The following is a 144,179-nucleotide window of genomic DNA, read 5'->3' as shown; positions in this document are numbered from 1 at the left end:
GATCGAATCATATCACTCCACCACACTTTCGCGCACTTTGACTTCAAGGTGTCAGCTCCGGGTTGTCCATGAAGTCAGCTTCGGGCATCCATGTCGCCTCCTCCACTAAGCGTCCTTGCCACTCCACAAAAATCTCAGTCATCCACTCGTCCTGAACTCGAGTGCGTCGGCGAGCTAGGATCCAAACTAGAGTAGGGGTATTTGGTTCGGATTTAGGCTCTTCGACCTTCATCGTCATTGGTTCGGGTGGAAAACCTTCGATGGGCTCGGTAGGGGGAAATTGAGCCTTGAGATTCGAAACATGAAATACTGGGTGTATCCGCGACTCCTCCGATAAGTCAAGGCGATAGGCTATCGGTCCAACCCTCTCGATCACCTGATTTGGTCCATAAAATTTTGGAGCTAACATCTGATTGGAAATTGGTCTAACCAAGCTTTGCCGATATGGTTGGAGCTTGATGTAGACCCAATCCCCAATCGAGAAGGACCTTTCTTGGTGCCTCTAGTTATAAACTTGCTTCATCCTATTTTGGGCAGCCGCTAAGTGTATTTTGAGTCTCCTCAACACCTCATCACGTTCTCTCAGAACGGCATCTACCTCAATTTGCTCTGTTCGGACTGATGCCAAGTATGTCTGCAAGGCAGAAGGGGGTTGTCCATAAACGGCCTCAAACGGAGTTATGCCAATGGCCGAATGAAAAGTTATATTGTATGACCATTCCGCCCATGGCAAATAAGATATCCACCGTCGTGGTCGCTCACCCACAAAACACCTCAAATACTGCTCTAAACAACGGTTCAACACTTCGGATTGCCCGTCTGTTTGAGGATGATAGGCTGAAGTCATCCGAAAAGTTGTCCCATGGAGTGCAAAGAATTCCTGCCAAAATTGATTCACAAATATAGGATCACGATTTGAAATAATTGATTTTGGCATACCATACATCTTGGCCACGTCGCGCACATAGACCTTAGCCACCCTTTTCGCCGTGTAAGGATGCACTAAGGCTGAAAAATGCGCATACTTGTTGAGGCAATCAACCAACACTAATATAACAAAATATCCCTTGGCCTTGGGTAGGCAAATGAAATCCCTAGCAACATCCTCCGAAACTTTGGTCGGAATGAGAAGCGGTTGAAGCAATCCAGCAGGTTTGGCCAACTCCGTCTTTGTCCTTTGGCACACTTCACAAGCCTTGACATAGGCCTGCACATCCTTCTTCATCCCAATCCATATGCAACTCTGACTCAACCTTTTGTAGGTACGTAACACCCTTTCATGTCCAGCCATAGGAGAGTCATGGAAGTGGCGCATCAACTCCAATTGCAATTGATGGTCATTTGGAACAATAATCTTCCCCTTGTCTATCAAGAGTCCATCCCTTAATTGAACCCATACTTTCGCCGCGGTGCGTTTGAACGTGCCAATTTCGTTCTTTATCGATGCGAACGTGATGTAGGCGTTCGAACGCGCCCGTTTCCATTCGAACGCGCTAATTCCGTTTTTTGTCGATGTAAATATGATGCAGGCGTTCGAACGGCCCCGTTCGAACGCGGTCTTTGTATTCAAAAGCACCCTGGCAAAAATAGATTTTATTGATTCTACTAACTCAGATAAATAGGCTCATTTCTATGAACCCAATATCCCGCATGGAGCTAATATGGATCGAATCGTATCACATATTGGTATTGAACATGATCATTTTAAGAGACTATTTATGTCTTTATACCTAAAGATAAGTTTAAAAAGAGTATAGATAGATTGGCAAGGCCTAACAGTAACACTAGGTGGAGCCTCGTATTAGAGTAGGAAGTAATATTACAAGTAAATAAAAATAAAAGTATTAAATTAATTATAGATGTACGGAGAGGTCAACCATTTTTTTAAATCCTAACTACCCTCTCTCACTTTCTAATTTTCTATTGCATCCCTTGATTTATTAATAGATAAAAATTCCTTTTAAAAGAATAATCGGCTGATGCGATAGCTACAGTACGCTTGTCGAGTTAATTATAGTTACGGTAGGAGAATAGTAACTGCCAAGTAGCTTTCCGAGTGGCTGTGGGAAGTTAGATTTCCAACGGCGGAGATTTTATGTGCATAACGGTTTTATTACTTATCTCTTATTATTTGTGAAGAAAATTTAGTTATATTACCATCGGATAACTGCACATACGCGGAAAACAGAATACGACGCGGAAATCCGTCCAATTCGGATTAGGATTTGATGCTAGTATAAGACTGGAGGAGAGAAGAGTTAGTTGGTAGTTAGCAATGGTTTCGACGAAATGGAAGAGAGGTGCAATGCTGGGGAGTGGAAGCACTTCAACAGTCAGCTTGGCAATGTTCGTTGACGAGGACGACGGCGGCGACGGGGACTTGGTTCCTGTCAAGTTGATGGCCATGAAGTCCTCGACATCTTCCAATTCATCCTCCGTGCTAAAGCGAGAGAAGCAAATCTTGGAAGATCTCGACGGCTGCTTTGAAATCATTCGCTGCTTCGGCGACGATCACGCCGTCGACGAATTCGGCGAGGAGGCCTACAGCATTTTCCTGGATTACGCTCCTTCTGGAAGTCTCTACGACTGCATGAAGTCCGCAGCCGCCGCCGGCTCATACGCCTTCTCGGAGAGCCAAGTGAGACGCTTCACCCTATCCCTACTCAAGGGTTTGGAGCATATACACCGCAAGGGCTACGTGCACTGCGACATCAAGCCGCATAACGTCTTAGTGTGGAGCTCCGACGAGGTGAAGATAACCGACTTCGGGCTGGCGAAGAGGTCCGGAGAGAGGTCTCATGGCATCTTGATCAGAGGCACCCCGCTCTACGTGGCCCCCGAGGGCGTGAAGCGCAACGAGTACGAGAAGCCAGCGGATATTTGGTCGCTCGGGTGCACCGTCGTCGAGATGTTGACCGGGGAGCCGGCGCGGAAGCTCCCGGGCAACATGGAGCTGCCCGCCATGTTGTTTCAGATTGGGCGCGGGGATCTGTCGGCGGAGATACCAGAGGCGGTGTCGGAGGAGGGGAAGGATTTCTTGAGGAGGTGTTTGGAGAACGAGCCGGAGAGGCGATGGACGGCTGAGATGCTGTTGGAGCATCCGTTCGTCTCGGCTGATGGTTTGAGGCCGATGGAGGCATCTTCGCTATTGATGCAATGCTCGGTCTTCCACGAGCGTAATTCCGATGGTTCGAAGCATGGGGGAGATAAGTTTAGTAGAGTGGCAACTCCGCTGAGTGGCTTTGTATAGCCTGATCCATAGTTTAATTCTTTAATCTGGAGGACGAATGTATATCATTTGCCCATCGTTTAATTTGTTGTATGTTTTGTAGATATATTACAAGTTGGTAGATATGAGAGCCCCTTAATTGAGATGTTCTGTTATATGTACATTAATTTGTTGATCAAGATTTTCTATGAATACACGTTCTTTTGTTGGTCACGAATTTATTTCACTGTTACAATTTAGACCGATTCGATCTGTATATATATATATGTACATAATTTGCAAATTATCTTGGATAATTATAGTTTGTAAAATATTAGATATCACGCATGCATTATCTAGTTGAGTATAAGTTCTTCTCATGAACTGCTAAGTTCCGGTTCACTACTTTTAATTAATTGGTCGTTTCTAGCTAGCTTTCAGGCAAATGTAATTTAATTCCTGATATATATATTGGTTTAAAGGTCTCCCAAGCAAGATGGGGGCGTTAAGGGTGATATTTCATTGATTTGATCTTGAGTTATGTTATGGTGTTGGGTTTACTAAAGTCTAGTTCTCATGTGGACTTGTTCCTAATTGGCTACATCATTTTAAGTCAAGTAGAGTGAATATATGAGAAGGAAGAAAATATAAAAAGACTGTTGTAATTAGACGATTTCTTGATTTCTTAGTCCGGATTAATGCATAAGGGATTTCTTCTCCATATCTACAATGTTATTCTTGTTTTAAAAATATTTTAGTATCTATGTTAGAAGGGTTATATAAAACTTTATAATTTGAAGCTACAGTTATTATGACAATTTCATTTATGCATTTAATTGACTGAGAACAATATCAGAAAAAGGAAATATCATGTTTCAAATCACACACTCGAGGTGAAGACGATAGATGAACGCACTTGATGCCCACCGGACTCAACTACCTATATAAACCATAAACAAATTTCTATTATCCCTATCTTCACAGATACCCAAATTAAAAAATAAATAAAAAAGAAAGTCATGACCAAGAAGTAAGTGTGTATTCATAGAAAATCTTGTTGAATAAGAGTGTTAATTACATCAACCCAGCGGTACAATATTAATTCACCGCACTATTTTACAAACTCAATTACATCAATATGGTATATAACAACAATGTCCTCAAATATATCATTTTCAAAGATTAAGCTCGGTCGGGGTGGAAGGTAATGCAACCGAGATGCCATCAAAAACTAATTATCTTGATGACAACCCATCAGTAGCTACGCCTACACATCGTCTAACATGAGCCAGGAGGCAGGATGCACGGCGACCGCGACAGCGGCGGCGACCTATGCTTTGCTGAGCCTGAGGAGACGAAGGGATGATTCAACAACATCTCCGCTGTCCACCGTCTCTCCGGCTCCCTCAACAGACACATCCTCAAGAAGTCCTTCCCCTCCTTCGATATCGTCTCCGGTATCCTCCTCATCAAACCACCACACCCGATTTGAAGCAACAACGTCGGCATATCTGCATTGTCTGGCACCCACCTCGCAGGATTTCCGGTCAGCATCTCGAAGACGGTGCACCCGAGACACCATATATCCGCGGGTTTCTCATACACGTTGCGTGCTGGACCCTCCGGAGCAACGTAGAGTGGCGTGCCTCTGATCGTCGACGTGCCACGCGATCTCTTCCCCGACCTCCTCGCCCACCCGAAGTCTATAATCTTCACCTCAACAGAGCTCCATAACAGGATGTTTTGCGGCTTGATGTCGCAGTGGACGTAGCCCTTGCTGTGTATGTGCACCAAACCTTTGAGCATGGATAGGGTGAGGCGTCTCACTTGGCTCTCCGGGAAAGCAGACTTGGAGGACTTCATGCAGTCGGAGAGGCTCTGCGAAGGGGCGTACTCGAGGAAGATGCTGTACACCGGTTTGCCGTATTTGTTCACGCTGAGATCGTCGCCGTAGCAGTGAACGATTTGAGAGCAGCCATCAAGTTCTTCCAAGATTTGCCTCTCTCGCTTCAGCATGGAAGAATAACTAGATTTTGCGGACTTCACGGCCATCAACTTGGCTGCGATTGACTCGTCGTCCTTGCCGCCGCCGTATATGGCGAGTCTCACCGTTGCGCTGGTTCCCCTCCCTAGCACCGCGCCTATCTTCCACTCGGTCGAATCCATAGCTAACTCCTCTGTCTAGTACTAATTTCTTTATCCGATCTCTCCTCTAAACCTACCTAGATTCTCTAAATAGGCAGGAATCCCAAATCTAATCCTAATCTGATTCGTATTCGAATTGCAACGGCATTTCTTTTTTCCTTTTCTTTTCATCCAATTAAAATTCATTCTACAAAAATCAACTCATAAAATAAACTATAATATGGAGAATTTTTACATAATTGCCACGAAATATTTCAAATATACTATTATTAGAAGTTTACATATATACGTAAATAACTAAAATCTTTATCCACATTATATATGATTACGGCGGAGGCATGATTGAATAAAATTGCTATGCTTCAACCAGCTAAGAGTACGGAGTCATTATATATGAAGTTAAGCAGAATATCCCAAGATAACATTATTATTATGCTTTGTCCAAGCCACAGCTAACTAATTAGTAATTACTTGTTTACTCTCCTCTGAACCTACCTTCTATACATGGGTTCTTTATATAGGCATGAATCCTAACCTAATCCTAATCCTGATTAGTACTCTACGAATATGCACGGCATTTCTTTTTCTTTTAATCCAATTACAATTAATTCTATAAAGATGAACTCATGAAACATATTATAATAAAACAGATTTTTGCATAATTGTCTCCAAAACTTTCACAATATTATAAACATTTCTTGATTAAAATTAATAAACATATATAAATAACTAAAATTTCCTCCCTTTTTAAGTTTAGAGTACGAAATATCTATTAATAATTTTATCTTGCATAAAATAAGATATATAAACACCAAATGGTATTGCATATAATATTGGATAGATTAAACTAATTTTAATCATTTATGTAGGGACAAGAAAGTCTTTTTGGATCAGAATTAGGTAGTTTAGTAATTTTACACGTATAAAGTTAACTAATGTATTTGATTATCTTTAGTTAAGAAAATTAACATTTGGTGTTTTTTTATGATTAAACTCAAATGCAAGGTTGGAATGATAAATACTCATATGCTATGGTACAAACCAAGAATTAAAGGTAAAATGCAAAAAAATTTTAATCAATTTCTCTTAATTTTGTTAGAACTGAATTATTATTAACCTCGCTGCCTATGAATTTCTAATTTTATAAAGGTTGAGTATTAAGCCTTGTATATAGTTAATATATTTCTATTAATCTAAATCTGCTAGTTGTTCTTAAGTGCTAAATGTTCTTTTTTATTATAAAGTGGTTGTCAAAATATTGTGTTTTGTTATTTTTCTTATAAGTGATACATCTAATGATATAAAATCCTCAATATATATTTTCTTATAGTAAGGAAAAACTTAATTTCTATGAAAATAAAATTGTTTATTTAAAAATAATCTCCCAATTCACCGGAGATTTAATTTCGTGGTGATTAGTTGAATAAAGTAGAGATATATATATAAGTTAATAGAAATGTGTAATTTATAAAATGGATGCCACCTTACCTCTCTCATACTCATTTGAAGTGAAAATTTGCACAAAATTTTTTTTAATTATTTTCTACCAATTTTCTAACTCAAATAAAATTATCTTTACAATTTTCAAACACTTCAAGATTTTAAATAAGTAATTTTTAAATTAATACATTCATTGCCCATCTCCTCAATAGATTCATGTTCGTACGATCGTAATTGAGTTTATCATAATAAGATCACTCAAATTTTTCTACCCTCACCCTTACATTTAGAATTACAAAAATGCCCCAAAACTTAGAAGATCATTGCAACTTGCAATTGAATTCTCAAAGTAGTCGAAAACTTAATTTCTACAAAAACAAAATTGTTCATTTAAAAATAATCTCCCAATTCACCGATGATTAATTTTGGGGTGATTAGTTAAAAATAAAGCAGAGATATATATAAGTTAATGGAAATGTGTAATTTATAAAATGGATGCCAAAACCTTACCTCTCTGGTACTCATTTGAAGTGAAAATTTGCACAAAAAATAATTTAATTATTTTCTACCAATTTTCTAACTCGATTAAAATAATCTTTAAAATTTTTAAACACTTCAAGATTGTAAATAAGTAATTTTGAACTTAATGGTATTTTTTTTAACTTAATGCATTTATTGCCCATCTCCTCAATAGATTCATGTGCCTATGAGCGTAATTAAGTTTGTCATAATAAGGTCACTCAAATTTAGACGAGGAGTGCTTTGAAATTGCTTGTAAGGAACTAGAATATTTCTACTCACCCTTACCTTTATAATTACAAAAATACCCCAAAATTTAGAAGATCATTGCAACATGCAATTGAATTCTCAAAGCAGTCTAGAATTAAGATTGCCCCAAATCTATGCGGAGCACTCCCAAGATAACCCTTTCGATAAAGGTATATTAGTCAGGATCCCTTTCGATGCTGTGTCAGGATCCCTTTCGATGTTGTATTCTCCTTAAAGAGTTTTCCATCTCTTACTTTTTTTTTTTTTTTTTGCTCTGGTGTTTATGAATGCTAACTTAATTCTCTTGAGAGAATTGGGTGTTGCACGGACCAAAAAGGAAGGTATTTTTCTTATTTTCTAACAATTAGTTTCAGAGCGAGACAATCATCGAGAGTAATCTCTAAAATTGTCAACATCAATAATACTCTAGCCAATCCTACGTGTGTCCAAGGTTTTTCTTAGGCAATCCAAAGTGGTCATCTAAAGAAGGGCTCTCATGGGTTACTTGATTCTCTTAAACTTCACCTCATAACAATGTCTCGCGTGAGAGGTTCTTCTCGCCGACCTTCTCTCCTCTCCTTCATCTAGCTGGCATGCTAAGGGAGGAAAGAGGCTTTCTCCTGCAAAGCTTTTCTCTTCCCTCCATCTTTTCTTTTTGTGTTTCCACTTCCTTTCTCCCCTTCCTCGCTGGGTTAGGGTTTAGCGAAATAAGTGGGTGGTGTTGAGCTGCATAGGTTAGGCCTGTCACCTCCTCCTCCTACTCTGGACCTCCTCCTCTAATTTCCTCGATCTCTTGCTCTGCCTTCTACTCACCCCATCTTTGCTGGGATCTCACTTCACCCTCTTCTCGCTCCTCCTTCATCAGAATTTCATACTTAGTAGTGTAGCCTCCATTCTAGTCATCCCCCCTCCAGTCTATGCTAGTAGAAATTCTTGGCACCTGCTGTGGTTTCTATGGCCCATGATCCATCTCCGCTACCGCCCTTGTGCTGTGGTGGTCATTGTCGCCTCTGGCTTGTCGAAGCTCCAAGCTGCCACCTAGTCGGCCTCCCTCTGCCGCCGGCATCCCTCGCCCCGTCTCATCTCACCTCTTGCCAAGCCTCCTCTGTTGCGGCTGCTATTGGTGGTGAGCCCACCATGGTAGTCATTGGGTGGTTGCATTGCCGTCGTGTTAGGGTCCGTTGTCGAGTAGGGTTCCATTAGGGGCAGAATTTGGTATGGTATTTTGATTAGAGTTTGTTCGGTTGGTTTGGCTGACCTCTGTGCGTGTTGGATCTATTTTCACCTGTGAAAGTCATAGCACGCCGACCTTTTGTTGAGAAGCGCTCTGAGTCAAGATTTCATGCAGCTATTTCTCCTATGCAAGGCAATCTTGGTAGACCAAGAGAGAGGCTTGCTCTATGGACGATGTCTTATCTTCTCTCTTTTTTCTGCATGAGTACTTGTATATTATATATTGATACTCTGGATTAATAGTTAGTCAGTCTATATTTTAGCCAAGAGTGGAGCTTAGTTCTAGATGTAGTCCTATCTCCCATTCTTATATTTTGTATTATGTTGTAACTACTACTTGAAGCTTAATGAATCATCTGTCTATGAATATTTCTCAAAAAACAAAAAATGAAAGAAGAAGAGCTCACGTGCATCGAGAACATGAAGGCTATTACAAAAGCATCCATGTCGCTATAGATGCTTCAAAGCTCAAATCTTTGAGTTTAGGACTGCACTTACGCGTCGATGTGAAATCTATTGCAGACAGCAACCACCTAGAAAAAGTGTGGGCTAAAGTATTGATGAACTCAAAACTCGAGCTGTCCTCCTTGAAAATATAGTAGCACATAGTGATAATTTAATGAGAAGCACACCAAAGATGTGAATAACTAAGCCCAAACGCTTCCAAGGTGCAAGAGACCTAAGAAAGTTGGGATTTTCTTTTAGGATTGATAAAGTTGGGATTTTCTTTTGGGACCGGTACTTTTGAAAAGCAGAGAGGTTTGAAAATGAGGATGATCTAATCTAGGTTGCAACCATGTACTTCTAGGACGATGCTAGGGTTACGTGGAAGTCGAGAAGGGTCTTTATATTATCTAATCTTGAGAGGACTTGAACTGAGAGTTGACAACTCTGTTCTACCCTACAAATGTAGAGTTCCTCACAAGGATCTACGAAAATTGAAACAAATAAAAACATTCAAAGACTACATCAAAGAGTTTACCAGTTTAATATTGTTGATATTCAACATGACGAAGGATAATTACAGTTTCTACTTCATCAATAGTCGGACAAGGCAAGAAGAACCTAAATGTTGTCTCACCATCACTAAACAACCGGCAAAGTACAAGCAAAGCTATAACTCCTCAAAGATGAAGCCTTCAAAGCAAGACTAAATTAATGCCGGGGGAGATTTGACGAGCAGTATCTTCCTGGAACAGTGACATGAGTTTGTCACAAACTAGGGTAAAATAAGTTGCTATGTACTACGCAGTGCAGATTAGTAAGAAGAGGAAGAAGTGTTGTATACATCAACAAAAGCAAGGATGAGGTTGATAACAAACTAAAGCTAGGTGCCATCCAACTTGTTAACGCTATCAAAGGGGAAACCCGTAGCGTCTAGCCTTTGAAGAAGCATATCATGTAATGACAAGTTCATAAACAAAATCACATATAAGTTTAAATCTCAGAGATATCTAAATATCCAAGAAGGAAACCTACTTATCTTAATTTGGATGAATGTTTCTCGAATGGAATCCACACATATAAGCCTCGTAGCTTAGTGATTCTCATATTCATTTGTCTAGTATGGAACAAAACTAATAATTGAATCTGCATTATTTATTTATCATATTTACTGTATTTAAGTAAATGAGTCATTCACAATGCAAACTAGCTTAATCGGAAATTCTTTCAGGACATAATTACTAGGATGAGACGACACCTCATTCTCTTGATATCTTTCTTTAGTTTTTATAAATATTTCCATACCCAATTACCTTGAAAGAGAGGCAAAGGAGAAAACAATTTATTCCAACCTTTTCAGACTTATTAGCTCAATCTTTTGAGGGGTAAAATGGTCAGCCAACTTTTTAACTTTCTTGCAAGTTTCTTGAAAGGTTTAACTGCACGATGAAAGTGGAGGTCATGCAACTTCTCCTTGGGTAGTTAGTATTGTTTAAGTTCAGCATGTCCTCCACCTTGTAAGGAGCATCTTTGAACTTCCTCAAATATCGTTCCATCTTGGTCTTGGTCTTGTGCTTGCAATTCTCCGCAGCCTTGATCAATGGATGAAGGTCACTTGATCTTGTAGCACAGTTGAGATGGAGAATCCCTCTTTGAGTAGGCTACTGATGATGGTAGACGGCAACCATCTCGCTCTTGCGATCACTACTGCCTCCGCCATAATGTGTGATGGATACTAGCAAAGAAGTGAGAAGACAGAAACAAAGCTGAAGATGGAGAGAGAACCAAGCAAAAGAAGAGGGTGGGAAAAAAAAGAAAGGAGAATCTCCAGCACAGCATGAAAAGCATAAGAATCTTAGTTGCCTAAATTAGAGTTGTGCACTTCTTTGCTTCTTTCTTCAATTCTTCTTAATCAAGGAAACGTCTGCAGCAGTAAGGAGATAAATAAATAGAGAGAATAAAGTTGTGCACTTCTTTGCTCTTCTTTTACTTCTCTTAACCAGGGAGACAAATTAGAAAACAGCTGTATAGATAGAGAGAACCAGCAAAAAAGAGAGGGAGATGAGGATGAAGAGAGAGCCAAGGGCAGGAAACTGCTCACCAGATTTGACAAGCTAATGAATTTAATTATAAAATCTCCACTGTTATTATTGACTGGTGTTATATAGGATAAAAAAGGATTATGAAGCCTGATTCAAAGAACATCTTTAAGGCTAAGGAGAATCAGGTAACCACATACCAATAATACTCTGTAGACCAGACCTATACGTTGGATATAGCAATGTAACACCAAGTTCATCTTTTAAACGTGCATTGGACACGCGCTTCTCACCACTGGTATTTTCAGATGTTGATCTTGTATCAGGTAAAGCAGCAACTCTTAAGTCTCTTATCATGTCAGGATACTTTCTCTCTATCAAGGTCTGAGCGAAAGCAAACACCTCAGCTCGAGGGGCCGGATCATCATCCACAACATTGTATACTTTCCTAAAATAAACAATAATGTTATTAGCAAACCATGTACATTTTTCTGAACTATTCCTCCCTGAACGAGAATAAAGAATATAAAAAGCCCACTACAATGTAGAAATTGTTTTCCTATAGGATCATGTCCAGAGTGGTAAAAAGATGAGAGAAGTCTGGTTTTAAAAACATGGAACACACCTTGAAAGTGGAGCATTCATGCTAGCCTTAATCGCCCGATAGATGTCCGCAACATGGATCCGTGCTGTGTAATTCCTGGACTCTCTCAACTTCTGTCCTTCTGACAAAGATTTCCTTCTAATGATGGTGTCCAGAGCACTGGAACAATGATACTGAAACATTATAGTGATAGAAGCCATGACCAATATTGAGTCGTTACAGAAACTTGAAAGATAATGTAAAACAAAAACGGCGACTAGCAGCAACGCAAGAACCTCCATCTCATAGACTCATAGAACAAGAAACTTCACAGCAAGCTAGCAAGTGCACACACAATTGAAAGGATACCCAGAGAAGTAGTTCAATTAGTCCAATACTCCAGTCAGTTGGTAATAACATCAAAGCTTATTTATACTTAATAGCAGCCCTTGTATGTCACAATGGAGTCATTTTCATGGCTATAGGAAGAAATCTGTAGAAGAAGCATGGGTATGCAATGTACCACAAGTGTATGTTGGTATGCAGGGATCAGGCACAATTAAGAGACACACCTTGCAATTTGCCAAAAATATCTACCTTATATCCTTGGCTCATTGACCTGGTCTCTGGGACTGAAGGAGTAACTTATAACCAATTTTTAAATAAGAGAAAAAAAAATCGGGGAAGAGATTGTCAGGTTACAAGATGCAAACCTTCTTCCAGGACCATATATCCCTCCTAGTCGAAATATGTAAGCAGAAAGACCAAGCTCATTCGCTAATTGAAGCCACCCTTTTTCTGCTGTATATCTTAACTTAGCAGATGCTCTTTTCGGGTTCACAGGGTAGCTGCACAAAAGATGGAAGAATGTAATCACACCAAGCTGCATTTCTAAATATGCATCATTAGAAAGTTAATAATGAATTTTCGGCACAACATAGATTCTTACTCCTCATCAACCCAGGCACCTCCACAATCTCCATAAACACCTGCCATGAAATATTAGAATGGACTTTCTGCTTTGTTCCGCACAACCTTGTTTATAAAACAATCTAACGCAAAGTCCTCAAAAATATGGCAGGGTAGTTAGATGTAATCCTACTTGTTGAGGATAGGTAGCATAGCCATTGAAGATTTCCCTGTCTCAATGTACTTTCCAAGTCCTCATGTAGAAAGAGCAACTGCAAAAAAGAAATTAGAGATTACCATGCTTATGGCCATTCACTAAAATGGCATTTAGAAGCACGCGCTATTGAAAAACAAAAAGCATTCCAAAGATGAGAACATGTTTGTGGTAAAAGCTAACTTACAGGATCACCAATTCCAGCCATAGTTGGGATGGAAATGAGCAAATGAGTCGCATGTTGCAAAGCGTGGAGGCCTGCCAGCCTAGAGAGTCAAAAATACAAAATACAAATAGTCCAAGATAAAAGTTAATGACAAGACTTGAACTGAAAATAAAGCAGTCAATGAGCATAAACATACAAGATATGTATCTTATTGATGTGTAGAACACATTAGGCACAGTTGCTGATTGACAAATTAGATCAAGTTACATCAAAGATTCAAGTCAGCAAGCACAGAGCATTGAGCACCAAGCGCTAATTGCAGCAGCCAAAATCAGAAGGGAACAAGTTCTGTTAGAAAAAAGATAATCCACAGAACAAAGTTCAGAATACTCACCTATTGACCAGTCCAAGTTAGTACAGTAATGGAAGTCCAAAGAGTTTCAATGTATTGCACACTAGCACTCTAGTACATGTAACTACCTATTGTTCAGAAATTTTAAGTGCATTGAATTGCATGAAATAGATACAAAGAACTTGCCATATGAGAAAATGAAATAGACAATGTTAAAGAATGTAAAGAATAAAGTTGCAATACATTTTGTTTTAATTATAAAATTCAAGGAAGAAAAAAAACCAGAAACTTTTTTACTATTAGAAAAATCTACCTTAAATCATTAATGTTTCAGTTCCATAGCCTACATGCAAATCACCTCAGACCAAACGAAACATGCTTCAGTTTCCATTCCTAGTTTTAGGAGAAAACTAAGATCATGTTCTGGTTCTTATAGTATACCCGCTGCACTTATTTGAGATAAGATCCGGAAATATCAAACCTCCTTGTTACCCTAAAGTTTGAAAGAAAGCTACTTCCTTTTAGCAGCACAACTGCACACTAAACTAACCCAATTTTATGCAAAATAATTGTTAATGTAACTATTTTCAAAGCAGATTCAACGAAAACCCAAGAAAGGCCTACTTGCTATTTCTTGCATCAAAGACGAAAGCACCAACTCCCATATCCTCGAGTTCTTTCTTCTTCGCAGCGCTAGTGCAGGTCCCAGAGACTTCCCTAATAGTAAAACATCGATTGCTTTAAATCTCAAATCTTCTGCAGGAGAAATCATTAGTAGCAAGATTGGAACCAATCAAAGAGGAAGAGGTGTTACCATCCCTCTTGGATCAAGCGCTCCGATACGTATCGGCCGACGAATCCCGTCCCGAACACGAACATGCGACTGCCTCCCAATTCCGACATCGTCGCCACCGCCGCTATTGGCACGACACGAGAAGTTGCCGGGCGGCGAATCCTCCTAAGCGAAGTACTCGCCGGGAATTGCCACGAGACGATGCGAATCGCCTCCATCTCGTGACAGAATTAAGATCAGACCCGTCGGCTTCTTCCCAAAAGGGCGAATGTGCACTCATCGGTTATATTATGGCCAAATTTACTGTAAATTCTAGGATAGATCTTTATGTTTGTTATTGCTAAAAATTAGGGCTTTATTTTAGAAATAATTACTTCCGTGTTCACTTATATATTAAATAAGTTTGTAATAATTACTTTTAATATAATATAAAGTAACAAAGAGATGGAAAATATATATTTTTATAAAATTATTATAAATACGATTTAATTTTAAAAAACTGTAGGTTGATGGAATAAATATCAATTAGTAATTGAGTTAGTACGTTTTATAAAATGTAAATTTGATAAATATTGTTGTATTCTAGAATGAAGATATTATAGCATTCAGTCATTATTTAAGAATAATGAGTTATATTTTGGAAGAAGAAGTTGTATTCTGAAATAAAAAAAGCTATTCGAGGAGTTGGCATAGCTATTAGTGTTCTGAATAAGAATAAGATAGACGTGATTATTGGGCGAGACGGGTTCAGGCTGAGCTAGAATAAACTAGCTCATTACTATTTGTTGGCTCGTGAGAGAGCCGGCTGATCGGGCTGGGACTCGGTATCGAGAGGGGATTTGGGAGCTCTAGGGCATCCACAAGGGGCGAAGCAGCGACAAAGGTGCTTGAAAAGCACGTCCATGTTTGGGAGGCAGTGAGCCTCCAAGATCTAGAGGTCGAGGTGGCTATGAACCAGCACCCTCTTGACTGGCGATCCAGAGAAGGATGAAGCCATAGTTGCTTCTCTTAGGGTAGCAGTTAGCTAAGGTTCTGACTTCTGGGGAAGAAGAAGAATAAGAAGAAAATAACAAGAAAAGAGAGAGAGGTAGATGCAGAGGAGAGAGAGAGAGAGAGAGAGAGAGAGAGAGAGAGAGAGAGAGAGAGAGAGAGAGAGAGATGGAACTTTAAATGTGACAACTGGTGTAACAACCTCTCGTATGGTGTGGAAGTGACGGGATAAGTGGGGAACCAACTTTTGTTCTATTTGGTGGTTGCCTAACTGCTTACCTAGTGAGGGGTGCTTCATTGAAGGGCCTCCATGCAGTGGGCTGGTGGCTGCCTGGCTAGTGAGCGGTGCTTCACCTAGTGCCAAAAAAAAAGCCATATATGAAGAGATGAAGGAGCAAAAAAAAAAATTCTAAACGAAGATGGTAAGCAATGCTCCCGGGCTCCCGTGCTCCATAGAATTATAGAAGTGAGATCCAACTTTTGAGCAAGAAATCATGTCGGCTAAAGGCCGGAGGCAGGAGGACCTGAGCGGCCGAGCAAATGAGCAGTAAACCACTAAATCCTAAATGGCTAAATCCCTTATCACTATTCACTTCTATATATAAGCATAAAGATTGATTCTAACCATTAGATCAGTGATTCTAAAATTTAATCGTCGGATGAGGGTTAATCAAATATCAATTCTGTTGACTTTAATTTTTTTTAAGAGGTTTATCAAAAACACCATATATTTTGCCATTATTATTATTCATCCAAATTTGCACACCACAACTCTTAACCAAAAAATAAATGAAGTAAATTGAAAATTGGAAATAAAGTAAATGGAAATAAATGAGAAGTTATAAAAAATAAATAATTAAACAAATTAGTAAATAGAAAGATTTTCATAATTAAATACATAGTTACACAAAAAATAAGAGGATTTTTTTGCATCACTATAGAATGAGCACATTCTAACTAGATTGGCACCTACCCACCTATCTATCATTTGCATAATTCATTTGTTAATTGTAAAAGCTAAAATAAAATTACATTTTGAGATTTAAAAACTCAAATCCCATAAATTCTATTGCAAAATGGTCGGATTTATATTCAGCAACATACCAATCTTGCAAGCATATCAGCGCATCAATTATTTCTTTTCCTTAACATGATCTACGTTGATCAATCAACCTCCTACTTGTACTGAAAGTATATTCTAAAGGAAAAGTAGACATAGGAAAGATCAATATATCACGGACTGTGATAGCAATAATTAGAAATCTCGTCTCATTTGCCTTCCACCATGGTAAAGTATTTATTTCATCCTCACTTATAAGATGATTATAATATGCTCCCCAAAATAAATAAATAAAGAGGTTATCCTCATTTTAAGTTGCGCAAGTAATGATTTCTTATTGTTATCACTTTCAAGAGGAGTAATAGAAGGTGAAGACAAAGATGAAGAAGAACTATATATAATATAAAACGACTAGGGTTGGACCTAGTTGTCTCGAACTGAACCACTTTTAATTTCCAAGAATAATGATTTTGGTTGTTCTATTCGAATGTGGGGAAGTCGCATTCGAACGTCTACATACGTTCGCAATTACAAACAACATGATTTGCTTGTTTGAAACGCGAGAAAGTTACGTTCAAACGCTTGCATACGTTAGCAAATGCAGAGAACGTGTTTTTTCCGTTTGAACGCGCCCGACTTCATTCAAACACGCTCGGCGAGAATGCATTGTTTCTAGAGTTATCTTTTGTTTGTTTTGCTTGTTATTTTAGCTTCTAAATACGTGGAAGACAACCTTATTGTGGTTATCTAATGAATTTTCTTCCACAAATATTCTCCTCTCCTTCTCTCTAGTTCGTTCCTTCCATAGTTATGTCACCTCTAACCCCATCGACCGACCTATCACCCTAAACCCTCAGGTGAGGCCCACTTCTCTCTCTTCTTCTACTCTCCCTATCATCGCATTAACCCCAGCCATCATTCTTAAGCTTCCACCTCCATCAACCCTATTGGTGCCACCCCAACATCGTCGGTCTACCACCACCATATACCACTTAAAAGTCTATGCCTCCACTCATGGATCTCAATTCTCGTTTGGATTTGAATTCATCAATTCAAACCTTCTGACCTTTATACGTTATTTTTATTATATCTTTCAATCTAGCCATCCGATTTGAGTAAAAGTAGATTCTTTGAAAAGCTCTTTTCTAGAGCTACAAGATATCAAAATTTTACATCAATCTAAAAACTAGATCGATTGAAAAATATCTTTAAAACTCTATACGAATTCTAGTCAGAACTGGTTGCAAGTTGGATCAAACCCCTTTTAAGGGAGATCATATCATAATAGAATATCATTAAAAAGCCTTTAAAAATAACTTTTAATAGTTACAGCATGAGATATAAACTATTTAAAAAAGATAAAAAAGACCAGTATCATTAAGTTGAGGTTCTAATAAAATGCTAAAACCAACAAGTAAAGGAAAATATTCTAATCCATTTTTTGTAAAACATTATGTAAAGACCTATCATTTTCAAAAACAATAAAAAGTGAACAATATTAACAAGTTGCATATCAGCGATTGTAATTGTAGGAGAATAAGAGCTTGACAACATATAGTAGCATCAAAAAATATTTTTAAAAAATCTTTTATTTTTCTACATTTTCCCATTCTAAATAAATTAGTAGAATATTCTAGTTCATTATTAATATTTAAAAAAACATAAGAAATTATAGCTTTTTGATATTCGAGTACTAATTCTAACATTTCATAAGTAGAGTTACATCAATGTTGTACATCCAATTAAATTTTTTTAGCTTTTAATCCACACCTTTTATATATATTTGCAAATGTTGTAACTCTTTTATTATAAAAATAATATGATGTATAATTTTCCTAATTTTATGAATTACCTTAGCAATTTCTTTAGACCATTTTGTACAATTAAATTTATAATATAAGACATGCATCTATTATGTAATAATACACCATTACAAAGTAAAGTAAGAAAATATCAAAGATTAGAAATTGTAAAATCATAGTTAGAAGCATTATTAGGAGTTAGAGAAGAAAATCTCATTTTGGATATTATAACTTGTTAAGTCTTGAATAATAGTACGAGAAAAATATTCACTAATATAATTTTCATCAAACATTCAAAAAGAAAATTATTCATTTTTGTATTTTTTTCTATTATTATCAATAAAATATATGATTATACACATTAAAGATTAACGTTGGTATGAAGTCCAAATGTCACTAAAAAAGGAAATGGTAGATTTCAGTTTTACTCTTCTAATTGTGCGATGTGAAATTCTTTTAAAAGCCGGATTCAAACCTATTTGTAAACAACATTCAAGTTCCGAATAATCACCCAAAGAAAATGTTTATTTTTATGAATAATATATTTAATTATTTTCTTTTTACAAGTATTTTATAATCTCATTGAAAATTAGAAAAAAATTTGGGAGCACCTTGATTAAGCAACATTTCACCGATATCAAGTTGACTTTTTTATGCTTATCTTTAACATGTTTCATTAGGTAAGTAGTGTCATTCTTAGTTAATGTAGAAAAAAATATGATTATATTGAAAACATTTAGCTCTACAATCTATCTCGTTACCTTGGCCATATTTCATTTTAATCCGATTGAAATACTTTCAAACCTTGGACTTTAATCTCTTAAAAACTACATAATGGCAAAGCCAAAATTGGAGTTTCCAATCCAGGTTGAGGTTGAGATACGGGAGTAAAAGATTAATTAAATCTTTGCTTTTTGGTTGTGATCTATATGATCATAAAAAAAATCCATATTAGAGGGAATTTACTCATTGGAAGACTAAAAATATTGAAACTTTGAAAGAATTCGAGAGATTAGAAACTTTGAGAATGTGTGATGAATTTAGAAGATTTATCATCTATTTATAAACATGAGAAAAGTTAAAATTACTAAACTACTGGTGTACCAACTTGAACTTGAACTTTGGACCGATGCATATTAGAATTTTTGGACTTCCATTGCTAGAGGAATATTGTTGATCTGTTGTTAAAGGACAAGGGAGGAGGATGACGTGATTGACATAGGTAAGAGCACTGCATCAAGCTAGCTCTACTGTTTGTCTATGATTTTTCTCTTCTTCTTTTTTCCTCGAGTTGTCGGCAAAATCCTTCCCTTCTCACTCCTAGCAGCTAGCTAGAAGAGGAGTAGAGGCTTTCTACCTTACCTTCCCCTTTTTCTCTTTTTCTTGTCTTCTCATTCTAAAGGCTCCTCTTGACCTCCTTTACCTTCCTCTCCTCCCCCTTTGCTAGCTCACCTCCTTCTACCACTATTTTTATCACCTTTTGCCCTCGTGTCTAACTCCTCCCCACCCGTCTTAACCTCAGTTGGCTTCAATAGCCCCCTACCCTAATTGGTTCTCGAGTTCAACTCCTTCCTTCTTGGCTCAACCTTAGAGACGCCTCATCTCCTCCTTTGTTGGCGACAGCTTCGCTCCTTCTCATTGTGTTCATGGGTGTTTCACCTCTTTCGTTCTTTGGCTACGTCCATTTATTCTTTTTATTTTCTTTGGTAGCATTTTGTTGTTATTTGGGAGTTCTTGCCCGATTTCTCAAGAATTCTGGAAGTTAATTTTAGGTCTTTTGCGCTTGCGTATATGCTAGGGTTGTGTTCCTTATTGATATCATATATTTTTTTGTTGTAATGTTTATTATCATAAATAAGTGTACAAATTGTGTCAAAAAATTATTTCATATTTTCTCTCTCAATTTTTATTTTAAGTCATCTTTAAAAGATGTGCCTATAAACTTTCTCTCCGAAAAAAAAACTCTTGGCAAAGCATCTATCTAAATTTCAATAATATTTTTGGAAAAGCTACTGATAAGAGGACTTAGATTTCTTAATGCATCCAAGACGAAAATTATTCGATAAACCAATAAGAATACTAATCCTATCACACGTATCTTGCTTTGAAGCATAATTACAATTTGTAACTGTGTATGGAATCACAAAGACATGTGACCACTAAAATAAGATTATGTAACAAATTTCCAATTAATGTGCAGTGGATTCATTTCCTAGGGCTTCACTTGTTGGCCACATCAATTTCATGTTCTATCCGCGAATTTTTGTATTTATAACCTTTTATACCTTGTAGGTACTCTTGAACATATACTCCTCAAAGAATTATTATTTTTAATCTTTTTGCATAGATATGTAATTTATATGAATGCCCCCTACATATATATATATATATATATATATATATATTACTTTATGGTATTTTGTCACTTTTAGTGTTACATATTGTTACAAATCGGCCTAATCTGATCCGCAATAGTTCTAAAACTTAGATCTTAGCTTGATAGCCCTTCAATGACTAGATGGATGCTAGGGTTAGTTTTTGGTGTGAAGGGGGAGAAGTTGTTGTGTAATAGGGAGATTAGAGGCTGGAAGAGACCGACCAAAGACTTGGGCGGTGGAAGGAAGGAGGTGGGAAAGGGCGTCGATGGCTAGAGTCAAGAGAGAAGAAGATGAGGCTAAAGCCAATTCCAATCCAGATAAGAATAATCTCAAGTAGGGTTTCCTCCACATATATATAGAAGCTCACCCTAAGGACTCCATAATTAATATAAAAATACCACAAACAATCCTAACATCCCTAACTTAACCCATACTTTCGCCGCGGTGCCTTCGAACGCGCCAATTTCGTTCTTTGTCGATGCAAACGTGATGCGGGCATTCGAACGGCCGCCTTCGAACGCGCCAATTCCGTTCTCTGTCGATGCAAACGTGATGCAGGCATTTGAATGGCCTCGTTCGAACGTGGTCTTTGCGTTCGAACGCACCCTGGCAAAAATAGATTTTATTGATTCTACTTACTTAACTAGATAAATAGGTTCATCCCTATGAACCCAATGTCCCGCGTGGAGCCAATATGGATCGAATCGTATCACTCCATCACGCTTCGGTAACGGTCAATGAAGTCAGCTCCGGTAACGGTCCATGGAGTCAGCTTCAGGCACCCATGTCGCCTCCTCCACTAAGCGTCCTTACCACTCCACCAAAATCTTAGTCATCCACTCATCCTGAACTCAAGTGCGTCGACGAGCTAGGATCTAAACTGGAGTAGGGGTACTTGGTTCGGATTCAGACTCTTCGGTCTCTATCGTCATTGGTTCGGGTGGAACACCTCCGATGGGCTCGATAGGGGGAGCTCGAGACATGAAATACTAGGTGTATCCACACCTCCTCTGGTAAGTCAAGGCGATAGGCTACTGGTCCAATCCTCTCGATTACCTAATATGGTCCATAAAATTTTGGAGCTAACATCTGATTGGAAATTGGTCTAATCGAGCTTTGCCGATATGGTTGGAGCCTGATGTAGACCCAATCCCCAATCGAGAAGGATCTTTCTTGGTGCCTCTGGTCATAAACTTGCTTCATCCTATTTTGGGCAGCCGCTAAGTGTATTTTGAGTCTCCACAACACCTTATCACGGTCTCTCAGAACGGCATCTACCTCGGTTTGCTCCGTTCGGACTGATGCCAAGTATATTTTCAAGGTAGAAGGGGGTTGTCCATAAACGACCTCAAATGGAGTTATGCCAATGGCCGAATGAAAAGTTGTATTGTACGACCATTCTGCCCATGGCAAATAAGATATCCACCGTCGTGGTCACTCGCCCACAAAACACCTCAAATATTGCTCTAAGCAACGGTTTAGCACTTCGGATTGCCCGTCTGTTTGAGGATGATAGGCTGAACTCATCCGAAAGGTTGTCCCATGGAGTGCAAAGAATTCCTACTAAAATTGACTCACAAATATAGGATCATGATCTGAAATAATTGATTTTGGCATACCATGCATCTTGGCCACGTTGCGCACATAGACCTCAGCCACCCTTTTCGCCGTATAAGGATGCGCTAAGGCTGAAAAATACGCATACTTGCTGAGGCGATCAACCACCACCAATATTACAGAATATCCCTTGACCTTGGGTAGGACATCAATGAAATCCCTGGCAATATTCTCCTAAACCTTGGTCAAAATGGGAAGCGGTTGTAGCAATCCAACAGGTTTGGCCGACTCCGTCTTTGTCCTTTAGCACACTTCACAAGCCTTGACATAGGTCTGCACATCCTTCTTCATCCCAACCCATATGCAACTCTGGCTCAACCTTTTGTAGGTGTGTAACACCCCTTCATGTCCAGCCATAAGAGAGTCATGGAAGTGGCGCATCAACTCCAAGCGCAATTGATGGTCATATGGAACAATAATCTTCCCCTTATCTATCAAGAGTCCATCCCTCAACAACACTTCTTGTTTACAATTAGGATCTACGGCACGGTCGTCCATCATCTTCTTGGTTTTCGGATCATTCTTGTAGGCCTCTCGCAGCTGCTGGAAAAAGGAAAAAATTGGTGCTGAAATGGCTGCTAACTCGGCTGGGTTTGAGCATCTGGATAAGGCGTCGGCAATGCTATTTTCAGTCCCCCTTTTGTATACGATCTCATAGTTATATCTAAGTAGCTTAGACACCCATCTTTGTTGGGCTGGTGTGTGAATGCGCTGCCCAAAAAAATATGGTAAATTCATTTGATCTGTGCGAATCGTGAAGTGCCGCCCGATAAGATAAGGCCTTCATTTGGTGATAGCTTAGATAATGGCGAGCATCTCTCTTTCATAAGTTGATAGCAGCTATGAACACTCGAAAATAGCCTTGCTCATGTAGGCTATAGGCCTTTCTTCTTGCATTAAAACTACCCCTATACCGACTCTGGATGCATCACACTCAATGGTGAACAGTTTAGTAAAATCTACTGAGGCAAGGACCGGGGCTGAGACCATTGCCTTCTTCAAGGCTTTAAATGCTTCCCTAGCTTTGTCCATCCATGAGAATGCCCCTTTTCGTAGCAAGGTCGTGAGGGGAGCTGCCACCTTGCCGTAATTCGCTACAAACCAGCGATAGTAGCTGATTAAACCAAGGAAACCGCGTAGTTCCTTGGTAGTCTTTGGCAACGGCCAATCCACCATGCTTTGGATCTTCTTAGGGTCTGCTTCCACTCCATTTTTTGATATGATGTGACCTAGGTAGTCGACCCTTTGCTACCCCCATGAACACTTGGAGTCCTTTGCTTTTAGCTCGTGCTACCGCCAAGGCCTGTCCTAAGATGTCCCAAATATTCCTCCCATATGCAGCTGTATACTAATATATCATCAAAAAATATTAGCACATATTGCCTTAGGGGAGGCCTAAATATATCACTCATCAAGCTTTGGAAAGTGGCTGGGGCGTTGGTAAGACCGAAAGGCATGACCAAGAACTCATAGTGTCCATCATGAGTTCTAAATGCCGTCTTTTGCACATTGGATGGTTCGACTCTGATTTGATGGTATCTAGCTTCATGGGTTCTAAATATATCTTTTGCACATTGGATGGTTCGGCCTAAATATATCATTCACCAGCTAGTTCATCCAATAACTCTTCAATCACCAGAATAGGATACCGATTCTTGATGGTGATGGAATTGAGAGCTCGATAGTCCACACAAAACCGTCATGACCCGTCCTTCTTCCGCACAAGTAAGACGGGTGAAGAATAAGAGCTTCTACTTGGCCTTATCACCCCACTGGACAACATCTCCTAGACCATCTTTGATATAGCCTCATTTTGGATGAATGGGTATTGGTATGGCCTCACATTGGCTAGGCCCGCCCTTGGCAAGATCTCGATGCGATGGTCTTGCGCTCTAGGTGGTGGCAGTCCATGGGGTTGTTGGAACACATCTTTGAATTCCTGCAAAATAGCCTTTAAGTCAACGGGTAAGGGTGTTGAGTCCTCCATATTTTGTGTCCCCTCGATGAGTTGCATGAGGAATCCACGGCGCCCGGGTTTCGACAACCCTTCTAGGGATTGTAGGACTCCAAAAAGTTCCTTGTTTGATGCAGCCTTTAATTGGATCGAGTTGCCTTCATATCTAAACTCCATCGCCATGATGGTGAAATTCAAGGTGACCGGTCCAAGATTCCGTAGCCATTGCACCCCAAGCACTATGTCAACCCCTCGAAGAGCCAATGGGTAGAAGTCAATTTGGAATGTGTGGCCTTGAATATGTAGCTGTACCTTGCGGCATATTCCCTCAGTCCTCAACATGGTACCGTCCCCGATGATCACATCAAAGCCATTAGAAGGCTCCGATTCTAAACCCAACCGCCTAACCATCCATAGATCCACAAAGTTGTGGGTGTTTCCTGAGTCAATAAGAATTAATGCATTTTTTCTTCATAATCATACTTTCGACCCGAAGGGTTTTCGGAGTCGACTCACCGGCAAGCGAATGGAGGGAGAGTTCGGCTTGAACTTCTAGCAAGTTGTCTTCCTCGATGTGATTTATTTCATCCACTTGCTGCCTTTCAAGATCTTCAATAGGATCTTCCTCAATCATCTCTTCCATGAGCACGATGGCTGCAGATTGTTTGGCACATTTGTGGCCTGGTGTGAAGCGCTCGTCGCAATAGAAGCATAAGCCCTTAGAACGCCGATCTTCGACCTCTACTGGTGTGAAACGTCGCCCTGTCACCCTTGGCTATCCCCAAGAGTCAGGGCCTGTACGTGGAGGGTTTTGCTGATTAAGGTTTGGTAGAGCCCACCCCGAACGTGCCACTCCTGAAATCGATGGTTTGGTGTTAACACGCGAGTCCGCAACACTCCAATTGGGGCGGTGAGTAGTCTTCAATTCCCTTATCTGTTCTTCCATCATTTGAGCCGTTGAGAATGCCTCTAGTAAGGATATAGCACGGGTAGTCTTGACTTCCGCTTGGATATCACAGCGAATCCCGGAGATGAAAGTACTTTTAAAGGCTGAGTCCGACCACCCATGGACTCTATTGCTTATCCTTTCGAACTTCTCTTGATAGGCTCTTATCAAACTTTTTTGGGTTAGCTTTGTCAAGGTGGCTTGGAAGTCTTCATAGTCTGATGATCCGAAACACAGACAAAGTGCATCGGTGAACTCCTCCCAAGTGGCGAAGGGACAAGCTCGATGTGTTGCTTGGTACCACCTCACCGCTACATCTTCAAGGTGGAATGAGGCCAATAACACCTTTTGATGATTAGGTGTCCCTTGATATATGAAGAATTGTTCCACTCTATAAATCCAATCCAATAGGTCCCCACCGCTAAACTTAGGAAAATCAATTCAAACGGTGCGGGGTTGTAGCATTTGGTCGTGCCCGTTCTCATGTCCTCGACGAAGCGGCCCTTGATGTTGGGCCCTCGAGTGATGACGAAGTTCCTCCCACTCATCCCAAGGCTCCTCCACTGGTTGTGGGGCCATAGGTTCCCTCGGGTGAAGGGGAGGTAAGTCGGCGCGATGCCCATGCAGCTCATCGCGTTGTCTCCAAGATGCTTCCAGGATCGGTCCTCGTCAGTTTCCCTCTCTAGGTAAAGGGGGTTCTTCATGTCTTCGATGATGTTCAGGTGTACGCCTTGGAGGGTATTCATTTCTATTTGCAAGAGTGGCTTTGATCTCTAACAAAGTTTGTGCCATAAGCGATAGGGTTTGCGCGAGATTAGGCGGGCTTTCTATCCGTCCTCGAGAACTCTGAGGGGATGGGGAACTTGATATAGCCACGCGGTCCATCTCCACGCCTTGATCATCTTAAATAAGAGTGTTAATTACATCAATCCAGTGGTACAATATTAATTCACCGCACTATTTTACAAACTCAATTACATTAATATAATCTTATATTGTATAACAAGAACAATGTCCTCAAATATATCCTATTCAAAGATTAAGCTCGGTCGGGGTGGAAAGTAATGCAACCGAGATGACACCATAAACTAATTATCTGGATGACGACAACCATCAGTAACTACGCCTACACCGCGTCCAACATTACCGGTCGCCAAGAGGCAGGATGCATGGTGGCGGTGGCGGAGGCGGAGGCGGAGGCGGAGGCGGTGCTGACCCAGAGGAGACGAAGGGATGATTCAACAGCATCTCCGCCGTCCACCGTCTCTCCGGCTCCCTCAACAGACACATCCTCAAGAAGTCCTTCCCCTCCTCCGACACCGTCTTCGGTATGCTCCTCATCAGACCACCACACCCGATTAGAAGTAACAACATTGGCATATCTACATTGTCCGGCACCCACCTGGCAGGATTTCCTGTCAGAATCTCGAAGACGGTGCACCCGAGAGACCATATATCCGAGGGTTTCTCATACACGTTGCGTGCTGGACCCTCCGGAGCAACGTAGAGTGGCGTGCCTCTGATCGTCGACGTGCCACGCGATCTCTTCCCCGACCTCTTCGCCCACCCGAAGTCTATAATCTTCACCTCATCAGAGCTCCATAACAGGATGTTTTGCGGCTTGATGTCGCAGTGGACGTAGCCCTTGCTGTGTATGTGCACCAAACCTTTGAGCATGGATAGGGTGAGGCGTCTCACTTGGCTCTCCGGGAAAGCAGACTTGGAGGACTTCATGCAGTCGAAGAGGCTCTGCGAAGGGGCGTACTCGAGGAAGATGCTGTACACCGGTTTGCCGTATTTGTTCACGCTGAGATCATCGCCGTAGCAGTGAACGATTTGAGAGCAGCCATCAAGTTCTTCCAAGATTTGCCTCTCTTGCTTCAGCATGGAAGAATAACTAGATTTTGCGGACTTCACGGCCATCAACTTGGCTGGGATTGACTCGTCGTCGCCGCCGCCGCCGTATATGGCGAGTCTCACCGTTGCGCAGGTTCCCCTCCCTAGCACTGCGCCTATCTTCCACTCGGTCAAAGCCATAACTAACTCCTCTGCCTACTATGATCTCTCCTTAGAACCTATGTAGATTCTTTAAATAGGCACGAATCCCACCAAATCCAATCCTAATCTGATTCGTATTCGAATTGCAACGGCATTTCTTTTTCCTTTTCTTTTCATCCAATTAAAATTCATTCTACAAAAATGAACTCATAAAATAAACTATAATATGGAGAATTTTTACATAATTGCCACGAAATATTTCAAATATACTATTATTAGAAGTTTACAAATATACGTAAATAACTAAAATCTGCTTAATTAGTTGCTTATCTTTATCCACATTATATATGATTACGGCGGAGGCATGATTGAATAAAATTGCTATGCTTCAACCAGCTAAGAGTACGGAGTCATTATATATGAAGTTAAGCAGAATATCCCAAGATAACATTATTATTATGCTTTGTCATAGCCATTGCTAACTAATTACTAATTACTTGTTTACTCTCCTCTAAACCTACCTTCTATACATGGATTCTTTATATAGGCATGAATCCTAACCTAATCCTAATCCTGATTAGTACTCTACGAATATGCACGGCATTTCTTTTCTTTTAATCCAATTACAATTAATTCTATAAAGATGAACTCATGAAACATATTATAATAAAACAAATTTTTGCATAATTGTCTCCGAAACTTCCAAAATATTATAAAACATTTCTTGATAAAAACCACTATATTTTTAAAATATCAAAACTACCACAAAATTCTTTTGACTCTTTCGGAATAACAATTATGGTAATAATATTCCTAACATATCATTATTAAAATTAATAAATATATATAAATAACTAAAATTTCCTCCCTTTTTAAGTTTAGAGTATGAAATATCTATTAATAATTTTATCTTGCATAAAATAAGATATATAAACACCAAATGGTATTGCATATAATATTATATAGATTAAACTAATTTTAATAATTTATGTAGGGACAAGAAAGTCTTTTTGCATCAAAATTATATTTAGTTAAGAAAATTAACATTTGATGTTTTTTATGATTAAACTCAAAATGCTGGTTCAAATGATAAATATTCATATGCTATGGTGCAACCAAGAATAAAAGGTAAAATGCAAGATTTTCTTAATCAATTTCTCTTAATTTTGTTAGAACTGAATTATTATTAACCTCGCTGCTAATGAATTTCTAATTTTATAAAGGTTGAGTATTAAGCCTTGTATATAGTTAATATATTTCTATTAATCTAAATCTGCTAATTGTTCTTAAGTGCTAAATGCTCTTCTTTTTTTATTATAAATTGGTTGTAAAATATTGAGTTTTAGTTGTTTTTCTTATAAGGGATACATCTATTGATATAAAATCCTCAATATATGTTTTCTTATAGTAAGGAAAAACTTAATTTCTATAAAAACAAAATTGTTCATTTAAAAATAATCTCCCAATTCACCAATGATTAATTTCGTGGTGATTAGTTAAAAATAAAGTAGAGATATATATATAAGTTGATAGAAATGTGTAATTTATAAAATGGATGCCAAAACCTTACCTCTCTCATACTCGAAGTGAAAATTTGCAACAAAAAAAAATTAATTATTTTCTACCAATTTTCTAACTCGATTAAAATTATCTTTAAAATTTTCAAACACTTCAAGATTTTAAATAAGTAATTTTCAAATTAATGCATTGATTGCCCATCTCCTCAATAGATTCATGTGCCTATGAGCGTAATTAAATTTGTCATAATAAGGTCACTCAAGTTTAGATGAGGAGTGCCTTGAAATTGCTTGTAAGGAATTAGAATATTTCTAACCCTCACCCTTACATTTAGAATTACAAAAATGCCCCAAAACTCAGAAGATCATTGCAACATGCAATTGAATTCCCAAAGTAGTCCAAAATGAAGATTGCCCCAAACTATGTGGGGCACTCCCAAGGTAACCCCTTCTATAAAGGTATCTTAGTCAGGATCGCTTTCGATGCTTTATTCTCCTTAAAGAGTTCTCCATCTCTCACCTTTTTTTCCTTTGGTGTTTATGAATGCTAACTTAGTTCTCTCGAGAGAATTGGGTGTCACACGGACCAAAAAAGAAGGTATTTTTCTTATTTTCTAACAATTAGTTTCAGAGCGAGACAATCATCGAGAGTAATATGTCTAAAATTGTCGACATCAATAAAGCTCTAGCCAATCCTACGTGTGTCCAAGGTTTTTCTTAAGCACTCCAAAGTGGTCATCTGAATAAGGGCTCTCATGGGTTACTTGTTCTCTTGAACTTTACCTCATAACAATGTCTGAAGTTTGCTACGGCTCGGTCACCGTCTTCTCCCCCTCACGTGAGGGGTTCTTCTTGCCAACCTTCTCTCCTCTCCCTCATCTAGCTGGCACGCTAAGGGAGGGGAGAGGCTTTCTCCCATAAGGCTTTTCTCTTCCCTCCATCTTTTTCTTTTTGTGTTTCCACTTCCTTTCTCCCTCTCCTCGTCGGGTTAGGGTTTAGCTAAATAAGTGGGTGGTGGTGTTGAGCCACATAGGTTAGGACTGTCACCTCCTCTTACTCTGGACCTCCTCCTCTAACTTCCCCGATCTCTTGCTCTGCCTTCTCCTCGCCCTATTTGTCGGAATCTCACTCCACCCTCTCCTCGCCCTATTTGCCAGAATCTCACTCCACCCTCTCCTCGCCCCATCTTTGCCGGAATCTCACTCCGCCCTCTCCTCGCCCCATCTTCATTAAAATTTCATACTTGGTAGCGTGGCCTCCATTCCAGTCATCCCCTTTCCAGTCTCCGCTAATGGAAATTCTTGGCCCCTGCTGTGGTTTCTATGGCCCATGATCCAACTCCACTACCGCCCTCGTGCCATGGTCATTGTTGCCTCTGGCTTGTTGGAGCTCCAAGCTGCGACCTAGTCAGCCTCCCTCTGCCGCCATCCCTCGCCCCGCCTCGCCTCGCCTCGCCTCACCCCTTGCCAGGCCTCTTCTGTTGCGGCTGCTATTGGTGGCGGATCCGCCATGGGAGTCATTGGGTGGTTGCATTGCCGTTGTGTTGGGGTCCACTATCGAGTAAGGTTCCATTAGAGGCAAAATTTGGTATGGTATTTTTATCGAAGTTTGTTCGGTTGGTTTGGTCGGCCTCTGTGCGTGTTGGATCTATTTTGACTTATGAAAATCATAGCACGCCGACCTTTTGTTGAGAAGCGTTCTGAGTCAAAGTTTCTTGCAGTTATTTCTCCCATGCAAGGCAATCTTGGTAGACCAAGAGAGAGGCTTGCTCTGAGTCAAAGTTGCTTTGTCATGGGAGGAATCCATCTAGCTCATCTCCTATCATTCTCAGTAGATCTAGCTAGCTTCCTAAGATGTTGAAAGTTCTCGAGGGTGAGAGCCAAGGTGCGATATAATAGTTGGCTAGTCGAACAGTTTTTTTTTGTCAAAAAATTTCTTCATGCTCTGCTTTCCAAATTTGCCACATTCTTGTGGCAATAAGACATCTGATCATGTTAGCTGCCACTTTGTCTAGGTGTTGTCCTTCAGGGAAGCAATTAACACTGCACCATGAGTCTTAGAATTTGAAAGTGATACTATAATGATTTTTTAGCCTAGATCCATAAGCTTTCTTCCCTGCTGCACTTGATTAATAAGTGCTACTGAGTTTCCTCCAGGGAGGAGCACAAAGGGCAAATGTTGTTAGGGCTTAAAGATAGTTTATGGAGCCTGTCCTTACTTAGGAAGATGGTTTCAAAGAATTTTCTAGTAGAAAGTTTTTAATTTGGAAGTAATCGGGAGCTTACAAAGGATTTGCCAATCTTCCCTAGGAGAATTGGGCTTAAGTCTAGCATCAACCGTAAAAGGAGAGATGGATTAGACCATGGCCCTACCCAAAGGACTAGGCATCTAAATCCAATTGCCAGGCTCCTCCATCTCAGGCAAATGAATGAGACAAATCAAATCACTTAGGATAAGCCCAAAACACATCCTACTCCTCGTACGCCAGGATTGGTGATCAATAAGCCAGTCAGCCTTCTTACCCACAAACCTTTTATCCATGTTGATGAAGGTAGGCTACCTAATGATTAGGACCAGACTAAGTCAAGGGTTATCCCGAATCCTAGTAGATGACGGCATGAGAGTCAAATAGAATTTAAAGATAGACGGCTTATGGGTTCTAATCTTGAGGCAGCGCCACGGGTTACAAGGCCCATACTTATGATTCATAAGGGTAAATCATAATTTGTCAACGCCACCAAGGAGATCAAAGGCCCAAGGCCGGCCGGCAAGCCCAACATTGGCATCCTTAAGATGCTAGATTCCTAATCCCCCATCGAGGATAGGTTGATTACAGGTTTCCCAATTAATAAGGTGGATACCTTTACTATTCATTCCTTTACCGATAAAGGATTGAGCAATTTTGTCAATTTTGTCAATGACCGACAGAGACATAGGAATACAACTCATAGAACAAGTGGGTATGGTGAGGATGGTGGACTTAATGAGGGTAGCTTGCCTCACTTGACTAAGAGTGGCCAGCCTCCACCCAAGATTATCCTCAACTCTAAGCAACAGATTATCAAAGTTCTTAACTCTAGATATGGACGTACTGACCTGGATGCCTAGGTAGCTCATAGGGAAAGCACCCTGACGCATGCTCAAGGTTCTAGCCAAAGACTAACCTAGGGAAGTGCTGGCCCAAGTAGGAAGATAGAAAGCCGATTTACTCTTGTTAACTTTTTGATTAGTTAGCAAAAAGTATGAATTGAGTAAATCATTCAGATCATCACAATTGAAAGTATTAGCTTTGGTAATAATCAAGAGATGATCTGCAAACGTAAGGTGAGAAATTTTCACATATATAGAAATCGTCTAGTAAATTATTGTTCACATCAGAATTCAGTAAACTAGTAAGAACTTGGGTACAAATAATAAATAAGTAGGGAGATAAAGGGTCGCTCTGTCTTAGGCCACAGAACTCTAAAATCTAAATCTACCAATGTACATCTACACTAGATTTATCATCTACCTCAGTTGCAAGACTCCACACCTCAATCTCAATGGGCTTAGATCCTGTGTCCAGGAAGAGCCTACTTCTCTCTCTCCTTAAGTAGTTAGATAGAATTCTTCTGTATGATGTTTCAGAAGCTAAAATTGCCCATAAGTATAATTAATAAATAGTTGGTATCTCAGCTCTCCCTTTCCTTTTTTGATCCTTGAACTATTACCCATTTTCATAATGACCCTCTAAGTTTTTCTTTATACACGCTGGCCTCCTGAACTGTCAGAAATATCTCACTTAAACTCTTTTGTTAGAGTTTTTTTTATCTATTTTCCTTCATAGGTTATCATGTGAGAGTAATTATGGCTAGAATATCCTTATACGAATGTGATAACTTAAAAAAGACTTTATGATAACCAAAATACCCGTATTCCTCCTTCTCTTAGAGAATACCTCATTCATGACTCCCTTATTTTTTTCTCCTCCCTCACCGTCTTCTTCGACGTCAGCCACTACGCGTATCCCATCCTCACTCATCCTTCATGTTCTTCCATCGCCTCCTCCTTCTAGTACTATCAATTCCTTCAACTTTTTGTTAGAATCCATAATCCACTGCCATTACCACCTATTTCCTACTTATTCTTGCTGCTGATCCAACAACAAAAACCAAAATGGATACAAGCAAAACAACCATTGTAGAGAGACAAGTAAAAAATTTTCCCCTAAAAAATCCCAAAGATTTTTCCCTAATTTTAACCCAACCCACCTTCTTATGATTCCAGATTAGGGGAGAAGAAAGTAAGGTTGACGTTATGAATAATGCATCTGTTCCCAATGAAGCTCGGATGTAGGGAAGTAGTCCACGTAGTCGGAGAAGAATATTCTTCCGTAATCAAAAAATTATGAAACTAGAGCGGATCATTCTATATCTTTCTAATCTATGTTTTTGATGTTCATGCTCTTAGCAGATTCTGACTGCTCCTAGGAAGAAAATAAATAATATTATTGCGGAGGTAGAGATGGTGGGTGATGGAGATGATGATGATGAAGGTAGTGGTAATGGTGATGGATTTGGTGTCACAAAGTGCTGAAGGGATAAGGATGAGAGGGAAGAAGTTGAGATCTGAAGAAAGGGAGAGGACCCAACAATCAAAGGGGATTAGGGGTAACTAGCGCCAAGATGACAAACGGCTAGGGCTTGAGCGAGGAGGAAAAAGAGCTAGGATAGAGGGAGAAGGAAAGAAACTCAATATTCATTGATTCCCCCAATTAGATTGCCATCCACATATTAAGAGGCTAACCTAACAAGCCAAACTAACAATTAATAAACCTGAAAATAATGGTTTTTTGCCGAGCGTGTTCGAATGCGAGTTGAGCGCATTGGAATGTACCATTCACATCCTCTATATGTGCGAACATCTGTAGGCGTTCGAAGGAGTGTGTTCGAATGCGACTTCCAATTCTTATTTTCTGAAGAAAATAAATAAACCAAAATAAAAAATAGGGTCCATAGGATGTATCCATGCACGTGATGACTCAGTGTGTTTTGAATCACATCAGTGGAGTCATGGAGACCTAAAGAGCCGTCTCGGCAAGGCCAAGGAGAGAAGAGAAGAGAAGGAATCTCCTAACTCAACGCGGCCCGATAAGCCGGCTGGTGGCGAGGTTGCACAATGAGGTGGAGCACATGAGCGATCTTTTGTGGCTATGCTTGGAATGGCAAGATGTCGGGCAGAGGTGATTGGTGGAGGAGATGATACGGCAGGTGTGGAAGTGCGAGCTTTAACCAACAAGCTTAAGGAGCACTTATACCTACCATTAATAGGGCAAGGAGCTTGGTGATGAAAAAAGTTTTGGGAGAAATGGAGATTATGGCAGAGGGCAATAATGGAATTTAAAATAAAATTAAAAATTAATATTAGTTAAGCCACTTAACTATCCTACATGATAAGTGGAGGGGCAATTTGATTAGTTTACCGATTCTATCAACTACGTTAGGGGGCTATGATATTTTTAATAGTTCAGACGGTCAATGTGTACCAAAAAAAAGTTTAATAGGTCATTATGAAAGTAGGTGATAGTTCAGGAGGTGAAAAGAGAATTATCTCTTCAAAATAAATAAATAATAAGCCTATGTTTGATCCTTGAGCTCTTCACAATCATATATAAGGTTGTGGTTCGCAGGATCATCAAAATTCTTAACCCTCTCGGCTATCGAGGTTTTACCAATCTAGCTCTCCCAAATTCTTCTCATGTGTTTACTATACTTAAAAATTTAAATACGAGACTACATACATCTTGAAAACGTTGACTAGGATAATAATTTTTAAATATAAATCATTAACTGATGAAAGTAATTATGGGAAGACGTAAAATAGTCAAAAATTTCTTGGCTATTTACTTCTCGAGGTATCCAATATTTTGGCTCTATTCTACAAGGAATTAGATTGACACTAATTGAAATTTGATTGATATTATTTTAGATGTGCTGAAAATTTATCAAATCTTCTATAATTTTATCTCTAATAAGGATCTTTAAATTAATTTGACATATATTTTAATCAAATATAATGAAAAATAGTACGAGTGTACTTTTATTTATGAAAAAAACGAATTCACATAAATCCTTAGGTATGCTATGACACCAATTGAAAAACGTAATAAATGTCCTAGGAGATGAGATCTATTATATTTTTTTGATAATAATATACGAAAAATAAAATGCGAAAACGGCAATCACAAACAAAAAAAAAATTTATATGGAAAAACCCCAAATATGGTAAAATAACCATGGATCCAAACTCAGATTGAAATAAATCACTAAAACCTATAGTAGTTAACAAGAAGCTTATAAATCATTCGTTGGTTTTCATGACTTAATATGTACTAACCTTACTTGCTAAACCCCACAATACACTGCTTTTCATGATAAGTTTCCAAACCTCAGTGACCCTCGAGTTTGATCCTTTTGTCTTAGTGACCCTCGAGACGTAGTTCTTCTAAATCTAATACTGATGTGTTGAGATGATAGCGATTCAACACGTTCTGTCTAAAGTAGAGAGGTGATCTCTGATGGCCTCTAAAACATGATATTAAGATGATGATCGATGATCCTCAACTAAGATTAAATTAAACCCCTTTATATACTTCTTAGAGATAAGATAGAATATTTTTTCATAGATTCTCTATCGATTATTTTCGAGATAAGGTAAATACCTCTTAGGAATAAGATCAAATCGAAGTGAAATCATATTTCATGAAATCTCAGATTTTGTAAAGTTCCACGACCCTGTTTGAATGGCCACTAGGTACATTCGAACGACCAAACGGCTATAGGGTGCATTTGGACGGCCCCAAAGTGCGTTCAAACAGTAGAGTATATAGTTGAATGCAGAGTGGTCATTCATGTTCCCTTGGATTTTTTTCATACTAATTTAACTGTCATAATATTATTTGAGTACTTCAATGACAACTTTAAAATCTATTTTTTATTTTAATATTCTTCATCAAACATCTCATTATTTGTTCATATACTCATACATGAAATCTAGACACATAACATGAATAAAAGTTATATTCTGAAATATAATTTGTCAATTGCATAAGTACAAATAAAATTTAATAATTTATATCACAGGGAGATTAGATGTTTAAGCTCAAAGTATGTGGTTTTGTGGAATTGAACATGGCTATAAATTGCAATTTCTACTATTCTTCATACTATGTGTATATTTATGCATTGTGCACAACACCATCCCAAATCTATCGAGCAAGAAATTTGATTAAATGCTAAATTACTAATGTAGAAATTTTTTTCAAAACATCAAATTAGAATTTCCTTATTACCAATCATATCCATGTAACATTAAAGATCAAATATAAACTAATTACACATAACTCACATATCTCAAAGGGGTCTTTTAGGGTGTAATCGTGCTGAGCTACGATCAAATTTAAATTGTGCCGGCCCTAGTTTCTCTATGGTTTGGCGTAGGGGCTCCTTGTCTTCGAACATTTTCCCTCACCAACGTCAGTGAGGTGTTTTCCTCTCCCATCCCCTAGCCATGGGCTAGGGGAGAGGGTAACCCTCTTTTCCTCTTCTCCCTTCTTTTCTTCCTCTCTTTCTCTCCAAAAGCTCAAACATTTTTCTCCTTTCACCCGCACGCCCGCTACCACTCCTTACTGCTACCTCTCCCCTCTCATTCGAAGCCGTTGTCCACCGCTACCACCCTTGGCCCCCATCCCTTAGATGCCACCATCCGCCGCTCCTTGCTTCCCCTTGCCCTCACCATGGCAACTACACTTGGCATATTCTCTATCATATTTCTTTTGATTCCGTGGCAAAATACTTGTGTTATTTTTTGTGCTTCATATCGTGCTTCTCTATTAGTCTATTTGTATATCAGCAAGTGTAAAGTTTAATTAAATAGTTGGCACCCTATTTATCTTTGCTTTTGCTATCAAATTGTAATAGATCGCTAACCTGAATGAATTATTAGCCTATAGACTTTCGATGAAACAAAAGGTATTCTTCTTTAAGAGATTCACAGAGCTTCAATAAAAAATAATAATATATAAATAATCCAAAGCATTATCCACCAAACAACACCCAAAAATGATCAAATTGCATGCTAAGAAATTAAATAACAAGGAGCTTTTCTAAGATCAAATAGTGGGAATGATGAATTAGATGGTAGAAAAAAGAAAGAAAAGAAATTAGATGGTACAAAGAAAAAGAAAAGAAAGGGATTGAAGAGAAAGATAAAGCATACTTTTTCCCTTGAAATAAAAAAAAATAATAGAGCTGTTTTGATGTAGGAAGATTATAGGAGATTAAAGGATTCAAATGAAAAGATAAAAAATAAGTAGAAAAAGAAAAATTGCATGGATTGCTACAGTACTAGAACCTAATAAATATCTTTTATTTTTCTGGTGTTCTGCAGTGAAAATAAAATTGAACAGTGATAAAGGAGAGACTGATAGAAGGAAAATTGAGTATAGACAAGGAATGAATAAACTAAGGAAGAGCAAAAGAAAGAAGAAGTAAATAATAGATTAGATGAAATAGAAAAGTTTGAAGATCAGAAGATAATGATTTGTCCTCTTGAAATTTGCAAACCATGAAAAACTTTGTCTTCAATGAGTTTCTTCCAATACATCATCATTACCATGTGATTCAATCGAAACTTTAGATATGGAATAAGCTTTCTCTCAAGTTTCTACTTCTATGGCCTCCTTGGTTGGTTTGTCCTTATTCTCTGGTAACTTAATTCAGAATTTTAATAGCAATAGGCTCTATGGGAGCAGATTCATCTAACTCAATCTCCACTTTTCTTTTACAAACTTCATCATGTGATAAATCATGCTGAAAAGTTACCTTATTAGTAGATAGATCTATAGGTATTTTCTAAAATAATGTGAAACAAAACATGCATAAATTAAGTTACTTTTATTAAAAAAAAAAAGAGTGTTGTACGAAAACGGTTGGAAATCTGTTCAAATGATATTTAAATGAACGAGATTGATACACTCGAACAAAATTTTCTCAAAAGCAAAAATCTATCTAATGTTAGAAATGCCTTCGAATGTCATTTAGAAAACAATTATTCTTGATTGAAAATAGTTCTATATAGTCCAAAAGATATTATTTCGACTGGGACGTCTCTTTTTATAAAATAATCATACTCTTAAAAAATATTAATTTTAATTGTTTTTCTTGATCTTTTGGATTAATAATTGATCTCCAAGTTGCTTGGAAGTATAGTTCTTAGAAATTTGATTGTGAAGACATTGTATTATAGAGATAGAATTTTTAAAAGAATCCATCAGTATTTGGATGGGAATGTTAGTTTCTTAAAAGAAGCTACTAGCATCTTGACTTATAAATCCAAATTTCTATTTTGATTCTAAAAGACAAAAATTTAATATCTTTATCTAACTTTAGATCTCCCTAGATCTTCAAATGGAAAGGTAATGTAATATCCTATCCTTACTAAGTAAATCCTGCACGCTAATGTTGGACTTCTCCAAAGAGGAGCTCCTCAGAAGTTTCTCGGTCCTTTTAAAGTTGTCCTCCATGGATACCGCCATCCCCCTTAAGAAGGAGCACCAGATCACAACCAAAAATCCTCAGCTGTGTCTGGTGGGGAAGCTGATATCTAATCGTCCTTTCAACATGGTCGGTCTAAAGAATGCTCTCACAAAAGTGTGGAACACCGAAGGGTCTCTTGACATTGTTGAGGCGGGGAAAAATGCCTTCCTTATTGTGTTTGAGCTTCTCATCGACAAATGGAGGATTTGGTATGGAGCTCCTTGGTCTTTCAATAGGAACTTATTTGTCTTGATGGAGTTCAAATCTAATCTCCTTGTTGAAAAATGGAGCTTCAAGCACTGTAAACTTTGGGTGCAACTCCACGAGCTTCTGATAGAGTACCTCTCTATGAAAATGGCTATGATTTTAGCCTCCGTAGTGGGTACATTGATAGAGTCTGACTTCCTTAATGACTCAAAATGAACCAGATATATTCGAGCTAGAGTTTTGGTGGATATTACAGCTCCACTCAAAATCTCCCTCTCGGTTACCTTACTTGATGGAAACATTCATAAGGTGAAGGTACTATTTGAAAGGCTCCCTAGATTCTGTAGTTTCTGTGGAAGGATAGGCTATGAAATGGTAGTCTGCCTTGTTAGAGGCAACCTCGAAGCAAAGGTTATCAAAGACTATTCCGCACAACTGAAGAACAAGCTAATTGAGTTGTTAAAGCCTAGATTTGCAAACTTGTCTGCCCCTTACTACTCATCGGAAGAAATGGTCCGGACCTTGGCCAACCTCGTCAAAAGCTCGGTGTTGCAATATTATGCTCCTCTATGGAGGAGGAAGACGGTTATGAAAAAGCCCGGTCAACCATTGAGTGTCCTATCTAGTACAGGTGAGCTGTCAAGCCTTGGTGAGAAGTTGGTAGTGAATGCCTCAACCTATCAAAGCTCTATCAATTCTGATAAGACAGGAAAGCCTCTTATCCTTCTATTAGAGTCTAGTGTCGCTCGGACAATGTGCCGGGGCCCTCGATGGAAACTTGGACTAATGAGATACAGCCAATTCTGTTCTTGATCCCCATCAATCAAATTCAGCCCTTCCCAACTAGAAAAACCCCCACTGGCTCTATCAGCCCCACTCGTCCAATACCTAAGCAACATCTAACCCCCCAAGGGAAAAATTTACTTGCATCTCCTCCCCTTCTACAAGAAAAAACCTCCACCAAGGTATCCGATAAGCTCCACTTGGCCCAAAAAACCAAAACCATCCTCTTGACAAACATCGAGCAATCTTCCAAAGTGGATTATGGTTACACTAAGAGAAAGCTTTCTACCACTGCCAGTGCTAACATCAAAAGGTACTCTTCTTATGGTTTGGAGGACAAAACTTCAGACAATAGAGAAGGCAAAATTGTGGAGGTCCTCTCCATCTCTCCTCCCCCAAAGGCAGTGGAAGATGTCTCGCTGCCCAAGCACTAATGAACCTAATTGCTTAGAATTATCGTAGGGGAAGAGGACCCACGATAGTTAGAAATTTGCGGAATATCCTCCATAGCTTGAAATCCTATATTGCATTCCTCTTGGAGACAAAATGCAATGAGAGGAAAGCAAACTCAATCATTGATTCCCTACCTCTCAATAATAGATTTGTCGTTAGCTCATTTAGCCTAGGTAGAGGTCTTTGACTCCTTTGGGGTGACGATGTTCACGTAACTGTGTTAGAATCTACTGGTAGAATCATCTTTGCGAGAATTGATGATATCAATCCCAGCTTCTCTTGGATTCTCTACGGAGCCTATTGTGATCCAAATGGGGTGAACAACTCTGTCCTCTGGGATAGCATCAATTACTTTTCCTTGCTCGGATCCCCCCATGTTGTGTAGGAGATTTCAATGTCATTCCTCTATGGAAAAGGATGGTGGTTAGATTGCTAGCTCATCAAGAATGTGGACCTTTCAGGAGCAAATAAACAATGATGGGTTCTTGGACCTCGGCTTCACTGGTCTAGCTTTTACTTGGACAAATAGGAGAGCTCCAATTTGGCCTGATTCGTGAACACCTTGATAGAGTCCTAGCCTCAACTTCGCGGATAACCTCCTTCCTCTCGGCTAGGGTGCTTTATTTACCTGCTATATCAAGTGTTCACTCTCCCCTTCTCTTAATCACTAAAGTTGTGTCCTCTTATCGTAGAAGGTTCAGGTTTGAAAATTGGTGGACGAGATTGGAATCCATTGGCCCGTTCTGTAAGTCTACATGGAAGGAAGCAGTCGAGCCAAGGAAACCTATCTCCTTAACTTTAGACTCCTTCACAAGAAAGCTATCTTCATGGGCTCGCTCCAGTGTAGGAAATTTGAAGAAACAACTCCATGACATCGAGACGAAGTTCCTGGACCTCCAATCCGGATATCTAGATGATGAAAATATCCTTCTTGGATGAGCCTTGAGAAGCAGGCATGAAGATCTCCTTCTCAAATCAGAACTATATTAGTAGCAAAGGGCCAAAACCAGCTTTGCTGTTTGGGGCGATCATAATACAAAAAATTTCCACACTCTAGCTACCACCTAGAAATGGCGAAAGATGATATCGACTTTACAAGACAAGAATGGAAACTGGATTTACTATAAAATGAGTATTAAAAGGGAGTTTGTTTCTCATTTCAAATCCCTCTTTAAGACTAGTAACCCACCGAGTCTCTCACAGAGGTGGATTGCTCATACCTACCTAAGTTGACTAATGAAGATATGAATGGTTTGTCTCTCCATCCCTCTAATGAAGAAATTCTGAATACTCTCAAGGCCTTTAACCTGGACAAAACATCGGGTCCAAATGGGCTCTCAACCCAGTTTTACCTTATGTTCTAGCCAGAAGTAAAAGATATCATTTGTAAGGCTATGCGCAGCTTAATCTTTGGGATTTTAGAAGCCAACCTTAACAAATCTATTATTCTTTTGATCCCGAAAATGGACAATCCCTCTAAAGTCGGCGACTATAGACCCATAAGCCTGTGCAACACAATTTATAAACTTATATCGAAACTTCTTGTTGTGAGAATGAAGCCTTATTTTGGTGGCTTAATATTTGAGTCTCAAAATGCATTTGTCCCTGGTAGACAGATTGTTGATAACTAAGTGATAGCCTATGAGCTTATGAACCAGCTGAAAAACTGCTCTAGTAATAATGAAGCATTCATGCTCAAGGTGGACCTCTCAAAAACATTTGATCGCATGGAATGGTCATTTCTCAATTAGTGTTTGAGGCTTTCTGGCTTTCTGGCTGATTTTATCAAACTAATCATGGCGTGTATTACTTTAGCTAATTTCTCTATTGAGATAAATGAGAAAATCGATGGATTTTTTCTTCCTTCTAGGGGTCTAAGATAGGGATGCCCTCTCTCTCTCTCTCTCTCTCTCTCTCTCTCTCTCTCTCTCTCTCTCTCTCTCTCTCTCTTTGTTTATTTTGGGATCAAACATCCTTTCTTTTATGCTAGAGCAAGAAGCAAGAATTGGCAAGCTTAAAGGTGTTAAACATGCTAGAGGAGCGAAACCTATCAATCACTTGATGTTTGCAGATGATCTTCTACTCTTGGGTAGAGCTACTGATAAGGATGCAGCCACCATCTCCAGCGTGATAAGTCACTACACCTCAGTCTCTGGTTAGACCATCAATCTTGACAAGTCAGCGACCTACTTCGGTAAAAAGACGAGCCTTCCTCGAAGACAAAGGATTTTAGATATCCTATAAGCTAGAGATCTTCTCGAAGATGAAAAATATCTTAGCTCGCCTCTTTTGGCCTCTAGATCAAAGTACAAAGCTTTCAAGTTCATCCTTACAAATTCCACTCGAAGCTTGCTAGCTGGAAAGCTTGTATGCTCTCATGCTAGTCGTTTGGTGCTTATAAAATCAGTCCTCTTCTCTCTTCCAACTTATTATTATGTCCATGACTCTTTTACCAAGCTCTCTTTTGGCCAAAGTAACAGCAATTATTTGTAACTTTTGGGTGGAGTTTCGAGCAAGAGGGCTGACACTTACACCTTAAGAGATGGGAAAGCATCTGCAAACCCCTTATCCATAGAGGTATTGGTATAAAGGATATTGCTCTTATGAACAAATCTCTAGTTCTTAAACTGGCTTGGAGGGTTCTATCTAATCCTAGGGCGCAATGGACTAAGGTGATCAAATATCGGCATTCCATAATTGCTCCATCTGGGATACATCGACAAAGCCGAAGGGATTGTGGATCTGGAACGCTATCATAAAGGTGAGAGATGTCTTGCATGGTAATATTCGATAGGTTGTTGGTAATGGTGAGAACATAGACATCTTTAGGGACCCATTGCTCCCTAACTGCGATTTTCAAAGTATCAACCTTCCCCCTAATGTCAACAAGGTTAAAAACCTCGCTAATGAACAACTCTAGAACTAGGAGCTAATCAACGACCTCCTCCCCACTCGGGTGGCGGCAGCTATATCACAAATCCAATTGAATAATTCTACCTCTGAGCAGCAGGACAATCTTGCCTGGATTGCTTCCAAATCAAGTATCTTCAAAATGCTGTGCTATCAAACGACCACTGGTCTAGCTCGGCCTCTTCGAGTCAACTAGAGTCGATGTGGAAAGTGATTTGGCAAAACACTTTCGTTATCCCACAACCCAAAACGTTCACCTAGTGTTGTGTTTTAAAGGCTCTACCTATTACTGGAATGCTTAGCAGATTCTGTCCAAATATCGTTGATCTTTGCCCCCCTTTGTAAAGCGTGTGGAGAGACAGCATACCACCTCTTTCTCCACTGTCCCTTTTCTAGAGTAATCTAGCTCACCTGTCAACTGTGCTTCATAGCTAATCTTTTCCCTAGTGATCTAGCTACTTGGATAGCCTACTTCTCCTTGAATAATTCTCAGGAAGATGTTGCATACCGATTCTTGGTGCTTTGGGAAATTTGGAAAGCTCGGAATGATTCAGTATCCAGAAGCTTATCTCCCTCTCCAGCACTTGTCATCTCTAAAGCAAACGAGGCAATTGAAAAAATTCGCCAAGTCACCTCTTACCTCTGGACTTGATAGGGATGATTGTAACTTGCATGGATATGTTCCTGCCCCTCACCTTGATGCGAGCAAAGTTGAAGGGCAAATGGGTGATCAGTTAACCAAGGTGGGCCTCTCCATCTCTAATTCAATATTTTGGGTGGATGCAAGTTTGGAATTTAGCTCTATAGGAGGAATTAGTGTTACTTATTTTAAGGGCCCCACTAAAGTCAAGGAAGGCATCTCCATTTTCGTGAATTACTGTGTCAATTTGTTGTTTGGTGAAGCTATGGCACTACTAGCGAGCATCAAACAAGCAGCACAGTGTAAAGATAGCAATCCCATCTGGGTCTTCAATGACTCATTAACTACAGTAAAGATTCTAAATGATTTAGTAGTAAAGGCCGATCAGCTAATTCACTCTATTATTTCTAAAGCAAAGACCATCTTAAAGATGTACCCCAATCTCTGCATTTGTTACATTAGCCGGGGCAACAACACCATTGCTCATCTTATGGCGAAATTTGCCATTCATAATCATGGCCATAAGAACTGGTCTAGTCATGAACTGGACTCTCTTTGTAACTAGTGATTTCAATGGAACTTTGTCTATGAACCATTTCTCAAAAAAAAGAAAAAAAGTTTCAGTTTCAGTTTCAGGTGAAATGTCTATAGATATTTACAAGGATTTTGTAATTTAATTGTATTAAAATTTTTGATTTAGCATAGAAAATTGAGTGTATACATTATTTATAGTTTATGTACATTTTTGTTATAATAAAATGAATGCACACAATTTATACAAGTGGTGTATACCAGAATCCATTATTATAAATAAAAAAATTAAAAGTAATTAAATTGTACAAGTCCCTGTACTTATATGTGTGCTATTAATACTGTACACTAGTATTTAGATGTCAAACTAAATTTACAATATCATAGGATTCTGATGTAGTCTGGATGTAAATGGATAAATGAATGTAATAAATTGCTTTCCTATAGCCAAAAGCAGAACACAAATGACATTCAAACATGATAAGATTTGATCAAATTTTGTCAACATATAATTCAATTTAAGGATGTCTACTGACCTTCATCAAGTAAAAAAGAATTAATTTATAAAAAATTATTTAGGTGAAAACTTATTTCACTACCAATTGGATAAATGCTTTGCCAAGAGATCAATATCCCTCTAGCAATGAAGTCTAAAAATTCTAGTCTGCACCTGTTCCAAGTTCAAGATGGTAGACCAGACATATATAAATAGGCATTGAAATGAACACCCAGCTCTTTGGCTATGAATGAGTCCATCATTAATCCAGCAAAAAGCTAAAACCCTCTTTGGGTCAATGATCTGGAATCAACCAGCAAGAGCAACAAGATTCTATCAACAATGAAATAGATTTTCTAAAAGCTTAGTTGATAAGATAAGCTAGAGGTTCATAAAGAAGAGATTTGCACCTTTTCTTCACAACAGTTCTAGATTGATAGAGAATCACGTTCTCAGCTACAATCCAAATTTTGAATAATTTCTTACATCTTCTGACGTCCAGAAGAGACAAATATTGACAACAGGAAGGGGGTTTACCACTTACTTACAAAGGGGGTTTAACCAGGTACATACAATCTTCAATTTGCCAATCAAATGATAACTGTTCACAAACTTACATATCAATACATTTTGAACACCTAACCAATCAGTTAGTCTACAGGAAAAGTTCGTCAAGATGACGATCCATAATATCGGAGATGGTTTCCATGAATGTTATTTCGCCAGTGCATGGAAGGACAGCATTCTTTGCTTCATGGATGATCTCTTCAATCTTGGATTCCTTCTTGAGTGTTTCCCTACACAAGATACTTCCTATATCGTATGGAGTGAGCCCTCTTCCTGCACCCTTCTTCAAAAGCATGGTGCTAATGCGGAGAACGCGACAGCACTCCAGTGACAGTTCCCAGCCATGGAACTTTAGGAGCGAGATATCTTCTTCAGCATCTAGCACTTTTATGTAGTTGATGGTTTCAGTACTGAAAGGTTCACGTGCTTGGGGCCAGTAGAGCCACTCAAAGGTGCAATCTTCAAACTGTATTAGAAAAGAAGCAAAAAGATAGAACTCTAATCACTAAAAAATTTGAGACGAGTTCAGAGAATAATATATCTACCACTGTAATCATATCCTAGAGTTGAACTACCAAATAATTATCACCAACTTGGACAGAATGCAGACTCACAATTGAGGATGCCATACTTAAGTTAGCTTGCAGATTACATTTAAAATAAGAAAAAAGATGTACTCTATCCAACTCCACATACATGATCATCACTTCTATTTTGAGGGTATTAAAGTTCTAGTTGAACACTAAAATGACCAAAAGTTTGGACTAGAAAATGAAATGCAATCTAAAGTGTAGTATGCCTATACCAGCAATGCTAACAGGACAATTTACAAGGAGAACCGTTTAACAAGAGAAACTTGCTTGTTAAACAATGGCGATAATACAAATAGCTGGATTTAAGTTTGGTAACAAAAAATTGCTCACTGGACTGCAACTGATTGCTGGACCAAATAGAAGAATTTATTCCTGACTTTGAATACTTGAACAATAAATATTTCAAGGTAGGCAGGTAAACATAAAGGGTAATGAATTAACATCTCAAGAGGCAACACTAACATGACGAGAAGAGAAAAATGGCAAAACTAGGGAATGTTACAAGGTAAAGTAGATATGGCATAATTTGTAAATTTTATTATTTGAAAGTTGGACTCAGACGGTACAAGTCACTTCCGGATTTGGAAAATCTAGAGAAACATTAAACATACTTAATTTCTCATGACCAAGTGGCACCTGCTTCATTATGCATTAGTGATAAAAGCTGGTCTACAAAAGAAACCAACAAAACTAAAAAAGAATGCCAATATTTGAATAATGATAAGTAGAAAATAGAAAATAAGCACAAGAAAGACATAAAGGGAAGGATGTGAGAGAAATAACAAAAGTTAGAAATCAGATTCTATTAATTTAAAAAAGAAAAAAGCTTACTGAATTAGAGGAACAAGGGGAAAAAAGTGAATGCAATTGAAAGTTCTTAAATCTAATTCTTTCAATGCAGAAGTATAATTAATACTCACGTTCTCAGGCAAGCAATATCCATGATCAATTGGAACCAGAGTAAAGTGCCCTTCTCTTTCCTTGCAAACTAATATGTTCCCTGCATGACGATCAGCATTTACCAACCTTATATCCAACACAGAGATCTTATGGACCTCCTCGACAGGAAAAGCTCGAGGGCCCATATCCTCGCAGCTTCCATAGTTCTTTACAAACATCTGCAATGATCCAATCTTGAAACTTTTCCCTGTATAGTCGAGCCCATCAGGATGATTAAAACCAACATGCAGGCAGTGAACCAAGACTGTCGGCGGAACACCGGCAAACCCAGTCTCATCACATAAACGACGCCCATTAGTAGGATGGTCAAGAATATATGCTGCAACTTCTCTCAGTGCACCTTCTCCTACACGTGTTCCCCTCTTCAACCCTTCACCATCTGTTGACAAGGGAAGTCCACGAGGATTATTTTCAGCCATTGGTTCCTCATCAATCGGCTTAAAAACAGCAACATACTTTTGACCTGATGCATCTTGCATGAAATAAGCTCCACCTGAACCTTCTGCAGACATTACAGGTGTATTACCCTTCTCTAACCCAGCAATAGTAGATTGGATCATATCACTAACCAAAGGAGATAATTCCACTTTAGGGTTAATAACTGGCTTGACACAAGCATCCCTATCAGGAGATTTTCTTCGAATCACTTGAAGGTCATCTACCCCCAATTTCTCATTTGCGTCAGATGCGACAATCGACACCTCAAAATCCTTCTCAACAGGCTTAGCTCTAACCTTTGCCGACTTGCGAATCAACAAATGGATAACGGCATCATTGTTCTTACAGATGTCAGTAATCAGCCTATGATCCTCGAGCTCTTCCCCATCAAATATAAGATTGTGGTCCTCAAGATCACCGAAATCCGTACCCCTCTTGGCTACTTGCTTCTTGATGTACCCAATGTTCCGGCTCTGCTCTACTTGGAATTCAAACTTCTTTCCACAAGTAGTTTTCACAGTGATTACACGGAGATCTGATAGCCTGATAGCGAGATGGAGGACATTCCCATCAGTCACCCCATAGTCCCTTACAAGACAATCGTTCCGAGCAAGCTCCCGTCCGTCAAAGACCAGCTTCTGCTTCTTAACTACAAAACCTTTGCAGCTCTGTATCCGAAGCTTCACCGAAGCAATAGAATCAGACTCAAGGACACTTATTGGGATCGGCGACGACCCAGGGACCGAAAGGTAGATCAGGATTGACTCAGTTGAGCAATGCGGCGATCTGCTACCATCGAATCTGATCGGGGAGAGTGCCGGATCCTCCCTAATAGGGCTGAGAGCAACGCCGGCTGAAGACATCTTTTGATCCTAAAAAGATGAAACACAAAGAATCCCCCCTTTTTGCCTCAAAGGACCCCGGAACCGGGGGAAAGGCAAGATTTTTTCTACCAAATTTCAGATCCCATCTTTAATTAGGGCCTCTTCCTTCATAAACGGAAGAAAATTTACGACTAGAAAGGTCAAATCTTCTCTAATCCTACAAACCCTGAAAGGGTTCACAACACTAGCCTCATAAAGATCAAGCCTTCAAATCAAGCGCCAGAAAAACCACCAAACCAGGATCAACATCAGACTCTTTTCAACCGAAAACCGAATGGTTGAATTTTTTCAACAAAGGATGAATCAAATAAGGGGGAAAACATCGGGGAGAGGGACGATGGAAACTTTACCAGAAAGAGAAGAATCGACCGAATAATAGCTATTGATCAAAGAGCCATTCTGCAATGGCGTTAGGGTATCGATTCGAATTAGCACCTCTCAATGATCTCCTCCTTTGTTACAAATCCAAACCTTTCTTTTTTAGGTAGGATGGTAGCATGGTAACGGAGACGGAAAGGTAGAAAGGATCTTGTGAGAGGAGAAAGAAATAAGACAATTACGACGTTAAGACCTCCGTTAACGACGTTACGAGAAAGAGTTCCGTGATAAGAAAATAATCAAATAGGGAGAAAAAGTAAACTTTGGTTTTGTGGGACTGATATGCCCCTGGTTTTATTAAGAAATATTTCTTTAGATATAAAAAAGAAAAATATTGGAATGAAAATGGATCACACAGTACTCAATTCACATCAGAATCTGTATTTTTAATCAGAATATCGATATTGAATGGATAACAAAACTTAAAAATATGGATTAGATAATTTTCGGATAGATGATAAGATCTTAAATAGATATAGATCGAATTTTATTGACACAATTAACACAAAATACTAAGTCTTAAAAAAAATTACATGTCAAATATATATATAATTAGCAAAATCAATCTCTAAAAATAATATATAACATATTATTAGTGGGCTAGTGGCAATATATCAGTATTCATTATTTAAATAAGCAAACTAAAAATTATAAATTATTTTTAAAAATGTGTCAGTAAATGGATATTTGATATTTGTATTCATATCTAAAAAATTATACCCAACAAATACCTATTATTAATCCATATCCAAATTTTTTTTAAAAAAATCTTACCAGTTTTACCTGAATTCGATTCAGGATTGGGTCGAATTAAATCCAACCTATTTGAGTGCAATAAATTATTACTTTTATCTTTTTATAAGTTCCAACTTTAACATATATATATATATAGTTTTATTATGCAATTAGCAATTATAAATTTAATAAGAATAATCATTATAGCTCAATGGTTGAATCTTCAATTTTTAGCAAACTATAACAGAGCTCATAATTTTTAAATTCTCCCGTAAACTTTTAGGTTGATATTAGTATATTTACTGCTAAAATATTTTATATATACGATCTAAGCTTGTTATCGTTCGTTTCTAAAGAGGGTTTGTTTAATTATTCAATCTATATATATATCAAGAAAGATTGACTCGTTTATTTAACATATGATAAACCTACAAACTCCATTTATAAAAAAGATATAAATTTAATTAAAAACATATATGCCAGAACGTGAGAATCATATTATTTGTGATGTGTTTCATATGTTAACATTACTAGGATGATTTAAATGGATAACTAACCACGAACAACTCATTAAAATCTCAACTATGTTAACCATTTACAATAGGTTTTGCCTTTTGATATAATTTTTTTTTCTTTTTTATCTCCTTAGAAGGGTATTCTGGTAACTTAAGCTACTGCTCGGCCTTCTCTGAACGCCGTCAAAAGTAACGGTAACACCGATATGTGATGCATCCCGAAAACCTCGTTAACGTGGCATCCATCGCTTTTCTTGATTTCCCGTTCGGTGCTCCCAGGAGTTGGACCTCCAAGATCCTCCTCTCGCAGTCGACCGTTCGCGTGTCGCATCCAATGACGATCCGCCACGTAGTAGGAAAGCGCGTACGACCGCAGTGACGTTGGGCGGTAAGAGACACGTGTTATCACGAGACGAATTCTTCCGACTTGTTGGAGCGAGCACGTGAACGTAGAGGGTATCTAATTTCAAACTTGTCGGAGAAGCAGATGACTATTAAAAAATAGAAAGAGAAGTAGGCACCACCCAATTGTAGACAACTGGGAGCGTATCATCGACTCCGAGTAATTTACTTACTATAGTAATAACAATCAATTGGTTGTCTTGTTGGACGGTTCGGCTCGATTCGACAGTGCATTAGTTTATAAGAGCAACTCAGTAGTGTTTTCTTATGCAGCACAACGGGATAACTCAGTATATTGACTAAAGGTTTGTGGTGCTTAATATCTTTGTATTAAGAAAGGATTAGTATAGTAAGCTAAACTAAAGTTCTTGGTGGAGTTTTTGTCCCCTCCTAAAAATTATTTACTGCTTTGTTGTAGGTGTTAAATTATTTATTAAGATGCTATGATCTCGTTTGATTGAAGTATGAGATAATTCATGGATGCTGTTATATTTTTACTTTATCCATAGTTTAGAAGAGAGATATATAGTATGTGGTTACGATACTGGGATGGACGATTCTCTCTCCTGTATTTCAACTCTATATTGAATAAGAAAACAAGGATAAGGAGTTTTTGTTTAAAAATAAAATATTGATTAGTTCAGTATTTTTATTAGAGCTACAGTAAATTAGATTTCATTTGGTAATAAGTTTAAGAGATAAGTCTACTTCGATAAATATAGATTAGAACATGACTAGTTTAGTCAAAAACTCTATATTTCCGACCCATAAAATTAGGGCCACCGTTATCCTATTAGACTATGCATCCAGCTCCTCCCACTACTAAGTAATTTATTACTATTTACATCATCTACACTTGATATATATTTATTACTATGAACCGCCAAATTGTTTAATGTGGATCATCTATTTTGAGTCTAAAGGACAAGTAACATATGAACAGACATTATGTTTATTACTGTTCACAACTCTGTCTCTATCTCTCTCTCTCTCTCCCCCCTCTAGTATTGCAAGAATGACCATGTAATATGTAAATTGATCACTGACACTGAGGTAACTAGTAAAATATTTATCGATCAAACATTTTACTTAGTGCTACAATAAATAAAACCTATTTTAGTATTTAAGTTTGTGTATTATTTATTTTAATAAATAAATTTAAAAATATATCTACTTTGGTCAACAACTCGGCATGATGCACGTCTCTGGATGTGCGTTGCAGGCACATCCACACTCTAACAAGAAATGGTTTAAGATTTCTTTGAATATTTGTAGTTCTGTAGGCAGTATTCATGCATCGATTCTATTCTATTCTATCACTAACCATCTCCATTACCCATAATAGCCAGTCTTAAAAATTAAGAAAAGTATATTTTACACCATTTTTTTGTTTGTTTTTATTATTATTTATTTATTTTTAAGAAATGTCCAGATTAAACTAGTGCTGAAACCCTTTAGCACAACCTCATTAGTCTTTTTTACATTTATTATCATTTAAACTCTGTATTTTAGACATGCTCCATTAATTCCTCTTTGCATTTATTATCGTTTACACTTTGCATCTTAGACATGCTCCATTAAACCGTGAATTTTTCTTTTACTACCCACAAAGACACTCTATGATATCAGTTGGGACTAACTCCAAAACTACTTTAATTTAACCATAGACAATCAAATGCAAAAAAATACCTCTATTTTTAATAACCTTAGGAGTTAGAATAAAGCTTTAAATGAAGGGATATATTTGGTATTTAACTTTTTTCTTTAATAGGAAAACGGAATATTGTAAAATTTATGTTATTTTTAATTAAGAGAAATGTTGGGCGGAAAGGATTTTGTTTAATAGATAGGGTGCAAATAATAATAAATACAAAAGGAAGGGCGTAAAATATATAATTTTCCTAAAAACTTTACTAGTCATCATAACCATAACTTAGGAGAAACATCTCTTCCAATCTTCCAATTTGACACTAATAATTCCTCTATACTGATTCAACCGTTTCTTTTCTTCTACTGTGAGAGTTAAAACTTTGGGACATAAAATAACTAAAGCAACTATTTAGTCTAGTGTAAACCTCCTTATCTCAGTGTAGCAACTAAACAACTACTTAAATTTATATTAATATAGATATTCCATCTATCTCTTCTCTCATTTATATATCCAAACTATATCAATTTAATAATAATAAATAACTATAACCATTTTGTTGAGGAACAACACCTATCGCAGAGCTCTCTCCTCCTTCGATAAAATCTACCATCTCTCTCCCCCAAAAAGACTTCACCATTCTTACAAAGGTCATCCTTTCCGATCAATGAAGCTTGACCCACTTACCCTTTGCTTTCTCCAACAATACCTTTCTATTCCAGCACTAGATCTGTTATCCTACCTCTCAGCACCACAATTCATTTTCGTTTCCACTATAAGCTCATTTTGTATATCATGTTAATTTTTTTTTTCCTTAATGTATGAGGCCATCCTTATTATGAGATCTATTTGTATCCTTTAGTTGTATGTATTTAGTTGTATGTATTGCAAAAGTTTCTTTATTCATCACAGACATTTCTTTATTAAATGCGGACTAATACTATGCATTACAAATGTATAAGTATTCACTGAGAACTTATTTCTATGTAATGCAGATTTAATACGCTATACAACAGACTAATATATATTACTATGTACTGGATTGCTTTCTTATACTTATTACTATTTTACTTAAGCTACTACCTATATAGTAGGATAAAGTTTTCTTAATTTTCTTTTACTCCGAGTTGAAGCTGCAAAAGAAAAAAGACATACGAGGTGTTACATACAATATTTAAGATTACTGGAAACATTCAGTAACTCTATGAAATATGGGGAAATAAACCTGCAGTGCATATGAACTAGTTTGCAGAGCAGGGTTGTCACCTGCACTGCAATGTTATTTCTCTACATTACAAAAATAAAATACCTGGCACCGCGTAGTTGTTTCTCCGCATTGTGATAAAATAACAGCTTACGAGTGTTACTGAGATGCAAGAATATTATCGTCTGCTGGTGCAGGGAAAGTTTATTTTTTCGTGTGTACTACGATAATGCCAATGTTGTTGTGATAGGTAGGAAAAGAATCGCTTTATATGGAGTGGCGAAAATATTATGTATCTTTTATTAAATAAAAGTTACCATAAGTACATACTTATTGAATAATACTACTTTTAAGTCCATTTAGTATAAAAGATCATCGATTCCTAATACAATTTTATCTATTACTTTAATATCAAAATTTTATGTTACATCAATTATAATGGTATATCACTAAAGCCCCCGTTCACTTCAGAAATAATAAAAATTATTATTCCAAAATACAACCTCTTATTCCAGAAGAATAAGAGCTAAACACTATAATAATCGTATCTCATAATATAAACACTATTTATCAAAATTACATCTTATAACACATACTAACCCAATTACCAATTTACCATTGATTTGACTACAATCTATCTTAAAAATCTTATTATAATTTATCATTTATCTTTTATCTCTTTTAAACATCTTATCATAATTCATTACTCATCTTTTCTCTCTCTTAAATATCTAATCAACATCCTATCATAATTTATCATTCCTCTCTTATCATATATTTTTTTATTTTATACTAAATAAATAAAATTTAATTTAAACAACATAAATGTCAATAATTTAATATTTCATAAAAATAACACATTTTAAAAAGTCTTACTATTATTAAATATTATTTTTGTAAATATAAATATTATAAAATTCTTAATAATATATTATTTAATTGATATAATAATTATTTCATAAGTTATCTTATTATTAAAATTATTTTCATATGTACTAATAACTCAAAAATATAATATTAATAAACTAATATTTTACAGAATTATATTAACTCATAGATAAAATAATATATTTACTATTTAAACTATGTATTAATCTAATTAAATCTTTTTAAAAATAATAAAATAGAAAATTTTAGAAAAAATAATATAATATTATTAATAATCTCATGTTTAAGCTAAATAAAACATATGAAAGTATAAATATTTTAATATTATTAATAATCTCATTTTGCAACGATTATTAAAAAATATATGTTCCATGTAAAATTAAATTTAATATTTTTAATATTAAATATAATAATATATAAATTATAACATATTATTTTCAACTAGAAAATACGTAGGATTAATTGTAACAAAATACTAATATAAATAAACTAATATTTTAAAGCATTAAATACATACTAGTACACAATACATGGGTATGCTTACCTCATAATAATGTGTGCTAGTAGATAGGTAAAATATAATAATGATTGATATTAGTTGTCAAAATATAATGCATTACCCATATATCAGCACAGTGCATAGGTGCACATCTACCATAGTAATAGGCGTTGGTAGATAAGTAACGCAATAATTAATATTGCTTGCCAAAATATAATGCATTACATAGGTACCAACACACAATGCATAGGTATGCTCCCACTATAGTAATAGACGCAAGTAGATAAATAAAACATCATAATGATTGATATTACTTGCTAAAAAGTAATGCATAAAATACGTAACAGCATATAATGCATAGGTATACTCCTAACATAACAATAAGCACCGGTAGATAAGTAAAGCATAATAATAATTAATAATGCTCGCCACAAGATAATACATTACATGCGTACCAGAACACAATGCATATGTACGCTCACACTATAGTAATACACGCTCGTAGATGCGTAAAGCACGATAATGCAATATTTCATGTATACATTGCATACTTATAATATTATAAGCTTCTCTCCCTCTATCCCATCAATCTATTTTAAATCAAATAGAAGGGTATTATAGTAATTTTTACCATCATTTCATTAACTTAATAACACATTAAAAATTAATTATTACAACATTATTCTATAATACAGATAAACATAAGAACAGCTATTCCTAGAATACAACTATTATTTTAGAAATAACAAATTAAATTTAGCTATTCCTATTCCTTTCTATTCTAGATGTTAACAGGGCCTAAACATTATAATAATATATACCGGTATAAGTTCTTTCTTCTGGTGTAAGTTATTGGAATAGCTATTCTCCTATTCGCCTTATTCCACCAACTGAACCGATTAGATATGAATGAGAAGCAATCAGATCTTCTACCATCCCCTTTGGCTTTAAAACGTAAGTGTGACTTCTCACCTCTTCGTAGGAGATGAGAGGTTCCCTAAATTTTACTCAACTATAATTAGCTGAATACCTTAGCACACTACAAAAGCAAAACAGTTGAACCCTAGCTATCAATCTAAGTCATCCAACAAACTCAGCCCGGGATTAAGCAGTTCTGATTGTGTAACTCCTGCAAAAAAGTTAACGCATCACAGTCAACTGTACCGAGAGCTCCTAAACACTATTTCATTAATTCAAGTAATGGTACATACATAAAATGTTCTCCTGCATTTAACCTAGCCTCAAGTTCCTAAAAACTATTTCATTAATTCAAGTAATGATACGTACATAAAAAGGTTTAACTGCATTCCACCTAGCCTCACAACTTCGGATAAAACATTTAACATACCATCCAGATTTCTTGCATTTATCTATCAACACTTACCTAAAAACGTACATCTACTATGGCTAGCCACATTTTCTCCAAAAGAGAATAAGAAAACAAAAAAAATTAGCAACATCATTCCTAGCAGATGAAAGAGCAGAACTACAGCCTCAGGTGGGTAGTAGATTCGTAGTTTCTTAAAGAGCTATGAAATAAACCTAACAGCTTGAGAATTGGAATAGCATTATGCAGCAGAACAAACTCACCTAGCAGTGGAAAGGAATCTGCAGAAGATGGCTTTGTGATAGGACTACAAGATGCAAGTTTCTGCTGTGATTATTCTTCTGCAATGCATCTTTGCAACCATTAAGTTGAGAGTGAAAATCGCGATCTGGACATTTCTATCTAGATGACTGGTGATGGTTCTTCAAAGGATAGCAAGTAAATTACTACATAAACTATTTCGTCTATCAGAACATTTCGGTCTCTCTCTAGCATCCAATATTTAAAATCGCAATCTGGACTGCCAGCAAAAACAGAAAATCAAAATCTCAGCGCAAGTCTAAAATCTAGTGTTAGTGAAGACCAATAGTTTTATTGGGAAAAAAGGACCTCATAGAAAAGCAATATCTCTCGCTATATTTGCAATTTTCTTTTGTCAAAATTTTGAATTGTGACCCTTGGTTTTGCAATGGAGCAGCTACCAATTTTCTGCAGCCGAAACAACTTCAAGAAATTCCTGATAAATAGTGAAAGGAGAAAAAACAGATATCTCTCGCTATATTAGCGACTTTCTTTATTAAATAAATTTTGAATTGCATAGCTCTTGATTTTACAGCGGAGCAGCTGTCAATTTTCTGCAAGTGGAACAACTCCAATAAAGGCCTGATAAATAGTGAAAAGAGAAAAAACTTACAGATCTCTTCATAAGTTCCTCTCTACAAAGTCCCAAATCCTCTCTTCCATATAAACACGGTCCCTGAGTTGTCGGGGCATATGGCGTTCATCTGGGAAAACAAGAAGCTCATATGTCTTACCAGCTGAAATTAGTGCATTGACAAGCCTCGCTGTGTGCCTAAAGTGCACATTCTCATCAATCATTCCATGAACGAGCAGCAGCTTCCCCTTGATCTTATCCACATGATGCATGACAGAACCATACTCATATGCATCACAATTCTCTGTGGGCAAACCCATGTACTTCTCAGTATAGAATGTATCATACCCATCCCATGCAGTCACAGGGGCACCAGCTACCGCACAGCAAAAGATGTCAGGGAACCTTGCTAGGGTCATGGCAGAGAGAAAGCCGCCATAGCTCCAACCATAAAGGCCAATATGACCAGGTTTTGCAAGGCCTCTGTTTACAAGCCATTCAGCACCAGTTAATTGATCTTCTGCATCTACACGACCAATATTGTGCTTCAGATGCCCCTCAAATTTCAGTCCTCGCCTAGCAGTCCCTCGGTTATCTAGCTGCCAGCACAAAGCTGACATAAATCAGGATTTTAAGCTGAAATTCTCAAGAAGTTACAAGATTGACATGATCTCATACAAAGATCAGAAACCAAGTACTTCAGATAAAAAACAATCAAGAATATATCCCTTCACTGGGAAACCAACAAATGATGTCACACATCTGATGTTGTAGATTGAATTTTGATATTCGATCACTACATTGACTCTATTTCGGTTTTGCATATTGGTACTCCCTACCTCCAATATGATCTTTGGTCCCTCCGAGTAAGTGACATGTCAGAACTATACACCTAATACTTTAACTTTGAGGTTCATAATTTTCCCTTTTTTGATTCTTCATTTCATGTCAGTGAATTATCTATCATGGCGACATTACTTTTATTGAATAAATTGGCATTGATTCCTATAGTTCATTGGCATAATCAAGGCAAATATTTGTATTTCTATGTAAGCGAATTAGCTATCATGGACACATTACTTTTATGGAAGATTGGCAATGATTCCTGTGGATTATTGACATCAAGGTAAATTTTGCATTTCCATGTTGATGAATTACCCATCATTAGCACTTTGAATGCTATATATCTCTACACTAATCAACCCAATACCTTGTCCAATATTTCCAAATGCTTCTTCTCTATATTAGGTCTTATAGGTGTAAGAATTTTAAGATGCATACTTGAATCTAATGGGTGACACAGCTTAAGTTAGAAGAAAGAAAGTATCCTGCAAACCAATAGTCACATGTGGCAACCATGCCTACCACATGGTCAATCACAGACAACACATCACATATGTCAATTCTAAGATAGCAATTGGTAGAAAGTAGAAGAATAAAACAATATTCATCCTAAATTCTAATAATCTTATTGAGAAGAGTATGATAATCTTACTGCAAGAAACAACTTAACAGCTTGCTTTGAATTATTAGAAGCTGGCGAGTACCGCATGAGAGTAGAGGCATGTTGCATTAGGTTGGGATGTACAAACCAGTTGAAGAATAATGTGAACAGAAGAATTGAAAAGAAAAATAGTAAGCAAGTTTACCTTCCAAACTAAAATTCCCTTATTCCGTAGGTATTGAGCTCTCATGTCAACTGTATTAACCCATGAATCAGAAACAAGCTGGACACTTGGACCACCATAAACGCTAATTAGTGTTTTGTAAGGTGGTGGCCCAAATATTTTCTCATCAGGTAGGTACAAAGCCCCATATAAAATGGTGCCATCTTTTGCTGATATTTGGACAATCTCTGGAGATAGAAGCTGAAGTCTCCTGAATCGTGGAACAGAAAGTGGCAGCTCATAGAGAGGCATTATTACACTTCCATCACGCAATGAACAAAGCAATACCCTTGGTGGAGATCTTAGTGAGTCATGAACATCAATAAATCTCTTCAGTTGATGATCCAGAATCACAGCATGTCTTCCCTTGCCATGAGTTAATCTTTGCGGAGGTTGCAAGGGAAGATTCCAATCAGGAAAGAGAATGGCAGAGTATAAATTTGCTTCCAATGGTCCATCCATTGTGCCAGTGAAGTACACGACCCCCGCATTCTCATTTACCCCCGCAATCTGCTCTACCATCCAATCTCCTTGAGTGATAGGTCCTATGCAATTTCCATTCCTGTCATGAAGATATAAATGTCTAAAGCCAGTCTTCTCACTGGCCCAAATAAAACCCCCAGAAAACTTATTTGCTCCTTTATCTAAAGGTGTGAAGCAATCATGTAATGTGATCCATATATTTTGCTCTTCAACTAGTAAGATTTCCTTTGCCCCTGTACTGATATCAAACTTCAAAATCTTAAGTTTGGAGTGACCCCTATTCAGAACTTGAGCAGTAAGAGAACCATCATGCATCCAGTTGACTCTGGTGAGATACTCCTCTTCAGCTCCGGTTTGATCTCGTACTCCACAAAGGAGATCCATCCAAGTTACATTCCCCCCACAAGAAGGAACAACTCCAAGTCGAACTGTGACATTAGCTGCTCCAGCAAAAGGGTATGCATGATCTTCCTGTGCATCTAAACCAACAGAACTTTTACCTTGGTGCATAATTCTAAAAAGAGGTATGTTGGATGAGTCAACTTCAGTGAATGCTATGTATTTGCTATCAGGTGACCACCAGAACCCAGTCTTTCGTTCCATCTCCTCCTACATTGGTCAAGCACACAATAATTAGATGCAAATATTCTAGCATTTGTGAAAAATGTAAACACAATGATAAATAAATCCATTAGATCACCTGTGCAATATATTCGGCAAGCCCATGACTCTGAAAAGACAAAATAAATCAAACCTGTCAATTTCTGAAGTCAACAAAAAAAGGCATGTATAATATGAAATGCTCTTACAAGTCTCGTGGGATGAGATATATCTTAGAATAATGTACTAAAGGATGTCTTAGTTTGACCATTACTGACATGACTTTAGAATCTTGACAAATATATATATTGACTATTGACATGCATGAGAAAGTACTGTTGATATATATATATATATATATGACAAAAGGCGTTGATATACTGACAGATGATGCCAAAAGCCTAGAAAATGTTACCAAAGATGCTCAGATCCAATATAAACACTAAACCAACATAAGATAGCTTTCTGGCATTAATTCAATATGTTTCTATCTTTCTTCAAGAAGTTTGTCCAGCTTTTTGATACAATTAATGCTTAGTACCTAAACCCTTGTTCTTAAAGTTCTTGAAAGATTTTAAAAAATTAATGGCTGATGTTATCCCTTTTTATATGAAAAATAGGACTCATGATGATAAAAAAAACATCTCTCATCACTTATCTAACCTTGACAGCATTCACAACTTCATAGTTCATATAGCAATGATGTTGAATTATAGTACTTTTTGTTTTGAAAATCCCATTGAAACTTAAAATGCATGCTTGATGATATCTATTTCATTGAAGTCAGGTATTAACTATGAAAACTTTATTACTCATCTACTTATAAAAACAAGGATTAGTGCTTTGCTTTCTTCACTAGAAAACCTAGATTTTTTACATGCCTCTGGTAATAGTGGGTCCTAGAGCCTTGAAGGCACCTCTAGCTTTTAACTACAGTTATGCCATCATTTCATGTGTTGAAGCAGTAGTCAACGACATTTTTCACTTTCTATATTTTTTCTAAATCATATCAAGATGCATCACTCAAGACATGCAGCAAGAGCTAGAAACTTTAATTAGCATGTTAGAATGATGCTTATTAACACCAGATTCTTTTGAGAATTAATGTTTGACTTGACATTAAACTATTTTAGGCACAGATAGGCAATTTCCATATTCTAATAAGAGCTAACACATGTGACATTCAACTCAAAAGGCATGTATCTTTGTTTAAACTTGAAAGCATAAGATGCAACAACAATTTGCAGTTAGAAAGAAAATGCACATTGTTGTTGAACACCATGGCATGCAATTTCATTGCTTCCGCAAGATCATCTTAACAGAAAATTAGAAACGCATTTCCTATTTTATATCTCCTTATAATGCTATCTTCTACAGACTACAAATTGCTGAAAACTGAAGAAAAACTAGCGAGCTAACATGAGATAAATTGTCAGAAACAAGTAATAGTAAATCACCTTCCCATTTCCTCTCGCCCCAAATGTCAGTTGTCTATCTTCGCCATTTGATAAATACACCACATACAACTCATCATCTCTAACATACGCAACCATGGTACCATCAGGTGACAGATGTGGATCAATTACAGGCGAATCAGCGGAACTCGGCAACTTAAGTTCCGGTTCCGACCCACATAGATCCTGGAAGTACACCTAATAACGAAAAAAGGCATCCATCAAAACCAAATTTTAAGTTATAGCAATGCAACGCCATCAAGAATTAATCGCACGAACCCCGGAAGGCAAAGGGACCATAAAGCCGGCCTTGTACGGCTGCCTCCTACACCACTGGTATCGAGTAACTCCGAGCCCCCTCTCCCTTGACCGCTCTCTTCTAAGCTTCTCCTCGGCCGAGAGATTGCCCTCGTCGAGCCCCCCGCCTTCTGGTGGGCTAAATACGAGGTCTTGCCGGCCCGATGCGAGATCGTAGGTGTAGACCTTGCGGTAGAGCGAGCCGTCGGGGCTGTAGAGATGCGCGACGAGGCGGTCGTCGGGGCTGAAGCTTATCGACGACGGCGCCACGTAGCCGGGGAGAGGGTACACCACGATCTCATCGACGGGTAAGAGGAAGGAGTCGTCATTGGAGTCCGTGAGCGGCATCGCCTCCTCCTCGTCGGTTCGCCTCTTCTTGCAAGCAAACTTCTCGCCCTCCGCAGCCCCAGCTTCGCGCGCTTGCATCAGAGGTCGCCGTAACCCTAGGAAATGGCCGCGACTTTGGCCGGTGCGCCGTCGTAACCCTAATAAGAGGAGTCAGGCGATCTGATCGGAGGAGGAGGAGGAGGAGGAGGAGGAGGCGGAGATATAGCGATCGAGTCGTACAATTGGTCTCGGAATTGGTTTATTGAACCGGGAAAATTCAGGAAATTCTCTTAAAAAATAAGAAAATTGCACGTGGCAAGATTGGAGATGATTGGGATAAAGAATAGTAGAGAAATGGGGAGTTGTTGCCCAAAATGAGCCTGAAACTTATTTACTGAGGAGTCCACAGCTCAGCAGTCACTTCATAGTATATGAGTAGAAAATATCTCTTGGTTTTAACTATGCATCGTAGAACGAATGAAATATATATATATATATAGTGATTTTTACAAATCACACCCCCTTATTTTATCTACCCCTATTTTACCTATTTTATAATTTATACCTTTTTGTGAGGATTTTATAATCTTACTTTTTTTTTCCCTATAATTTTCATTTAACACCCTCACATTATTAGGATGACTAAGTTATTAAAATATCTTCACTATTTATTCTCATTTTCTATATCTCTCCGTTATCTTCCCCACCTACCTCCTCCACCGTCGGGTCATCATCTTAGCTACCATATTTTCTCATCTTCCCTCCTCTCATTCTCCTCCTTTTTTTTCTTCTTCTTTTGATTTTTCATTTTTTGGGGAAGAGAAAAAAGAGGATAAAAAAGATAGGTTAATTTAGATATTTATAAATTATTTTATGTATTATAACGAGATATTCATTTTTTTTAGTACCTTCTAAGATAACCTAAGGTGTTAAATGAGAATTATATAGAAAAAAATAATTAGTTGAATTACAAAATCATTAAAGACAGAGTGTAAATCATAAAATAGGTAAATATAGGGTGTGTTTCATAAAAAGCCCATATATAGAGAGATAGAGAGAGAACTAAAACTTGGAATTCCCTAGAAAGATGAGATGTCACACATTGAGTTGAAAAGTTGCTTATTGTACGGTGTTGAAAGCTTCATCTACGATAAATAAAATCTAAGAAATTGAAGAAAAACGCATCCTTTGAGCTCTTTAGTTAAAAAAAGTTGAATAGGTGGAATGAGATCATCCCTAACACCGCTCAATAAATAAATATAGTATGCCTGCTTATTAGGATAAGAATAATAACTAAGTCAACAATCTATGTATGTTATAAAATTTTTATAAAAAGTTAGGAGGAATATTAAAACAACGCCAAATCTTTTACACCTAATAAAATGTCAGCTTCTATATAGACCCTCAGATGAATGGAGGGCTAGCTATCAGACAATTGGATCTTGTGAACAAAAGTCCTATTTTAAAGTTGGCATAGCATCTACTAGTTGAACCCAACAACACTAAAGTTCAACTCCTAAAAGCAAAATATTTTCCTCACTCTTCTTGTTCTGGGAATCAAACAAGCCTCGCCATGCTTTGTGGTTGTGGCGTGCTATACTCTTAACGATCTTCTTAAGGGGCAAGATTGGAACTAGGAGCTCATCATCACCCTCTTCTCTCAAAAAGCTATTGTGTTTATTAGAAGAACCAACTGTCATTTGTCTCTAGCTAAGTGAAAACTTGGATATATAGGTTACTCTTGAAGCTTAAGCCTAATAGCATCTTCTCCACTAAGCTAGCCTACACTACCCTCTCAACTGTTAGTTGGTTAAGCTCCCTCTTATTGGAATTAGGCAAAATTTATGGAAGGGCAATTTGATAAAACAAGGTCTCTCCTCCAAGAATCAATCTATTCATTTGGAAATGCATAGTCGTTGCATTCCCCACCATATCGGTGCTCTATAGAAGAATTAATCACATACATCCAACATGCATCTCCTATCATGATGAGGAAGCATTATTAGATAAAATATTTTATTAGGATTAAAGACTTACGTGTTGACATGGTAGATAGAATATCGATCCACGCTAACTCTTTAGGTGGAAATGATTATCTCCATTTTTTGGATCTCTATGCACTATGGATTACTAATCTTCTTCGTCCTCTCACCTACTTTACCGAATGAAATCACAATAGGCTATTTATTTATAGGCGATGAAGGGGGTCATATCTCTTTATCATCATAACTCTTTATCTATAACGCTTCGTACCAGGATATAAAAAAATATATGCACGTGAGGGGCACATGCCCTACTTCCCCACTCCACTCCCCCACATTCTCCTCCTCCCTCTTTTTTATTGGATCATGGTATTTAATGTTAGGCAAATATATAATATAATTATGAATTGTATACTGTTATATATGATTGTCTTACTAAAGTGACCAATTTGGATTAATGATTATTTGGCAATTTATATATTCATTAGGGGTCCATAAATGTGTAGACCTATTTAGGTAAAACTATAATCATAGATGAACTGATTATGAGATTTGCATATAAAGGGTGTCAACTTCTAGAATTTCAAGGGACTATTATTAAAGTGGATTGATCCTCAAGGTACAAAATAATGAAAACACCATCTAAGAAAAAAAAAAAGAAGAGAGATCCATAAGAAAATTAGAGAGGATTTTCTCAACGGCAAAATCTTGAAGCCTTGAAAGATTTATTTTTGTGATTTGAAAAGAATATTTATTTTTATTGTTTGCAAAGAAGATTTATTCTCATGGTTCAAGAAAAAGATTTATTCTATATAAAAAAAAGCTTCTTGCTATTACAAACAAATCCTAGTTGACAAGGATAGTCGGTGATTTTTCTCAAATGACTAGATTGATCCATAGGATCTTCCATGGATTCAAGTATAAAGTTTCATACTCAAGTAATTTATGATTCGAGTATACTTTAGTATAGATTGGTCCTTAAATTTAAAATGGGGAATTATTTTTTTTCCCCAAAGTGTAAATATTTGACCCCAATATCTCCTCTATCTTCTCTTCTTTTTCTCCATTGTCTTTCTCATGACTATCGGCTACCACCTTTTGATTCCCGTCATGCTAGAGTGTCGTTAGAGGACATCAACCCCTAGGAATGACTCGTTGGAGCAACTTCTTCAACCAAGTATGAGTAATTTGGGTTTAATAAAGTATTTAATGTTTTCTCTCAATTTTTCTTATCTCTCAATTTTGCTGAAAATCTGGCCAGCCAGCAGCCTCGTGCTTCTCCACGTCGGCCCCAAATTATCCCCCTTGCCATCATTTATTTTATTGTGGGGGGCTTTAAGCCACATTCACCTAGTCATGGGTGAATTGGCATCTCCATTAATAGAGGTTTTTCTTTTCTCTATGACTCATTTGGGTAAATTGGGAAGAAGGTGAAGGAGGTGGGGTTTGGGCTGGGCCAAACCCCCTCCTATTGAGCTTGGACAACAAGCAAGCTCGAGCTATGGGTAGCCCACAACCTATTCCTTTATTTGGGATTTGAGCCAACCCAATTAGTTGAGTTTACTTTTCAATTTATTGAATTGAGTCATATAAATTTAATTTTCAAGCAATATTAATCCATTTGTTTATAATAACTAGTAGGTTTAGTATTCTTCATTGTTATTTTGACTATATAAATAATTGAATTTATCCGAACCCATGTCTACAACCCAACCCCAAGTGGCTTTTAGGATTAGTTGCGTTGGATTTTGAGTTAGCCCAAATAGATTAATTACCCTCTAATTTGTTTCAGTTTAATTTATCCATTTAATTTATTTATTCTTGTCAACTTGAGCCTTAATTATTAATCATCTTTAGAGGGTAGTTTTTTGTTAGTTTTAATAATTTTTATAAATTAATATTAATAAATGATAGTCATATTAAATATTTTTTAATATCCAATAAGTAAGTTAATTAATGTGTTATATTTTAATTTACTTTAAATCGATAATTATTAGGGGAATAGTAGTCACAACGTGAATGATAACCCTTAGTAGTGTGTCACACTGTCATAATTAATATATCAACTCTACCTGATTAATAAATGCAAAGATTCTTAAGTAGACATACCCGAAACTTGTAATAAATAACTATGGATTAATTAATTAATTAATTAATTTTGGTAGGCTTGTACTTATGTATATTATTTTATTATCGAGGTAGATTCATTATCGTACAAGATGATCCGCGATGTAGTTGGAGTTGATTAATTTGGAAGCAATGTTAGGCAAGTGAATTCTATGTAGTCTAGTAATAGTGTAATATTGAAGTGGTGCTTTACTTTGTGAGTTTATTACAATCATATTATATATAGGTAGATGTTTATTCACTATTTATCATAATTATATTTACTACTTCATAGTTATTATTGGATTATTGGAGCATTTTTTATTATGATATCTTCGATGTGCATGTCTTAAGATTGATGATGTTAACCACTGCATCACTTGCACGTATCACCATATAGTTAAGTTTCGTCTCGATAGTGCTCATTTACTTGCTCAGCCTAGGGATAGGAGGCAAATTGTATATTTATTATCTATATTTATATAGGCCAATGCTTGAGGTTGTGAGGTCACGAGGGGGTTTTCAGGTACCGCGTGAGCCGATTTGAGCATGTATAATACTACCAAGTATGGAGACTAGACATTAAGTGATATAAAAATATGATTAAGAGGTAGGGATCGTAGACCTAGTGATATCCGATAACACAAGGTCAGGGCGTCTATGAATAATGTGCTCTTACTTTTGCTATGAGTGATGATTTTACTATATGTAATGATTTTATTATGTGCAATTATATGAGTTTACGGCTGGAGTTCTTAGTTTGATGGCCACAGATATTTGATTATATGTAGTGTTGCAAGGCATTTACGGGTAATATTACTGCTAGATGTATATCCATTCTCGATGTTTGAGATAATGTGTGATCCTATGTTTATTATGTGGTGGATAGCCTTTTGAGTGTATTGTGATAATTATGGCTATGGCTCTCTGAGCTTGATATAAATAATTTGATAATTTAAATGATATATATATATATATATATCATATATTATTTTATTAATATGTGTGCGCTATTGATATGAATATGTTGCATAAACACATTACTATAATCATATTAGCATACATATGTACCATTTAATATCCTTCATTATCCTATATTTATATTATAGAGATGTATGCTTGCTGGACTTTATACTCACTACCTTTTGGTGAAAATATTTTTTAAATTAGTAGATGACATCGAGTTTGTGGAGGAGCTGGTGAAGATCTAATTATACTTTCTTTATTTGTTTTAGTATTGCAAAATAAATTATATGAATTATAGTCCTTATACGGGCATTTGTTTTGATGAGATGTATGGATATATATTTTGGGGTTTATTATGGCTTATAGTAATTTAGACTCCATTTAGCCTGTTTTATTTGTGAAAATAATAATTTTTATCTTGTATATTATGTATAAACATTAAATTACATGTCACGTGGAAACCATATGAGTTCTATCCACATGAGGGGAACATGTATTTTGAGGTAGGTGTTTCATCATCCTTATTGTATCCAACCTATCACGAATATATAGCGATTTTCTTAACCAAATATAAATATACATAATAGATTAGGAAACTATAACTGACACAAATCGATCAAATTTAATTTACGTGGGATAGAATAAGTGGATTAGTTAGTGGTTATCTCATATAGTATATGAGAATTACTAACCAAATATTATGTATGTGGGTTTCTCAAATCTTACTTGACATATACTCCACATCCGCCGATAAGTGCCAGATGGTTGAGCACAATGTTCTTCTTCCCTACAACCTTCACCAAGCCCTATCTCATTGAAGCACTGCCACCATCTGTCTCATTGCCATAGCTCCACTGCACTAGAGTCCTAGGTACCAGCACGCGTCGTGGTGGCCCATGTAGCAAGCTCAACCTAAGGAGAATAATTTCCTCCTATTGCCACATGACGTTCCATCACCATGGGGGCTAGTTGGAGGTCAAATACTAGTAGCCCACGACCTAACCCAGTCATCGTCGGTGCCCATGCAACCCGTGGTTATGCCCCTACGTCGAAACACAATTTTGGGCCTACAATAAGGGTTAGAACAAATAGGTGAGGAGGTGAAGTGCATACATATTGAGGAAGGTCGAATTTTTGCAAACTGGCTCGACCATCTCGTGTGAACCAATTAGGAACCTATGAGTGCGACATAGAGCTTGAAAATGACTTGGGGAACGACCTAGTGGGCCTACATCAGCTAGTTGAGCTAGGTCAGAAGTATGGTAGATTGTTACGATCTAACTACAAGGGTCAAGTCAATTAGATGGAGTTGAGTCGAGTTTACTTGGTTATTTTTGTTTATTGTTTTTATTTTTAAATTAAAGTGAATATTCTACTAATATAATCCCAATAAAACGAATTGGATTTAGCCTGCTATGACTCTACTCCTATAAATAGGGAGTGGTTATAGGTTAATTATCATCGTGGAATGAATACTAAATTTAGTTAATTATTTAACTTGTCTTTATCTTTAATTATAGCTATCTATTTTCCTAGGACTATATCTTAACCTTAAAATCTTACCAAGCTACCAAATCCTAATCCACACCTTTCATCATCCTTTTGGCTATAACTTCTTATTTCGATCTCTAAATTCACTCAAATGAGAGCCAAAAGAATTCTAACATATGAGGCTACCACTCATAAAATTTTATAGTTTTTCTACGAACACATCGTTTTAAATCTGATTCGTAACACAATATCATTCCATAATCATAATTAGTAATAACATTTTTCATAGTCGATAATAATCTTTTCGATGGAACATTCTTATTATGGGAAACATCCACATAAGTACCTGTCCAAAACTTATTTTCCTACTTTCCTGACATGGCATAGATAGTTTACTTATGATAAAAATCTATATATAATTTATTCTTGCTCATTTAATTAATTCAGGTATTTTACTAATGCATCAAAGGATGTACATGACTCTAAAGATAAGAATTTTTTTCGTTTTTATACATGATCTCCAAAATCCATAAATCATATAAACCTTTTCTATATACAAAGAAACATGACAATAAACTATCATACTAGAGTTGAATTTCTTTTCCTTTTTCTTTTGTATTAAGATATCTCATCGTAACAACAAGACGATTAGCCCATAAGATAATCAATTTTACTACATCTCTTTAATTTAATTTTAGTCTATTAAAAGATAACATATTTATCCTCATTTATATACAATCTGAAGTAATCTTATAAAGGTACGACTAAAGTTAACTCGTCTCATTATTAAAGTAAGAAAAAAAATACTTAATTAAGGGATGATGTATCCTCATATTAAGTACTCTTTACTATTACCTAACTAATATATATAATTGTGACAAAAAAGAACTCCAAACAAACAGATTAGTACCACTAACCATAGTGGAATGGCAAATATTTATTTAAAAATCTGATATATAACTTAAGTTTTATTATGATAACTTCAAATAATATATATTTTTTATTATGATCTTCTCTAGTGTCTACTAAATAAAGTCCTAGTTTGTGTTCTCCCACCAATACAAGATGATGAGTGGGGGGATATGAGGTACACTGTCTTCCTTTAATTCTTTATAAGAAACTGAAATACTGTCCATTTTTATAAACATAATAAACAATGAGGTTGATTGTTATACCAATTTATAGTGGAGTTTGAGTTAATTTTTATTATAGCTCTACAAAACAAAATAAACATATCTGAAATAACCAAGCAATATGCTCACAACTAAGTTTTCTTAAACAAAAGAAGATATAATATGTCACCTCATATATTTTAGGGTCCTTTATCCTAGGAAAAAAAGATAGCTTTTGTATTCTTTTTTATATTATCTAACTAAGAGATCCTATGGATCATCATAATCCCTTCTTTGGGCCAGGATTTAAGATTATATATAAGTTCATTATAGGGCTAATTAATTATTGATATCATGCTCACAAAACACATTACTCTCTTGGGTTTAACCCATTCTATTGCATGCTAACAATAATAACTACCCTTTTCATCAGTAAAACAGACTAGGCAGTATGTATGCAAAATAAGATCAAAAAGAGAAGAAAAAACCTATGAATTCTGTAATAAAACTAAAAGAGAGGATAAAGATAAATAGTACCACATGGACTCCACCCTATCTCCCATTCATTTTCCACCTTCAGATGATTTCACTGAGCATGATTTTGGACAAGAGAAATAATTTAATGTGAGTTTGTAAAGCCTCCATGAATCGTCCATGGGTATAACAGTACTCTTGTTTCATACATTGAGTAAGAATACCCAAGTGTTGTTCATCTCTCACAAACACATGACCAACCTTTCTAAACCTGCTTAATTTCAGCTACACTGTTTGTGATTGTAATGTCTAATCAATGGAAAAAAGAGTAAGATTACACTTCTTTTGCTTGTTCAAACGTCAATCAAAATTTTGACAAGCTAACTTCACGCTCAACTAACTCGATTGCACCTCCAAGATTACCAAAATAAAAGGCCTTCCATCTGTGGAATTGAAACTAGTAAATGTATGAAGAAAACATATACAGAACCAATTAACATGTGAACCCACAATTTTGACGTTTGAACAAGCAAAAAGAAAGTGTATGTGAATAACATGTTTCATAAATCTTTAAGAAAAAAAAAAGGGGGGATACAGAGAGAACCGTTCCTTTTTACATCATAAACAATACATTTTTCTGGTATGATGTAAATTTAAACTTACAAACAACATTCTAGACTGATAATGTGTTAGATAGGGGATCATATCTATAAGACGTCGGTAATGATCATCAAGTTGCAGCTTTGGTTTAGGCATAATTTGCAAGCGAACAAAGTAAATGAATCTCGTATTGGTTCTGAATGATTGATCAGATCTATGCTATACTAATGCAAAGAGAGTGAAACTCTTGGAGGAACTTGTTTCACACTGGTCCATTAAACTCCAATCCAAGTTGTATTAATGTATGATTTGTCGAACCTCAGAGAAAATTGTTCTGCACTAGTTTCTTTAACTCCTCTAGTCTCTGGATGACTTTCGGGTTCATTAAGTCCCTCGCTTCCCTTACGAGAGAACCTTCTCTACTAAAATGGTAAGCATCCACTATAGTCCTGATCCATGTGAAGAGTGCCTCCGGAGTTCTGCATATCAAGAGAACATCTTCAACATAAATTTAACTACTTATATCATTTTTCTTGGCACCCAAAAGCATTTTCGCAGAGCAAATAAATTTAACAAAGACTTGATAGGTGAAATTTAACAAAGACTTACGTGTACAGAAAATCAAGATCTTTCCCTTCTAGTTCATTCCCAGGAGTAAATGCATCATTTAGTGCACTGAGTTGCTGCTCAGGATCCTCAATGGTGATAAGATACTTGAGAATTCTGATTTCTTTTGGCATAAGCCTCTGAAGATTACCTACTCCAGTCTTGTACAAATGGTATAGTACATCCTTTACCTACAAAACGTTATAAAGGCAGATAACTTTAAATGCTTCCACCACCCTAATGAAGGACTTGCTAAAGCACAAAGTTCTCGTAAGAGTTCTCTCAAAGTCTCTACCTTACTTTCATAAGTAGAAATTGATGATGCAATGCAATACAAGCATGTTGTTACAAGTATGCATCTGCATGAAAACATATAGTAGTACTCTACTAATGTTGATTGTGCCTTCAATAAATGCCCATAATTATGACTTCTATGCTAGACCATTATCTTACCTCCTCTTTCATCATATTGGATTCTTTGGCAGCTGACCAGGCTTTGGTAAGCATCAACATTAAAGCAGAATCGAGTTCCTTCTTCTCAGCTAAATTGTCTATCTTTCTGCAAGCAGCATCTAAAGTTGGTGAATTGAGGATATCATTGAACTTCAACTCAGCAGCATTCAGAGCCTCAATGCTTTCTGATGCATTATCAAAAGCTTGTACAGCAGCTAGACAAGCATTTCCAAGCTTTGCCAAATCTAGAGGAACAGTGTTCAGATAGATAAGATTAAATCCATAAAATTGGCAAAGCTGTACAAATTTGTAACATTATAGGTTTGTCAATCCCTTTACGAATGAAATAAAGGAATCTAGAAGATGATGTTTATCTTCTAATTAGGCAGATAACTCAGATTTTACTATAATCAGAAAGTGATGTTCTTCTATAAATGAAAAGAAATTGATGCGAGTTTGTTACTTCCCTTTCTGGAGAAGGTACTGCTATTCTAGTCTTCAATCTGAATTAATTTTAAATACTTAATGTTGACAAACTAACAAAAGAAAGACAAGAAGTTGCCTTTAGATATTTATTTTGGAAACAAAAAGCAATCTTATACCAATGCTAACAGCAAACAATAAGAAAATATGAAGAGGGAGTTCCAAAAGGAGACGTAGTTTGGTGATCAAGAGTCAGCACACATAAGTGCACCAATATGTAGGAGAGACAAACACAATTCCCACTCCAGTTCAATTCTACCTTCCGAAGTATAAGATCTAAAACTTGAATGAAATTACTTCTTTATAGTGCATCACATGGTCTTCATTAGACACGTATAGATCCTGTTAAAGAATTGCCCTTTTCTTATCCTTTGCCACATAAAAGGTTAATACCAATTCATATCCCTCTATATTACACTCATTTAGTCAACTAGTTTGCTAGCCATCAACAATCTGAAGCATACATAATCATCTAAAGATGATGTGATGCGCACTCTAAACACTGAAAACACCAAAGAAGTAAGCTAACAGACAGAGCAACGAAAATAAGCATTTAAACTGAAAGATGATTTTCATATGCTTCATATGCTGCTTTAGAGGATGATACTGGTTAGATATTACTATATTCCCAAACAGTAAAAAGAAAAAAATGTAGTACTACAACATTCTATGAAGGATGGCACCCAAATAAACACATCGATCAACTTTGGAATAGAACCAAGACTGTCAATGTAGTAAGAGAACTCCTAGTAACAGGAAACACAACCTTGAAAGGTTTAGGAGCCAAGCAGCACAATTATGTAATGTACAAAGCTCACACATGGTATGAGATTTTATAATAACCTTATAAAACAACATTGGGTGTAGCAGAATTTTAATCAAACAGCAATAATACCTTTCATTTAATTAGATATACAAAAACTCTTAACACTCCATGATAATAATCAGTAAGAATATCAAAATGATAACATCATTATACATATATATATATGAGATTTTATAATAACCTTATAAAACACCATGGGGTGGAGCAGAATTTTGATCAAACAGCAATAATACCTTTCATCAAATTAATAATACAAAAAAAACTAACACCTCATGATGATAATCAGTAAGCAATCAATAATGATAACATCATTGTATATACTTACACACAAACTTTTGTTTTCAACGAATAATCAAGTAATTCTTAAGTGTATTTGTCCTAATTTGCTAAACTAGTCAATTTGTAAATGCCAGAACAGTAGAATTACTACCATGAAATGTATCTATTATTAGTTTTCTATTGCAATTTTTGCAAATAAACTTAAGAACAAACATGATTTAACTGCTTTCTCTAAATTTTGACATAACTTAGTTTCTATATCTTGTTGACTCAAGTGCTTGGGCACCTATCTGAATCTGAATTTGACTATCTTGCATGTGCCCATCTATGAAGCACGGATTTGGGATATAGATATGATACAATACGGATACGGAGATACAACAAATTCTCAAAAAACAGGATAAGATACATTTTAGATACAGCAATAAAAAATTATATAAAAATATTATATTCTAATCACATTCTATACATGTATATGTGCAAAAAGAAATTTATATTCTAGTGACAATCTATACATAATATTACATTCAATATTTCAATATATCTATTATCTACATAAGCATTGAATAGCCAAAATGAGAGTAATAGATATCAAAGACAATTAGACAAATAATACATCAACATAATAATAGATATCATTGCATCCATGTTGTCAGATACATTGTTTTAAAAAACTTCCGCTTTAACGCCCTAGTCTCCGCTTAGATCCCGCCTAAATGATCGCCTTAGCATCTCGTATCATATTTAGTATGATTGACTTTGAAACTCAAAGTTAGTACATGTTGCTGAATTAGCGGATTGAGTAGCTTACTGTAGTTCTAATCAAGAATGCATTAGTATATATTGGGAAGTAATTAATGATAGGTTAACGGAGATCAACCTAGCATGAAGTAATTAACTTAACTTCTTCTCTTATTATTATTTCTTTAATTTGTTTATTTTTTTACTGTCTTGAATTCTAGGTTCCCACCTAGGCACCCACCAAATGCCTAGGCGCTATATGATCTCTTGTCCACCCGTCTACCGCTTACAATCTTTTAAAACCTTGGTAAGGTAAATTCATTGTCTCAAAAAAAAAAAAAGTAATAAGAACATATTGTATCCGCATGTATAAACTTGTAATTAATAAGTAGGTAAGCAATAATATAACCATCAAAGTAGATATCATTCCATGAAATAGGATAACACAGAAACCTTACAATGACACCTCATATTGGGAAGTAATTAATGATAGGTTAAAGGAGATCAAAAATTAAATTTATGACCTTGATCTTCTATAAGTAATGTTGTCAAAGAAAATGAATTAATATATAGAGCACATAAAATACGAGAAATGATCAATAAAATACCAGCTACTTTTCAATAATACAACCATTTCATTTGATAATGCCACTTGATCAGAAGTTGTCAATGAGCAATCTTATTCTTACCATTTTGTTTGGCTGGATTGTCAAAGTAAGACTCAGCTAAAGTATGAAGATGCACAAAGAACTCCTTTGTGAAATCTTTACGACGCCTAGCAACAATAACATTAATTTCAGACGGAGACTCTTCTACTACTTTGAGAAGTTCATCATGTCTTTGCACATCGTCATCTATCTGAAAGTAGTATGGCAAAATTATTGATCACATAATTAATAAATCAAAATAGTGCTACCACTAAGATATATTTAAAAAAAAAAATGCTTGGCCCTTCCTCAATCAAATTGGACAACTAAACTAGGATTTCAAAGATTGAAAGGGAAAATCATGTACAAGTACCTCTTTCAGTTTTCTGCCAAGTCTGAGAAGCTTGTGTTTCATTCCTGGATCACTCTCAGCATCAGCTCTATCCTGACAACGCTTGTAAAAGTGTGGTCTGATACTGTCCCATTCCCTGCTGAATGCTAATAGTCTTCTCCAATCGGTTGTTGTAGGTTTGTCAACCATGAAAACTTCAATTAGTTTGTCACAAACTTTAACCATTTTAGTGTCATCTATGTATCTGTTGTCCATTTCGTCATCTTCTACACCCTGACTATCTTCTGATGAGCTTTCAGGCAGAGTAGCATTTCTAGAGTACAAAGAACTTGACGGTAAGTCTTCAACATGGTCACTAGGCACAGCTGTCAGATCACCAACTGCTGCAAGAGATGACCACCGAGACTGGGAAGAACCAATAACTAGATGACCTGACATTGGAGAATCATTCATCTCTACTGTATACTATTTTTTCTATAATAGTTAGATGTACAAAAATACAGTATTGGTGGGATAGATAAAAGCAAATTACACCTGTATATAAACCTAATCTAATAAAGAAGATATGAGGCGAGATTATAAATCTGATGTTGCTTTAATGTATAATATAGCACTTCCAAGCAATGACTGAAGTGTCATTGCGTGCTTCAACCTGGCATGAAGTGTGCTGGAAGTGATGCATAGTAGGGGAGAGAGAGGGCCAACTAGTGCAACATGATAATAGTGTACAATTTTCTCATTACCCCTTTTGTAATGAATAAGTGGGTGTTGTTCGCCCAAAGAACAATTAGGACTTCTCATAATTAACAATTCTAGATGAAACATAATCATGAGCACCATGTATTTTGAGGTTGCCTACAGTTAGTTTCTAGTCTAAGAACAACTATGATCTAACCCTAAGTAGTATCATGCCCAACTCAATCGAGGAAAACAAAGAATCATGATTTGAACTAGAGATAGAACAAATGAATACATAACAATCTAATGCGAGCGTATATACTCAATTGTTGTTCTACAACACATAAACGTCACAAAAACAAAAAAAAACAAAACAAAACTTTAGCATCAAAACCTCACGCATACTCCAAAATTAGCAGAAGTGAGTCTAATCTCTAATGCCAATTGACAACATAACAAAATAAGGGTTTCTGAGAATCTTTGGGGTACAATCCCAAAACAAGTTCGAATGAGGTGTCTGTGAATCAATCTCCAACAGTTATCGGATCTACAAAAGGAGCAGTATTTACCTCTAGGCTCGACGAAAGATGAAAGAGTTCCTCCTCCAGTGGTGGGAGGGAAATTTCTTCGAGAAATGCAACGAATCGAGGGGCTTCGAGAGTTACGGAAGTTGCGGATTGGAGGAGAACGGAATCGTAGGTGAATCGACGGTCGTAGATCGCAAGAAGACGCCATCGCCATGGTCGAGTAGGGTTTAACGGGCAGAGATTTCGGAGTTTGAGTAAGCGAGAAATAGAGACTATCTGGTGCTATGCTGGTTTAATTGAGTCGTTCATAGGTAACTCCCACAAACGTCACACGTGTCATCAATATGGCCAGGATATACGGTTAACGGAAAATTCTGTAAATAAATAAATAAATTATATATATTACGAGTTTTTGACCAATAGATCTGTCACCCGCCTTCGAGCCCCAGTTTAGCCAAATTTTAATTTATCCCCCAACACTTAAAACTAAGTAACGGTGCTTCATTAGCACCAATATTTTTTACTACAAATTAATTATAAGATGACCAAATTATTCCTACTATCTCCAGCATAGATTATATTTTTGTGAAAATACTTATTAATTATTAATCAGTAATAGTTAGAAATAGGAATAAATTATACTTTCTCCTATATTTTTTAAGACCTTTTAAAGTTTTTTTCGTAAATATTATTTGAAGTTAACTAATCATTAAAACTTTCTTATTCTAGTTTCAATACACTTCTCTTAGTTAATAGTATTTTTATTTTTTATATTAAATTATTGAGATTTGAGCTTATATTTAGAGTATATCTGTAAAAAAGTATTTTGAGGAGTATATATATATATATATATATATATATCAATTTTAGAAGGGTAATAAAGTAAATAAGGGATTGTTTTAATGGTATACATGCAAAAAAGAATTTAGATTAAATCGAGATCGAACCGGAATGACTCATCTCGCTCGAACTCCTCCGGAATCCGTGTCGGAAACGTCTTCCTCATCGGAGAAGGGAAAAACCTGATGTGTTTAAGAGTCGGAGATGCTACTCCGTTCAATCTCCGCTTTATTAAATACGGCTCTCTCTGCTTTCTTCTTTTCCTTCCACTTGTTCCAATTTCTTCTCCCTCTCTCTGCCATCGTCTAAGGTCGAGATCGATGTCGGAAGAGACCTCTTCTTCGATGCCCGACCTCGAAGACGACAACGCCGCCGTGGGCATAAGAAACCCGCAAGAGGCGGAGAACTCGGCGGCGGAGTCGAAGCCGGCGAACGCCGAAAAGGTTCCGAGGAGGATCTTCCTATTCGGCCGCCGGGTATACTCCGCCACCGAGCTCAGAGAACCGTCGTCGTCCAAGGTCAATGCCGTCGATAAGAGGCCGGCGCCGAGGAAGAGGATGAAGCAGCCACCAAGGCCAAAGCCTCGTCGACTCGTTCCTCCTCCTCGTTACGGCGACGGCCTGACGACGCTTCAGGGCCTCGGCATCGAGAACCCGACGTGGATTCTCGATAAATCCCTCTCGGAAAGCGATGTCTCCGTCGGGCAGAACCGTCTCCTTCTAACGGGTAAGAAAGTCAAGCAGACGTCGCTCCTGAATATGATGAGTCAGAGGGAGATAGAGCTGGTGAACGATAAGATGGAGGGCCTCCCGGTACTGGTTATTGATGAGTTCTATCGGGAATTCGAGATGATGTTCAAGTACCTCGATTGCAACGGCAGCTACCGCCTCATCGGCCAATGGGGCTCGTTCGTCAGAGAGAAAAACCTGAGGGCCGGTGACAATATTCAGATATGGGCCTTCCGGCGGCGTCGACGGATCAACAACGAGGAGGTTGATGAGCTCGGACTGGCTCTTCTAGATAGTCCAACTGTCAACGAGCAGCATTCAGCGGAGGCGTTGCTGCTGCTCAAACCTTAATTTGCCATTCATTCAAATTCTATCCTATCGGGTTCGGGTTCGGGTTCGGGTTCGGATCGTTGTTTAGCTTAATTCTCTACATCCGTTAATTATATCTACCTGCTTCACGAAGTCGTATAAGAAGAAGTCTAATATGAAGAATGTATAATCCTCTCTTAATCTGGAGGGCTTACCTTTTATTTATAATAAGTATTATTGTTACAAGAGATAATATCTAAGTATAATAGATAGAATCAAATATAAGTCTATCGTATGATGCTTGTTAGCTAGTTGTTATCCAGAGAATCTTTATCCATATCTTGCTATTTCATGTCAATAAGTTAGAAATTTAAATATCCAACCTTGATTTTGGCTTTTATCTCCCTAACCTAGAAGGTGATTCGCGGAACCCTTCCAAAATTTACAAGTTAGTAATATTTTTATTTTTTAAAAAATAGAAAAATTTATACATAATATTCTTCTTTTTATCATAATTATGGTTTACACTCTATATTTTTACTATTTACAAATCGAGCCTTATAAAATAAATATATGCAAAAAAAACACCATGAGAATCATTTGATTAAATAGAGATATTTTATTTTTGAAATAACTAAAATGTCATTATTTCTAAAATAAATAAAACGTGTTTAGTATGACTTGGTTGACAGCATTTCATATATATATATATATATATATATATATATATTTATATAGTTAACTTAACTTATAAGTTTAGTTAAGTCTAGCTAACAGATCTACGACATGATATTTTCTGCATATATTTGCTAAATTATAGGACTCAATTTGTAAATAATAAAAATTTAAGGCAATTTGCAGCAAAAAGCCTCTCAATATAAAATTGGCACCAATAGTCCCCTCATTATCGAATTGCAATTTAAGACTTTTTTACTAATTTAATCCTAACAAATAATAAAAAGACTGTCGTGTCCTAAAAGATTAATGAAATAAAATTTAAGATAAAAAGATCATCCTTAGGCTTTTTCTCTAAAAGAGATAGAGCGATAGTAGAAGAGTGCATATATTTTAGGATCTAACAATCATGTTAGTAAACATAGTAAAAAATTATGCATATCACTCATGTAAAATATTTTCAAAGAGTATACAAAACATAAATAGAAATTTTAGCCAAGGTAAATAGTAAAACTTAATCGTTAGTTTTTTACCAAGAAATTAAAAACTTCACGCATCACTTATGTAATTTATACGCATCGCATATGTAAAATATACAATCCAATTTTAAATAAGGTAGTTTGCATCAGGATTTCTCAAAAATGTCATGTCTACGCAATATGTACGTATCGCCTATACAATATGTACGCATCCTCCATACAAATTGTATGCTCCAATTTTAACTAAGGTACATATTGAGATTTTCTAAAACCGCCACACATCGCCTATGCAAAATATACGCTCTAATTTTAATCAAGATATGTATCGAGATTTTCTAAAAAATGTCAAGCATCACTTATGTAGATTATACACTTCAAGTTTAGGTTTCTAAAAAATCGTCACGCATCGTCTATAAAAATTATACGCTCTAATTTTAACCAAGATATAAATCGAGATTTTCAAAAAAAAAAAAAAAAACCACGCAACACTTATGTAATATGTTCGCATTGCTTATGCAAATTATATGCTTCAATTTTAACCAAAGTATGAATCGAGATTTCCAAAAAAACGTCACATATCGTTTATGTAATATATAAGCATCACTTATATAAATTATACACTTTAATTTTAACTAAGGTACACATTGATATTTCTAAAAATACATTACACATCACTTATGTAATATGTACGTATCACATATGCAAATTATACCCTCTAATTTTAACCAAAGTATGCATCGAGATTTTAAAAAAATAATATCACGCATTGCATATGTAATATGTACATATTACTTATGCAAATTGCACGCTCTAATTTTAACTAAGATATGCATCGAGATTTCTAAAAATATGTTATACATCGCTTATGTAATATATACGTATTGCCTATGCAAATTGTACGCTCTAATTTTAACCCATATATGCATTAAAATTTTCAAAAAAATATCACACATTGTCTTATCTCGTTGATGTCTAATGAAGAAGCCTAAGAATGATATTTTTATCTTAAAGTTTATTTCTAACATTTAGCATTTATATACAGCTATATATTTTATTACTTGAAAGATTATTTTTTTCTCTAGTTTACATAAGTGATGGACAAAAATTTTTCATCATTATAAATACGTAGATTGCCTAATTTGAAGGGTATATTTTGTATATGCAATGTGTATAATTTACATAAGTGATGTTTAAGACTTTTTCGCAATTATCAATACATGCCTTACCTAATTTTGAAACCCATATTTTGTATAAAAGATGCGCAGAATTTACATAAGTGATGCGTAAGACTTTTTCATTTATTTCAATCAAAGACACATTTACAAAATTAGAGTGGTGTAAAATATTGATAAAATGATATACACTTATCTTCTAGAAATTAAAAAATGAGCATATGTTTAACAAAATAATGCACTCATCTTCTACAAATTAAAAATAACTAACAGAAGCCAAAATATAATGCACTCATTTTTCAAAAATTTATACACTGAAATTGCACAAAATAGATTGCATAAATTTTTACCAGTTTCTTAAGAAACAAAAAATTGAAAAACAACACTATATCTTGTCCCAAATTAAAATGGTCAATATCTATTTAACAAAATAAATGCACTCATTTTTTAAACCTGAAAAAATTCTCAAAATAAAATACTAAAATTATCACTGACTATATTAAATCATAAATCATCACTAACATAATAATAAATTATAATAACACAACCCATCTGTAATAATAATAAATTATTATTGGAATTTGCATCAATTTTTAGAAAAATACTATAATCATTATTGACTATGTTACACCATAAAGTTATCAATAACATAAAACAATAAATCATAACAACATAACTTAATAGTAATAATAATAAATCATTACTGAGTGCACCATAAATATTATAGTTATATCATAAATATTACAATTACATTATAATTAAATGATATAGTTTTATAACTTCTCCCCCTTGTATGCATCAATAAGTTGGAATTTAAATGCCCAACATTGATACCTTTTGGCTTTTATCTCTCCAACCTTGTAATTTGCCAAACCCTTCCAAAGTTTACAAGTCGATAATATTTTTATTTAAGAAAAGAAAATTTTGCATATAGCATCCTTCTTTTTAACGTAATTTTGATTTACACATTATATTTTCACTATTTACAAAACAAGTCTTATAAAGTGAATATGTGTAGAAAACACCATGGGTTATATTTGGACTAATACCATGAGAATATTTCATTAAGTAGAGATAATTTATTCTTAAAATGACTAAAATACCCGTATTTCTAAAATAACTAAACACCCTTAGTATGACTTGGTTGAGGATATTTGCATAATTTTTTTGTATAGTTAACATAATCCAAAAGTTTAATTAAATTTAACTAATTGATCTACGATAGGGTATTTTCTATATATATTCGTAAAATTATAGGGCTAGGTTTATAAATAGTGAAAATGTAGAGTTTAAACCATAATTACGTTAAAAAGTAGGGTGTTATATGCAAATTTTCCAAAAAAAAATAATTGAAGCAAAAGAAAAAATTCCCTTTCTCTTTGATTTCATTTTTTTTTCTCCGCCATCGAATACGAATAGCTACTTGATCTTGGAAAAGCTTCCTGTCATCATTTTTTGGGTGTTATTTTTGTGACATTATGCTTGGGATTAGTAAAAACATTACTAATTTTTAATTGAAGCTCTTTTTAACATTGTGAATCTCGGTTTAAGTTGCAGAATTAAAGGAGACCCCTTCGAGATCTGTGAATTCCAAGTATTTAACTTATATTTGATGTGTAATGTTGCACATATATAATTGGTTATCAAGAAGATGTAATTCGATGTTGCAAAAATTCTCTCTTACACTAGAAATTTAGCATTTAGTCCAACTTTATTTTGGTACTAAATTCGTCTAATGCAATACCTACAACATTCTACTGTTAGACTTTATCTCTTTTAAATAGTCTAAGATAATCACAATTAATGAATATCTAATCCTATAATAATAAGATTAGATAAAAATCTAATTTAATAAATACTTTATCTCTGAATTTAGATTGAGATTAGGATAGGTTCCTAATATCTATTCTACAAGCTGAACACAACTTCCACACAAGTTCAGGATAGCAACGTCAATACATATTAATCTTATCTTTTTTTTTTATTAATCTGAGCATGATTCGTTGCGATTAATAGACAATTTATAAATATTATTTCAGTTTGTCAACTGATATTATAGCAAGGTTATTACTCTAGAGCAATGAAGAAGTAAAGATTAATTAATTTATTTGATCTAATAAATTGTGAATTTTTTGAGAGATTATACTTTTATTTATGTACTTTCAACTTAAATGCATCTAAACTAAAATATAACTGTTATATTTTTCGAGCATATTTGGTTAAATTAAGGTTTAAATTTGAAGATCTTCGTTAGGGATAAATTTGTATAATATTTAATAAGTTTTTCAATGCATCTAAAATTATACCTGATAAAATTATAATAAAATTATATCCAATCCATTGCGACTTTATCTCTCTAATTTAGTCAAATATGATAAAATAGATAACAAGGCCATTTTCTTCAATTTAGTATTATCTTAGAGAGCAAGAGAAAGAAAGAGGATCCATCTTGGAGTTTTGCTAGATAGAAGGTGGGTGACCATCTATTCTATCTCCAACTTCTCTCGTGTAACTTGTTTTGTAAATTTGGTAACTTTCTATTTATGAAGACTTAGCACTATTATGTTTATACCTTGGTTATTATCTCTTGAGGTAAAGATTATGATATATATATGCATTGTGATTATTTGGGTGTTTTATTGTGAGGTTATCTTCTCCGTTCTTATTTTGATTTGAGGTTGTACGATTTTGGCCGCGTAGGAAATATTGAGTTTTTACACTTGGAGAAAAGGAGGTTCTCGGATTAGAGGACAATGATTTCTCTTTTGTTACTTATTATTACAATTATCAAAACTGGACTGGGTTATTAGTTCAACTGGTTGAATTGTTGATTTTTAAAAATATTTGAATAATATATAGATAGATTTAAGTAATTCTAAAAATAAAAAAGATTTAGTGTAATTTTATGTATACCTCTAAAAAAATGTATGTTATTTATATAGATAAACCTCATAGTTATTTTCAAATTAAGTTATTTAATACAAATAGGCAAAAATATTATTAACTAAGAGAAATACTTGAAAATAAAAATAAAAATTATTTTATCTTTTTACATTTAACTTGTTCAAAATTTAATGGTAGACTACAAAAAGTACTCATACAAAAGATACAAATTTTAATAGGTATACGTGTAAAAATTGTGTAATTTGAGAGATATGTATATAAATATGAACTTTTGATAGACATATAAGTAATTTTAAAACACTTGATATTTTCAAAATTTATGACTAAAATACCATTAAAATATAATAGAATAATTAAATATTAAGGCTAATTATGTAACTTTGCAAAAATACTTGATCCGACCGATTCGCTAAAAACCAGCGGGGTTGCATGAGTCTGGTTCGACCACCCGATTTGGTCCGATTTTGATAACTATACTTATTATTAGATTATTTTTATTAAGTAATTTGATTATTGTATAAAAGATAGCATTTACTGATTGAGATATATAAGCTATCTGGAATATAGAATTAAAATAAATTTCATTTTCTGTATACAAGTATTGTGCTATTCTATTTAGTGCAGAAATTAAGTTTTTTTTTTTTTTTGGCTTACAAGTATCGTTTCTGTTGTGTTTAATATCAAAGAATGCTGAATAATATATACATATATATAATTTAAGTAATGTGTTCTTTATTTGATCCTATGCAAATTTTGATTGGCTGGTTGGCCGCCAAAGCGGCTTGATCATGAAAACTTGTATAGCTTTCAAATGTTATATGATTCTCTGTAATTTCTTTATATCATATGTGTGATCTGATGAGACCGGGTTAGATCGGATCACATCAAAGGGAGATTAGATTCAACGGATTGAGTCTAATTATCTTATTTAGTTATTTAGTTTAGTTAGAGTCTTAGCATGTTAGGGTTTTATTTAATTAGATAAATTCAACTATGCGCAGTTTTGGAAAAATATTCGCAGAATATTCTACACATATCTAAATAATATCAAACTAGTTGGATAAGATCGCCAACCTAGATCATGATATTCATGACTTCTCCAAATTCGGAATCTATCTACGACAAAACGAATGGTTAATCCGAGAAGATAAGGAAGACTAGTTTTAGTTGGTTTGTTAGGGTTTTAACTTAGTTGTTGATTTGTTAGGATTTGTTTGGAGTTGTTTAACTTAGTTGATGAGTCTTAGGGTGAGCCTCTATATATATGTTGAGGAAATCCTAATTAGAATTGTATGATGATGATGATCTTGTGATTGAAATTGACTTTAACCTTATCTCCTTCTCTTTTTGTCTCTAACCATTGGCGCCTTCTCCCGCCTCTCTTTTTCCACCGCCCAAGCCTTTGGTCGGCCACTTTCAGCCTCTAACCTCTCTCTTCCACATCAACTTTTACCCCTTTACACTACGAACTAAACCTAACATCCATCTAGCCATTGGAGGGCTATCAAGCTAGGATCTAAGCTTCAAAATCATTGTGGATCAGATTAGACCGATTCATAACATGATCATGAGAATATATAAAATAAATGTTGATTAAGCCCAAAGGTGGGTCGACATGAAAAATTTTGTGAAAATTATTTATGAACATATTGCTTGGTTATTTTCAGATAAAGTTATGTCTATAGTAAGGATTTTCACCAAACTCCATAAAATTTCACTATAAATTGATACAGTTATCAACTCTTATTATTCATTATATTTATAAGAATGGTGGGTATTTTAGTTTCTCATAGAATGAAATGAATATAGTGTGCATGGTGCCACCCATGATCTTCCATTGGCTTAGATACCACTAGATGTCTTTTAATCGATCTAGAGAATCATATAAGGTGATCATTAAAAATTACATATTATCAGAAGTGATCATAGGAAGATTCTTATGTTATTTGATAGATAACAATGCATGTGTATGTAAAATAATGATAGAAACTTCAGAAATGATTTATTGTATGAGTTCATAAGGTTATCTTTATGCTGATTTAAAGCTTATCTTAGAGATGAGAGAGATAATACAAGAAATTCATTTATTTATATAAGGTTAAAAATATAAGTTTGATAAGCTGATTATGGAGTTTTGGTTTTTTTTATTTTATTATATAGTATGCTCACGATAATAATATGATAATTGAATATAATTGAAGCTCTAAATCAATAATAGGATGTATTTCATGATAAAATGGTGGACCAATAAAATTTATGAAAAGTCTATTGTAAAGCGAATTTTTATGACTTGCAATAAGATTATAGATAAGTAGCTAAACAATGTGGTATCTTATTTTGAAATAACATAATGATTCTATTGATTAACCGCTACAGTTATAAAGAGTGCTACAAATGTTTGCAGCTAAAAGAGTAACTAACATGAGAGGGTAGAACCTCTCTCCCAATTAACACTAAAGCTCATATTTTCACTTGAATTTGTAAGTCAGTCTGCACACTTATTGGCTTCACTGTAGATATGGTATACGTACAAAAGATAATAAGAAAATAATATGAATTTGTAATTGTCGATAATGGAGGAAATGGACCAGGGAGCTGGATGAGCACCATTAATGATGTTGACGAGGAGCTAAGAGTTAATTTCAATCTAGAGGTGGGAGATTCGACAAAATTGAATGCACACCAGGGCCTCTCTAAGGTCGAAAGCTTTAGCAGTGAGTGAGGAAGAGTAAGGGCTGTAGCGACTATCAGCTATAACTCTAGTGGGGAGCGTAGGATGAAGCTCGTCCCACTAGGCTAGTTGGGTCCCGAATATGAATCGTTAGTGTTGAGTTTGAGGATTCGTCGAGTAAGAGCCATGTGCTAGAAATATTCATATGCAAGAGAGAGTTCTTTCCAAAATCAAATTAGGCAACTCTTTCACCAAGTTAAAGATGAAGTTAATACATGATTTCGAATTTTCGAAAGTAAGGCATTGATTATCGTAAGAAGCAGAGCATGGTTCAAGCCAACCAGCAAAATGAGCTAGGACCTGTCCGCGCAAGTTAGGTCTGGCAGCCCAATGGACCAAATAACATTGAGGGCACTCCACAAAGCTGAGTGAACGAGCAAGAGAAGAAGAGACGAAAAGTAAATTTGTCCTCTCTACCTCAGATTGGGCAATCCTTATTGAAACCAAGCACCAGCCAACTCAGTATGAGTTTGGTTGAGAGTTTGTTCTAGTAGAATTTTCTTTAAAAAAAAAACTTGATATTAGGGGGAACACTCAGCTTCCAAAAAGCCTTCCAAGCCTTCTAAGGTAGGAAATGGGATGGCTCAATGTGCTTGAGGTAATTGTAAATAAGGCGAACCTGCTTAGTAACTAAGGAGATATGCACGAAGTGCAAGTCTTTAGTAGTGAGCTCACCAAGAATCTTGGGTAGGCAAATGTGCTCCATCCAATGAGGTGGAGGCCGCACTGGCTAGTCCCTTCAGCCCAAAAGAACTATCGAGCGAACTTAGTAATTTGATCCAATACAACAAGAGGGTCCACAAGGAAGACACAAAGTGGACAATGATAGTGTTAATGACCGAATTAATAAGTGTGAGTTGATTAGTCTGGGTGAGGTTAGCTTTTTTCCACCTCGCCAACCGCAAATCAATGTGAGAGGGGATCCTCGTGATCACAGATTAAAAGGCAATTAGGGGAGATATAGACACCCAAATACTTAAAAAGAAATGAAGAACTATGTATCCCAAGGATGTTAACAAGGGAAATCAGGATAGAAGCCTCCAAGAAAGGAGGAAATAAATGTCCGATTTACCGACATTAATCCTTAAGTTGGTATGTTTCTCAAAATGATTAAGGACAAGCATTAGATCACTATAGGAATTAGCATCAGCTTTAATAGTAGCAAGCATATTATTAGCATATAATTAATGATTCAGCTTAAAATAACTAATAGAAAAATGAATAATCTTACCATTATTAACAACCAGATTTATAAGAGCAAAAAGAGATTGAGTAACCCTAATAAAAAGGTAAGGAGAAATAGAATCATCTTGCCTAATCCCGAAGTGACAACGAAACCATCGAGTAAAAGGGCGCTAAACAGACTTTTAAAATACAAGCATGAATCGGGTTAATAAACTTCAATGGAAAATCCATAAGTTTTAATGTATTGAAAATAAATTGCCAAAAATACGATCATAAATTTTCTCCAAATCAAATTTTAATAACCAAGAAGTTTGCCTCAATTTTCCCTTTTGATGAGAAAATTGAGTGAACAACTTCCTAGGCAATCTTAATATTATCATGGATGCGGCACCTCACCATGAAGGCGAACAACTCAAACCTAACCAGATAAGGTAAAAGAGATCAAGTCCGACCTACTAGAAGTTTAGTTAAAATCCGATACACGACGTTACAAAGGGAGATTGATAAATACCACCTTAGACATACTAGCACTCTTTGGAATAAAAGTTAAGAAACTAGCTAGGCGAAAAAGACTCACAATCATGAAACAAGAAAGAGCTTGAACTAAAACATTACCAACTATGTCCTGGTATTTTTTTTTTAAATTTCACAAGAAAAACCATTAGGGCGCCTTACCTGCTGACATAGACCACATGATTGATCTCAACTCTGCACTCGTGAACAGACGGAGGAGGTCATCCTTGTAGTGAGGATCAAAACTAGGGAGAGTAGAATAGAAGTCAACAAAAGCATTTGAAATACGATTAGATTCACATGTGAACTCATTATTGGATAAATCCAATCTCTTCATAAAGTTTCTTTGGTTTTTTATTTTAGCAGATAAGTGAGAAACCAGCTAACTCAAGCCTTGTTTTGCCACTTAGGACTAATCTACCAGAGGAGGGCTACACACTTTCAGTTGAAGATAGCACTGGATTGGCTGTCCACCTCATTAAGAGGGGAACCGTGCTTCTTACTTTCTAATTCCAACGACAACCTACACCTTAGCAAGACTAACCTTGAGTGAACCTAGCATAATCCGATACAATAAAAAAGATTACGAGAAACCCCAAGAAGTTTCGAATGCAATGACTCCATAGGCAAGTTCGAGTTAGCTAGGGTCCTGACCGAGGACCGGACATCGCAACCATATCCCTCGCTTCACGATACTCATACCAAAACCACTCAAATATAAAAGAATGCTTTCTCGGTCGCTCAAAGACACCAAGAGAAATTAAAATAGGTGAATGATACAACACAATTCTCAGTAAATGCAAGACCGAATAGCTTGAGAACAAATCGATAAAGCACAAATTAAAAAATAATCAATTAAAACAGTAGAATCCTACTATTACTATGTCTATTATTACAGCAGCATAAACTAGTTCATTGCAAAAAATAAAATTATGAAAAGCAGTAATAGGGTAGGAGACCAAGAATGGTCTCCCCCTAGCTTATCCTCAAGAGCATACACATAATTGAAATCAACCATAATAATCCAAGGAATAGAGGCAAGATTCATAATAAAACTCATATCATGCCAAAGCCGATAAAAGGAACAGATCATTACTCGAGGCCACAATGGTAGCATTCAGAGCTCGGGCAAAAGAGTGGAAGAGGAAACCTTTGACTAAGGCCTCCCTCCATTCGGTCATGATCCCAGCCCACTGCACCTGAGCCAACAACGAAGAGACTGACCCAAGTAGGATGCATTCTACAAAGAAATTAAGAGGATTTACGACCAATAAGATGAGTTTCAAAGAGTAAATGCAACAGCCCGTACCAAAATAAATAAATAAAATTATTTCTAGACATGTGTTCCACTACCCCGTATTCTTTCCTTCCTATCTTTTCTTTTTAATATCATGTTGAAACACACACCTCCAAATACACGTGCCTCCTCTCACGGGTTTAAAATGATGCGACATCACAAGTGCAATTTTGGGCTTCTAATTTGAACTTTTTTTTTATTACAAAACCCTACATAATGGGCTTTATTTTAAGGACATTTGAATTACATTAGTCTTAAACCTCCGGAATCAGAAATAACTCTGGGGATAACTAATTGAGTACATATTAGACATCCTTGCAAAAGAATCAATATGTAATTTATTTAACATGATTTGGCACATTAGAAATATTCTTACTTCATATTTGAAGCAAGTTACCTTCTCCAAATAAGTAGAGTGCAGGGGCTCATTAACTCACAGGTGAATGGAATTCCAACAGGCTGTAGCTTGGATGATTCTACCTCATCTAATCTGCCACACATCAAACCATTGAAAGGTGCCTTACGCATTTCAACTATGGTATATTTTTCAAGAAAAAATAGATACCTAATTGCTTATATGCAATTTAACTGGCAGCTTCTACATAAAAGTAACACATCTTCTCTTCCTCAAGAATTTTGTCAGAGGATCGATGACCAGAGATGCATGATCTCAACAACCGGAGATGTCTAATCTGGCAACTCCCACTCAAAGTTCAGAGATATGTCTGCTTTCGGATAGAGACAGCAATTCAGCGGCCCATACTGGGAAGTGTAGAATGTGATCAAAAGAACCATTAAGGGTGGCAAAGAATTGACATTTGATAGTCTTCAGGATCTGTTCTTCATCAGCATTGGTCTTGATTTTCTGCATATCCAAGACAGTAAGTAGATCTTCTAAGGAGAAAAGAATATTACAACTACTTATCTCAATTTGATCAGCACAAAGTAACAGTTACCGCTTGGTGGATTTCTCTGCTGCAATAACACCTTTCATTAGTGTACGGATATCAACTGATCTATCATGCATGATCTTATCATGGTATATCTTGCTTCCAATTTCTGTTATTTCTTCCTCTACCTCTTCCAAAGTTTGGTCAACATTGAGTTTGATCTCCCCTTTCCTTATCACAGTAAAACTGAATCCATTGGCTTTAGCATCCCTGAAAGCATCCTGCAATTTACTTGCAACAGCATCAGAATAATTCTATGCAGAATTTAACGATTAATGGCAGATATCTATTGCTTCAAAAAGGGATAGAAAAGGGTCCAGTATGCTTCCAGATGATTTTAACCATTAAAAAAGAAGCATGGACATGTTGGCAGCCATCAGTGATAGACAAAAATATTACTAGGATAGGTTCAGATGGGTCGTCAAGAATATGCTGACATAGTTTAGAATGATGGTACATGCAAAAAGAGATGAATGTATATACATGAATAATTCAGGACCAACAAATAGATAAATCTTATCACCATTAAATTTTTGCAAACCTTGCCACTTTCACATTAATTAATTCATGCAAAAATGCACAAAATCAAGCAGCAATAATAATGAGGATTTTGAGGCTTGAAAATTGAGACATCACATTTCCTAAAGCACCCCAAGTGTTGACACATCACAAAGTGAAAATTTGATCCATCACACTGATCAATCTTGTCACTGTGCATTTGACTCCTCTCAAGCAACCACAAGCCAAGATTTCAACCTCGGTCCCAAAACAAGTCTTACTCATACTGAGATTAAGCTTAAGCTTGCCCAAGATAACTTATTTCCAATTGTCGAGATGTAACTTACATTACTTGTTATTGTTCAGATATTAAATTCATTTGACGTCATTGTAGTTATATAGTTGTATTATCAACAAAAGTCCCAATAGCTTACAGAAAATGCATTCCAGACTTCTTGTTTGTAAATATTGCTTGGTACGGTGGCCACATAGTTTGTGAGGCCCATTTCCTTCTAGGTAAAACTGTGATTAGGCAGCTAGATATTTTGGCATGGAACTCTACTCCTTTAAAGATGATGAATCTTATGGACTATGGTGCTTTACAAATTAACCGTGTCCCCTATAAACATATATTCCCATAAACAACAATGGGGAAAACATTTCAATACTAGTTACTGATAGCAATAACCACTTTACGAGCACTTGATTCACCACAATATTCTGTCGACAATTTGAAAATTATTCAGATAAAGAATCTTGCAATCGCTAACATAAGACAAGTATGGATCAACAAAAGACGTGTTTCACAGTGGTTGCTAATGCTTACCCCTTCCATTTCCATGATAATATTCCTATAGACTTTGTTTTTACCTTGCCCACCAAATGACAGCACACACCTTTGTTATAGGCTCCTTGCTAATCAATAAGATCCAGAAACATGCTTCCCACTAAAACTACATTAAGTGCTCAAGATTTTCTTACATGGAAGGCCTCTGAGAGGTGATCCGCTGCCAGTAGACTATCCACAAAATGAAACAATCCACTTCAAGCAGATCATTTGCTCAGCAAAATGCCACTCAGAGGCCTTATATCCCCCATCTCAGCAAATCATCTCCACAAGGCATGCTACCATCATTGAAGGCCTCTAGTCTCTAGAGGCGATTCAAGAAGGTGCCAGTGTCACCTCCCATCTCATGTATAGAGATATATATCATCAGTAAGACACCATGTTGACCAGCCACAGCCATCCTAAAATAACACCGTAATTTTCTTTAAATAATGGAGCTTGGATGGAAACTGGTGTTGCCCTATAAAATCGAGACTTTGGTTCTGGCCAATCAAATGTTTCTCTACTCAAACTTGCCATACCTCGCACTTTATACTAATATCAAGCTCTTTTACTTCCATAAAAGACCAAAAATTGCAAGTCATCATACTTTTTCTTCCACAATATATCACACATTACAATTACTCGTTAGGTTCCCACATAGTCTAACACCATTATACATAATTAAATCCCAGTAAATGATTGTGGGTTATGAATTCAGAAAAATAAAATAACTATCATATTAGTTCATAAAATTAAGTGTTTATAAACTATTCTCAATAAATATGTAAATCCTTCCCATATTGAAAACTTATTGTGGCAGAAAAAATGAAGAATATTATCATATCAATAATTTAGAATGCCTTACTTATAAACACATCTGTAAGATATTTTGATATGTAGTTGAAGAACATAAACATTATTAATAGTTGCATCATTCCAAGAACTACACAAAAAATTTGTAGTACATGAAACACTGAAGAGGGAACCACCCATGGATTGAAGATTTGGCTGATCCTCGATTCATATTGCCAATATGAATTTGTTGATCCTCCGATCCAAATTCTCCAAAATAGACAGTGGTTGATACAGCCGATATGATTAATACATATTATATTTTTAAACGTTCGATCCCGATTTTGAAACCGATACTTGGAACCTTAGAACCACCATGTTAATCAATTTGATTGCATAAGTTTTTTCAACATCGATAGATATGTAAATGGGATCAAGCAAGTGGAGCTCTTGATGGTAGAATACATTAGTCTTCTTTTCTTAATGTCTTGAAATATTCAGTACAATATCCTATATATAAAGGTTCCAAATATCAAAATCGGGATTGGGATTAGCCGTTCGCATCATTCTGTATTTTAGAATAAATTTTAAAATATAGAAAAAATCTAAATTTTTTAGAAAAAATAATAATAATATATAATTATAAATATAAATTATTCATATATAAAGTCTAGAAACTAAAAAATAAATATTATTTTCTCAATCTCTCTCTCCCTCTCCGACACAAATAAGAAAAAGTTTACCTTCTCTCCAACTAATTCTTTCTTTTAATAAACTCTCTCTCTTCTTCCCTCCCTTTTCCTGCTGCAACCTAGAAACCCCCTCTTTCCCTCTCTCTTCCTCCCTCTCTTTTGCTTGGTTGCTCCCTCTCTTTCTCTCTCTTTCCCTCTCTCCGTCCCTCTCCATCCCTCTCTCTTTCTCTCTTACCCAGCCAATCCAGCCTAAGACTGGGATCGGCTCCTAATCCGTTTCGGCTAATCCTACTTGGGATCAGCTGAAACTAGGAACCATGCTATATATGAATTTAAGGATGAAAAGTTTTAAAGATTTGGTAATGTGAATGAATTCTAAATATTCCCTTAAATAAATTGTGACTCTTAATTGGCTCTCTACCTCTCATTGTGACTCGGCCTAGACAACAAGATTAATCATTGTTTGAACCTAGCAATTGGTTTCTTCTGCTTCTCACACATCTGTAGAAGCTAATTACTAATTAATAAATTAATTGGATGTTAATTGTTACACTATTTCTTTGATATGTTTGATCCTACATTTTCTCCATTTGTTCCTACATTTTCTCCATTTGTTCCTACATTTGCCAAAATTTGTTCTTACCTTTTCACGATATGATTGATCTCGTAGGGTATGTTAAATACTTAAAAATACTTTTAAGTTAAGAGTTTAGGTGGGATACATTCATATTTACAGTATAAGTTTGTAGAAATATTAACAAGTTAACAACAACTAAGCCTTAAGCCCCAGCTATTTGGCTGAGCTGATTCGTTGTTAATTATTATGTCAAATCTGAATCTCCTTTAATCCACTCACCCATAACTATATTGGGGAATCATTTAGAACAAACAAACTTGAGTGAACTTGGAATCACAACTTGAAGCCTTGCATTTGTAGAACCAAATTCTAAACATCCAGGGACAGCTGTGCTTTCTTCTCATAGTTCTACCTATCAGGTTATGATATCAGATGTATTTTCCTATATCTTCATTGCTCACAAAAATGCCTTGATAGCTCAAATGTTAGTATAATAACCAACATTATAAATGCAATTATAGAAGTATAGAACTATAAAAATATAAAATGGATATACCTCAAACATTCTCAATTGTGAACCATATGGAGAGGAACCAAAAACCCAAGAACAGGTCCCAAAAATAACTTCCATAGATGCCACATATAACCAAAGTTATCACTATCACCACACATTCTACTAGTTTGAGAACGTGAGTTATTTACCTTTGGTGGTCGAGCAACAACAAAAGCCTTCCCACTTCCAAGCATATCCATATGAGCCTGGACAATGTAGCAGAAGTTCTTAGAATCTCCAGGATCCTCAAAAGCAATCACATGATACTGTTTTGGATCCAGTTCAAGGTCTGCAGCCATCTCTAAGGAATAAAATCCCACTTTTGGAACACCTTCCTCGGTATTGTATAGCTCTATGCACTACAGATAAAAATAGCAAAATGACAATTACATATGCATACTAAAGTGGACTTTAGAAACAAAAAGTAGTTTCAAGAAAGTTGCAGGATAATAAGTCAATTGCTGAAAACAGAAAATTAAAAAAAATGAGAAATAATAAATAATTAACCAAAAGAATGTTGTATTAAAGGATGAAGTAAAGTAGTAGACCATTTACCAGTAGAAAAGGAAGATCTAACCACCATAAGTAATCTTCTTCTTTCTCATCTGAATATTCTCTGTACTTGCTTACAACAGCTTGTGCACCAAACATCTCCACTTCTCTTTTAAGCTTGTTCATTTTCTTCTCTATATATCTCCTCTTTCTTTTGGGTATTTTTGTCATTAAATCAGTAACATCCTGTATATCTTTTTCTGTCATCCATCTGTCTAAATCCTTTCCCATATTTCTCATGATAGATTTAACTTCTGGATCTGTCTCAGAATTGTAAACATCCAGGAAACCTTGAGACCATTTCTTTGTATGTTGCCAATGCTCCTTTCCTCTCTTTTTCCCAGGTCTGTTAGTACCATCACTGGACTCTATTAATACCTTGCTTTCCTTAGATTCATTAATCGAGTTTTCTTTTCCACCATCAACTGGAGAATACAAAGAAGTGCCACCAGATTTTGTTAAATCTTCCATTTTATGAGTGCCGCTTTCCATGTCTCCTTTTCCACCAAATATTGTCCCCTTTTTAGGCAATTTACTAAGAAACTCAGGATTGTTCTCAAAAGTAGGTCCTTTCCAACGGGGCATTATCTTTTCCAGTGGATCATCCAAGCTAATGCCATCTGTTAAACAAAAGGTTCAAAGCCATTAAACTTCCTGCCTATATAATGTTGTCAAACACTCTGATTACTAAGCTTGTCTTAAAAGTTAAAACATTCATGATTAAATAATGTGGAAATATAACCCCCCCCCCCCCAAAAAAAAGTATATCATATTGTTTCAACTCGGTGGAAACCAAATTCTTTCGTTCCAAAATGCACTCAGTGGGTACATGGTAGCCAATATGTACAACAGATGGAAGATGCCATGAACCCATAATGAATCTCAAGCAATTTTTCTATTTTTAATTTTTTACAAATTTTCTCCATTACACAAATCTGAATGACAAGTATATAACTAATACTATATCATATCAAGCATGGATGGCTGTGCAGGTAGTGGCACAACACTTGGCATGAGGTGTGCCAGTTGCAGATACTCGTGCCGATCATTGTGTAATATGAAACCTTTTTTTTCTTAATTTTTTTAATTTTCATCAATCATTATTAAATCAACTGATCAATTGATCACTTAGAAGGTTTAGATAGAATTAATGATGATGGTGATAATGACGAGACTCAGTCTATAGATAGCAAAACATCATATAAGATTCACTCCTAGAATTATATAAGTTCATCATTATTACCATCATATCAATCACACCCACCTGAACCACAACACCCTTATTAGACTCCATATTTACAATCTGCATATACTTATAGTGTGTTAGTGCCGGTGACGATTGTTCTCGTGTATATTCAATATCTATATTATATCATATTATAGATTATAGGAGAATTATAAAATTCTTATTTGTATAAAAATTATGTAAATGTTACAACAAGCAATATTATCAGTGGATAAGTTTTGAAAAATATCGATAGTATTTAATGCAATATTTCCGTGTTATTTTTATGCTAGCAGATGAAGTCTTTGATCTTCCTCATTATTCAATATTCAACTAGATATTAATTTTAGTTATTGAATAATTATCAATTAATATTATGTTTTAACTATTATTATATGTTCAATTATATTATGGTGTATTCAATCATTAATTTTATTTTTAATGAATATATTCAATCATATATATGTTGAATAATATTTATATTTAGCTGTTGCTTTATCTGTAATAAAATAAGTTATTTATAAAAACAATCTAAAGATAAAGTACTATAATATAGGTTTTAATATATATATTTAAATAAAAAACTAAAGATTGACATATACTGAAGACCAACAAACATCTCTAAATATCCTAAAAATTTTATTTAAAAATATTATAAATATGTGCCACTAGCATGTAGAAGTGTGCCGAGGCGTGCTGCTTGACACGCCCAATGCACGTGCCACTGACATAACCATCGTTAATATCAAATTCAATTATAATATAATAGTTAAAGAACAAGAAGTCACAAAAGATAAAAGAAATATAGATATATGAATCAACAAGAGTATTAGAAAGAGTAGATTGTTTGATATTGCATCAGAAAAAGGAAAAGTAGCATATTTAGACTGTCAAACTTGTGGTACCTAATACATTAACCAAAAGAGTAATCAGATTAAATACATCAATAATCACATGCTTCTAGTAGATTCTCTCCTATTTGATAATGAGAGTAATCTATCACAGCATATCCATCTATTTCGTCATCATCACCCTTTGAAACTCCACCTTTTCAATGTTTATTAGCATTGTTGTCTTTCATGGTGTCGTTAATGAGGAATCATTGTTTTGCCACAGATATTGACCGTTTAATATGAGTCCTAATTGGATTATGGGAAGTAAATTGTCTTTATAGAAAAAGAAATGCTATGATAGTAAGGTACCAGTTAACATCAAATTCTTAAAACAGAATACCTGCTCCATAGTCAAGATTTTCAATCCTAGAGTGGATCCACTCATGTAAAGGTGATAGTTTTTCATTAACCTTCTCAGCTTTGCTCTTAAGACCCTCGAAGAAGGCACGTTTGTCATCAGCATCCATCATATGAAAAGGATCCCGCCCTGCCAATTCATTCTCACGGACTTGAAATACAATCTCCCGGAGATGTTCATCATTCATCCATTCGAGTTCCTCATCCTCTTCGTTTAAACCCAGTTGACTTACATCAGAATGTAAAGATAACTGATCTTGTGCCTTCTCTTTTGCGACCATATAATTTTCTTTGAACCCTGTTCCAATCTCTTCAATTACAGGATTAAATTCCTGGAAATTCTTTGTAACCCAGTTCTCTTCATATTTTAGTTTCCCATCCTCTTTTAGGTGCTCCTTTCGATCACTGACATGTTCATTACCATTCAAATCGTGCTTTTCATGAAAATCATTTAGTACAGTCCTAGGAGATTCTGGATATTCTAGTTCTCTAGGTATATTAGATCCAGATAGGAGAACGTTGTTTTCTTGCTTCCCTATAATGCACTCTCCAGCAGAATTGACATGTGGATCCTGTGTCTTGTTGAGCTCCAAGGATTGAACAACTTTCCTGTCAATACCCAATCCCTGACCTTCGATGACATCTGTATCTCTCTTGTTCTCGAATTGATGGGAATCGGTTCCATCTTGGAGGCTATTTTTTTGTGCTTCCTGGTAAGGTTTCCTTGCATCTGTTAAATTATCAAATTCTTCAGAACTGTATTGTCTATCTATAGATGATTTTACAATATGGGATGAAACTCTGTCAGAGATATTAGTGAAGGATTCATCAGATGAGATTTTATGAATGGAACTTCCATAGTTATCATTCAAATTCTTCATTTTTGAAGAATGGGAGACGGTCTGCCAGTCTGTTGTGTCCAGAGCATCTTCGTGCAATATCCCTGGTGATTTTTTCTTATGGTGAACTTCAGAACCACCAATCTCTGTAGTTAAGGTGTTATTCTTATAGCCTACTTCTATAGTAGTATCAGAGATACCATTGATATGTGGTGTCCTTGCCGCAGAAGAAGCTTTATCACCAAATGATTCCAAAGCAGTTGCTACATTCTTAGACTTGTGCATATTGTTCAAGGAGTCAATGATGTCAGTACTATGAAGGAGTGACTGATTTATCTTATAGATAGATTTGTCATCATAAGAAGAGCTGCATTCATCAACACCTTCTTTCATTTCACTTCTTTGCTGCCTGTGCTCATGCTGTGCTTTCTCCAATTGTGTCATCCTCTTTTTAGCTAGATATTCCCTGGCTTCTTTAACTGACTTTATGATTCTTGGCTTGATTCTCATAGATTTTTTGGTAGAACTATCAGAAGAGATCTGAGATATTCTCTCTTGCATGACTGAACCTTTTTTCTCATTGCGTCCACTTTTTTCTTCATTTTTTAGGAGGTCAAAGGAGGAGGTGGTAGCATTACTATCATGACAAGTATGTTCTTTATCAGACCCAATGTGTGCTTCCTCCCTAAAGCTGAAGGCATTCTGTGGTTCTGCTTCTGGATTGTTATTCAAAGGAACCCTGTTTTCAACTTCCAAAGAACATTCCATGTTCTTGTCCATTTGCTCAGCGTGCAAATTGACGCCAGATGTCCTATATTCATCTGATGGTTTGTTAAGAAGTTCAGGTAGCACTTGAGCATTACTTATCTTAGCAACTTTTTGGTCCTTGGAAGCTAATAGATGTGATGCAGCATCATAATCTTTATTATTCCTATCATTTTGATATTGATTTTCTTGCTCCAATTCATGAACCTGTCTAACCATTTCTCTGATCTCCCTAATCTTGTCATCATTAGGACCAGAAGCATTCAAACTTCTTGATAAATCCGTTGTGTTTGAATTCTCTCTCAGTGCTTCAGCTTGCATAATGCTCTTTATTAGTTCATTTCTGTCTAACTGTGGCCTTCTCAGAGAACCCACTGGCAATTCTTGTACAGTTTCAAGCACTTGGACACTGCCCTTCTCCAACTCTTCTCTTTTCGTTCGTGACATCTTCTTTCTTCTGAGCATCTCAACCTCTTCTTTGGTTAGCTCCACCTTATCATTTCCTCCAATCAATTTTGTCATGACCCAGAAGAGACAGCAACCACATAACAGTGTAAACCCAATTGAAGGGAAGATCTTCAGATATGGCTCACCTCTTCTGGTGATAGAACGAAGCCCATCGGTAAAAGATATTTTCCTCCCTTCAACCACATACCTACAAATCGAGCTATTTTTTGGCAGTGAATACTTCCCGGTCTCGATATCTTTTGCCATTATTTTTGCTCGAGACAACCTAGAATTTACATTTGTAAACTCTCCTACATCTTCTTTCTGCTCAAGAGACCACGCTCGGTTTGGATTCCTTCTAATAATTTCCTCTTCATTTACCACAACACGAGAAATCATTCCCTCAGAATTCTGATATACTATAAATATAGGACCAGTTCCAATCCCCCAACACTCCACATCTTCCTTATACCGAGTGACCCAACTGTCCAATTTATCCCACAAAACAGAATCTTTAGAAAAACTACGGTCTCTGGAACTAGCATTTTCGACAATTCTACTCTCATTATCCAAATCAGAACTCGAGCCAACTTTTATTTCATCGCCCGCAGAACTTAGCTCCACCAAATTGGAACCAGGAACCAAGAATTCAGATGCTTGACTCACCTGGCCCTCTCTCGGAGAAACAATCTTCTTTCTCAGCGTGTTCCGACGCCTGATTGGTGGCCGGAAATGCGCCGAAATCGGCAGAATCCCTTGCCTACGAACAGCGGAAAGCCTCCAAGATCGGATTTTTAACAAAGAAACGGAGTCATTAGCAAATTTCCTTCCCGGGTGCTTCCTTAAGCAGTGAAAAGAGCCGGAATTCGGTATCCGAGACGAGGCCGTGCAAAAATAGTTGGAGCTTGTGAGGATGGCAGAAGTGGAGGTATTCATCTCCCAGAGGAGGGCTTACAAGAAGAGAATCTTAGGGGCCCAATAGATAGAGAAGTGCTAGAATGGAATCAGAAACATAATATTAGAGAACAAGGAAAAGAAAAGGAGCCCCCGAGAGTCGCCATGGCGGTGGGGATAAAAAGGACGACGAGACCAATGAAAGCGGCTAAAACCTCGGCTAAATCCTCCTATTCCAAAGACGAAGTATAGGGGACGATCAGATGGACATGTGGTACCGGATGTGTACTACTCGGTTGGACCAAATCCATAGCAAAGCATTTTGTGATTTTGGTTTATTTTGAGAAAAATGAACTGGGCTCAGTTGAATTTACTCAGAAAAAAATATATAATTTTTTTTTTTAACGAAGTTGTAGATATGTATGCCAGATATGGATGGAGATCCAAAATCTAGAGTTGCCTTATTTTTATTTTATTTTTTTGTTTTTTGATGATAAAGTTAGATATTAGCCGGATAAAGAGCTAACCCTCTAAGGTACTTTAGGCCCCATCAAGTTTTAGCTGTCTAGTCTAGGCTTCAAGCCATATACATCGCTCCGAGCCATTGGGTTGACAAGCTGTTCTTCCAAGCTAACCACACTGTCGAGTCATCAACCGAATCGAGCTAAGCCACCAAACCACCAACCACCAAACAATTTCTCCACAATATTATTTGGAGTTGGAGTTGAACTTATGAACTCCTAGATCATAAACAAAATACCAACCAACCAACCATCAAAATTTTTTTTATTATTCCTCCTCATTTAATTTAACAACCATCAAAAAAATCTCGAGCATGAAGTCCTTTGCTGATATGTTGATATGCACACACGGTAAGATATATACAATTTGAAACTTAGAGGTTATAAGATAGTTGCATGATTTGTTGAAATGCTTTACAGCGCATTGAAACAAACTTTACAGACAAAACTCAACTTTAGAGAGGAAATGTTTGATTAGCCAATTCGTATCAGATTGAAACACGGATTCATATGCACTATTTACCTTCATAACATCGCACCCTCGAATAACTTAAAAAACAGTTACAACAACAAAGTGTTACATGGGGGGAGGCAAAACAACAGACTGGGAAAAGATGCAAACTCAAACACCACCTAAGTTTCACACTCCAGACTTGGTTACTTCAGCTACAAAGATTGGGTATGCAGGCTCCAGCATCAGGGTTCTGTTGCTCCTTCCAAATTCGGCCTGTAACCCGCAACTTCAGCTCCTTCCTGTCGCCTCCTGAGAAGAAAAGAGCCATGTTCCTCTGGATTATGAGGCCGTCATGACTGTCGCGAACTTTCCGGTGGCTGTCGCGGATGCTCCGAGGCGTGCCTTCCCATATCATCTTCCTGCCATTGGCACCAACCTCAAGGCTGTAGCTGTAGTTCCTGGCCTCATTCTCATCACCCATGAAACGGAGAAAAGCCATGTAAACAGGCGCCATCCCAAGCTGAAAGGCCTCAAAGTGTAGGCAGAAGTACTGCCCAAAACAGTGAAAAACCTGAAAATAATATGAAGAAAAAGATCTAAGTCACTCATTAGGAATGTGGAATATGAGACCAAAATAGAGTATTTCGTCTGCAATAGCATTTTATTTGTACAGATCACAAAAAGAAGTGGATAATAGGCACTAGAGGAACAAAAGTAATTAGTATTTAGTTCTCTCTTGATGGTTACATCTAGATGCAAACAAAGCTGATCTAAAAGCAAACACTTACAGTTAGCATCCATGTCGCATTCTCAACCTCTCGAGGGTTGGATTTCACATATCGATGATTGAATGTACATCCTGTATGCATGTCAACTTTGTGGTCATCCCTTAAATGAGCAACAAGGAAAGGAATATCTCCAACAACAGAACATTCCGAGCCAGCATAAGGGCAGTTGTATGGCCTGAAATTGCACTGTGTTTCATGCTTGAGTTTACTGTAGTATGGGAAGATCTCTGGGCAACCCAATGTGTAGTACTTGCAGGGGAGCTCAAGTGATTCAGCCACTTTTTCCAATGCCAAACATCTAATGTCCCCCAGCTCTTGTCTACATGTAGGGCACCTGTTGTGCACCCTGGATTTGCAGGTGGAACACAGAGTATGCCCATTTTGGCACTGTAAAATATGATGCATACTTGTATATTAGAGTTCCAATGCTGCTAATATATATCCAAAAGCAATCTCAGTATCTGTAGTATATGACAATGTCCCTTCTTGTAATAAGTACCAGTAATTTCAGGTGTTACAAATGGACTTGACTTGTTTTGACACTTCCCACTACTACTGAAGAACCATTCAGACAATTAAAACCAGTTCCAATGATGCTACATGAAGAAGATCATTCAGTAGTGATCCACCAAATTTCACAATCAAAGCAAAACAACACCGAATACAAAGGCATTACAACACCTTATAGCTGACATAAGTTAACCTATTAGAGAATCTCATCAATTCACAAGGAATTTACCACACGACTGCCCATTGCTCATAAGTTAGGAGAAATGAAACAACTTCAACATTCAAGAGGCGGTAAGACAATTAAGATGACTTCGGTAATGAATCGATAGAAACATTTCAACTTCAAATGAGACATTATGAATGTACTCCATCAGTTCAGATTCCTTTTTAGCATCATAAAGCAGGACAACAAAACTGAATAACAGAAATACAAACTCATTGGCAAAAGTACAACACCTGAATTGACATGTCTTCAATCTACATGCTATTTAAAATGCATCACGGATGATGGACAATCAAAACCAAAATTCAAAGTAATGTGTATCCAAGATAACGACTGCAGTCTGAGAAAGCTTCCCCAGATGGGCTGACATATAAAACTATGATCTATTCTACATTAATTAACTTTTGATATGTGCACTGCCAAGATACTAGAGAAGGATTTGGGCTTCTGTGGTTAGTATACAGCAACGAGATTACATAAAAATCACACAGTATTGTCCAACACATGATATGCAGCATAGTCTGGTGTGCCTCATGTAAGACCATTGCTGCATTTCTGTAATGCACTATAAAATAGAAGTAACAATTCTCAAAACATAGGTAAATGTAATTCCGGAAACATACCAGAGAAACATCACTAATATAATCCTGGAAATATAGCTAAATGTAGAAGGATTAAAATTTTGTACATCTCGTAATATGTGAGAAAATCATAATGTATGGACTCGCTATGTCAAGAACCTAGATCTTCTGAAAGATTTTGTTGAAGAATATTTGCCTCAGCAACTTAGAATTAGATAGGCTGCACAAGAACCACTCCTTGATCAGTCTACAATTCAGGGCCTCAGGGGCTCTTCTATTCAGGCGGAGAATGAGAACCACCTAAAGATGTTGCATTATAGTCTTAAAGGAAGATTTAATTATCTAACTAGGAGAATTGTTGCAAAGACATGACTTCTTGTTGGAACCTACAAGAAACATAAACTTCTAAATATCAGGATCCCAAAACAAATAACTATATTGTATATACTACTGCTTGAAGCAGATAATTTCAGCATATAGAATAGAAAAACTGTTCAGATTAAATAAATTTGGCTGTTCCAGACAGGTGATATTGCTCCTTATATACGAATTGGAATTTAGGATAAAACAAGGTATGATATTGTTGTGGCTGTTATGTATATGTATCAATTGATGACCCTTTAGCAATCAATATAAGCTCAAAATAATGTTCTAAGCTTTAATCTACACAAGATGGGTTCATCAAAAGGAATGGTCCAGTTATAATCCAGAAATGATTTGTTTATATATTGTACAGAAACATGAAACCAAAATAGGTGCTAAAGTAGGTGGAAGATAGGAGAATAAAGGTATCAATTTCCAACATTTTGCCTAGACACTATATACCCTATCCGCAAGATGGAACACTATTTCTTATAAGATATTCTATACAGTAAGAGGATCTTGCAATAATTCAAGACATTTAAGTCAAAATTCCAAAATTCGGTATCGAGATCGAGAACCCATTAGAAAAAACGATAGTTATTGACTTTGGACTACTTTTAATTACACAAAATTCTAAGTATTACTTAAACTATAAGAAAATTTCTAAAAATTTATAAATTTATAAAAAATAACAGATAAATAAAAAATAAAAAATAAAAAATTAATCACATATGAAGCAAACTCAAAACTATCATGAGTTTCGATTTGAATTTGATTCGTAAATTAATACTGCTAAACAACAGTAAAATAAATGATCTCTCTTCATTATTGTTCTATAACAGTAAAAAAATAGGAGTTTAAAAATGAATAAGAAAGAAAAAATGAGAAGAAAAAAAAAACTCATCCAAGTTCACCAAAATGTGGAGCAGTCAAAGAGACTCACCAGATCGGTCGCCGAATGAGTTTAATAAAATGTAAGAGTGAGAGGAGAATGTGTGTGAGAGATAAAGGATAAAAACTAAAAATTTAAAAAGAAAATAATTGAGAACATCAATTACTAATATCTCCTAGGTTAGATACAACTTAAATTCGACCTGAATCTTACAAAAAATTTATTTCAACCGATACTGTTAATTTCGACTGATACGATTGAGACGGATCAGCTGATCCGGCTGAAACCGACCAATCCTAAGCAGAAACCAGTCACCATACTGGTTTTGGGTCTAGATCAGGATCACCGATTTTGGGATCTATGATTTAAATACATGTTCTAGATTTTAAATACCTTTTTGAGATTTATATGGGTTTTTGTATTAATTGCACCTTTTTTACAGAGTTGGTTATCTTTTTTACAAAGAGACTACACACATCCAAGCCCCTCTTTACTATCACTGAATATTATGTTGTGTATTTCCATAAGGCCAAGAAGAAAATTCCTTCAAGAAAAACAAATGAAGAGATCATGGGAACAAATCATTTTTTGCTACATATGCTGTCCTTATAGAATACTAATTATAGATTTAACCATATGCACCGCATTATGTGGGTTGTTAGTACTGGTTCTTCCTTTTCTTATGGCGTATATGGATAGAAAGGTCATGGTATGTAGGATTCTAAATATCTAATGGAATCAAATCAAGACAAATTCTTCAAGAGAGGCAAATCAAGAGAGCATGGTAACAATTCATGATTGCTACACATACTGTTCGTATATTATTATTCTAAATTTTATCTATCAAAACACCACATGGTGCTTGTTTGCTTGTTACGTATATGAATCGTTAAGCTGTGGTATTTAGAAATCAAATAGAATCAAGTCAAATTGAGAACATTTGTAGTTTGGAAACAGTTAGAATATTCCAAAAGAACTACACAATTGAATAAATCATATAAATGATAAATAGTTAAGAAAAAGTTTTATAACCCACTCATATGCAACACAATATCGTGAATAGAGTCGACAATATGATGATAAAATAAATTTCTCAGATTTAAAGCCAAGTATATGGAGAAATAACTAAAATTGAGTTTGTACATGTTTCAAGAGTTATGTATTAATCAACTAGAAGTTTATTACCATGAATTTGGCATATTAATTCTTTTAAAATAGTTATCAATATTATGATTAAATAAATTTCTCAGACTTAAAGTCAAGTACATGGAGAAATCACTAAAATTGAGTTTGCATATGTTTCAGAAGTTATGTATCAATCAACTAGAATTTCAATACCATGAATTTGGCGCATTAATTCTTTTAATATTATCTAAGTGAATAAATTTACAATGATTTGCATCGAAAACACAGTGCAATTTTTTTTATAGGTCAGACTCATTTTAATTTTTTCTTGCATGTCAGAATAGCACTCATTGAGTGCAATCTGAGTATTTTGTATTATTCTATCACTTTTGTCTAGGGAAGACTTAAACAATAAATACAAAACTGTGAGTTTTGAAATACAACTGTAAATAGAAAATTTGTAAAGTTCAATAACGATAAATTATGTAAAAAATTGTGAAACTTGCAAAATTACAAGTATTCAATAATTGTGAATTTCATAACAAAACTGTGAAACAAAAAATACAAATGTTCAATAGCTATAAATTATGTAATAAAATTGTGAAACTCACAAAACTACAAATGTTTAATAACTGCGAATTACGTACAAAACTGTAAAATAAAAAATGCAAGTATTCAACAACTAAGAATTACGTAAAAAAACTGCAAAATAGGAAATGCAAGTATTCAATAACTACAAAATCTGTAATAAAACTATGGAACAAAAGATACAAGTGTTCAATAAAATGCTTCGAGTGCCGGGCTCATCTCATCATAATAAAAGGGCAAACTTGGAAAGAAAAATAGGATAAAGCCTCACTTGTAAGGGAAAACCAAAACCATCCTAAATGACAAAAATGAAAATCAAGTGTTTCTGGTGCAAATCACCTGTAAATTTATGTATTAGCATGGCTTTTACAAAATTGTGTACTAAGCAGGAAAACTTTTGATTCTTGAGTCGTGGTCACATTGCATGGATCTAATCATTTATTTGCTTCAACTGATAGATTCAACCCTAAAATCCCATTAATTGCATCTAAAGATATAATATAAACACAAATATGAATCACCTCATACAAGTAAACAATATTCTAAATAGTGAACATGCTTTGGGTTTAGAACATAAGAGACCTATCTAGATCAACCCGAGTTATAAACTTTTCACTTATTGGCCTTCGATTTGTAGGCCTTATAGGCCTGAAGTACAGGCTCCGTTCAAGCTTAATTATCATTGGATTACAATAACGCATGCTGCTAAGAATTCCCTAGTTTCCAAGCGGAAGTTTGGATTTTGATGTAACTATGCACACAACCCACTCACGATAGAAACAATAGTGTGCTCTTCAGCTCCTATCTCTCCAAATCTACATACCCATCAATCTCCGACATAGCAGTTATGCCAAAAAGGGTCAATTGGCTCATGAATGCAGTGTATTAAAAGGCGACCGCAGGTTACGAGCGATCACATGGCCTAATTCCTAGGTGGAAGGCAAATGCCAAGGCAATGTAGTATTTAAATATATAATAAATTAAAAATAATTAATTATATATGATATACAATATGTTCTAGTATAGCTAAAATCACAAGAGCAACAAAATTAACACCAAGATTACAAGTAGCAAAAAATTTAGAGTCATAACTAAACTTTTTTTTTCTCCTTTAACAATTATTGAGATCATAAAAAACAAAAAAAAAATATTAGAAGATCACCACACTACCCCTTAGTATTCCTCTCAAATGCCAGCCTGTCATCCATTTATTGCAGAGGCAAAAATGGAAACATAGGAAAAAAAAAGAACGAAAAGAGAGGGGTAGAGAAAGCAAAAGAGATAGATTATCGAGCTCGTCTTTACTAAGATAGCAAGGCGAAGAGCTCGTCAAAATGGGAGAGAGCAAGAGGGAAGAGCTCATCGATGGCAAGATCAGCAGGAGAGGGAGAGAAGGATGCGGAGAAGAAGGGGATGGGGCAAGGCATGCGGATGGTGCGTCATCGGAGAGAGAGAGAGAGGAGCTCAACGGAAACCACCATCGTTGCCTTGTGCCGCCACCCAAAATGCTTAAGAGAGGTGTTGATTGAGAGAGGAGGCATCGAGGAAGAAGGTGGTAGAGTTCAAATTGAAGGAAGAGGTAAGAGTCGATCGGGATTTTTTTATTTTAAATAGTTTAATTCTCAAACCCTCCACCTGTTACTCAACCCACTAGTATGATCCGACTAGTTATTTTGCCAAAGTCTATCCACCACTGCATATTCACTATGCAGGGCACTCGGTGCTCCGCCCCGCCAAGGCTGCCAATAAGGCAACCACCATGAGCGCCTTTTAAAACACTTAAAGCATGAGCTTTTGTTATTTCCTCTAGTCAAAAGGAACATTTGGGTTTACTAAAATAAATATGAACTGTGTACATTAATGAGTGAAAATCAATTCTATATTAATTTTTATGTTCAAGAACAAGTTACAAAGAATGCTTGATGTAGAAAAGTATTAAGCTATATCCATGCAAGTGTATGGCTTCTATCATTTTTCTTGTAGTGGATGAAGGATTCAGTCGCAAGGGAGAAAATTAGTTGATCCATTTTCGAGCAGTTTATGTGATATTGTGCATGAGAGTGTTTGCAATTGTGGTTTTTCGTTAATAATGGGTGCATTGGGAAATGTAGATAACGGAGATAGAGTAAGATATAACAACTAAAGAGATAAGTGCATGGCATGAGTGTGAAGAGATTGAGAGCAGTATTTTAAGGTATACTCTATGGCTTTCACCCACAAAGGGAAATGTGTTCCATTGACTGCATACAATAGGATATAGTCACTTTTCTTATGCAATAGGATACTCTATGCTTGCACCCACAAAGGGAAATGTGTTCCATTGACTGCATACAATAGGACCTAGTCACTTTTCTTATGCAATAGGATCGCATATCAGGTAGCAACCTCACCTATTGTTGTCGATATTCATACCTAGATGTAAGTGACCAAGCATAGAATGCAGTTATGCATAGATCTACTAACCATTTAGTAAAATATGATTTGATTCCTTCCATATTAAAGGATTCACAAAATCCAACTCCATAATGAAATCCAACCTAGAAGACAGTTTTATGATAATTCACTTTGATAAAAGACAAAACTATGCCATTGTTTAATCTTACATCTTAAACTATACTGCATTATGCAGAATTGATAATAGTATTTACTGTTGGAAGAATATTATTACATAGTAGAAACACAACTTTCATATCTTAGAAGATCATTCCAAAGATAATTTTAAAAATCTTGATATTGCATTCCCTAATTAATTTAATTAACAATGGACAGAGAAATTCTCATTGAACTCAAAAAAAGTTCTTTTTAATAACCAGTACAGTACGACTACATATTTAAACTGTCCAACAAAAGATGATCTCTAACCAAAATAATTAACCTAAAAGTCCTGAAATATGCTTGCAACAAGTTAAGACCTTTTGGAACATCAGAACTCACCAGCATACTGCACAACTAGAGTTGGCATAGGTAAGAATGCAAGAGTGTCACTTCAAATAATACCAAATGTTAGATCAATCATTAGATTATAGATTAGGTAAAAGTTGATATAGATAATTATGCATTCCTTGGCAAAAAATAATGGGAGAATGCCACTTAGACCCCTGAACTATTATTGTTCATCACAACACACTCTCTGGACCTTTTCTTTTACTTATATATATCTCCTGAACTAAGAAAAATATCAAGATATAACCCCTTGAACCAAAAATAAAATGTAACTATACGGACCTTTGAACAAAAAAACAAAAATAATAGTTCGGGGCGTCTAAATAGAATTATCCCAAAAATAATTTGAAGAATGTCCACACAGCAGGGAAAAGATTTAAATGAAATTATTCTTGTCTTCGTGATTATCACTAAAACTGGAAACTCTGAAAATTTTGCTTAGCCATCATCCCAGACCAGCCAAATCTATTACTCAAAACTCCTCCCCTACCAGCAAATATACATATGTCCGAGGTTTCTGAAAAAGGACAAGAACACCATAAAAAGAATAGAGCCAAATTTTGATTTTGGAAAGAATTCCAAAAAATAATCTAATCCAATAGCACCATTATGTGCAATGTAACATCGACATCGAGAAGTCCCTCAAGATCACCACAAACAACAAGATCGGCATCTCCACAACAACCAAATTGCCACAACAAATATTTTCAAAAGATCAGCAAGATCACATCTTTAGATCAACAGATCAATCCACTCGTCTCAAAACGCAAGACCCACAAACCAAGTCGCCCAATGAACCCAAGAAAGCTTTCAAAAAGAACAAAAGATCGAGAACATCAACAATACAAATACGAAGCAAATCAGAAAAGGGGGAAGTGACCGACCTGGTGGATCGGAGGGTACATGGAATTGGTACACACGGGGCACTCGAGCAGCTCGTGTACGCTGGTCGCCGGAGGGATCACCGGCCCGGCGATTCCTCCGCCGTTGACACCGTTTCCGCTACCTCCCCCGCCGCCACCTCCGGCGAGATTGGACTTCAAGAATGGGTGGGGTGGCAAATGGGAAGCGGCCTCGTCGTCGTCCATCCCATCTGATGACGAGATGCACTCGATGTTGTCCAATTCCATCCCTTTCCCTCCTCCTCAACCCTTCCCTTGGAGAAGGACCAAGGTGACGAAAGAGAGGAGAAAGTAAGCGAGCGACGAAAAGGCCCGGAGAGAGCGAGAGAGAACGGCGATCGGAGGGTTTTTTTTTTTTTCCCCCTTTTTCTTTTTCTTTTTCTCTCCTTTTTTTTCTCCTGCCTCTGGGTGCTCGCTTGCACAGGCGGACCAAAGAGAAAAGGGGGGGGGGGGGGCGGGGCGACGCGCTTGTTACCGTCGTTAATTTAACCAAAATTTACTGTTAATAAAAAGATTTAGCATTCGTGGATTAGGGAATTTGGGATCCTTTTTTTTTCATTTGCAACCCTCTATTATATGTTTATTACGACAGAAGCCTTGTACTGTAGAAGTCGTTAGATTTTTCAAAAGCCCACCCATTCGAATGAAATATAATAAAAAGCGACAAAGAAGAGAGTAAAAGAACATTTTAGTCACACAAACAAAAAAATAAGAGTAGAAATATTTATCATAAAGAAGATGGAGGTGGTATTTGTAAATATACGTGAAGAATTAGGATCGATTTAGCGGTATAAAAAGGTGAGGTGCTTTCTTTGGTAAGATAACAGTGAAGGAAGTTGGTGATTAAAAAATCAAAGTTGAAACCACTAGCAATGGACAAATTTCTAAGGAAGAGAGGAGAGGAGAGGAGAGGAGAGGAAAAGGGACACTATGAAAACAATGCAAAGTGTTTAGGAGTAAGGAAGATTTGGTGCAATAGAGTTGTTTGTGTTGTTGTCAGAGAGTTGTTAGGATGTGGAAGGTATCCTCATGTAAGGGCTATTTTAGGAGAGTTTTTAACCAAATTAGACCTCTTTTAAAATTTTATTTACCGAAATAGATTATACCTTAAATTTAATACTAAAAGAGTTATAGTTCTGAGTTAAAATACTAAATTGTTAAATATTTTACTCGATCAAAAGTAAAACATTGATCATATTATCATTTTTATTACAAAAACTTAAAAATTTCGTATTTTAAACTAAGAATGATTATCTTAAACATAAATTATATTATGTTAATTATCAAAATTAATCACATTAAACAAAATAGTCAGAACTAAAATGAAAAATAATGGAAATAATAGAATAAAGTTAATATAAACATGCTGATAATAAAAACTAAAAATGTAAACTTTGGTATTGTAACAATACTTTAAATAAATATAATATATAAAATACTAATAAAAAATTAAAGAAAAAAAATTAAATTTAAGTAATTAAGATTGTTAATTTGTTATATGTATCTAAATTTATTATTTCTTATATGAGGGCAATATAGTACTGAGACAGTAAAATCCTTCTCCCTCTGCTCAAGAATTGGGATATATTATTATATATCTTAGTTGGGATACTACATTCCCTATTTTGGAGCAGATATGGCATCTGGTTTGGATTCCTAATTCTATCTATTACTTTTTTTTTTATCAAACATGAGTTATGTGGCTTGATAAGATGATTAATCCAATCGTATCTTTATATCCTCTAAACAAACGTATCTTAAGACCCTTGAATTATTACTAATTTTCATGTGCACTTCCTCATCTTCTTTCTTTATATACATTGATTTCCTAAAGTATAAAAAATCTCTCACCCTTTACGATGTTAACAGAAAACGTCAAATGACTATTTTACTATTAATTTTGTATTCTTTCTTTCCTCTAAAACAAGGGTACAGTAGTTCCTACAAAGTACTTAATATATTTTTCCTCTAAAATAAGGGTAAATGAATCCCTAATATAATTTTCATATGTATTGAGTTATTTACTAATTATACTACATATTTAAGCAAGGATCACAAGTTCTTAAGAATTCAAAAGATAAATATAAATATATCTAATCTCTAATTTATTTATGTGAATGCGCTTACCCGAAGAAAAAAGATATAAATATAGATATGATTTTACCACCATCTGATATGTTGGTTCTTTTTCACCATAGTTTATATCTAACTACTTTTTTCTTTCAAAATGAAGATTGAGTAAGCAATTTCTAAAAAATATTCTTTGTTTTGCTTCTTCTTCTTCTTCTTCTTCTCTTTCCCTCCTTCCCCACCAACCGACCCTTCCCCCTTTCTTCATATTTATACTCCATTTACTTTTATAACATGGTAGAGTTATGATCATATAAGTAGAATCTTAAGAGACAAGAGAAACTAGCTAACCGAGTAGCAATTCGAGGTAAATAAATCATCCTAAGTCTAAGAGTAGCATAGATATTGTTAGTGATAGTAGACTATGATTTCGTGAAATCCATGTCATGCATGTTTATTTACTAGTCAACATAAATGCATAATTATGCTTGATTGCTTCATTTATGATCTTGAGTTTATCTATTGTGTACAATAATTATGATGCTCATATTAAATGCTACACCACTTGCATGTATTGCCAATTAATTAAGTTTTATCTATATAGTAATATATAAGTTAATGCCTGAGGTTATTATGTCCGTGTGACTATTAACCATTGTGTTTACCGGTTTGAATGAGTATGAACACCGTGGAATATGGAGATTAGAAATTGATGATTTTAAGTTATGATTAGAAGGTCGAACTTATTAGCTCTAAGAGTACATGATAATGTAGGGTGGTATGTGTGGACATCCTTGAGCGATAGTAGTTATAATTTATGTTATGTGCGATGATTCCACGGTGGTGGCGATGACGGATATGGAGATATGAGATATGAGCCCATGACTGAGATTATTTTCTATGGTGATAGACAATCGATTAGTTGTTCACCAAGTAATAGACAAACAATTATATTATTAGATATCTATCCCTCTTTGATAGGTGATGCATAGTGTAAGTATATAATATTATTTACTTGCAAATTTATATGAACATAAGTTAAATGACTTGTAGTTATGTATAAGTATATGATGTTCTATTACTTTGAGTCCATGGGAGAGTAGTTTGGTGAGATATATACAATTTTCTGTAATTAATACAATTGTTGATATAATGAGCTCATTCTATGAGTGTATTATTTTGAATATATTCAATATATATATTATGTTGCATTCTTTATTACATCAATTCTAGATTGTAAATGTGCATATTTGTTGGGTACTATTTTAATCATTGTTGGTGGAATATTTTCAAATTTGTAGATGACTTTGAGTTTATAGAGGAACCGATGAGGATTATTTCTCCCTCAATTATTTACTTATTCATATAAATTAAATTAAATATATTGTAGCTTCTATGAGCATATCATTATCAGTTGATTATATGAGTATATATTTGGGGACTTGTTGCAGTTTATAGTGTTTTAAGTTTCTCATTTGTTCTTTAATTATTTATAAAAATTTTGATTTTTTATCTTGAATACTATGTAAAAAACATCAACTAATAGATAACATGGGAATCATATGGATTTCGTCCACGTACAGGGCACATGTATTTGGTGATAGATATTTCGACTTAATATCAGAGCTCGAATTTTCTAAAATACTATTCATATAAATTAGATGTGGAAAAATATAAAGACTATGTATAGTGGACAATGATTAGTATTTAGCTATTGCAAAGTAATTTTTGGATATCAAACGGACCTCCCAAGATGGTAATCTTAATGTGGCTAATTTACCCTCTTTTGCATTAGCGACATCTAGGTATTACCTTTGAAATTTATAAATTGATTAAATGAGATTTAAAATTAGTTGTTGGTTTAAGTAAACAATCTAGACTGAAATATTTAATCATATAGACAACTTATATATTACTCTTTGCATTGGAAAATCAAATATATATCTGTTGACTAGAACGTAGAAATTGAATAAGTATCAAATATTACTTTTCTTTTGTTCATTCATAAAGGGTGATTAAACTTGTGAATTAGCATGGATTACTTTTTTTTCCTACAAATCTTCAAGTGTGCTAATATTCCGTTGTAGATATTTTCGTAGAAAGTGTTTACATTATTATATATTATGTATGTAGTATTAAGTTTAGATTATATAGATATAATATATTTTATGGTTGGGGGTTTTAATATTAGAAAATCTGTCACAAAATTCTATCTAAAGAATATTTTGTTTAGAGATATTGAATACTTAAGTATTTCCAAAAGATGTATATAGGAATCTAATAAGTTTTGTACATTTTAGTATATTTAAATATAAGGTACGAAAGTGTGTATTTTGGAATTGAATATTGATTTATAATAGGAGAGTACTTATATGTTCTTAGGAAAGGTATGTTTGATTGCCTTATTTTCCTAAATCAAAATCATCAAGATTAAAGATGCATTATTGGGTCATGGATTCTGAAGTTGATTAGCAAGATAATTAATATTAATGTGTTGTTAAGGGTAATTAGATAATTGATAGAATTTGTTGAGTTACTTCATTATATTTCATTGCTCGTGATTATTTAGATATGTCGCAGATTAGATTCTTGGAGTTATGTCTAGACATAGACATAAGAAAACACTCTTAATTATTTCATTTTAAGATATCTTTTGACGTGTTGACTGATATTGTAGTAGTTTAGACCTACATTTATAAATAGTATTTTTTAATTTATTAATATTTTTTGTATATAAAAAATAAAAGAGAAATTTGATGCAAGGATATTGACATCATATAGATAATTTTAGATTTTGCTTAATTATTTTATTTTCTACATGTATCTATTGGATCAATTTATTTTTTTAAGTATCAAAATTTATGACGTGTATATATGTGCTTGGTGAGTACGAGAAAATTTATATAAAATCTAAAAACTTTTATAAATAAAGTGATATGTTTGGATATCTTAGTCTGATTAGTTAAATAAATTGAAAAAGTAAATGATGTACTGATTGCTAGCATTGTTATCACTTGTTTGAATTTTCATGGTGCATCGTTTTTATTTTGACGTTGGTTTTACATATTAAAAAGTTGTCGCTTTCAAATTTTCTACTGTTATATAAATTGGATTTGACGGCAAGTGACCAAATGCATGGATCAAGTTTACAAATTAAGGTTAGATTCCTTATTTAGTGTATTTAATGTATGTAGAGTGGTTTGGAGATAGATAAATTAGTATGATGATGATTGGTAGGAGGTTACTTTGATGTATACTTCTTCCCAAGTATGAATATATATTCTATAATGAACATGTATATATCAATTTATTTGTGTAAAAAATTTGGTTATACAATGATGGATGTCTAAATAGAATATATTTAAGGTTCAATTTTATTAACGATGAGAACATTAGAGGAAAATGTTTAGTAATACTTGGTTTACCCCTTATAGGGATAATATGGAGAAGATAGCAAATTGATGGACTATTAACGGGTTAGTACTGGTTGTTGCTTATTCATTAGACTTTATATATTAATTTATTAATATTACTTTGTGTAATAATTAAAAGTTGTTTAATATCATTATTATCCAAATATAGTGTCTATTATTTGCATTTGAAGTAAAGCTTAATATATCACTATTATGTCTACATATATGATAAACTAATAAGAAGAAAATTTCTTGATAAATATTATCTTGATTTAGTATTTATGGTTGATAGATAACTGATTATGGTTTGAATTACTAATTTTGAAGGACCTTCTATTATATTTGCTAGAGATGATTACAAAGTTTGGGTAACTATTAGAATAAAAATTAGAGGTGAATGAGAAATGATATTTAAGTTTGATCTTATATTTGAAATATTTAATTATCAATGAGTTCTATGGATGTACTGATAGTGAAGTTTCTTTGTTATTAGTGGTGATAGAGTTATTTTATAAAATTCTACTATGATTAATGACTTATAAGAGTAGGCATGAAAATCATAATATGGCATTAATACCATTAGACTGCTAAGTTTTTAGAATAGTCAACTTACTAGAGTATTATCATGTGGAAAATAAGAGTTCGGAATTAATATAAATACTCATAGTTGAAAGTCATTATGTAGGAAGAAAATAGAATTCGATGAGCTAATGATATATAATTAAGATCATCATTTTTATTGATTGATAGTGTAAATCTTTCATAAGAAGTTTAGTGGATAGTATGTTTGATAGATTAAATTAATGAGGTTATTTTAATAGTAATTTGTTATTACTAGTAGGTAGTTGGACAAAAATAAGTAGGAACAGTTGGTTCAAAGATTTGTACATTGTTGGAACATTGAATTAGACTAGGAGTGTATCGTTTAATTTTTATTTTAATGAACTATAGAACTGTTGATTTGGAAGATATTAGATTAGTGAAATACAGTATTGTGTTAAGTTTGACATAGTAAGCTTGATTCTTAGATTTTTTTTTTTATCCCAGGATGAGATAATATTCTAAATTAATTTTTTTTTCTTAGCATAATTTTTTGATGATAGAGTTCAAAATTTGGCTTATAAACTAAAGCATATGATGTATAATGATTGGAATTGAGATATCTCAAGTTGGAGTGCTCCTTTAGATTGATAAGTGTGCCAAATACAAATTTTAGATCTAATTCGGGTATTAAGTAATCTTTGAAGAACCAATGTATATATATTACTTGATCATAAAAGCATAAGCTAATTATATATTTATATATTTTTATTAATAATTGATGCCAATCAACTTGTTTTATCTTTCACTTGGGATGATAACTAATAGAATTTTTAACTTAAGTATTGTCAATCGATCTTGTACCAAAAGGATAATCTCACAAATTTTAAAGACGAGAGTCTATTTTTTATGAGAGTATTATAAACATCCAAAATGCAAGCCAACCCTATTTATCGATCCATCGGTGAGCTCTTTGCCTATTCCTATATTTAGTTTTATTGTCTTCTAGCATCACCTACTTTGGGTGCATTCAGTTTTGTTGAAAAATTTACCGGTTGACATGATTGCATTATTTCAGTCTAAAAAGTTTTTATGTAGTATCATTTTGCTTTGGGTACCCCTTTGGGGATTTTTAGGTTTACGATGAGGCTACACAATGTATCGATTTCGTCGATTTCTTGTCGCATCTCAAATTGCCTCTATCAATCTCAACAATGGTTGCCCTTTTGGTCCCACTCCACTCTACAAGCAGTAGTTGTGGGTGACATCCATTTAGGCCTTCATGGCTTAATGGGTTAGTTCGAATCTTTCTATGGCTACCAACCATGGAGGAGTATTGTTTGATCCTTATCAGCTGCCCCATTGACGAACTTATCCCTATTGTTTCGTTTTCTATTCTAGTTGGTATGGTTACTGAGTCGATTGACAAGTAACCAATGTAAGTGCTGATGATCACTAATCGATACCTCACAACTTTTTTCTTCCCTTTTTTAATTGTGGGGAGATAAAGGAGTGGGTTATGCTTGGCCCAACTTGCATTGCGTGCGAGTGGATTGCGAGAATGATGCAATATTTTTCGAGTTAGGATTGAGCCGAACCCGCTTCATTCTACCCACAATCCATCTCGAGTTAGGATTGAGGCCTAACCCACTTCTTTCTGTTTGGTGGGTTGCAGTCCAGTTTACTGTCTAGACCATTTCATATAATGAGCTATGATCTAGCACGTGCCGATTATATTCTGTGATAGTTTACTTTATGGTATTATGATATTCATATTATGCTTGTGCATATACTTATTTACTAGATGTTATCATTTCTTGATGAGTGACGTATGCCTTGATGTTATATATTTGTGACTATGTGAGCAGGAGTTAAATAACTTGACAGTTCTGTGTGAACAAATAATATTATATTATTTTATGGCTTTGGAATAGTAGGGGGTGGGATACATAAATACTTTATTTTATTAATACGTGTGAGCTATAGTTATTAATACGATGAATATGTTATACATGTTCGTTACTATATATATATATATATATTTCATATTTCATCATCCATTACATTACTTTCCAACTTAAGAGGTATACTTGCTAGCCTATATAGAGTGTCAAAATAGTCATTTACTTGCAAGCTCATCTCGTTTAAAGCTCGACTAAAAATCTAAATGAATTGAGTTTTCTAGCTCAAAATTTTAATCGAGTCAAGTTGAACCAAAGGCATACAGCTACCAGGTACTTAAAGCCACCAGCAGCACCCAGACTAGCTTCGGGATGCAAGAGAGGCCATCACTAGAGATACTAGCCCAAAATTGGGACATATCCTTCCGCTAGCAACAATTAGAGTAAATAATTATGGAACCTTAAAAGCTCCGATGATACCCTTCACAGATCTCTCTATTTAATAGTCAAAAGGCAGATTAAGTAGTGTGAATCTAAATAGAGAAGGAGAGAGATGTCTTGGAAGCTCCCTGCTCTACACTCTGATAAAATTTGAGGATGAACTCTCCACCAAGCGTCGGAAAGCAGCCTCTTACTGCAGTCTTCCAAAGAAGCTTACATGAGGGGAAAGTGACAATGAGCTAGCTTTCACCTGTCTTGGTAGCCCACCATTGTCACACCTTCTCAATTCCACTATCAGTCAAAAGCTAAAAGCAGCGTGTATGGTTTCAATAGGAAACAATCCAATGATCAAACTTGGCAAACTTGACTTGAACGGGAGAGACAGAAGGAAGCATGTAGGGAGGAACTTCTCACATCGCTTAGAAAAGAAGGTGGAATCAATGGTGAGGCTTTGCGTGAGACAGATTGAAATTTTCTAAGCAGTCGGACGTTGGGGTTCCAGCTTGGCCTTAGAGCAGCAATGCTTCTCGCAGAGAGCATCCTATGGACTGCTATTATTTCCACGACAAGGATCATCCGAGAGAAATAAGAGAAGTAGCCACAAGTTTACAGGATGAGGATATAAATGAAGCCATAACACTGAACCACTGAAGCTATATACAATTAATTCCATTCAAGAGAATGATCTGTGCTGGCATTTATAGTCACAATGAGAGACTGTCGGATAAGACTATGAGAAGAAGCATCCCAGAGTTTCTGTGAACATTCATCATAGCATCTCTTACGATCAGCAATATCAACCAGGAAGTGTTCTTGAAACTATATTGATACATTGCACATTAAAAAAAAACTTATGAATTAAAGGGTACCCTGTCATAGTTTCTGTCGTTGTATTTACGTCAACATTGCAGCAGCACATCCCAGATCTGAATTCATAATTCTCTGATTCTTAATAGTCCATTTTCATTCATCAACTGGGTTGAACTATGTGTCTTTACATCATCCGTTTGAGTCGTGCTCACCAGATTTGTGCACAACTATGATTGCAAAATTCTGAACAAGATGGTGGGATTGGTAAGTAAAGGCAGCATCTATTTTGATTTTTGAAGTTAATATACATTGTTAATTTGACTAAGGATTTTGCATTTGAAGTGACCGCCAATTGGAATTATCGCACAGCATGATTATATATTAACTTATTTACATTACAGTTGCCAAAAGCTCTACAGCTCTACATGCTGGCGACTACGGATGGAAGCTCTTGTTCCACCTCCGGTTCCATGTTTGACCTCTCAACAATCATCTGCAAAATAACATGTGTATAGTTATATTAGTGACATGATACACCTTGGTGTTATAAATGGTACTGGAAGTTGAATTAAAGATCTTACTCGATGTGTTTGTAGCTTTCTGTTAGCAAGTTCTGACCTTCTAAATAATGACAGTTATTTCAGACATTCCAAACTTCTCTTAACAAATTTTTATCGGCGACTCAGTTTTAGCATTTCATTTTTTACTATTATCCAATTAATACCTTTCAAAGAAAACTAATCCAGCAAGATTAAATCCCTGTCTCAAATCCACCAAATAAAAGAAAAACAAAACAGGAGATCAAATTAAAGATTATGCAATTGTCAAAGATATAATTTTACTTAATCCACATTAGATGTTCCGGTTATGCTGATTGCAGAGCATTACATCAGAAAACCAAGAAAAATGAGTCACCGAAAAAAATAGCCTCTTCCCGACATTGCCAGTTTAACATATTTTCAATTGACTTCTAGACATTTCCATGAGCTAATTCTAGTTTTACTAAGGAGGATCCATGTTTTATGATTTTCTCTACTTTTGTAATGATTTACAGAGTCGAGGACTAGTTAACCAAAAGGAAGAAAAGTGATGATTTTGCTTTACCAGAAATGATCATATAAGCAGACTGATCCCTATTAACAGAGATGGAGAGCTGACAGCAAAGTGCAATATAATACGCATTGATCTTATTATGTTGACCAATAGTAGAAATGATCAAATGAAAGTAAAATGAGAGCTTAAGGCATGTATTTCACCTGGTCTTTTAAATTTTGTTGTGAAAGGTATAGGTCCAGTGCCCCTTCTCCACAAAGAATTTTAGCTCCACAGCCGCACTGGTTTACAGAACCAATAGATTCCTCATCAACCACCACAGCATCTATTTTTTCTTTCCCCATTCTTGTATCTGGAATCTACATGAGAAGGAATTCTCAAGACTGTAAAAGTTGCCATATAAATGACAAGCTTACAAAAGAAGAGAGTCTGAGGAAAGAACTGTCAACAAGCTCACAAGGGTATAACTATTAAACAAGCCATTATTGTGATATGCAGTTAAACATTAATCTATATTTACAGCAAAAAAGCTAGTGTCCTTTTCTGTAAGAACCACACCCAACAGAAAACTGTAAGAGCAGAAAGCCAGCAAGTAAACAGTAGAATAATATTGATGATAAAGTACGGTTGCTAATACAATAGATACAGATGCTTCAACACCATACAAGGTAAAAATCTTTTTGCTGCCAAACAAAGATTTATCGTATTAAAGTTGTATTTATCTAGAAAACCTTAATACTTTTCCCTTTACATCCATAGCCTTATTTTCATGTTGATACAAAGATTGACAGAGTAGGACTTAGTAGGGTGACCTGAGGTTACAAGTTGAGTTAGCTCATCCAATCTTACCAGAAAAAGTGATGCTTCAGATCAGGTTTGATTAATGATGTTAAAATTGGATGGTTTCATGCTGCAAATCCTATCTTCCACTTCCAATTAGGTAGGTTTGCACTTGAGCCAAACCTCACATCACATTTAATTAATTTTTCTTGCCACAGAAAATACCGATGTGATGTTTAATAAAGAAGAACAGCCCAATGTTAAATTATCAACCCAAACTAACCTATTACATAAACCCAATACATGGATGATATATGGTTGGAAAATTAACAACCTGGTCCAATCAGTTTCATTAGACTTTAGAATTGTGATTTCCATTGCTGAATTGAGTTCAATTTGGCCAAAAATCTAACCAAACCAGTTGAGTTGCAGTCCTCAGTGGGAGTTTTTTCTTTATCAAAGCAGATAGTAGAAAGAAAATATGGTACCTCATACATCGCTTCAGTCAAAATGTTCTCTAATATTGACCTCAGGCCTCGAGCCCCGGTGTTTTTGGACATCGCTTTCTTTGCAATTAGCTGTAATGCCTTTTCACTAAAATGCAACTTGACCTGGAGTAACACAAACACATTATTAATGAAATAGGCTTTCTAATTTAGTGTGACATAGGAGGATGAATGAAATAACGCAAGTTCTTGCTGTATGCACAAAAGCAATACTCACATCATTCATTTGAAACAACTTGGTATATTGCTTCCCAAGGGCATTTTTTGGTTTTGTAAGAACCTGTACAGAATGAAACCTAGTATTAAATAAGAATCAACAGAATGCCTGGACCAGTCAATCGAGTCACACTACATCTTTCTGTATATGATATAGAAAATGGTGCTCGCTGACTCAACATCTTAAACTATTCCCAATAATCCGTACTCGACTAGATGTACTGTATAATAGTACAATGACAAAGATAAAGTAGAAGACAATTCAGAAAAGATAAAGATTCAAGGAAAAATGTGGCCTGTCACCCCATACATGGGACTGAGGGAGGCATGTACCTCATGTAAGATACAGCACTCTCTTCTTGTTTTGCAGAATAGTACAGCAACACAAGTTGGCAACAGTTAAGATCTAACATAGAAAATGGCATCAACAACGACACCTCACCTCAACAAGTTGATCTTCATTAAGTGCAGACAAGCTAACAAGAATGGGAAACCTTCCAACAAATTCTGGAATTAGACCATAGGTAATGAGATCACCACTTTCAACCTGTGAAGATTTTCTCATAAGAGATCACTTAAATTTTAGCTATGATTAGCATTGAATTAAAACTTCTCTTTAGCAATGCTAATTGGCAACTTAGTTTATGTTGAACTTACAGACTCCAATAATGAAGATGTCACTCTAGCACTTGTCACACCACCAGTTCGCATGTTTGCACGTACTGGAGCTCTAAAGCCAATTGAAGAATCATGTCGCCTGGAAAAGAATAGAACAAACAATTTTTAACAAATTCCAGAGAAACAATGTATATAATATGTAAAACAAATTCCGCAACTCGAAGACCTTTCTGAAATTGTTTTCTCTAAGTCGATAAAGGCACCGCCACAAATGAAGAGAATGTTTTTTGTATCAATCTGCAGAAAGAAAGATCCACTATTATTGGTGGTCCTAGCATATGAAACAGCATGACAGCTAACAAATGTAACTAATTCAACGCATCTCCCCCATTACTGCTAAAATCATCATGACAGGAAAAATGTGAAGAAGGAAGAAAAATCATATTTCGCAGAAATAGAGAAAAGGAAAAAAAAAAAGTGACTCAAAGATACTGTCAGTGGTAAACTACATATATGTGTCTTTGCTGAACAGAAGATCATTACATGATTCAACCTTCATATTAGAGTTTCCAATTCACCAGTTAAATACATTCTAAACTTCTAAACTGAAAGGTCATCCCAGGGGATTGAACTGAAATTGCAAAAGATATTATCTTGCAAGAAGCCGTTATAAATGACTAGAAGGCACCAGCCAGATTCCGGTTGCTAGCATACCAATAATAAAATTATACAGAAAGATATAATGCACTCAAAGAGAGAAATTTCAGAGAAAATACAGCAAGGTATATGGCATCACAACATACTGCAAACACTTCTCCATCTTAACTATCCTTCTCTAATTCTATCTTTAACATCCTCATCAATTTCTAGTTCATGTTGAATTATATATCCAAGGTAACGAAAATTCTCCTCATAGGTGTTCCTTGTCAAATGATTACTTGATTTCTCTATTTTGATGTAAATACTAAAGTTAAATTTCATATACTCAGTCTTAGATCTACTTCTTCTAAAACCTTTAGCTTCTAAATTTGTTCTTCATAGCTCTAACTTCTAACACAGTATTCAATCTTATCTTACATTTATCAATTAAAATGATATCTTTAACAAATGATATACACACTGAAACAGAAATATAAATTCTTTTAGGGCTCCATTTTCATAAATTTCTTGACAAAAGTTAGCTACCTGAAGCAACCTCCTTTATCTGGTCAGCGAGAGGCTTTTGAAAGATACGATAGTAAACACATGTATGTAGAGTTGATCATAATATTCCATCCAAGCCAACCAGAACAAGCAAATCAAGCTTGGTATAATATTCTGTTGCAATTTAAATATCCATAAGGATTGATTGTGTGCCAAACCCAATTGGCAACATTTTATTACACATTTACTTGCCAATATGACAATATACAATATCATTTGACTCTAATGCACTCTACATGAAACCTTGGAATGATTTTCATAACAATATATACTTAGGAGTCCAAAACTTTATAGTTGGCTATAGAAACACAAATCCTGATACAGAAGTACTTTTCTCAAGACAAGCAACTCTAAGGATTACAAATATCCAAATGTTAATCACAATAAGGTTGAAATTCCATCTAGCATTAGTGTCTAATTAACATTAAACAGTACCTGAATATTGTCACCTCTCGGATGCTTCCTAGCTCCTTTTTCAGGAACATTAACCACCTAGTTGAAGAGAAAAGATTAGACCATAAGAAATAAAGTTAACATGTCATGCAGAGGTAGCTATAAGATTTATTATGTCACAGATTGTACACTTCTATGAACTGGACTTGAAGGATACATAAATAATCATATAAAAATAAATCAGATATTTTCAGACTTAGAAAGTGAAAAGACATAAAAGAGGAGCATATTTCAAATTTATTTAACTCAGCCTCCATGATCTAGCATGTATTGGATGAAATAGTAAGCCTGATTGACAGATTGAGGCAATATGTAACCGAGAGAGATTGCATCACTGTCCACTATCCACCCAATATAACCTTAATTTATCCTGTATAGCCTTGTCGTTATAACACTAGATATTCTAAGAAGTAAAAGGTAGCCTTCCAACAGTAGCCTTCCAAATGAGTGAGGTAACAAAATTACAGAGGAAACTTGAAAAGTCCTCAAAGTATATCATTATTGATAAGCAATTAAGTCAGGTGGCCAAGAGAACAAGCTACTAAAACAACACCATGGATATTCAAGACTCGATAACAGAAAGCCATTAAACCGTTACAATGAAGTAGTCTAACTGTCATCTCCTAAGTTGGACCTTGGAAACAAACTATTGTTAGGGTTTCACTTCTTCTTTTATTACGGTTTTCTAGAAGTCAACATCTTATTCTTCCACAAGCCTGCCTCTAGTAGGCTGTGATTCATGAATACATGATCCTAACTGTAAAATGCCAAAGCTGAGTTAGAGTGAGTATGGAATTTAGTTTACTTTTTGGCTACAATTTGTGGCTTGTTTCTATATAGATGCTTATATGCGCATGTCAATATGGTTAGTGATTCAACTAACTGTTAGGCAATTAATCGACTCAGTAAAAAATAGTATACCCATGTCCAAATTAGGCTTCTAAGTCCTCATACAAGTACACTAAACTGTATAATGCTCAGAAACTATGATGAAGGAAACTAGTTAAGTAGTTAACTAGCTGATGGTAACCTACTAGAAGTTTCAAATGGACAGCAAATTGAAAACCTATAAGGTTGGCAATAGTTAAAAGAATACATATTGGTATTATGTTATTGGGTAGACATATTCATTATCCTTTGACAATGAAAACTAATTTTCTCGTGTAAATAACTGCATAAAATAGATAATATAAACTTAATTACTTAAAAAGAAAAAAGAGGCAAGCCAGAAACAAAGATGCCATTCGTAAAAGAACAGGAACAGTTTGGCAATCCACTTATAACATCTAGCATCATTAGTAGTTTCTGAATAAAATCAGTGAGTAGAACTGTAGAAGAATAACTTTCAAGGAGACATTATGAAATATTGTCTCTATAGTAATATGTGGTTGCAGTATCTCACTGTTCCTTCAAGCATTTTCAGTAAAGCCTGCTGAACACCCTCCCCGGAGACATCTCTACTAATGTTGAGGCTCTCAGCCTGCATACCAACCAAATTTAAAGAATTTAGTGCCACAAAGATCAATTGACATCCTTAGATATGTGATTCATTACCTTCTTTGTGATCTTATCAACTTCATCAATGTACACAATCCCTTGTTGTGCAGCAGTCACATCAAAATCAGCAGCCTTAAGAATCAAAAGGAAATAATATTATTATTCGTGATGAACATGTTATAAGCAAAGAAAATGCTATTACTACGAATAGCAGATGCCATAGTGATCTTATGAGCTGCCAAACACCTGGCTGGTACAAACACAGATCCATCTGTCCGGCACAATCATCATGCCAAAGTTGTTGGAGGGAGTAATTAATCAAAGCATACTGAGGCAGTCGCAGAATACAGAAAAGAGAGGCAATCAAAGTAGAAAGTGGCAGAGGCTAGGAATGGTCAATGTAAATGTTGTTACCTTGTTATAACCTCTTCCGTAAGCTACTTTTGTTGTCTTTCTTCTTTTATTTTTCCTCGTTTTTTTGGTTAACCTCATCATTGACATTCTCTTCAGTTTGTGTGATATTTTATATTTTAAACCAAAAGCATTGTACTCTTTCTGAATGATGATGAACTATGATGAACCTCTTCTATTCTTTCTAGAAGCATTGGTTTGCCTTCTTTTACTTTGGTAAATATTTTGCAATCCTTCATTCCTTTTGAGTTCCTTTCTATTACATTCATAATATCGAAAACTCAGATGCTTTCTCTTCATTTATCTAAGTCAAAGCATTGACCTTTTACTGCCAATTCAAATCAAGTTCATATTTTTTCATCAGCTATTAGAAGTGCACCCAATAATCTCAGGATATGTGTAGAAGAAACTAAAGCAGTGGAATAACAAGGATATACAATCATCTAAGTATGAAGCCTTCATACTTCATCAAGAACATAATAGCCCAGAAGATGCACATGGAACTTAAAAGAGAAGGTGTTATGAGTACCACTAAAAGCTTGTACAATATAGATTCCACATCTTCCCCAACATATCCTGCCTGCACATTAAAAAATTTGCCAGTTAGCAAGTCTCAGATGCAAGAGAAGCATCTAAAATTTCAGTATTTCTCAAGGGTATACATGCTATTTCAGATAATCACTCAACTATATGTAAAATACCAAGAGAATGTGTCTTCTTTGAGCAGGTGACAAAATTCATAATCATAATATGACACTCTAATTAGTAATTACTAATAATTATAAGTTGTTAAATGTTTGCAATTGTTATTGAAGGAAAATATAGAATAAATACATGTACAGAAAATAGGAAACAAATTCAATGCCATAGATTGGAGGCTTTGCAATTGATTGCAAGATTAAAATATATAATTACCATTCTTTTATCTCGTTGAAGTAAAAGGGCCATGTTAAGAACTTAAGAAACTGTTCAATCAGATCTGATTAGATCAGGAAACTAACCAGAAAATCTGATCAGACTTTGGTCAAGTCCAAATTTTGTGACATGACATTACTGTGCTGTAACAATAGGAATGGATGGTCAGGCAATGAGCTTGTATTACTTGTGATGATACTGTGATAATCTCTCCATACATCGCTCCATTGACATGCATGTCTGTATACTGTCCAACCAATATTATATATCATCTATAAACCTATCCTTTTCTTGTCCTAGACTTTGACTTAATTTGTTCTTTTAATTTTATATTCTTATTACTCATTAATTTTATCATATTATAAAAGGGAAGTACACATTTTACTCATAAAGATTATGAATCATATTTTCCAAGAACCCATGTTGACCGAGTAATATTTACAGGTTATTAAGTAAACTCCAATTTATAGCAGTTATGCTGCATAACTATGCAAAGAGATGATCGTATAACTCATAGAAAAAGAAGGCTTTACCTGAACATGGACATTTTGTCCATTCGTCATGTTCAATAGCTGACCTACAAATCCTAATAGTAAACTTTTTCTTTAAGGGACAAAGCCTTTTCAAAGGCTTATGTTGCTGGTTGTTTCGTTTCACATTTACCTTTTACTAACTAATTTAGGACTTCTTGTTTGAGATTAAGAACATAGGGAATTATATAGAGGCAAAAGTTCTAACTGCACTTGTTTTCTCCCTAATTGTAGAGATAAATCAGATCTAACAAGATACAATCTAAAGCATTGACTTCAATAATTTCGAGTGGTTTAACTTGTAGAACTGACATTCCAAATAGCAGCATAGAAGTAACAATTATATTTAGGAATTTTTACATAATTGCCACTGAAAACGTTCAAAATATCATAATTGCCACTAAAATCTTTTGGTTCTTTCAGAATTGTCATTATGATTAATTTTTAATAGTATATCCTAACAAATTAATATTAAGTTAATAAATATATGTAAATGACTGATATACGTCTCTTTTTTAAGTTTAAAGAATAAAACATTTATCAATAACTTTTGTCCCGCATAACATAAGATATAATTTTTTGTACTATGATATTGTGTATAATATTGGATAGCTTTTGAATCATTTTTTCTATAATTTATGCAAGGGTAAAATAATCTTTTTTAGATCTAAGTTGTGTTCTAATTATGATTAGTTAGATTTAACTAATGCAATGGTATTTTAAAAAAAACATAATGATTTTGATGGCAATTACGATATTTTGAAGAATGTAATGGCAATTATGACATTTTGGAAGTTTTCAGTGGCAGTTATATAAAAATCTCTTAAATTTAAAATACAACATTCGATTCCTCAATTGAGAATAATAACTTGATGTCCAACCAAGATCTAAAGATGATGGCATTGCAATATCATTAAAAAGGGACCCTCTAATCAACATATGTTTGTTACGAGACGCCAAACGACTGTTGGAAGTCTGAAGATTCATAGACTATTTTCTGTTCAAGATTAGTAGAACAATAGATTATATGAACATATGTCCATACTCAGAATACCAAACTGAAGATGTGAAGATGAATCTCTTTGTTGTGAAAATCAGATTGGAATGTCTAAGGATTCAACCTTCCAGTCTGGGAAAAGTAATTAGGCCATTTATGATACCCTCAGTGCCAATCTTCATACACCAAATACATGCGAACTGAAGATGATAATGCTCAATCAAGTGAAATCTTTTCAGCTACCGATGGAAGAGTATTGGAGTTAAACTTTAACATACAGTATGGAAGGCTAATATCATAAATTTCTTTAGAGTTGCTCCTCAACGAGGAAAACCTAGACAAGCTATCAAGTACATCTAATGGGCACGAAGGAAAACAAATATAGATCTGTAAAAATTTCAAGTATTAAGATCAGGATTGGGATCAGCTGTTAGGGAAATTGATAATACCGGCCGTATCAATCGTCCATATAGGCTTATATTTTAAAATAATTTTTAAATATAGAAAAATCTAAAAATTAGAAAATGATAATAATAAGATATAAAACATTAGTTACTCACATAGTAACATATGAAGTCTATAAATTAAAAAAGATATATACTATTTTCTCAATCTCCATCTCTCTCCATTTTTACCACTCATGCTCTCTCATTTCTCACACAAATAAAAAATCATTTTCGTTCTCTCTCTCTCTCTCCCACTCACTCTCTCCCATTAACTCTCTCCCTCACTTGCTCTCTCTCCCACTAACTCTCCCTCCCATCTCGTCATCTCTAATCTCTCCCTTAGTCCCCCCCAAAAAAATCCCAATGCTTCTCACTCTCTAACTCCCCCCCTCTCTCTCCCCCTCTTCCATTTCGGGATAAGCCGAAATCGGAAACTTTTATCAGTTTACATCAATTTGAGACACATCATCAGTTCTGTTGATTTGGTTTGTCTTTAATATGCTTTTTGATTTGCCTTGCCGGAGTCTACTGGTCTGCTACATTCTTGCCTCAGGTACTTTTCTTATTAGTGACAAATAGTAATGCGAAAACTGACATGTTAACCTGTAATGATACTTTTTGATATTTTCCTTCTTGCAATGATTTTATTTTCCCCTCCAATTTCATCTCTAATAAAGGTCACATGCTTACTGTTAAATATCATAGAAGCTTCTCCCCAACTTTTTCTTGATGGTAATTAACCAAGTTTGTGAGAAGTGCTTTTGATTTCCTATCTTCATATCTTGTTCTTCTGGCATTGGTAAAATCTTAAATCAGAACTTAATATAGATTTACTTTCTTCAACATTTTTAAACTCTAAAACAATGAGTTAGAAACTTAGAATCACTAGTACCAAAAAAATATGCATAAGGCATAGTAACCACGTACTCTGTAGATTACGGATGCTATTGTACAACAAATTTTCTTTACAGTGGGCAAAACTTTAGTTTTCATTTTGTTGTGCAAAAAATATATTCTCAGAGAATATACCTTACAGAAGTAGGTAGACATCAAATTCTGTGAATGCCCTGGCAAGATGCTCAAATTTCTTCAACACATGATTCTTGTTTAATCTTAAGGGCAAGAGCCCCACCTAGATAAAATTAAGCAGGACCAATCAAGGTCACACTTCTCCCCTCCTCTCTTTCCATCTTTTAGATATCCATAAGCCTTCTTTTCACTACTGCTTGAACCCAAGTCAGCCTTCTTATAGTAGCGTAAGCTTACATTACATAGCTTCCAAACACATAGAGGTGATTAGCATCATAACACTTTGCAAAATTTTAATGACTGATTGCTTATTTCCTGCATAGCACCCTGTTCCTTTTCCTTGATATTTGCTTGGTACCAGACTTCCTTATGAGTAGGCTAGCGAATCCATCCCCCTTCAAGCTAGTTTCAACAGGGAAGATAGATCTAAAAACTAGGTGCTACTTCAACATTATAACCACACAATCCTAAAAGCTGATGATAGATAATAGATATTAGAAAGCTACATGAGGAAACCACTATTATATGACTTTGCAATTTCCAAATTATAAAATATAAACAATTCTATCCTTTGGTATAGTTACACAATTAAGAAAAATTAATCTCCTAACATTTCAGTTGAATCCACATTGCAAGATTAAGTAATGTGAACAGCTAGTACAGTACAAAGAAAGAACTTTGTAACCATCAGATACATAAATCAAGTATTGAAACTAGTGTATAATTGCAGTTGACTTAAAGGCAGGCTCAGTCTCGATATCATAACAGTTTGAACCAAACAGAAAACTGATTTCTATGCATAGTGCTCAAATTATTTGCCACAACATCATGCAAAGGAATACTATGTACCGAAATACTCAAATAACAAGATAATAGAGATTAAAAAACAGTCAGCCAACCTGAGTGAGCGATGTTGCATCAGCTATAACAAAGGGTACATTCACAAATCGAGCCAATGTTTTTGCCAGTAATGTTTTCCCTGTCCTTGAAGAAATTTTACAAGGATATAAGTAAGCATATGCCAGTAACTTCCTTACCATTTCAACTATATAGCAATTACAACGTAAAGAAAATACGCACTTGAATTTGAAACATCAAGAATTCAGAGTACACTTAGATGTCATTCAAAGTAGTCATGTTTTTTTTTACTGATATAAGCAGCAAAAGTCGACAAATCAAGAAATGTGGACTGCCACTTGGTTGTCATTTTACCTAGATGTCACTCATCAAGAAGTTAATACTTTTACATTTCGAGGTGTGGAATATACTACAAAGATAGAATCAAAGAAGTTAAAATTTAAAAAGGTGGAGCAAGGGAAAAAATACATTGAGTAATCTACAACAATTTCTTCAAAACTCCAAAATCAAATCATACGTATATCTCTTCTATCCCTGCATACAGAGAATTAGATAACAACAAAATCACTATTTCCAAAAAGCAAACATTACGGTCATTGCAGAGCTGCCAAGGCAGAATTAAATTATGGTTTTGAATATCAGAATTGGTCGCTAGAAAATGTGATACCTATTGGTTGTGTCAACCCTATCAGCCAATGTGTTAGCCATAACAGTATTGGAATTTTATTTTTTAAGTCCATAAAAATTATAAAGAATGATGTAAATTATAGGAAATTTCCTAAAAATTAAGTTAAAAATAGGAAAGAGGAAAATTCAGATTACTCACTCAGTAGTGAGTTTGCGCAAAAATGTTTAGTATTTGTAGCCACTCTGCTCAGTGTACAAAGACATACGGTTATCGTAACTCTTTCCCCAACTTGCCAAATGAAAAGAATCATTTTTATGACCATTAAATTTAATTTTATGGGCTTAGTAACCATTAATTCTTGCTAGATGAAGAGTTACAGCCTCAAAATTTATGTAAACTATTGCCTCTTGGTGCATGACCTACATAGTGCACTAGTTACTTTCCACAAGCAATTCTCAAAAACCAAATTGTATCAAGTGCACAAGATGCGGCGAGTGAAACGAGCAGTACCACTACACAAGGAAATCCTAAATATAAAAGAGTCAAGTTAGTGTGAAACAATAGGGTTTGCTAGAATTCTAGTTGAGATGGTGATTAGAAAAGAAAAGGAGATGTAGGATTTCACACCTCTACACTCAAATTAGGATTTCAAAGCAAGACTACTATCGGAGGCAAAACTCAAAATTCTTCATTAATCTTAATTGGTAAAAAGTTAGCCTACAATATTACAATGACAATAAGCAAATAGCACCCTAAACAACAGAAAAAAGCAAATATAACCCTAAACACCATAAATAAGTAAATACAACCCTAATATCATAAATGAACAAATACGTAATAAAAAAAGGTTTTTTACGTGTATACTTTAAAAAATCCTTTCTTTGCTCGTATGCCCCTTTAAAGTAAATAATTGCATGTATATCCTCAAACATATGTTATTTGCATAAATACCCATCCGATTACTTTTCAAGTTAAACCTCAATAATTTAACAGAAAAAAGGCAAAAATACCTTTAACTAAGAAAAATTTATGAAAACTAGAATAAGGATAGCATCTTTTTATATCTAAATTGTTCAAATCTTAATAGTTAGTTAACTCCAAGAGGTCTCCATGAAAATATATAAGAGTTTTAAAAAGTATACGTGCAAAAACTGTATTTTAAAAGGTATATATGTAAATATCAAATTTAGAGGGGTATACAAACAAATATGAGATGTTTGAAGGGTATGCATGGAAAAAGCCCATAAAAAATAACTCAGTACCAAATTCCTACTAGAGGGATCATCAACTGTTGGCACCTCTTAAGCTAACACACACGCCAGTGTGATCTATCGGTGATGTCCACATCACAAGTATATTAAAAACAATGCATCTTTAAAACCAAACACGTAGGAAACATCTACAAGACAATCAAAATTACTTTCTTGTGTAACTAGTATGGAAACTGCGTACTGTAAGTTGTCATTTGACATAGTAGGAAAAATTTAGACAATGAGTTCCACAAGATCTAAAGAAGATTCCTACCAATATATCTACTGTACTATATGACTATATATAGTACAATAGAAGTCTGGAATACATATGGTCAGAAGCATGGCAGTCTGTTTAAAAGGTTAAAGCAACTACCTGAGCCTGTTGGGCCCATTACAAGAATATTGCTTTTCTCAAGTTCCACTGAATCAATATCATTTGTACTAGCTTCATTTTCCCTTGAATCCTCTGCAGACCTACATTTTTCAATAACATGAAAAAGACTATGATGGTTATTATGTATGTACATCAGTGCATTATGTTTTACTTCCACAAATAGAAGTGATGTTACTAGTCTAAGTAGTCAAGATCTACCACTTGGTGAGAGACTCATGAAATATTCTTTTGTAATGGTTGTATACCGCCACAGAGAGTACCTGGCAAGAGCAAACATAGTATACATTTCACATCAAGGAAAATAATAGAAAATAAATCAAGTTTAAAGCTTTGAATGGGTAATCCCCTACAGCACTGGACCTTCCTTAATTCCATAATAGCCCATTCTTTTGACCTAAAATTTTTTGTACATCCATTCATCAAGCCTTCTATGTACCACGGCTTATTGATGAACCTTTTAACAGTACAATTCCCTCTAGTATATTTGTTTATACGTAAGAGTTTCTTCTTTCAAGTTTCTTGCAGAAACAGTGTAGATAAATTTTCCAGAATACCATTAGGCTATAAAGTGATTAACCTAATTCTTCCAAGATAATGCTATAACCACGAACCTACAAAGAGAAACCTAATAACTAGTTCAACTGAATATGCATTGTACAAAAAGTAACACAGCAAGAAGAAGCTAATATACCCACAACAACACCAAGAAGCATATGATTGTTCACAACCAAATAATAAAAAGCATCCTGCAAAATTCTGGATGCCAAAACTCGCAAAATATTCCTCCCAATTAGTATATATCGAGAGCTATATTTAATCAGAGCAAACCAACATATCTAACTAGCACCGAAGTTATTAAAATCTTCACAGAATTATCAACCAACTGGAGAAAAATATATAAATATACATAACCTACCTTAATAGCAAAATCCCATAAAAAAAGAGAGAACTTTTCACAGGATTACCCACTCACGAAACATAAATTTTACAAACTTTTACCTTCTTTGCCAGCTCCTGCCCGATCACAAACTTATCTAACCCCCTAGAAATCTCCTTCGGTGTCGGGAACCTGCTCCCGAGATTAGAGCCGCCCCAAGAACTCTGCTTCGGATCAAACCCTCCTCCACCATCACCTCCGGCCCCACCTCCCCCTCCACCACCGACCCTGATCACATTGATCCGTCCCGGCAGGCTCGAATCCCCAGGCTGCTGCCATATCTCGGGAGGCTCCCCTCCGCCAGATGACCTGCCGGCGGAGGCGCGATCGACGAGGTAGCCTTGGAGGGAGACGAGCTCATGCGCTCGGAAGCGACCCGGCAACCAGAAGTCGTCCCACCGCCTCCGGTAGATGTCGGAGACCCGACCGGCGTGCATGCGGCTGGACGACACGTGGACGGATCGGATAACAGCCGCCGCCGCGGCGGCGGCGGTCCGAGATCGGACGGCGGCGGACATGGCGAGAGAGAGGGGGATTGAGGAAGAGGGAGGAAGTGTTTCGCGATGGGATTGAAGATAAATTTGGGAGTGGGACGAGGGAAAAATATCTTGATTTGGTTGTTGGTAATGTTATATTGTTGTTTTAATAATAATTCTGAAGGGGAATAAGTTTTGGGATGGAGTACGGAATTCCGAATTGCGATAGAGTGGATAGAGACGGGGGAAGGAAGAAGGCTGCGTGAAGGGCACGATAAACTGAATAGTTTTACGGGATATTTAGAAGATCCAAAACCGCTGTGGAACGATAGATAGAGTTTTATAATTAAGAGCATAAGTGCTATCTTTATCTTTTTATCATCCACGCTTTTAACTGAGAAACTGACTTGTTGCTCAAGCTCGACTCGATAGGTTCGACATAAATATAATATTTATTAATAATTTTAATAAAAAATTAAATTATATTTTATTAGGATAATAAATATTTCTCGAAGTTATACGTAGAAAAATCAACATATACCCTAACAGAGCTTATTCCCTTAATTATCAATAAAAACTACATGTCTAAGCAACTATATCGAAGAATTCAAAATTTGACAACCACAAAATACCACCAACACTATCAACATTCATAATTGAACCCAACATCTAACTAATCATACCAGAAATAATATCCACATTAAAAAAACATAAGCTTAAAATATCACCACATTTGGAACAAAACAGTAATCAAGTCTTTAGATGTAGAAATAGTAATCACATTTAATCTAGAATTCTTGACATTGAGTCTTCATTTATCCTCTTCCAAATTCACCACTACTCCAGTAGAAATTTTCTTTCTTCCCCTAGCTATCTGCCCAGCATAAGAATAAAGACATTATTTTATGTTGCAAGGCTTTCCAAAACTTTGAACAGTCATTAAAAAATTCTACTGCTTCTTTCAATCTAGATACTCCAGATCAGAGTAGTAATCCATACTAAGAACAACTTAGTATCAACTATATTTGGCAGAATTTTCTCCCTCACAAACTAATCCTTCACATGTTTAGGATTTCATTTAACATGTTGGAGAGAACCTTTCTGATCTCATTTAACATCTTCACATACCAACATTTCAAAAATAAAATAATCCACTTATTCTTTTTAGAACGAAAAGTATAAGTAGCAATACAAGTCCACCCTCCATTTTATTCTAATACATCAGCCATAGAAAAGCCCTCACTTTCATTGGGATCTTTAACTTACATATCATTAAAAGTCTTCTAGGTATAACTCCCCCATTATTTAGGAATATGTATAATAATCTAATAGATATAAATATCACTGCTATTAACTAGCCATTGTAGAGAATAGATTTATTAGACATAGTTATACCAATGGTCTCAACCAATATTTTCATTTCTTGCTCTTTTTTTCTTAATTATTTAAATTTATTGCATGTTGATAATATCTCTGTCTAAGCATCTCTCTCCAAAGATGGTTGTCAGAATTTAGAAGTCTTCTCCACCACTTAGCCAGTAAGACTTATTCATATCAGTAAAATCAGTTACATACACCCAAATCGTCAAACTCTTTTTTCATACAGATTCATCTCTAATACATTAAAAAATATGCTTTATTATTCTCGATTGAACCTCTCCAAAGAAAGCTCTTCTTAGTCTATCAATTTTATTCTTCACCTATATAGATAGATTAAGAAAAAAGTAGTAGTAAAAAAGAATGGAGCTCAAAATTGAATTAATCAGTGTGATCTTTCTCCCCAGGGAGAAAATTCTCTTTCTATCTAGTAAGCTTTTTTTAATTTTATCTATAACATACATTCAATCACATTTTATAAGCATACTATTATGTATGATAAACCTAGATGTTTAGTGTGATACTAAAGAAAAGGGTTGTCACATGCAAGGCACGTGCCTCACCTATCACCTTCTTCTTTCCTTCTCCGACTTAGATTAGGGGCGATCCTTGAAATTTCGCAAGCCTTATCTATAAAAGCATAGCAAACTCTTCCTTGAGATGCATCAAAGCTTTCTTCTCCTCTTTCTTCCCCTTCACATTCCTTTTCTTCTTTCATCATCGAAATCGTCCTCGTTATGGTTGGTCGTCGAAACCGTTAAGAGTAAATTATCTACACTAAAGAGCCACTTGTGAGTCCTCCCTTACCCCCACAAATTTAATTAAATATTAATATGTAAGATTTTAAATATCTAATTTTGGTATTTGCGGCTTCACCAACAAAAATTTGCCAACCGACGGCTTTGAGTCATCACAGCTCATGTACCAAAATCTCTACGCATTTGGCCTCGTGCATTATGAGATTGAGAATGTTGGCATAATGAAATTGAGGGTGATAGTAGTTTGTTAATTGCATTTATATGACTTATACTTATTTATCACATTATGAGTTTACTAGCTATTATTTTTAATTATTAAACTTTGATTAATATCCCATGTTAGATAAAGAATAATTTTTCGGCTTTTGAGTGGATTCATTCACTGAGCTAAAGTTGTTGACTCATTAAACTCTTTTTATAATTCAGTTACTGGTCAACATGACAAATAAACGCCCCAAGCAGGACTCTTCTTCCCTTTATGATTTTGGCCATCACACTTTTAAATATAATAGTAGTTTTTAGTTTAAAATTAGAAAGCTAAATATTGTCTTAGTAATATTTAGAAGATATTGATCGTCCTCGTTATCATTAGTCGTTGGAACCGTCGGAGTAAATTATCATTGGGTTCGAAGATGCATCAAAGCTTCACTCTCCTCTTTCTTCCTCTTTGCTTTGCTCTTCTTCCTTTATCACCAAAGTTGTCCTCGTTATCGTTAGTCGTCAAAACCATCGGAGTAAATTACTCTCGCTAAACGAGTTGCCTTTGGCATCGTGCACTATGAGATTGAGAATTGACACTCCTTTCATGAGTTAAAAAATAGTAATTATATTTAACATGATATAAAATTTATATTAAAGTAATAAAAAAATACTAAAATTGTATTGAAAATTGGTGAAATGTTTTCTCAATGGCAAATATGTAAATTTTTTAATTAACTTTAGGTGGTATAAAATGAGAAAAGAAAAATATCAATTACTGTATTAGTATGAGCCTAATTGCATTATACCAATATAAGAAAGCTTATTTTTTTTTTAAAAAAAAAAACCAATTTTTATTCCACAAATGGATGGATGCTAATCCTTGGCTGCAAAATTTTATTAGTCTTTGATCAACTCGATCTTTTATTGAGCATCTTAGATGGCAAGTCATACAACTCCAATCAGGTTCAGCTCATCAATAGTACTGAAAAGAAGAAGAAGAAACACAACGACTACCAAGGCATAGGGAATCAATAATGTATGAATATGATTGCATAAAAATAAAAATAAAAAAGGCAATCCGAGAGATTGTATAAATGTAAATCTTCACATCAACTTGTATGGTAATTTTGCTCGTCCTGTCCTGAAACATGACCCTGACATGAATGGTGGAGCCCAAACAAATGCAGCATTTCCGATACTTTACAGCATGGGAGAAATTCATGGCGGAAAACTACGGGAAGCAGATTTTACCATCAACTCATGAAAAGGGAACGAATTGTCCATTTGTATCTTTCCCCAAGCTGTCATAAAATAAACTTGATATCTTAGCCTGACTGACAACAATTCTGCTTGCTCTCCTCCAGACTTGAGTGCGTTACTAAGCCTGCATTAGAGGGATCAGATTCCATTAAACTGACACAATCTTAAGAGAATTTTCATCTTATTTACACTTTACTTTGTGCTAATTATGCTAATAAAGCATAGACATAAAGAGAGATGAGTAGGAGCTTCTTGAAGTATGTGTTAAATTAAATGACAAATATAGCCTAGTTTCATTCCTCTCCACTGCCAAACCCAAGACTTGTTTGTATGATTATTCTTAACATTTCATATAATTTAACCTGTTTCAATCAATTGTTGTACTGCTAATATCACTACTATATTACTATATCTTATCTCTTTTGCTAACAATGATGAAGATGTTCCTTATATATCTTGACAATAAAAGCACCATAAATTATTAGGCATGCATATAGTCAATCATACAGTAGTCTCTCATATAAACTACTAGACATGATCAAAATAAAATTTCCACCAGCAAAGAGTGACGACTGAGCAGGGTCATAAAATTTAAACCTTTCTCCTCTCGATAACCAGCATCAGCGATCATTTCTTGATCTAAATTAGGTCCTTATTGCAATCTCCTATCAAAGATTAATAGAAGTTAAGCTGCCAGTCTTATATTTGACCACATCGCCCTCCTTGCAGCACCAATGACAGTTGTTTCAATTCTCTACCACAAATCAAAGATCCTTTGAATAAAGTCAGTCAAAACTAGAACTTTGTATTAAACAATTAATCGTAATATGTCCTCAGATGCTACTTCATAGTATCTAAACCTTCAAAGGATGTGTGCCTCTCTCATTGACCCATTCTTTTGTACTGAGTATAAGTTTTCTCCTTAGCTTTGTCTAAATTATTTGATTTTCCAACTGGTCATATATATTGATGATACACAATAGTCAGATAAGGTATTTGCTTCTTACACCTTGCTTGAATCCCAGAATAACTTAGTGTGTTTCTATTTTACTTGTATTTCTAGCAGAAAGGCCGTTTGCGCACCCGACTTCATATCCAACTAATCCCAACAAAAGCAGATAACACACAGAAATGAGACTCTTCCTAGCATGAGTAAGCTAATTCTTGCAGCTAAGGCTAGTCAAGACGTTTCTCTAGTTTGAGTAAGCTAGTCATTCCCTTAGTATTTTAACACCTAAACCATCCAACAAAAGTATAAAGTATGAAGCATAAACTGGTACATTACCATGATTAATACTTTTTACTATATAGTATAACCTAATGACTGTTTTGCCAAACTCTCAGGAGCACAAACCAACTTATAAAAATACATCTCTCACCATAATGTTTACCTGAAATATCATAATGCTTGTAAGTTTGGCAGAAGGAAAAATTACGTTTAATCTGAATTAGTGAAAGAAATATTAAGAGCTCCACTTTTACCTGCTAATTTGTGTACACAAGGGCAACTGCACCTTTTAGCATCCTCCTGCCAGGTGAAAGATGCATAAGCAAATTATTTTGACCACTAAACCATTGGAAGACAAAACAACCGGTGATAATAATTGAACAAATAATTTTTCTCAAAAAGATGGCTGAACAAACAACACATGATTTACTTTTAAGTCAATTTTAGGAAATGCATTTAGTGGTCTGAAAACCACTTCACTGGCCCGTATCAAACAAAATGATCAGAGTATCCAAGAATCTTGAGTGCTAAACTATAATTATTAAAGAAAATGACAAATAAGAGAGGCTTGTAAGAAGAAACAGTAATCGAGTTAAAATTATTGAATCTTTCACTATCAGAAAAGGGAAAAGGAAAGATCAAGCAAATATACAGAAAGCCTTCTACCTACAGCAAAAATGAAAAGGTACTTGAAAATTGAATTTTGCTGTTATTTAATATCTGACAGCAATAGAAAGGGGTTCGTGAAAATTCAAAAAGTGAAATAATTAAATTGAACAATTCAAAAAAGAAACAGATGAGTGATCACCAAATCATGGCAAACAGTTACCTGAAATTTGAAGGGGAGTGATGTGTAAGTCAAAACAAATAGAGAAAGCAGGCTAGAAGGCCAGCCCTTGAAAATGCTTCCAACAGGAACAATATGCACCAGTTTGGTGTATTTAAGCTTCTTGTTCATCCTACTTCACCAAGCAGGTCAGCCAGTTGTTTCCCATAATTACGTGAGTCGTTTCATAGTAGATAATGCCAAGAGCATCAAAAACATGATTACTCTCATGCTTTTTACATAAGAGCTATCAAGCCAAACCTGCACAAAGGCTTTCAACAGCTTATGCCAATTTACTTAGAATACAACTTCTACTAAAGGCCTCATGCCATGAAGGTTTCTTATGCCTTCTCATAAACAAGCCAATTATGCCATTTACCACTGATTTGGGAATGCTTCTCTATAGTTCAAATCATCCCCCTGAGTAAGCTGTGTTATTGCAGAATCCCTTACACGGGAGTTCAGAAGCCTCTTTGATACTCTATCTTTCACAGTTACTTTCTTTTTAAGCATTGATGCTAAAGTTGTCTTTATCTTCACTTCAACTCCATTTTGAACTGATGTTTCTGTAGGTTGCCCAAAAGCATCAGAGTATGATGTTGAAGCAATAGCAGCTTTCCGCAAAACTTCTTCATTGTGCTCACGAACTTTTGCAAGTTTTACTCGTTTTAGTGATTTCAAGTCTTTGTCCCTTTGGCGTACATTCTTCATCGCCTGCTTTGCCAGTTTCTCAACTGCGTCTGTGCTCAAATCAAGAGATCCTTCAGCATCACTATACTCATTCTTTGACTCTGTTGTCAATGTAGAAGAATCCTTTAGAGTTTCTTCAGCACTACCTTCTTTCTGCTTGATTGGGTTTCCTTCAGCATCACGTGGAACAATTGGCCCATGAAAAGGGCAAACCCTCAGATCCCTTCTCTGACAAAGCCCTCCTTTCTTCAAAGGCGTAAGACAAGGTTGAATCTCACCAGCCTCTTCTTTATATACAGTACGATGAACATTCAGCTCCGCGATCTTCTCTGCAGGTATCACTGCATCATAGTCTACTCTACCCCAGTGGCCCTCAAGCTCTAGTCCCCTCTGGTTAGCCAACACATCTCGGTTTGCACCCCAATTGTCCAAGAATGGTCCCCATGTCATCACGGGAGCTTCAGACAAAAGCTTTGACCTCTCAGAATTTGAACCAGAACCATTGCTATCTAAAGCCTTTTCTCCATCACTGGGTACCACATCCTTGCCCTTACTGGTACTTGAAATGTTTATGTCATTTTCCACAATACTTATGTTGGCATCCGAAGTCCCCGCAGTATAAACTTCTACCTTACCTTCTTCCCACAAGTCCTCCTCTTCCTCCTCCATCTTTTTACGAACATCATCAAGAACAAAACCAAGCTGACCACATCTATTCCTGAGCGATTGGATCTTATTGCGTACATCAATAAACTCCTTCAAAGCCTTATCCCTGAACTTGTTGTCAGTGAGATCAACCCTAATGAGAAGAGATATCCAATCCTGCACAGATAGCAAATGCTTGGAGACTAATAACTTGTGCAACTCTCTCAGAGTATCTAGAACAGCCTTGTTATCACTTGTTTCAACAACCTTCTTCCCCTCCTTCAAAGAATCAAGGCGCAGTTGCTGCAACGTGAAGGACTTGAATTCTTCTGCCTCATAGTTAGGAGTAAACTCTTCTTGCTCGACGTTAATTATTTCCATACATTCAGCTATTTCCTCGATAGTCGATTGGATCTCAGCCTTGATGGATGAATAATTCTCCTTCAAATTTTCGTACTTACTTAACAGAATCTCCTGCGTGCGCATCTCCCTCTCCCTCCTCTCCTGCTGCAACCGGGCGGCATTCTCCATCCTATTTGGGAACTGGAACCTAAGAGTGTTCTTCAAGTAGTCAAACCCCAACCTCAGCTGCCTGTAGTGAATCCCAAAAGAGCCATTCCATTTCTCTAATAGCTCGATGGTCATCTTGCGCAGATTGGACGCGATCGAGGACGGAGGCGGGAGAGGCATGTTTCGCCTGAAACCAACACTCAAGCTCAAGAACTGATCGAGATCGCAAACAAAGAGGGACCTGAAGAGCTTCGAGCGCATGAACAGTTCATCGATTACAAGAACAGCAAGGTACCGCACCTATAATATGATTCAAATACTCTGTTAAAGGAAAAAGATATTTTATTTTCAACATTAAATTCCCAAATTAAAGTAGAATCAAATCGATTTCTCAAACCCTAATCTTCCCGACGTCACAAAAGACGAATTCAATTAAACTACGACAGACTATGTTATTGATCAAAATTTTGGTTGGCGAGAAGGGCAAAGGGAGGACCTGAGAGTGTGGCTTCTTCATCTGGATCATGAGAGAATGGACGGCGAGGCGGAGGTCGTCGGAGGAGGAACGGACGGTTGATTTGATGGCCTTGAGGAGGCGGGGGTCGACTTCAGGGGCCGTCGAATTGGTGGTCCGCTCGATCAATCGCGAGATCGCCGGGTTCTCGCTCTCGGTGTTCCGCTCCTCCCTTCCCATGCTTGCCCGCTTCTCGCTCTTTCCCCCTACCTTGCGACGAGCAAGAGATCATATAACTTATGGAGGTGGGAATATGTGATACGTGGGGGAAGAAGCGATCTCAGCCGTCAAATTGGACGGTAATCGGACGGTGCACGCCTAGTGTTGGATTGACCCGACTTTGATGAGTTAGCTTTTCTATCAAACGCTTAGGGTGAGGTTAAAATTGGTTCATTATACTTCATTCTTTTGCCAATATAATATATATTATACAAGGGGTTAATTAAACCTAGGCTCTCTCCACCATAGCTTATTTTTACATAGGTCCTCTTATTCATTTTCTATGATACTTAATTATATAATTATCTAGTATCTCTCACTGATTAAAAACTAATTTACCCTTAATTTTTCTTTTTCTCCTCCACAAATTAATCGCATAATATATATATTTCTTAAGTGTTCTACGCGTAATTAACTCTATAAATAAGTGCCAATGCTTACTTGAAACTTAGAAGCAATTTTCCCTGTACAAGATCTTACATAGAGTTGCAACCTTTGAAGAAAGGAGTTGCACATAATTGTAACTATTCTGAGCACTGGTTATTACAATATCAAAGGAGTGACAAATGTGGCATGTAATAACTCCCCCAAACATATATAATAATACACATGTTAATATTAAACACCCTTCAAATGCCCATCCTCAAATCCAACAAAGAGCTAGACCCCATCTCATTGCTCTCCAGAGGTGGTGGCAAATTGAGGTCCAAAACATTCTCCTCCCCTTTGTCCCAATGGCACCTCTTATGCCCCCCAAGTGCCTGCCCACTAGAGAACCCCTTGTAACAAACATCACACTTATGATCACAGTAGTCTCCATTGCTCAAAGCCTTCAAGTTGTTTGTAGTAGTAGTAGTTGTAGTAGTAGTTGTTGTTGTAGGCTTAGTCTTAGGAGGGCAGTTTGCAAGCATGATGAGACTAGCAGCAACCTGGTGCTCCTCCTCAGTGAACTCATGAGACGACTCCAACCTGTTCGACGAAATGACCGGCCGGCGGCGGCAGTGGGGCGGAGGGTTGATGCCGCGCCATTCGCGGTCCGGATGGCACCGCATGTGGCCAAAGAGAGCCTTCCACGATAAGAAGCGCTTGCCGCACTCCGAGCAAGGCGGCAGGATCTTCGGCGCCGCCGCAGGGTCCGGCTTCTTCCTAGGCCTTGGCTTTGGGGTTTGCTGCTGATCCTGCTGTTGGTGGTGTTGGAGGTGTGGAAGGGTTGGAGAATTGGAAGGGTCATGGGCTTGGGTGGGAGCGATCTCGGCAGAATTGAGAGGTGGGAGGAGGAAGTAACGGTGAGTGTTTTGTGATGGAAGTGTGAGAGGATTCATGGCGTTCATGTTGTGCGTCATTGTGAGTTTTTCTTGATTAGGAGTAGGAATGTAGGATTGAGAAGGTAAAAGTAAGTGTCTTTTGGAAGAATGGTAACTGCTCGTGTGGGTAGTTTGGGCGGTTTCCGCTATAGTTTGAACAGAATGGGTGCGGATTCTTTGCACTGCTGTTTGCTTGGAAGTTTGTACAATCTAGCTAGTTAGGTATTTGAGTCGGGTCAAGATTCGATTCCCAATGCGTGTGAGTCGGGACTCGGGAGTTCCACGGTTGACCTAAAATATATCTATATTTTGATTTATGAAGTTAAAAGAAATATTATATTAATTCAATTTATAACCACGATCGGAATTAAGGATTTACTTTTAAATGTACGAAAATAAGCTCTAGAATTGATTGTATTTACACCCCAGGATTTTATTCAGTTTCTCACGAAGACTTATAAACTTTTTTTCTTTTATAATGTCTCCCGTAAACTTTTGATCTGTGTGAAATAATAAACGACAAGTGACAAAATGTGCCAAATAATAAATGTGAGGGAAGGAAATAAAAATAAAAAAAAAGTGGCTCCCACGGACCGCATGAATTACTAAAAAAAAAAATCGTTCTCTTTTTTCTTATTCGATACTCATCATCTTTTAAGAACAAAGAAACTTTTTCTCTATAAAATGCTTATCTTTCCTTACCACGATGCGCTCCTTCCTCTCATAATCTCCTCCATTTTTTCAACCTAGTAAAAATTTCTCTATAGATGTCTGCACTTCATATCAATCTTTACTTATTTTTTAATTTTGAAGAACAATTATCGAACTAATCATGTCATTAATTTCATCAACCAATTGCAACTTAATAGAAAGAAGAGAGGGGAAATAAGATAGGAACCCTAAGAACAAGCCTCATACTTGGCTGTATTGCAGATCGAACTATAATTATAACAATGCATCAAGAACAAACTGAAACACACAAACCTTCAAATACGTGTGTTTATCATGTGAATTAATTCCCACGTTGTGTTTCACGTGACTTATTAGTAAAATATTTTCACAAGGTATACAAAAAAAAATCGTTCTATACTATAGATGTTCTCAAGCAAAAAAAAAATCCAAATATAAATTCCACAAACCACAACAAGCCTTTAAAGATGCATATCCAAAATACAACTCAAATCATAAAACCCTCGCATGGGCTAAGTCCAACTAACAAAATGTAGATAAACTCTAACATGAAGTGAAAGCAGCTATTCCTCGTACACCCGTCCGCTCTCTCTAACTTTGAAATATTTCTACCAAGAGGTGGTGAGCACATAGCCTAGTGAGTATAATTTATATAGCCTATAACAATACAAATACAAATTTAATGCTCTAATACATGCTAGTGATTACTAATAATTAAAATAAACATATCTGAAATGACTTACAATGAATTTCTTTGTAGTTGCAAGATATAGGTAATGTAT

The 144,179-nt window shown here is 35.7% G+C and overlaps 11 protein-coding genes across 24 annotated transcripts; all 11 read right to left on the bottom strand.

Moving 5' to 3' along the window:
* Positions 1–10,434: 10,434 nt before the first annotated feature.
* On the bottom strand, positions 10,435–14,586 carry LOC140765216 (uncharacterized). 3 transcript variants are annotated; one of them, XM_073104189.1, is made up of 9 exons: positions 14,316–14,457; positions 14,126–14,213; positions 13,171–13,249; positions 12,963–13,041; positions 12,810–12,849; positions 12,574–12,708; positions 11,903–12,040; positions 11,478–11,725; positions 10,435–10,973 (listed from the first exon to the last, which is right to left on the bottom strand). In XM_073104189.1, exons 2-9 carry the CDS (start codon positions 14,164–14,166, stop codon positions 10,900–10,902), a joined length of 834 nt encoding a protein of 277 aa, XP_072960290.1. In that variant the 5' UTR covers positions 14,167–14,213; positions 14,316–14,457; the 3' UTR covers positions 10,435–10,899. The 3 variants fall into 3 exon arrangements, with proteins under 3 accessions (XP_072960290.1, XP_072960288.1, XP_072960289.1); XM_073104187.1 differs by having other exon boundaries at positions 10,438–10,973; positions 14,126–14,218; positions 14,316–14,586; XM_073104188.1 differs by lacking the exon at positions 10,435–10,973 and adding an exon at positions 10,980–11,162 and having other exon boundaries at positions 14,126–14,218; positions 14,316–14,586.
* A 9,341-nt stretch (positions 14,587–23,927) lies between these two features.
* Positions 23,928–24,738, bottom strand: LOC140765030 (uncharacterized). The gene is made up of 2 exons (XM_073103946.1): positions 24,612–24,738; positions 23,928–24,535 (listed from the first exon to the last, which is right to left on the bottom strand). Exons 1-2 carry the CDS (start codon positions 24,736–24,738, stop codon positions 23,928–23,930), a joined length of 735 nt encoding a protein of 244 aa, XP_072960047.1.
* Positions 24,739–26,106: 1,368 nt separating this feature from the next.
* LOC140765029 (mitogen-activated protein kinase kinase kinase 20-like) lies at positions 26,107–27,078 on the bottom strand. Its single transcript, XM_073103945.1, has one exon. It carries the CDS (start codon positions 27,076–27,078, stop codon positions 26,185–26,187), a length of 894 nt encoding a protein of 297 aa, XP_072960046.1. The 3' UTR covers positions 26,107–26,184.
* Positions 27,079–44,539: 17,461 nt separating this feature from the next.
* Positions 44,540–48,109, bottom strand: LOC140765128 (phosphatidylinositol 4-kinase gamma 4-like). Of its 2 annotated transcripts, XM_073104063.1 has the most exons (3): positions 47,944–48,106; positions 46,232–47,798; positions 44,540–45,184 (listed from the first exon to the last, which is right to left on the bottom strand). In XM_073104063.1, exons 2-3 carry the CDS (start codon positions 47,570–47,572, stop codon positions 44,807–44,809), a joined length of 1,719 nt encoding a protein of 572 aa, XP_072960164.1. In that variant the 5' UTR covers positions 47,573–47,798; positions 47,944–48,106; the 3' UTR covers positions 44,540–44,806. The 2 variants fall into 2 exon arrangements, with proteins under 2 accessions (XP_072960164.1, XP_072960162.1); XM_073104061.1 differs by having other exon boundaries at positions 46,232–48,109.
* Positions 48,110–54,477: 6,368 nt separating this feature from the next.
* Positions 54,478–61,223, bottom strand: LOC140764724 (uncharacterized). 8 transcript variants are annotated; one of them, XR_012105085.1, is made up of 8 exons: positions 60,547–61,215; positions 60,271–60,465; positions 58,914–58,943; positions 57,713–58,822; positions 56,103–56,662; positions 55,799–55,925; positions 55,453–55,709; positions 54,478–54,991 (listed from the first exon to the last, which is right to left on the bottom strand). XR_012105085.1 is itself a non-coding variant. In XM_073103452.1 (5 exons), the coding sequence occupies exons 1-5, from the start codon at positions 60,988–60,990 to the stop codon at positions 56,111–56,113; spliced, it is 2,331 nt and encodes a 776-aa protein (XP_072959553.1). In that variant the 5' UTR covers positions 60,991–61,214; the 3' UTR covers positions 55,942–56,110. The 8 variants fall into 8 exon arrangements, 3 of the variants coding, with proteins under 3 accessions (XP_072959553.1, XP_072959554.1, XP_072959555.1); XR_012105084.1 differs by lacking the exon at positions 54,478–54,991 and having other exon boundaries at positions 55,024–55,709; XR_012105086.1 differs by lacking the exon at positions 54,478–54,991 and having other exon boundaries at positions 55,024–55,704.
* An 8,065-nt stretch (positions 61,224–69,288) lies between these two features.
* Positions 69,289–75,489, bottom strand: LOC140766054 (uncharacterized protein At4g37920). The gene is made up of 6 exons (XM_073105455.1): positions 75,257–75,489; positions 74,031–74,440; positions 73,700–73,868; positions 70,682–70,926; positions 70,232–70,419; positions 69,289–70,101 (listed from the first exon to the last, which is right to left on the bottom strand). Exons 1-6 carry the CDS (start codon positions 75,426–75,428, stop codon positions 69,942–69,944), a joined length of 1,344 nt encoding a protein of 447 aa, XP_072961556.1. The 5' UTR covers positions 75,429–75,489; the 3' UTR covers positions 69,289–69,941.
* A 12,092-nt stretch (positions 75,490–87,581) lies between these two features.
* LOC140764800 (uncharacterized) lies at positions 87,582–99,201 on the bottom strand. 2 transcript variants are annotated; one of them, XM_073103574.1, is made up of 7 exons: positions 95,949–99,201; positions 93,494–94,110; positions 93,088–93,297; positions 89,004–89,218; positions 88,613–88,912; positions 88,445–88,537; positions 87,582–87,990 (listed from the first exon to the last, which is right to left on the bottom strand). In XM_073103574.1, the coding sequence occupies exons 1-5, from the start codon at positions 98,950–98,952 to the stop codon at positions 88,876–88,878; spliced, it is 4,083 nt and encodes a 1,360-aa protein (XP_072959675.1). In that variant the 5' UTR covers positions 98,953–99,201; the 3' UTR covers positions 87,582–87,990; positions 88,445–88,537; positions 88,613–88,875. The 2 variants fall into 2 exon arrangements, with proteins under 2 accessions (XP_072959675.1, XP_072959674.1); XM_073103573.1 differs by having other exon boundaries at positions 88,445–88,912.
* Positions 99,202–99,898: 697 nt separating this feature from the next.
* On the bottom strand, positions 99,899–109,230 carry LOC140765026 (E3 ubiquitin-protein ligase SINAT5-like). Its single transcript, XM_073103941.1, has 3 exons — positions 108,783–109,230; positions 100,674–101,060; positions 99,899–100,456 (listed from the first exon to the last, which is right to left on the bottom strand). The coding sequence occupies exons 1-3, from the start codon at positions 109,026–109,028 to the stop codon at positions 100,094–100,096; spliced, it is 996 nt and encodes a 331-aa protein (XP_072960042.1). The 5' UTR covers positions 109,029–109,230; the 3' UTR covers positions 99,899–100,093.
* A 9,006-nt stretch (positions 109,231–118,236) lies between these two features.
* On the bottom strand, positions 118,237–133,434 carry LOC140764703 (CLP protease regulatory subunit CLPX1, mitochondrial-like). Its single transcript, XM_073103410.1, has 15 exons — positions 132,762–133,434; positions 131,961–132,022; positions 131,742–131,842; positions 129,529–129,608; positions 125,242–125,292; positions 124,359–124,433; positions 124,207–124,284; positions 122,787–122,843; positions 121,375–121,445; positions 121,188–121,287; positions 120,973–121,077; positions 120,532–120,594; positions 120,297–120,419; positions 119,232–119,387; positions 118,237–118,468 (listed from the first exon to the last, which is right to left on the bottom strand). The coding sequence occupies exons 1-15, from the start codon at positions 133,215–133,217 to the stop codon at positions 118,397–118,399; spliced, it is 1,650 nt and encodes a 549-aa protein (XP_072959511.1). The 5' UTR covers positions 133,218–133,434; the 3' UTR covers positions 118,237–118,396.
* Positions 133,435–136,393: 2,959 nt separating this feature from the next.
* Positions 136,394–141,395, bottom strand: LOC140764660 (UV-stimulated scaffold protein A homolog). 3 transcript variants are annotated; one of them, XM_073103342.1, is made up of 4 exons: positions 141,167–141,395; positions 138,829–140,970; positions 138,163–138,299; positions 136,394–136,895 (listed from the first exon to the last, which is right to left on the bottom strand). In XM_073103342.1, the coding sequence occupies exons 1-2, from the start codon at positions 141,362–141,364 to the stop codon at positions 139,201–139,203; spliced, it is 1,968 nt and encodes a 655-aa protein (XP_072959443.1). In that variant the 5' UTR covers positions 141,365–141,395; the 3' UTR covers positions 136,394–136,895; positions 138,163–138,299; positions 138,829–139,200. The 3 variants fall into 3 exon arrangements, with proteins under 3 accessions (XP_072959443.1, XP_072959442.1, XP_072959444.1); XM_073103341.1 differs by having other exon boundaries at positions 136,395–136,895; positions 138,254–138,299; XM_073103343.1 differs by having other exon boundaries at positions 136,395–136,895; positions 138,254–138,299; positions 138,829–140,991; positions 141,167–141,303.
* Positions 141,396–141,947: 552 nt separating this feature from the next.
* Positions 141,948–143,079, bottom strand: LOC140765846 (zinc finger protein ZAT3-like). The gene has a single exon (XM_073105119.1). It carries the CDS (start codon positions 142,744–142,746, stop codon positions 142,033–142,035), a length of 714 nt encoding a protein of 237 aa, XP_072961220.1. The 5' UTR covers positions 142,747–143,079; the 3' UTR covers positions 141,948–142,032.
* Between the last annotated feature and the right edge of the window lie 1,100 nt (positions 143,080–144,179).

Source organism: Typha angustifolia, chromosome 8 (assembly GCF_048772165.1).
Source record: "Typha angustifolia cultivar Huaian chromosome 8, ASM4877216v1, whole genome shotgun sequence".
NCBI classification, from domain to species: Eukaryota; Viridiplantae; Streptophyta; class Magnoliopsida; order Poales; family Typhaceae; genus Typha; species Typha angustifolia.
Note: the sequence above shows the minus strand (reverse complement) of the source record. Positions and strands in the feature narration are given on the sequence as shown.

Bases quoted from the DNA above. Each gene is read 5' to 3' on its own strand.
- LOC140764660 (XM_073103342.1), bottom strand. From the start codon at position 141,364: ATGGGAAGGGAGGAGCGGAACACCGAGAGCGAGAACCCGGCGATCTCG. The intron at 140,971-141,166 runs GTCCTCCCTTTG...ATCATATTATAG, and splicing joins TGAAGAAGCCACACTCTCAG to GTGCGGTACCTTGCTGTTCT.
- LOC140765029 (XM_073103945.1), bottom strand. From the start codon at position 27,078: ATGGCTTTGACCGAGTGGAAGATAGGCGCAGTGCTAGGGAGGGGAACC.
- LOC140765026 (XM_073103941.1), bottom strand. From the start codon at position 109,028: ATGGAATTGGACAACATCGAGTGCATCTCGTCATCAGATGGGATGGAC. The intron at 101,061-108,782 runs GTCGGTCACTTC...CATATTTTACAG, and splicing joins TGTACCCTCCGATCCACCAG to TGCCAAAATGGGCATACTCT. The intron at 100,457-100,673 runs GTAAGTGTTTGC...TATTATTTTCAG, and splicing joins ATGCGACATGGATGCTAACT to GTTTTTCACTGTTTTGGGCA.
- LOC140765128 (XM_073104061.1), bottom strand. From the start codon at position 47,572: ATGTCTTCAGCCGGCGTTGCTCTCAGCCCTATTAGGGAGGATCCGGCA. The intron at 45,185-46,231 runs GTGAGTATTAAT...TTTCTAATACAG, and splicing joins GATATTGCTTGCCTGAGAAC to TTTGAAGATTGCACCTTTGA.
- LOC140765030 (XM_073103946.1), bottom strand. From the start codon at position 24,738: ATGGAAGAGATGATTGAGGAAGATCCTATTGAAGATCTTGAAAGGCAG. The intron at 24,536-24,611 runs GTGAGTCGACTC...TTATTGACTCAG, and splicing joins CTCCCTCCATTCGCTTGCCG to GAAACACCCACAACTTTGTG.
- LOC140765216 (XM_073104187.1), bottom strand. From the start codon at position 14,512: ATGGAGGCGATTCGCATCGTCTCGTGGCAATTCCCGGCGAGTACTTCG. The intron at 13,042-13,170 runs GTAAGTTAGCTT...TCTTTTTTGCAG, and splicing joins TGGCTGGAATTGGTGATCCT to TTGCTCTTTCTACATGAGGA. The intron at 10,974-11,477 runs GTATGTGGTTAC...CTTCTTTGCTAG, and splicing joins TGGTCTACAGAGTATTATTG to TATCCATCACACATTATGGC.
- LOC140764703 (XM_073103410.1), bottom strand. From the start codon at position 133,217: ATGTCCGCCGCCGTCCGATCTCGGACCGCCGCCGCCGCGGCGGCGGCT. The intron at 124,285-124,358 runs GTAATGAATCAC...GTTGGTATGCAG, and splicing joins TTGATAAGATCACAAAGAAG to GCTGAGAGCCTCAACATTAG. The intron at 122,844-124,206 runs GTGAGATACTGC...CTCTTCAACTAG, and splicing joins TGAAAATGCTTGAAGGAACA to GTGGTTAATGTTCCTGAAAA.
- LOC140766054 (XM_073105455.1), bottom strand. From the start codon at position 75,428: ATGGCGATGGCGTCTTCTTGCGATCTACGACCGTCGATTCACCTACGA. The intron at 74,441-75,256 runs GTAAATACTGCT...CTCCAATGTCAG, and splicing joins ATCTTTCGTCGAGCCTAGAG to GTCATCTAGTTATTGGTTCT. The intron at 70,102-70,231 runs GTAAGTCTTTGT...CTTGATATGCAG, and splicing joins GATCTTGATTTTCTGTACAC to AACTCCGGAGGCACTCTTCA.
- LOC140764724 (XM_073103452.1), bottom strand. From the start codon at position 60,990: ATGCAAGCGCGCGAAGCTGGGGCTGCGGAGGGCGAGAAGTTTGCTTGC. The intron at 60,466-60,546 runs GTTCGTGCGATT...TTTCGTTATTAG, and splicing joins TGGTCCCTTTGCCTTCCGGG to GTGTACTTCCAGGATCTATG. The intron at 58,823-58,913 runs GTGATCTAATGG...TGACCAATGTAG, and splicing joins TTGCCGAATATATTGCACAG to GAGGAGATGGAACGAAAGAC.
- LOC140765846 (XM_073105119.1), bottom strand. From the start codon at position 142,746: ATGACGCACAACATGAACGCCATGAATCCTCTCACACTTCCATCACAA.
- LOC140764800 (XM_073103573.1), bottom strand. From the start codon at position 98,952: ATGAATACCTCCACTTCTGCCATCCTCACAAGCTCCAACTATTTTTGC. The intron at 93,298-93,493 runs GTAAATGGTCTA...TTTTATCTGTAG, and splicing joins TAGATCTTCCTTTTCTACTG to TGCATAGAGCTATACAATAC. The intron at 88,913-89,003 runs GTAACTGTTACT...TTGGATATGCAG, and splicing joins GCAGAGAAATCCACCAAGCG to AAAATCAAGACCAATGCTGA.